At 43.5% G+C, this 107,813-nt stretch overlaps 1 protein-coding gene and 1 pseudogene across 5 annotated transcripts; both read left to right on the forward strand.

Annotated features, from left to right (window-relative positions):
• Positions 1-21,980: 21,980 nt before the first annotated feature.
• ZDHHC20 (zDHHC palmitoyltransferase 20) lies at positions 21,981-87,710 on the forward strand. Of its 5 annotated transcripts, none has more exons than XM_075592263.1 (15): positions 21,981-22,165; positions 25,304-25,426; positions 51,825-51,851; positions 52,980-53,074; positions 54,223-54,343; positions 59,669-59,738; positions 65,565-65,597; positions 65,701-65,821; positions 72,491-72,526; positions 74,521-74,653; positions 77,162-77,288; positions 78,954-79,043; positions 82,801-82,916; positions 83,313-83,390; positions 84,554-87,710. In XM_075592263.1, exons 1-14 carry the CDS (start codon positions 22,048-22,050, stop codon positions 83,348-83,350), a joined length of 1,248 nt encoding a protein of 415 aa, XP_075448378.1. In that variant the 5' UTR covers positions 21,981-22,047; the 3' UTR covers positions 83,351-83,390; positions 84,554-87,710. The 5 variants fall into 5 exon arrangements, with proteins under 5 accessions (XP_075448378.1, XP_075448380.1, XP_075448379.1 ...); XM_075592265.1 differs by having other exon boundaries at positions 21,982-22,142; positions 25,304-25,389; XM_075592264.1 differs by lacking the exon at positions 72,491-72,526 and having other exon boundaries at positions 21,982-22,165.
• Positions 35,378-36,972, forward strand: LOC142490244 (cytochrome b-c1 complex subunit 2, mitochondrial pseudogene; annotated as a pseudogene).
• Positions 87,711-107,813: the final 20,103 nt, after the last annotated feature.

A 107,813-nucleotide genomic window follows, 5' to 3' on the forward strand; every position in this document is an offset into this window, starting at 1 on the left:
GTCTGCCCTATTGCGTATGACTACCAGCTGATACTCTAGCACAGGGCTGCACAACATACGGCCCGCAGGCCGCCGGGGCACCCCGTGCGGCCCGCGACGGACCCCCTTAAACCGCCCTTCTTCACCACTCTCTTCTTCACCCCCCTTCCCTGGTTGGGAAAGAAGGACGCGCTCCAGTAGGAGCGTGCTCCAGCAGTATCGTGCGCGCTCTCCCCTAACCTCCCTCCTCCCTCTCCCAGCACGGGGATGCGCTCTAGCAGTGTAGCGCGACCCGGAACTTCCGGGTCTGCTGCTAGAGCGCGCATCCCTCACGCTTCCCTGCCGCCGCCATCACCAGGTAAGCATGGGGGTGGGGGGCTGCTGACAAGGGAGGGGGGAGGTGACGGGGGGCTGATGATATTGGAGGGGTGGGGGGCTGCAGACATGGGTGGGGGACTACTGACATGGGAGGGGGGAGGGGGCTGCTGACATGGGAGGGGGTGAGGGGCTGCTGACATGGGAGGGGGGAGGGGGCTGCTGACATGGGTGGGGGGTGGGGGGCTGCTGACATGGGAGGGGGGTGGGGAGCTGCTGACATGGGAGGGGGCTGCTGACATGGGAGGGGGTGAGGGGCTGCTGACATGGGAGGGGGGTGGGGGGCTGCTGACATGGGAGGGGGGTGGGGGCTGCTGACATGGGAGGGGAGTGGGGGCTGCTGACATGGGAGGGGAGTGGGGGCTGCTGACATGGGAGGGGGGTTGGGGGCTACAGACATGGGTGGGCTGCTGACATATGGGGGGGGGCTGCTGAAATGGAATGGGCTGGGGGGGCCTGCTGAAATGGAATGGGCTGGGGGGGCCTGTTGAAATGGAATGGGCTGGGGGGCTGCTGAAATGAACTGGGGTGCTGCTGAAATGGGCTGGGGGCTGGTGATATGGGCTGTGGGGGGCAGCTGAAATGAACTGGGGGCTGCTGATATGGGCTGTGGAGGGCTACTGAAATGGGCAGTGGGGCCCGACTCTGTTTTCCTTGTGAGGGGGGAGAGTGGTGTGAGTTGCAGGGGGGGAGGGAGAGTGGTGTGAGTTGCAGGGGGGGGGGAGAGTGATGTGAGTTGCAGGGGGGGAGAGTGATGTGAGTTGCAGGGGGGGGGAGAGTGATGTGAGGTGCAGGGGGGGAGAGATGTGAGGTGCAGGGGGGAGAGTGCTGTGAGGTGCAGGGGGGGAGAGTGCTGTGAGGTGCAGGGGGGAGTGATGTGAGGTGCGGGGGGTGGGATGTGTGTGGTGTGCAGGGGGTTATTGTGTGTTTGATGTGGAGGGGGAGTATTATGTGTGTGAGTGAGGGGGAGAGAGAGATGGGGAGTATCGCAAAGGTTGATAGTGAGGGGTTCTGGAGGAGATATGAGGATGATAATGAAGGGTGCTGGTGGAGATATGAGGATGATGATGATGATGAGGGGTGCTGGAGGAGAGATGATGATGATAATGATTTTACCCGTGCGGCCCAATTTTTTTTTCCTTGGAGCAGTTCGGCCCTTCTCACTTTACGAGTTGTGCAGGGCTGCTCTAGCATATGCAGAAAAGTGTGAAAAGGTTTAGTCTAAAAGTACACAAAACTATCACGTTTATGGCACCTCCCGTGGTGTGTAAGGAATACACCTGAAAAGACCATAGTAGAGATGCAAACTTTTTTAAAGGGATTGGTTGAGGACAGCTGCCACAGCAACGTGGTCTCAGAATACAGGAACCCATAAGCATGCCATCGGTGACCAGCAAATTGGAGACACACCGGCTACAACAAGACTAGATGTTCCTGAGGACTTGTCTTGTTGGGCATGTAATGAATCTGAAACATACAAGCAATGGGGGAGCGTGGGATTAGAAAAACATCCAAGAATAAAAGAACAATAAAATTACTGTGGTTACAACAATATTGCTGGGGGTTGGTGAAATTACTAAATACACTTACACGGCCATGTGCAAGCGGACACTGTATATGGTCTCTTTAAGCAATTCCAGTCAATTCCAACATCAGGTTATGGTGGTTCAGAGGGTTTTGAAATAAATATATAAATATATCTGTACTCACACGGCCGCGTGTGAGTCCTTGCAGGAAATTGGTAACTTTGGGGTTAAATTAACCCATCCGCATCTCCCCCCAGTGTAGACTCTTCTTCAATTGCAACCAGCATGGGGTTCTAACCCCGGTCTTGGGCATCAGATGGGGACTCTCCCCAGTGGTGGTAATAGGGGGGGGGTAGTTTGGAGAAAGTGAGGCACGTTGTCAGTGGGGTTTAAAACACATTTATTAGTTTTAAAGCAATTGATAAAACAGGACTCACATACATACATAGAGGTTGGACCCCTGGCCTCCTCGTGCAGTCCAGGATACAGTGTAAGCAGCCGTTTTTGTCAATCACGCGTCCGTGATGCAGGAGAAAAAAACCTCTCCTCCTTTGCTGCAATGGCTGCTTGGTCGATCCGGCTACGGGAGCCACGTTGGGCCAAATTCAGCTGGGACTTAGAGCTACGCGTTTCGCCGAGTCATCGGCTTCCTCAGGCTCATATGCTGACGTAGGGGGGTCTCTGAGTTTTATATAGACCCCCTGTGTAATCAAAATCTAATTGGGGCGGGCTGTGTTTAATAAAGCCCTAATTACAATGTTTTACTGATGAGATTTACATATTTAATGTTCTGTAATCGTACTGTATTGTCTTTCAAAATTGGATTAAACTAAAACAATCATGTATACATAGATTAATAACCCTACCTATCAGACGTTAATTTATGACTGCAAAAATACATGCTTCTTGCTTTTTTTATGAGATAATTTGATCAGAGCCTTATTAAATCTATTTTTAAACTTCACACACATTTCAACAATTTTATACAAATTCCATTAAAATTAATAGGTATTTTGGTTTAAGACCTCCAATGAGGTCCATCTAGTCATATGGCAGAATTGGTCATATGAAGATTATAGCTCACAGTGTACTAGCTTCTTAAATCTAAACATTTTACTCCCATGTAGATTTACAACTACATACAAATTGGTTAAAACTTTTTGGTTATAAAATTGCCCAAATCCTTTAATGTAAAAAGCAGATAACCCATCCCCGCCAGGGTTATGCAGTAGTTAAAAACAATTATAAATGGATCATACGCACTATGTTCCATATTATAAATTAGATTAATCACTTTTCAATATATTATAATAATCAAATCACACAAAACATTATAATCACTTAAAATCTAAAAACTATGAACTAAAAAACTGAAAACAGGACTGACAACTAAAAAGAGAACTGACGCTGAACAAAGAAAGAAAGAAAGAAAATCTAGAGAACTGAAGAGCGAAGTGTAAAAGAAGAAGGGGAGAGGGGGAATACAGTCAAACCCACATCTAATCCAATTTTTTTTTTTTTTTTGGTTCTAGATAGGGATAAAAGGTTCCTCCCTCACAACTCTATATGGTTTAATGAATGTCTCAGTAACCCGGTCTAATTTAAATAAAATTCAATTAAATGCGGCGATATCGAGGTCGACGTTAAGGCCTGAGGGGGACATGGATTTCAAGCGATATATCCAAAACGTCTCCCTCTGACGTAGACTACTTTATAGGGGATTAGAGGTGGTCCCTGAGAACTGGAGGGGGGGTGATAGATTGAGATGTCTACGTCAGAGGGAGACGTTTTGGATATATCGCTTGAAATCCATGTCCCCCTCAGGCCTTAACGTCGACCTCGATATCGCCGCATTTAATTGAATTTTATTTAAATTAGACCGGGTTACTGAGACATTCATTAAACCATATAGAGTTGTGAGGGAGGAACCTTTTATCCCTATCTAGAACCAAAGAAAAAAAAAAATTTGGATTAGATGTGGGTTTGACTGTATTCCCCCTCTCCCCTTCTTCTTTTACACTTCGCTCTTCAGTTCTCTAGATTTTCTTTCTTTCTTTCTTTGTTCAGCGTCAGTTCTCTTTTTAGTTGTCAGTCCTGTTTTCAGTTTTTTAGTTCATAGTTTTTAGATTTTAAGTGATTATAATGTTTTGTGTGATTTGATTATTATAATATATTGAAAAGTGATTAATCTAATTTATAATATGGAACATAGTGCGTATGATCCATTTATAATTGTTTTTAACTACTGCATAACCCTGGCGGGGATGGGTTATCTGCTTTTTACATTAAAGGATTTGGGCAATTTTATAACCAAAATGTTTTAACCAATTTGTATGTAGTTGTAAATCTACATGGGAGTAAAATGTTTAGATTTAAGAAGCTAGTACACTGTGAGCTATAATCTTCATATGACCAATTCTGCCATATGACTAGATGGACCTCATTGGAGGTCTTAAACCAAAATACCTGTTAATTTTAATGGAATTTGTATAAAATTGTTGAAATGTGTGTGAAGTTTAAAAATAGATTTAATAAGGCTCTGATCAAATTATCTCATAAAAAAAGCAAGAAGCATGTATTTTTGCAGTCATAAATTAACCCCTGATAGGTAGGGTTATTAATCTATGTATACATGATTGTTTTAGTTTAATCCAATTTTGAAAGACAATACAGTACGATTACAGAACATTAAATATGTAAATCTCATCAGTAAAACATTGTAATTAGGGCTTTATTAAACACAGCCCGCCCCAATTAGATTTTGATTACACAGGTGGTCTATATAAAACTCAGAGACCCCCCTACGTCAGCATATGAGCCTGAGGAAGCCGATGACTCGGCGAAACGCGTAGCTCTAAGTCCCAGCTGAATTTGGCCCAACGTGGCTCCCGTAGCCGAATCGACCAAGCAGCCATTGCAGCAAAGGAGGAGAGGTTTTTTTCTCCTGCATCACGGACGCGTGATTGGCAAAAACGGCTGCTTACACTGTATCCTGGACTGCACGAGGAGGCCAGGGGTCCAACCTCTATGTATGTATGTGAGTCCTGTTTTATCAATTGCTTTTAAACTAATAAATGTGTTTTAAACCCCACTGACAACGTGCCTCACTTTCTCCAAACTACCCCCCCCCCCTATTACCACCACTGGGGAGAGTCCCCATCTGATGCCCAAGACCGGGGTTAGAACCCCATGCTGGTTGCAATTGAAGAAGAGTCTACACTGGGGGGAGATGCGGATGGGTTAATTTAACCCCAAAGTTACCAATTTCCTGCAAGGACTCACACGCGGCCGTGTGAGTACAGATATATTTATATATTTATTTCAAAACCCTCTGAACCACCATAACCTGATGTTGGAATTGACTGGAATTGCTTAAAGAGACCATATACCGTGTCCGCTTGCACATGGCCGTGTAAGTGTATTTAGTAATTTCACCAACCCCCAGCAATATTGTTGTAACCACAGTAATTTTATTGTTCTTTTATTCTTGGATGTTTTTCTAATCCCACGCTCCCCCATTGCTTGTATGTTTCTGTATCTTTGTAAGGGCTCTGGATTAACCCTTTCCTGGGGTTGAAGCAGAAGGGAACTTCAAGCTGGCTCAAAGCATCTGCCAAAGAGCCGTGGTCTAACTAACTGCCACATTGTAAGCACACCCTATATATTAAGCTTAAGGTAAGCGCCAGGTTTTTTTCCTATTGTCTCTATGTAATGAATCTGGTCTGGTGGATCAGTCATGTTCTTATGTTCTGTAATACAAAGCGTGGGTTCAGCAGCAATGGGAGCAGTTGCAGCAACAACAGGAACTGCTTACCCAGCCACAGCAACAGCAAGCAGCGTATGGTGGGGTCACACCAGAGCAAAGGGGCTTCTCCCCATGTGGAAAGGAGATTGATTCCACAATAAAGAAAACAAAGAAGAAAAAGAAAAGAGGTTCGCAACTTACAGTGGAAGTTGCAGGCACTTTTAAAAATGAATATCCGACTTCAAGAAATCGTGTGTCTGAGGGGAGCAGAGATGTTCTGCAGCCTAGAGCAATTTATAGATTTGTCCCAGGAATGGTGTAATCTCCACAGGCTTCTAAGATTGAGATGTTAGGTGGGATCCACAGCAAGGGTCCTGATATAGGCTGCCCAGAGCTGAAGCCCTGTACCCAGAAGCTGATTCTGTGTGATTCTGACATGGGGAATCCCTCAACGGGCTGGCGGCGCAAACAGGTCAAAGTAGACCTACCCTGATTAACGGTCATCCAGGAACAGAGAGGGGAGGCGGAAAAGGATTATTTAAAAAGTGACCAATCCTTGGTCCGGGCTAAAGAGTTCCAAGCTCACGCACTGGAAACTGCCAGGCATGCCTGTGATCTCCTCCGGGAACTGTTCAATAAGGAGCAGGAAGTTAAGGCCAAGCTACAGGTGTGTCTGTCCGCAGCGTTCATGAAGTGTGTATCTTTGGAGAAAACAAAGCGTCAGTTGCAGAGCCAGGTGGAGGACATGTTGACTAATCTGTATCGGTCAAATCTTGCTGCTATCAAAAAAAACAGAGCTTCGTCGACCAAGTCATTGCCAACCTGGAAGCAGAACTGAGTAGGCATAGGCAAGATGTGAAGTTGTTTAGAAGGAGGTCCATAGTCTCAGCGCATAACTGTGTATGTTGAAGAATGCGTATGAAGAGGTCCTGGATTTATTTATTTATAAAATATTTTACCAGGAAGTAATACATTGAGAGTTACCTCTTGTTTTCAAGTATGTCCTGGGCACAGAGTTAAGACAAATAATACATGGTTACAAATACAGTTACATAAATGAACAGGGTATACATTATATACAAGACATTGCATGCACATGTAACGGGTTTTGTGAACCGGCCTGACCCACCCAATCTCACATTGGCCCCTGTGGTCTAACCGGCCCCCATTACAGTGTGGTAGTGTCTGGTGGTGCACCTGTTGGCAACAGGACTCCTGAGTCTCCCGCATGATGGTGTATGGGGAGGACCCGTCCAGACAGGCAGCTGAGGTAGTGTGCTGAGTCTCACCTAGTTCCAGTGCAGCGCCTCCACCTCATCAGGGTCCCTGCGTCCGCATGGGGATGATCCTGTTGAGGAACTCCTCCGTGGTGCTCCTCTCTGTACATTCACTCCACACATGTACACGAGAGGGTTTGTGATTGAGAACATCTTTATTGCCTGAGTGGGCTAGCTGCCCCTCGCAGTAGATATCTAGCCACTCATGTCCAGTCAGTGCCTCCCTTTAAAAGGTGTATCTCTCCTTAGATAGGGATTCCCTATCCCCGCAGGGATCACTGCCCTGTGCCAGGTCCCTGGACACAGTCTCTTCTTCAGTTACTATAACATAACTAGAACTCTCAGTAACTCAGGCTAGTACTAGAACTTGAACTCCTGCCAGAACTCCTCCTCCTCTTAGCAGAACTGGACGCAGATCTAACTTTAGACTCAGTGCTGTGCCTTATGTACACTCTGGAAGCTGACACACCTCTGACATCACTAACCATGGAGTCAGAGCATGTGACTACTCCCATCCATACACAGGGCACCCCACCAGGGTGTGAGGGCAAACCTCCATAATTACTGCTGGCATGCCCACAACTTACCAGGCCTTACTGTCAGCAGGAGAGATGACTGTAGCCATTTTACATGACCGCTACACACAGTTAAAGAAAATATATATTATGGGCGTATGAAACAGTTACAGACCAGATTAAAATGTGAGACAGCCTTAGATGTGAAAGAACTTAACCTGGTGGTGGATGTGAGAGTCTCTGGTAGGTTGTTCCAGTTTTGGGGTGCACGGTAAGAGGAGGAACGGCCGGATACTTTGTTGAGCCTTGGGACCATGAACAGTCTTTTGGAGTCTGATCTCAGGTGATAAGTGCTGCATGTGGTAGGGGTGAGGAGCTTGTTCAGATAGCTGAGTAGCTTGCCCATAAAGAATTTAAAGGCAAGACAGGAAAGGTGAACTTTACGTTGGTTCTAATTAGGAGCTCAGTCGCTGGAAGCTTTAAAAATTTAGTCTTGGTCCCAAATACCATTGTTACAGTCTTGTCGGTGTTTAAAAACAGTTTGTTTTGGGAAATCCAGTTTTCGAGTCTCAAAAAGTCAGACTGAAGTATGTGTTGAAGGTCAGAGAGGCTATGGCTGTGTGCATATAGAATTGTGTCATCTGCATACATGTGTATTGAGGCTTCCTTACAAGCTGTGGGAAGCTCATTAATGAAGACTGGGAAGAGTAGGGGCCCCAGAACAGAGCCTTGCAGGACACCACAGGTGATATCCAGGGGGTTGGAGTTAGAGCCTGAGATGGACACATGTTGGGATCTTCCTGATAGGTAGGACTGAAATCAGTTTAAAGAATGCTTCCCTATTCCAGAGCACTGGAGTTTGTTAAGCAGGATAGCATGATCAACAGTATCAAAAGCCTTTGTAAAATCTAGGAATATTGCACCAGTGAGTTGTCCCCGTTCCATTCCACACTGGATTTCATTGCAAACTTTTATCAGGGTAGTTACGGTGGAGTGTTTGGGGCGGAAGCCAGATTGGAATTGGCTAGGGAAATTTGTCTTGGTATAGTAATCGCTTAATTGGGAGTGAACACATTTTTCCATGACTTTGGATAGAATTGGGAGAAGTGAGATTGGCCTGTAGTTTGAGACAGTGTTTTTGTCCCAACTTTTGAAGATTGGGACAACTCTGGCAGTTTTCCAGGTCTAAGGGATATGGCCTGCAGACAGGATAGAGTTGACTATGGAAGCAATTGGTTTGGCGATGGCTGGGGCACCAAGTCGTAGGAACCTAGATTATAGTAAATCAGGTCCGCATTGGCTGCTTAGTTTTAGTTTGAGGAGCGCTTGTGTAATCTCCTCTTCAGATACTGGGCCAAATTGAAAATTGTGGGCAGTGTTGGGAGGGGGTGGAGCTATGTGGGTACTCCCAGGATGAGATTCAGGTTTGTGGTTTGGGCTGCGTTTCGCTAATAAGTTAGTTGCACACCCCACAAATTAATCATTGAATGCATTTGAATGTCAGTGCGGTTTGTCAGAGTAAGATCCCCCTTAGTGATATTACTTGGTTGTTGAAGTTAGGAGGCTGGAATATATTGTTGATAACCCTCCAGAAGTTAGCTGGGTTTGATTTATTTTGGTGGAGATTGTCAGAGTAATATTGTGCTTTTGCGTGCCTTGTTTGCCTTGTGCACATGTTCCGCAGGCATCTGTAGTGATTGAGATCCTTGGTAGTGCCAGTTACTTTGTAACTTTTCCACAAGGTATCCCTGAGCTGGTAGAGTGCAATAAGGTCAGTTGTAACCCATGGAGCATGGGTATCGCAGAGTTTTAAGAACTCGGATTGGAAATAGTCGAGCGCAGAATCAGGGTCGGGAATTAAATCGATTCTGTGCCATGGGCAGTTGGTAAGGTCATCCAGAAACTGTTGTGGGTTAAAGTTTCTAAATGTTCTAGTGAGAAGAACTTTAGGGCTTGAATTGGGCGGTTTAATTTTCCTTACACGGTACACTATTGCATGGTCACTGAAAATATCAGGAAGGATGCCAGAGGATTGGATTCTGCTGGGGTTTGAGGAGAGAATCCAGTCTAGCAAGGAATGGTTATGCGATTTCAGGTTTGTCCGTGTGGGTTGGTAAATGAGTTGTGATAGGTTAAGTGACTTGAGTAGTATCTGGATTTTGTGGTTTTTAGGGTCAAGCCAATTGAAGTTGAAATCCCCAAGAACTAGCAGCTCACTCTTCTCATTCAGAGAGGAAATGGAGCCAAGAAACTGGGTGATAGTCAGGGATTGTAGAGGTGATTTAGGGGGGCGGTAGATGCCAGCGAGCAAGATGGGCTTAGAAAAGGGGAGGCAGATTTTGTCAACTAGAATTTCAAAAGAGGGTGGGCTTGGGGGGCAATTTAACAGTGTAAATTGTAATGTGTCTGCAATATAAAATAACACCCCTCCTCCTCTCTTTGACCTATCTCTCCTAAAAATGGAGTGTCCCTGAATGGCGATATTTGCATCAGAGGTTTAAGGGGTTAGCCATGTTTCTGTAAGAATGATGGCTTTGGGTTTATGCATAAGGCACCATGCCCTTAGTTCGTCCAGTTTGGGCAGCAGGCTCCGGATATTTATATGGACGACAGATAGCCCTTTTTGGAATTTAAAGGTGGAATTCTCAGGGGCATGGGACAGAATTGAAATGGGAGGACCTGGGTTAGGTTCAATATCACCTGCTAAAGAGAGTAATAGTATGAGTAGAAATTTGGGTAGTTGTTTGCAAGTTGTAAATTTGTGGTGTTTGCCATTAGAGTGAGAAGTGGTTGGTGTGCTGGTTTTTAGAGTTCTTCACAAACATTCAGTAGATAGTGCAAGGCTTTTGAGTAGTCCAGGGTGTATGGTGATGTTGGGTGTGGGCCAGGATGGAGGAGTTTGTAGTGTATTATTTATTTATAATTTTTTTTTTTTTTTTTTTTTTTACCAGGAAGTAATACATTGAGAGTTACCTCTCGTTTTCAAGTATGTCCTGGGCAAAGAGTAAGACAAATAATACATGGTTACAAATACAGTTACATAAAAGAACAGGGTATACATTATATACAAGACATTGCGTGCACAGTTAAAGAAAATATATATTATGGGCGTATGAAACAGTTACAGACCAGGTTAAAATGTGAGACAGCCTTAGATTTGAAAGAACTTAAACTGGTGGTGGATGTGAGAGTCTCTGGTAGGTTGTTCCAGTTTTGGGGTGCACGGTAAGAGGAGGAACGGCCGGATACTTTGTTGAGCCTTGGGACCATGAACGGTCTTTTGGAGTCTGATCTCAGGTGATGAGTGCTGCAAGTGGTAGGGGTGAGGAGCTTGTTCAGATAGCTGGGTAGCTTGCCCATGAAGAATTTAAAGGCAAGACAGGAAAGGTGAACTTTGCGCCTAGACTCTAGTGATGACCAATCTAGTTCTTTGAGCATTTCGCAGTAATGTGTGTTGTAGTTGCATTGGACAACAAAACGACAAATTGAATTGTAGAGGGTGTCAAGTTTATTAAGGTGGGTTTGAGGTGCCGAGCCATATACTATGTCTCCATAGTCAATAATTGGCATTAGCATCTGCTGTGCGATACGCTTTCTGACCAGGAGACTTAGGGAGGATTTGTTCCTGTAAAGTACCCCTAGTTTGGCATAGGTCTTGGTTGTCAGGGTATCAATGTGCATCCCGAATGTTAAGTAGGAGTCCAACCACATGCCCAGGTATTTAAAACTAGTAACAGGAGTTAGGGTGGTGTTAGTGTTGGTTCTAATCTGGAACTCAGTCGCTGCAAGCTTTAAAAAATTAGTCTTGGTCCCAAATACCATTGTTACAGTCTTGTCAGTGTTTAAAAACAGTTTGTTTTGGGAAATCCAGTTTTCGAGTCTCAAAAAGTCAGACTGAAGTATGTGTTGAAGGTCAGAGAGGCTTTGGCTGGGTGCATATAGGATTGTGTCGTCTGCATACATGTGTATTGAGGCTTCCTTACAAGCTGTGGGAAGATCATTAATGAACACTGAGAAGAGTAGGGGCCCCAGAACAGACACTTGCGGGACACCACAAGTGATATCCAGGGGGTTGGAGTTAGAGCCTGAGATGGACACATGTTGGGATCTACCTGATAGGTAGGACTGAAACCAGTTTAAAGCATGCTTCCCTATTCCAGAGCTCTGGATAGCAGGATAGCATAATCAACTGTGTCAAAAGCCTTTGCAAAATCTAGGAATACTGCACCAGTGAGTTGTCCCCGTTCCATTCCGTTCCCTGTATAGAGGGAGTAACATCTCCATGACGCCAGGAGAAAGAAAAAAGTTCAGATACATAGCAGGTTCATTATGCCAGAGGTAGGCAGTGCTGCATGGAGCTGTTGTGAGCAAAGTGAGTGTGTGCAGACTAAACAGCAGGGGTGTGACTGTTCCTTGTCAAATGTTTTGCTGCATTGCAATGCTAGAGTCAATTCAGGGTTTCAGTGGGCTGAGTGGGTGTGGGAGGTGTTTTGTGCAGTCAGTTTTGGGAGAGGCTGCAGTGAAATAAGTTGTAAAGGGGTGGGGGGTTAAAATATGCAAGTTAACAAGCATGGGATCAAAGTGTGGTCATATAAGCTCACTTTTTGTTGCCTTGAGTAAGAGAGTTTGCAGAAAGATGCAGTCACCAGTCACCTCTAGTCAAACTATAGTAACTATATATTGTCACTTTAAATGCATCACTCTTAAGATGCCAATGCTACCCTGCCAATACTTGTCTAAAGCAGTCACATGACCCTCCCCCCGCCCCAATAAATCAGCTTGTTCCAGTTGGTCAATTAGCAGCACACAGTTAAGAGGGGGGGGGGAAATAAAAAATCCACCTTTTGATATACAAACATACGAACTAGAGGGAGGGGGGAGGGTAGAGGAACCCTCGCTACTGCTGTCTGGAAATGACTGGAGTGGTGGTGCTGCTATCAGGGGAAACAGGAATACATAAAACAACAAGAGAACAAGAGCCCCAAGGAGAGCACTCACACACTATAAGTAGTAACAGGTGTACCTAGAGTACGTGTGTTGAATGGGAGGAGTGAGTGAATAATAAAATATACAACTATTTATTTGAGTCGTGACTCATAATGGTAAAATAATGGGGGAACGCTGTGTGTCAAGTATCATACAAATGTGAGCCAGTATACAGCGAATTAAAAATGGGACGAATGAAACCGGATTAGTGATCACTATACTGCCTAGACTCCTATGGCATACCCAGCTGCCCAATGTCCTGGTAACACTACCTCAGTATATGGTAAGTGGTGTGGTGATAGCCCTCATAGGGGGTATGGACAGATGCATTCAGAGGAAAGTATTCACAGTGAACACCTGCGTAGCCCAGTATCACATGGATCAATGCGACCCTCAATAGGGGTATGGACAGATGCGTTCAAAGGTAAGTAGTCACAGTAAACACCTGCATAGCCCAGTATCACACGGTTAAATGCGTCATAGGTGTATCAGTAGTTGCTCTAACAGTACACACGTAGTGCCTGTTTACATGTTAGGATCCGGAGATAAGGATCATAGAGTATCATGTCAGTGTATAGGCAATGTAGGTGGCACAGTCAGAATCTGCTATAACAGTGCACAAGTAGTGCCTGTTTACATGAAACATCCACATAAAGAGATCACAAGATAATAACACTACCTCAGTATATGGTAAGTGGTGTGGTGATAGCCCTCATAGGGGGTATGGACAGGTGTGTTCAGAGGTAAGTAGTCACAGTGAACTCCTGCATAGCCCAATATCACACGGATCGTTGCATCATAGGAGTATCAGTAGTTGCTCTAACAGTACACAAGTAGTGCCTGTTTACATGTTAGGATCCAGAGATAAGGATCATAAAGTATCATGTCTGTGTGCAGGCAGTGTGGATGGCAAAATCAGTAACTGCTATAACAGTGCACAAGTAGTGCCTGTTTACATGAGACATCCACATATAGAGATCACGGAATACATTCGTCCTTCAAAGACAAGCATACCTCATAAGTTGTGGCAGGGCACCTTCAGCTACATGCAGGGTGCTCCAATCGCAAGCGCATGTCCCGCCCCTCTGATGTAATGATGTCATCAATCGCCGACGTACGTTTCGCTTGTACTGCTTTGTCAAGGCTGGGAAGGGGCACTGGTAGTGCTCCCAGTATATATAAGGTAAGCCGTCCTCTAATTGGTGATGACGCGTTCCCAAATTAGCATGTTGAGAGTGTGTGCATGCATAGGGGGCGTGCCAGCCTGAGCCCTTGCCAGTAACGGGAGAGAAGTATTAATATACAATAAGGTGTGGTACAGGGTAAGATAAATAGTCCAATCGGACAGTGGAAAAGGCAAAATAGGTGGGGGCAACTAGATGGTAGGTCAAATGAACGGGCTGAATACAAACCCCTCGTTTAACCCCCGTGGGGCCAGGGTGCCAAGAGTGTATATCCAGCGTGATTCCATTTAGTGCCTGGTCCCAGTTGGACACCAAGGACATTCTAAACAAACTAGATAACATCACAGTCTCAGAGGAGACCATTCTGGTCTCACTTGACGTGGAGGCACTGTATACATCTATACCCCATCAAAAGGGAATAGATGCTGTGTCCTATTTCCTAAAAACAAGAGGATCTTTACATAAGGCACATAATGCTTTTGTGTTACAACTATTATCCTTTGTGCTCACCAAGAACTACTTCCTTTTCGACAAGAAACTCTACCACCAGACCCAAGGTACAGCTATGGGGACTAAATGTGCCCCGTCATATGCCAACCTGTACCTGGGCTGGTGGGAGGCTGAAGTAGTTTTTGGTGAGGGTAATGAGATGTTCATGGACCACATAGAACTTTGGTATAGATTCATCGATGATGTGTTCTTGCTTTGGAGGGGACCACTTGACCACCTCAGGACATTCATCGGTCGACTAAACAAAAACGCCAACAATCTCAAACTTACCTATGAGGTAGGTCCTAACACTATTACCTTCCTGGATCTCACCATTAAAATAGAACCTACAGGTGGTATCCGTACCACTATATTCCGTAAGAGCACAGCAACAAATAGCATCTTACGGGCGAATAGCCACCACCCGCCAAACTTGATAAGAGGGATCCCCGTAGGACAGTTCCTGAGACTTAAAAGGAACTGTTCCAATGACAGGGACTTTGAGGAGCAGGCTAATAAAATGAAAAGTAGGTTCCTGGCCAGGGGATATAGTAATAACACCATTTGCAGGGCATATAAGAGAGCAAGAAACACACCTAGGATTGATCTACTTAAAGACAAAACTGACACTGAGCAGAAGCATACCATCAGATTTATTGGCACCTATAATCAGGACTGGGATCGTGCCAAGAACGCTTTCCAAAAGCACTGGCACATCCTAAGAGTGGATGCTAACCTAGAAGAAATCCTCAAACCATACCCCGAAATGACAAGCCGGAGGTCTAGGAACCTCCGCGACAGTCTGGTGCAAAGCCATTATGTGGCTAGTGTTAGCCAAACGTGACTCCCCAATAAACCAATTGGCAGCTTCAGTTATCACAACTGTAAGGCATGCCAGGTTATCAAGAACACTAAAACATTCAAGAATTGGGACGATACACGCACCTTTACAATTAGAAAGTTTATTAATTGCAGGACACCTGGTATTATATACATGGCTGAGTGTATATGCGGGAAAAAATACATTGGTAAAACCAAGCGCCCATTCAGAATCAGAGTACTGGAACAGCTGGGCAGTATTAGAAATGGCTTGGATACCCCCGTGGCAAAACATATAAACGAATATCACCAAGGGGATATGCTGGCACTTACCTTCAAGGGGATTGATCAGCTGAGTATGGGCATTAGGAAGGGCAACTGGGACCAGGCACTACTTAAAATGGAATCATGCTGGATATACACTCTCGGCACCCTGGCCCCACGGTGGTTAAACGAGGGGTTTGTATTCAGCCCGTTCATTTGACCTACCATCTAGTTGCCCCCACCTATTTTGCCTTTTCCACTGTCCGATTGGACTATTTATCTTACCCTGTACAACACCTTATTGTATATTAATACTTCTCTCCCGTTACTGGCAAGGGCTCAGGCTGGCACGCCCCCTATGCATGCACACACTCTCAACATGCTAATTTGGGAACGCGTCATCACCAATTAGAGGACTGCTTACCTTATATATACTGGGAGCACTACCAGTGCCCCTTCCCAGCCTTGACAAAGCAGTACAAGCGAAACGTACGTCGGCGATTGATGACGTCATTACGTCAGAGGGGCGGGACATGCGCTTGCGATCGGAGCGCTTCCTATCCCCAGTAGCCTCCGATATGGGGCTTTGCTATCGCAGCACTATGTAAATAGTTTTTAAACAACCAGCGCACCTCAGGCTGATATATTTGAGCACCCTGCATGTAGCTGAAGGTGCCCGGCCACAACTTATGAGGTATGCTTGTCTTTGAAGGACGAATGTATTCCGTGATCTCTATATGTGGATGTCTCATGTAAACAGGCACTACTTGTGCACTGTTATAGCAGTTACTGATTTTGCCATCCACACTGCCTGCACACAGACATGATACTTTATGATCCTTATCTCTGGATCCTAACATGTAAACAGGCACTACTTGTGTACTGTTAGAGCAACTACTGATACTCCTATGATGCAACGATCCGTGTGATATTGGGCTATGCAGGAGTTCACTGTGACTACTTACCTCTGAACGCACCTGTCCATACCCCCTATGAGGGCTATCACCACACCACTTACCATATACTGAGGTAGTGTTATTATCTTGTGATCTCTTTATGTGGATGTTTCATGTAAACAGGCACTACTTGTGCACTGTTATAGCAGATTCTGACTGTGCCACCTACATTGCCTATACACTGACATGATACTCTATGATCCTTATCTCCGGATCCTAACATGTAAACAGGCACTACGTGTGTACTGTTAGAGCAACTACTGATACACCTATGACGCATTTAACCGTGTGATACTGGGCTATGCAGGTGTTTACTGTGACTACTTACCTTTGAACGCATCTGTCCATACCCCTCCATGTGATACTGGGCTACGCAGGTGTTCACTGTGAATACTTTCCTCTGAATGCATCTGTCCATACCCCTTTGAGGGTTATCACCACATCACTTACCATATACTGCGGTGGTGTTACCAGGACTTTGGGCAGCTGGGTATGCCCTAGGAGTCTAGGCAGTATAGTGAGCACTAATCCGGTTTCATTCGTCCCATTTTTAATTCGCTGTATACTGGCTCACATTTGTATGATACTTGACACACAGCGTTCCCCCATTATGAGTCACGACTCAAATAAATAGTTGTATATTTTATTATTCACTCACTCCTCCCATTCAACACACGTACTCTAGGTACACCTGTTACTACTTATAGTGTGTGAGTGCTCTCCTTGGGGCTCTTGTTCTCTTGTTGTTTTAGATATACAAACATACCAAGAGAGATCAATAGTACAAGCCGGGAGGGTAATTCTTTTAAAACAGGACTTGCAGATCAGGACATACCTGTGAAGAGAATGCAATTATATCCATGTCATATCAGCTGAGGTTATTGGTCTTGCATGAAGAAAGTAAATATATAAACTATAGTTTAATTATATATTGTTACTTAAAATGATCACTTTAAATGCATCACTCTTAAGATGCCAATGATGCAATGATATTCAGCTGACTGTAAAAAGAGAGAACAGGAATTTAGAAGAGGAGAATTTCAGATTGTCAGATCAGTGAAGGAAATAGGAGCCTCCATGAAATGGAAAAGTTGAAGAAACAACTGGAACAAGAAAAGGCACAGCTTCTACTAATGCTAAAGATATCAGAGGATGCTTTTAAGGATGAAAAGATCAAATCCCTATGTCTTCGGGTAGAACTTTTGCAGATCAGAGCGGACTCTGAGAGAAAGGAAAGCGTTCTGACACTTTAGAAGTACCACAGAGCACAAAGGAGAGCCAGACTCATGGACCTCGTCGGAAGTCGAATGGTGTGGAAGAAACAGAAAGTACTGAAGAAAAGTTTGGGGCCATGATGGACTGGAAATCCAAGGTGAGTTGTGTCCATGGACAGGGGGGGGGGGGGAATGTTTATTTTTTTATAACTTGTCATTTTTATTAAAGTTTTTGAAAATAATATAGGAAGTGAGGGGGGGGGGGTTCAAAAAGAAAAAGTGAGGGGATGGGGGAAAACAACTATCCTTTGCACAGATTTTAACACATCAAATATACATATTCATTGATACAGTATCACTTTGTTTGATTGGAGATTTCTAATTTAACTTCACCTTTTGATCCACCCGGACCTTTCCCCGATCCTGGAACCTCACACTTATCTTCTTCCTCCCAGCGCTGGGGATGGGATGTTTCAGGACGAGCGTACGCAGGGCTACACTCTGAGCTCCTTCAATGAACTCCTGATTGAGCAGGGTTTAAAAGGCAGGAAGTAACTGCCTGTCAGTGTTCCCACTCCAGCAAGAGTGGAGGGTCACAGGAGGATTGACTGTGACCGGCTGGACCTCAAAGCCAGCACCAGCTCCAAATCTGCAGCGACACAGGCTTCTTGTTCCCAGAGAGATTTGCCTGGGAAGAGCGGGGACCTAAAAACCTTGCACTAAGGATAAGCCTGCAAAGAAACAGGGCAGGAGTGGACCAGGGGGAAATTCCTGGGAGCAGTAGGACTGTAATGCCTACAGCTGAAGATTGCCTGGAGAAACCGGACCAGCACTTTCAGATAAGGACTTTTATATTGTTCCCAGATGTATCCTATGGTGTTTGACTGGTAACTGGCCTAGCTAGCCAGTCAGTTAGCTACTAGGGCATGCCCTATTAAGTCTCCCAAGGTGGAGTAAGCTTTCTTTTTATGTTTTATCTTGGCTTAAAAGGATAGTGTACGAAATATTTTATGTTTGCTTGTGTTGTAAATAAACCCATGAGGGCTTGTTTAACCAAAAGTACTGCGTGCGTATGTTTCTCTGACCTCGCCTACAGGCCAGCTCCATCACAGGGATAGGCACACAAAAAAATGTTGCTTCACTTTTGAAGCAGTTGAGCTGACTCACCCTCCTTCCCCCGTATTGTATTTGTTTAATAGGTATCTCCTGTTTGTTTTTGGTGTTATAGTATGTAATAATATTTACTGAAACAATATCTATATTTCTGTCACAAGAAGTGGTGACCTTGCTAGAATTTTCGTCAATAGATGTATTTATTTTCTTATATAGCGGACAGTGTACACAATGCTGTACATATAATTTTGAAGGTACAAGGAGTCCCTGTCCTGTAGAACTTGCAATCTAATTGTGGTAAAAGTGCAAACAAAAAAACGAGCGCTTACCTTTAGACTATTGGTTCAGGGTGCAGTGAAATACCTATTAGAAACCAATAATTGTGGTCTTTCACCGTGGAGTCTGTAAATACCAGTGAGTCCCTCTGCTTAACCCCAGAAAGGGGTATCCGAACCCTTGGTGTAATGGAAACAGAAAAAAATAGGGGGAGCAAAAGGGTTAAAGCTGCAGTTCAGTCTTTTTTTTTTTTTTTTTAAATGTATTTTTTTACTTCAATAGTTTTATGTGTGCAATCTCTAATTACCTAAAGAACGGTATAGCTGCAGGTCAATTCGTTCTCCATGTATTGATAGGTCGAAATTTGGTGACATAATTAGTGAAGGGATCTGTTTATATTCTGCTTGTCTGTCAGTGGAAGCTCATGAATATTCATGAGCAATTCTGCACTGACATGTGCTAGAGGGAGGGTAGGGCTGACAAAGGGGTGTGCCAGGGCTTGTGACAGGACCTGAAGGGGCAGTGCCTTAGCAAATGGCTGTTAAAATAGAATACAAGAAAATTGGTCTTTCAGAGTTTTTTAAAAACAGAAAATGCTAAAAGTATTTTTTCTTACTACAGAACTGATTTATTAAAAAAAACACACGTGCAGGATATTGACTGAACTGCAGCTTTAAAGGGAGACACACTTACAACAACCGTCAATAACCTTCAAAAATGGACGTGGAGTAAATAATGATAATGATTAAATACTCACACGGCCCTGTGTGCGTAAAAATACATAAGGGTATCTTGCTGTTGAAACGTCTTCTTATCCCAGAACGTTGGTTATATTGGGAATAGAATGGGAATGAAGGGGGAAATATAAAATGGTAATAACCATATGATACTTACACGGCCATGTGTAAGCCCAATCCTAGAAAGGTTTCTGTGGGGTGCCTCTGGTAAACCCGTCCAAGATAGTTCCAGGGGTACAGCTCCCACATCTGCTGGCAGGCAGGATGTTGGATGGGGGTTGACATTTGAGGCTTCCGTAGTTAGTGGAAGCAAGTTGCAGTCACAGCCGCGCCAGAAGTTCCCATCTCTTCTGACTCCGGACGCGGAAGACAGTGCAGCTGAGAGGCGGCTTGCCGAGACAGCAACGGGTGCATAACGGGGATTTGTTATTTTTCATGTGAGTGATATCTTTTGTATTTTTTATGTTTAAATAAATCCACAATCTTTTTAAACTATCACTGACCCTTGGCTGTTACCTTACCCCATCACCCCTCCCGCTGGCTGAACCGGGGAGGGAGGAAGAAAAACGTGAGGATAGTAAAGGGGAACCCCCATCCAACATCCTGCCTGCCAGAAGATGTGGGAGCTGTACCCCTGGAACTATCTTGGACGGGTTTACCAGAGGCACCCCACAGAAACCTTTCTAGGATTGGGCTTACACATGGCCGTGTAAGTATCATATGGTTATTACCATTTTATATTTCTCCCTTCATTCCCATTCTATTCCCAATATAACCAACGATCTGGGATAAGAAGACGTTTCAACAGCAAGATACCCTTATGTATTTTTACTCACACAGGGCCGTGTGAGTATTTAATCATTATCATTATTTACTCCACGTCCATTTTTGAAGGTTATTGACGGTTGTTGTAAGTGTGTCTCCCTTTAACCCTTTTGCTCCCCCTATTTTTTTCTGTTCCTTTTTTTTTCTGAATCTAATTGTGGTGCCTGAGGCACAGGGAGATACAGTGGCTCAACGTCAGAAGGAGCTGAATTCGGGATTTGAACCAAGCTCCCCTTCTTCAAAGATGCATCTTAAGAACAAAAGCGGAAAGAACACCTCGTGGCTCAATTGTATATGTTTAATAAATCATGATACAATGCAGACACACACATACTTCTAATGGATACAGAATAACTGCATAAGGTCTTTCTTGTGCTGGCATTTGGTACTCCAGTCCTTTCTGTGTACATGGCAACGGAAAGAGATGGATGCCACTATGCCACAGTACCATCCAGTGACTTCACCGGGTACAGTTAGCCACATGTTTCGATAGGACTACCTATCTTCATCGTGGAGATAAGTAGTCTGCCCTTTTATAGTATATTCACAGCAAATGAAAATATCACTTGTGAGCACATTCACTTGTTTCAGACAGGTCTGCAACCCTGCTTTTCACCATGATCTTAGTATAGAGCTTCCACTGCAGCAAGGGATTCTGGGAGGTGACATGCAAATGAACAGTGTCATCTTTTGCTTCAAATCGATTTTGACATGGACCATTTTAAGTTTATGCCTGCTGGGTTATAGGTTTCACCCTTTTGTTTCTAAGGCCTCGGACATGGTGAAAAGAAGAGCGCTGAGCAGCGCTGACGCTCATGCTCTCCTGCTCAAGCAGGAGCTTTTTTGTGTCCCTGCATGAGCGTCAGCGTGCGCGCTTGTGTAAGCCGTGTGGGAGCCGGGGCGGGAGGCGGGGCTAGCGTGTCACGGCACCGACGTCACGGAATGCAATTGGCTTTTGGCAGTCACGCGACAGGCCCTCCACTTCCCTCAGTGGCAAAAATTAAAACCTGTCTGTCTCGTGCAATTACACACGCCTCCGCACGCATGCGGAAGCGGCTCCTAAAGCCGCGCTGATTACAGATGCAGGGGGTAAGTTCATCTGCTCAGCGGGGTCTGTTGTTCGATGTCCCAGGCCTAATCAGTGTGAGGCTAGTTGTACTGACTTTGCTATTTGAAGCTATAGCCAAGAAGATAACTACGTACCTGCTAAGCACCCCGAAGGCTCAGGAAAGAAGAGGCGGCGGCTGCTGATTAAAATGTTACAAGATATGAAAAAGGATTTTTTTTAAATCATGTAATAAAAGGAGTAAGATTGTTCTGCATTTGAATATTGCTGTTAAATTTAAAAACATTTATTTAAACTCTGGATAAAATGAGTAAACCTAGAGGTTTTGGTGCATGCATTTTGGTGGAATAAGGTGTGTGGCAGGGAGAGCTGTGCTATAAGCAGGTTCCTAGGCTCAGTGAGTGTGCGTGTCTCTCCCTCTGGCTCCTACCTCCCTCTATATCTCTCTGTCCCTCTCTGTTCGCCTGTCTCTTTCTTTCTATTCTCCTGTCTGTCTCTTTCCCTCTGTTCTCCTGTCTGTCTCTTTTCCTCTCTCTCTGCGTGTCTCTTTCCCTCTACCGTCCCTATTGCGTAATAGCGCGATATCTGGGACGTGGCTTACGTGATGACGTTCCGGGCAGTGGGCGTGTGGTGTGTGACGTCACGAGGCCCCGCCCCGCCGGTGACAGTCGCTGCGCACAGTGCCGGTGGCTGCGGGGAAGATGGCGCCCTCGCACGTCCTGCGCTGCTGCCAGCGGGTGCTGGGCTGGGTCCCGGTGCTGTTCATCGCCATGGTGGTGTGCTGGTCCTACTACGCGTACGTGCTGGAGCTGTGCATTAGTGAGTAGAGTGGCGGTTACCGGCCGCACCCAGTCTTCCTGTTGCAGGAACCGAGCGGGGAGCGTGAGGCTGTGATCAGTACTCGTGTGATCTGTGTTTACATCCGGGCTGTGTATGTTACAGGTTTCCTACACAGGGGCGTTTGTATGTTACATGTTTACTACACAGGGGCGCTTGTATGTTACAGGTTTACTACACTGGGGCGCTTGTATGTTACAGGTTTACTACACAGGGGCGCTTGTATGTTACAGGTTTACTACACAGGGGCGCTTGTATGTTACAGGTTTCCTACACAGGGGCGCTTGTATGTTACAGGTTTACTACACTGGGGCGCTTGTATGTTACAGGTTTACTACACTGGGGCGCTTGTATGTTACAGGTTTACTACACTGGGGCGCTTGTATGTTACAGGTTTACTACACTGGGGCGCTTGTATGTTACAGGTTTACTACACTGGGACGCTTGTATGTTACAGGTTTACTACACTGGGGCGCTTGTATGGTGTACAGTATCTAATATATTAGGGCACAGCTCCTGGATGTTATTATTTTATTTATAAAATATTTTACAGGAAGTAATACATTAAAAGTTACCTCTCATTTTCATGTATGCCCTGGGCATACTTAAGACAAATAATACATGGTTACAAATAGTTACATAAGTGAACAGGGTATACATTATATACAAGACATTGCATGCACAGTTGAAGAAAAAATATATTATGGGCGTGCCCAGAAAGTATTTTAAGGCAAGACAGGAAAGGTGAACTTTGCGCCTAGACTCAAGTGATGACCAATCTAGTTCTTTGAGCATTTCGCAGTGATGTGTGTTGTAGTTGCATTGGAGAACAAAACTGCATATTGAATTGTAGAGGGAGTCTAGTTTGCTAAGGTGAGTTTTGGGTGCCGAGCTATATACTATGCCTCCATATTCGATAATTGGCATTAGCATCTGCTGTGCGATACGCTTTCTGACAAGCAGACTTAGGCTGTGTGTATAGTGCCCGCGACGTGACGGGTGCCGTCGCCACTAGCAAAAGTTATATTTTGCTTTGCGGCAGCGCGGGCTTACTGGCATTTGATTGATTCAAGGGCTGTCACATGATGCGACAGCCCTTGAAAAATCAAATATTGTAAGCTTCCAAAATTCGCATTGTCGCCATCGCGCTTTCTATAAGCGCACATGGTGGTGGCAATGAATTTGTTTTTGGGCGACGTCGCCTGTCTCGGGCACTATACGCGCAGCCTTAGGGAGAATTTGTTCCTGCAAAGTACACCTAGTTTGGCATAGGTTTTGGATGTCAGGGTATCAATGTGCATTCTGAATGTAAAGTGGAAGTCGAACCATATGCCCAGGTATTTAAAACTAGTAACAGGAGTTAGGGTGGTGTTTTCATTGGTTCTCTTCTGGAGCTCAGTCACTGGAAGCTTTAAAAATTTAGTCTTGGTCCCAAATACCAAATCCAGTTTTCGAGTCTCAAAAAGTCAGACTGAAGTATATGTTCAAGAGAGAGAGGCTATGGCTGTGTGGATATAGGATTGTGTCATCTGCATACATGTTTATTGAAGCTTCCTTACAAGCTGTGGGAAGATCATTGATGAACACTAAGAAGAGTAGGGGCCCCAGAACAGAGCCTTGCGGGACACCACAGGTGATATCCAGGGGGTTGGAGTTAGAGCCTGAGATGGACACATGTTGGGATCTACCTGATCGGTAGGACTGAAACCAGTTTAAAGCATGATTCCCTATTCCAGAGCTCTGGAGTTTGTTAAGCAGGATAGCATGATCAACAATATCAAAAGTCTTTGCAAAATCTAGGAATATTGCACCAGTGAGTTGTCCCTGTTTCATTCCACACTGGATTTCATTGCAAACTTTTAGCAGGGTAGTTACCGTGGAGTGTTTGGGGCGGAAGCCAGATTGGAATTGGCTAAAGAAATTTGTCTAGCTATAGTAATTGCTTAATTGGGAGTGGACACATTTTTCCATGACTTTGGATAGTATTGGGAGAAGAGAGATTGGCCTGTAGTTTGAGAGTGGTTTTTGTCCCCACGTTTGAAGATTGGGACAACTCTGGCAGTTTTCCAGGTCTTGAGGATATGACCTGCAGACAGGATAGAGTTGACTATGGAAGCAATTGGTTTGGCAATGGCTGGGGCACCAAGTCTTAGGAACTTAGATTTTAGTAAGGTAGGTCCATGTAAGGTTAAGTCAGGTCCATAAGTAGGGTTATGTATACAACTAGGCACAGCTCCTGGATGTTACAGGTTATGTACACAGCTTGGCACAGCTCCTGGATGTTATAAGGTTAGGTTAAGGCTAGGCATAGCTCCTGGATGTTATAGGGTTATGTATATAGCTTGGCACAGCTCCTTGATGTAGGGTTATGTATACAACTAGGCACAGTTCCTGGATGTTATAGGGTTAGGTTAAGGCTAGGTGCAGTTGCTGTAGGTTTATAGGGGTAGGTATACCGCTTGGCACAGTAACTGTATGTTATAGGGTTGGGTATATGGCTAGACGGTGACCAGTCAGGTGCATATTTGGCACTATCCCATCACTGCTGTGGTCTGATATAAACCATGGTACCAAATGATAAGTTGATATTTGGTATCTGGATAGATATAATGAACAGACACTTATTTTAGAATGAAATGTCTGGTCAAGTGGACACCTGGCACATCCCTTGGTGTGTGGTCAGGTATATTCAACCTCCATTGCTTGGCACCATTTCTAGCTGATTTTTTTTTAAGGGAAAATCACACCACTATCCCTTGTACGTCATGACTTTCCATGTAAAAACTGTTCATTTCTTTTTTTCGTTTTTATTTTAACTCTTCCATTTTCATAGGTTCCTTTTTTATGCATTATTTTATTTTTTTGCACTATATATTATAAAAGTGTGTGTGTGTGTGTGTGTGTGTGTGTGTGTGTGTGTGTGTGTGTGTGTGTGTGTGTGTGTGTGTGTGTGTGTGTGTGTGTGTGTGTGTCAGGAAGTAATGCATTGAGAGTTCCCTCTCATTTTCAAGTATGTCCCGGGCACACATTTATGGTGACCATAAATGGTAACATTGACTGAAAAGAGGTTCTACATTCAGATATTTCATTGACAGTTAGATAATATATGATTATTTATAGATGTATTTGCAACAAGGAGAGGAGACGGCGAAGAGGAGGGAATGGAGAGCAGTGTGCACAAGGGGCAGGAGATAGTGCAAAGAGAGGTGAGGAGGAAACGGAGAGACAGCGAGGAGAAGGCAGGTGAGATGAGTAGGAGAGGAGGGTGTGTAGTATGCAGAGAGGAGCCGATAAAGATGAGAGGAAAGCGTGCAAAGAGGAGCAGGGCATGATGGAGAGAGTAAGGCCGAGATTATACTGTGTGCGTTGGCGTTTGCGCACGTGTCAACCACAAAGTGCAGGATCCCTTGAGGCCGCTCCTAGTGCGCGCACGAGCGACCGCGTTTTGAAAAAACAAGAAATGTGTCTCCAAGCAGCAGCCACGTCATGTGAGCGGTTCGACCAATCACGTCTAACCAGCTCCATGATGTCATGGCCACGCCCGCCAATAGCCTCCTACACTATGAGCACAGATCGCGTGTGCTGCAGCAAGAGCTCGTACTCTCGCAAGCAAGCAATGCATGAGCTCGGCCTAAGGTGGAGAAGAGAGACAGCAAGGCATTACAGGGAGGGGTGAAAACAGAGTAATGTTTAATAACCTTTAAGATCTGCTATATCTGTGTATGTTACGCTGGGTACAGCTAGTAATAATAATAAAAAATATCATCATCATCAAGGGCTTTTATTTTGTTGCTGTTTCAGTAGAACACATTTTCCACTATTTTTAACCGTTCCAATTGTTTTTGTAAATTCTATTTTTATTAGCCATGCTGCCTAACTACAGAAAGCTTAGAAACAAACCACAATACATGCTGTTTTTTCTCGGATCTCATACTTAACTGAGAAAATATTATAGCATAAAATCCAATGTTGCTGTGATCAGGGCTGGGTTATTAAGCAGGGTTTAGACCAGGGGTGTCCAACTCCAGTCCTCAAGGGCCTCCCACAGGACAGGTTTTAAGTATATCCCTGCTTCAGAACAGGTGGCTCAGTCTTCATCTGAACCACCTGTGCTGAAGAAGGGATATACTTAAAACCTGACCTGTTGGTGCCCCTTCAGGACTGGAGTTGGACACCCCTGGTTTAGACCATTATACAGGCAGTCCTCGGTTATCCGACACAATGTGTTACTCAAAATGGCGTTGGATAGCGAAACGTCTTAAAGCGAAACACGTTTTCCCATAGGAACACTGTTTAAATGAAAGGTTCCGTTCCTGAAGGCATTTTTAACACTAAAATACACCAAATATTTTATGCAGGCAATAAGATACGCAGCACACACATAAATTATATAGTGTATATACTGTCTTTTATATATATATATATATATATATATATATATATATATATATAATAAAATATAATATAATATATTGTATAGTATAACATAATATTATATAATATATATTATATACACATAAACAACTTTGCAAAGCATTGGATAAGCCGTTTTGGCGCTGTAAAAATGAATATAGGTATGCATTGCATAGCGTTGGATAAGCCATTCGTTGTAAAGCGATGCAATGTAAAACGAGGACTGCCTGTACTTATGGACATTTGTAACCAACCCCAGAGAAAATGTTTTACATACAGGACAGCGTTGTTGTTGTTTGGCTTAGCTATGTGGGACTCGGTATGAAGAATGGAATTTCTTGCCTGCCACAGATAGAAGCTTCTGTCCGGGTGATATTTCTTCTCTTCACCTTAGGCAAAGTCTGTAGTTACTGGTAAACTGATCATTCTCTTTTCTCCCAAAGTGCAGGAAAATAAAATGGAAATTAAAGCATGTGGTTAACCAGAAACCATTTACTAAGTGGCTATGTGGAGATGGCTGCTGTTGAATTGTGCGTTCTAATTGGATTCTGCTTTTGGTGGAAGCCCTGTAGCTATGTTTGTTTCTCTCTATATTCCATTCACAAGACGTGGAGATCAGTAAAGTGCAATTGTTTATTTTTCATCCTGTTTTGCAGCCCGTTTCCGTTTAAACACCTCAGTCCTCTGGAAAGCATTGCTAGGCCCTCTGGCATTTACGGGGGTTAACCTTTTGCAGGAGAGGAAATTACATGATGTATTTCTCTGGCATTGAAGAGTTAAATGACTCATTCTGATAAAGCTAGTGACGGTTGATGTCATCATTGTTGATTTTTGTACCTTCACTGCGGATTTAACCCAGGGATTGGTGAAGCACATTATGCTGCGAAGAGGGTGTGTAGATTCCTTTTTTTAGACAGTTATATCACAATCTTCTTTTTAATTTTGTATTGCATATATCTTTATTTATAAAGCGCCCACAGCCGTACTTGGCGCTTTAGTAGAGAGAGAATACGGTATATAGGGAATTATAGTACAAGTGCAACAAATAAGATCAGACAATAGAAAAGACACCGCTGCCCAGGAGAGATACAATCTAAGTGGTATGTTGGGAGATTTATAGAGAGGGAATAAGTGCAGTAGATGGCAGTGCTTGGCCACAGTGGTTGGTAGGAGAGACTGTGGGTGTGGGACAGCAGCCATGGGTCTAGGTTATTGAAATACTTAATTTAAGAGGTGAGTTTTAAGGTTTGTCTTAAAGGTGGGGAGAGACGGTGCTTGGTGCACGCGGAGTGTGAGGGAGTTCCACAGGTAAGGGGCAGCGAGGGAAAAGGGTTTAAGGCGCGAGAGCAGTAGTGGAGAGGAGACCGTTATGGGTAGAGCGAAAGAGACCTTAAAGTAGCAATCCAACAAAAAAATTACATTTATTTAATAGAATAGGAACCAGTGTGTCCTCCAGAACTGAATCACTCTATTTTCTGGCTCTGGGGGCCTCCTGGTTCCCAACATACTTTATTTCAGCTGCTGGTGCACTTTGTTTATTTAAAAAAGGGTAGCAATGCCATCCCTGCAGCTTCCTTTTGGTCTGTGCTTCGGTGGGCATTTTGTTTCCTGCGAAGAGGGAAGACCAGTAGGTAAAACTAGAATGAACTGGGGGATCCTTGGAGAAAAAAAGAATAAAGCGGCTCAATTCTGAAGGAACCCACCAGTTCCCATTCTAGTTCAAATATACACACACATATCAGCTGAGATTGCTGCTTTAAATTGCATGCAGTTTTGTTTCCTATGTAGTTTTCATCACACACCTTCCTATGGATAAATACCTACCTTTGTGTGTCCACTCATATAGTACTGTACTATAAATGAGGCAAGTGTGTGCCCTTGTGCCTGTAAAAAAGGGATGAGTCTTGGATAGATTAGCAGCAGAGGATAAAGGATTAGGATGGACAAAGCTGTCAGATGTCATTCTTTCCTCTGGTGTTTGTCTCTACGCTACAGGAGGGCCCAATCCGTTTAACCTCTTAGCTGTCAGGGAGGCCGGGACATTGCTTTGCAATGTGTTTATACAGGTTTGTGAATGACGTAGAAGTAGCGAATTATGGCATTTGATTTATCTGTTTACATGTTATAAAATAGTAATGTTTTTTTCTTTTGTTTGGGATGTAACAAAGTGTGGCCACACAATTTATATGTTGTCAATTTTATACTTCGTAAAGTATCTTATTTGTATTGGTTATGCTTCTTAATGACCTGTAATTACGAGTGCACATAGCCAAGAGACTTATTTACTAATAGGGTTCCAACATATTTTGAAGCGCTATACAATGGGGGATGGAGTCAATATAATCTAATATACAAAATGCAGATTGATAGAAAACTTGTCCTAAATCCATGAGTTTATATTGCAGTGCTGGATGTAAGTTACAAGGAGGCAGTGTATAGAATATACATTGAGTTTCGTTTTAGAGTTCACCACCCAAACAAACCATTACAAATACTTGAGAACCAATGATTTTCTTTTTTGTCAAATAAAATATCATCATGGTTTCTTTAAAGGTATAAAACCACTTATGTGATCATGACAGTTGTCTTTTAATGATGTCAGATTCATTTTCCAAAGATAAGAATAATCAAACTGCACTCTACTGGGCTTGGAAAAATTGCAAATTTATTATATAGCAAAAAATATTAATGTTTCGGTCCCAGTATCGGATCTTTGTCATGTCCCATTATTTCATTTCGAGGAGCAATAACTATAACATTATTGTATAGAAATGGATTTGTTACTGGGTACTGATCATGACCGTTTTGGAATAGCTGCAGTATTCTTTCATCACTTAGAAAGTTGAAACCACTGGTCGAAGAACTGTGGAACCATTTAAAAATGTGTTGTGACTCAGTGGAGCCTTTTAAAAGTTCATTATGATTTTGCAGAACCCTGGCCTACTTATCCTATAGTATATAAAATACTATTTGTGGTGATATAAATAAACTTCTCTTGGCCTTGGACATGCATGTTATTTATAACATAACATTTAATAATCTTTTGATGACTGTTTATATTTTGGAAATGGGCCAAAATAAAGATATTAGTTCTCGCGGAGTAAACCATGCTCTATTAACTAGATTTTTCTATTTTCGGGAACCCTCTGATAACTTCTTGTGCAACCTTCATGGTTCCACAAAAACTAGGTTGATAGACTTAAAGTTGAAGGTTAGAAGCTACTGATTAGAATTGAGTCCTTCTCAAAAGTCGATTTAAAATATGCACACAGCGCACCGGGGATCAGTATAAAGTACATTTAATAGGCCCAAATGGACACTTTGACAAGTTGAAAAATAAAAAATAACCATGCACAGGTAAAAATAATTAATGCTAATGAATTACACAAATGTAAAGACATAAGATCTCAAAGATCACATAAATTACTAACTAGACCGTGAAAACAATGAAATTGCTTGTAAATGAATAAACATAAGTGAAACCGTCTAAAGCAACCAATGGCTATGACTACATGAAAAAACACACAGGGGAAGGGGGGAAAACAGATGCTAACCGTAAGCTGTAAAAGCAGGTAACCAGGGACTGAGCTGATGTAGAGTCCGTACTGCGCCGACGCCTGGCAGATCTCTCCTTCGCTTGAGCTTCAGGTTTGCACTACCCCAGCCTATTGGTATACGAGCTAGAACAGCCTCACGTGACCTCAATGCGTTTCGCAACAGCGTGCTTCGACAAGGTCCATTTGGTCCTATTAAATGTATTTTATACTGATCCCCTGTGCGCTGTGTGCATATTTTATATCGTTTTTCTGAGATTACCTTTGGGAGATCTCTATTTAGGAGACTGTGGAGAGTGACTGCAATGTGCCCAGCAGCAAGAGGTTCTACCATTACGACGCACAAGACAGCTGGAGCGCGGATACCTTGACTACTTTTGCTTTCTCAAAAGTCGGACACCTACAAATATTTTCATAATGTTTCAAAGTTGGATTAACATGCTCTGTGGGGGCTTTTGTTGCCTGAAGTATCTGAATGATAAAGTAATTTAGCCAAGATCATGAGGTGCCGATCCTAAGTTTTGACTCCGGTTTACTTATTTGACACACTACTACGTCTGCATTTCTCTGTGAGCATGTGAGAGCAGCGTCTGCAATAGACGAGGGGAATCTCTTCTTGCGGTATGTAAGTTGATGTGTGTATCAAGAGCCATGTGAATGATACGTTGGCGACATGGGGTCATGGTGCCAGAATGTCCGTAGCACTCTGGTGCTGTGGACGTTGTGGCATTAAGAGGGTTGGTAGTGCAAGTTGTCCTTGTATGCCTTCAAACCATGCTCGTTTTCTTGATATCACTCCCAAGACTTGCTGTGATCTGCTGGAAAGCTAACGGATTTGACCTTCTGTTGTTTGTGCTGGTTTAGAGATTAGCTTCCAGGCATCAGTTTCAAAAGCTTTTAAACACATTTTAAAAATTGAATCAAATATTTACGATGATGTAAATGACTGGGTGTCTTTGCTTTTATTGCAACTGCACAAATGTTCAGAAGATTGGGAACTGAAGGAACAAACTGTTCATTTTTTAAGGTGATTTGAAGTTGTAGCACAAATTCTGTGGGCAAATTGTTGGTGTATAATGGGTCCTTTATTTTCGCCATATCTCTAAAGACAGTATCACAACCCAGACTTGCGCTCTACGGTGGAATATTCTGCGCTATCACGGCCATTAAATCCTATTGAAACGCTACGATATTCTGCGTCCGCTATGATATTCTGCGTCATCAGTAGGTAAAATAAAGCTGGCTACATATATATGCCTGTTTTTACTTGGTACTCCTGATCTGTTCACAACCTGGAAAACTTAGGTCGCCAGTTTTTTTTATTTTAGAATTAGACAGCAGGGTTGTGTAGAAGATAAGTGCACATCTTTGTGTATTGTTGATGGAATCTCCTTGTGACAGATGATTTTAGATGACATTAGTCTGGTAGATTATTCTCCTATGGAGATGACTAACTGTGTTGAGTACCGTATTTTGCTGGTTTATTCGATACTACTTTAATGCACTTTCCTGGATGTTTTGAGCAAAACTATAATAAAATGAGCTGAACGGTCAAATTTAGAATTTCTGTGGAAAAGGCAAGCTAGCAAACAAACTATAATATTGCACTCACTTCTGATCAAGTAATGTCAGATTGCAGTGTATTTTGTAGATGTAAAATCCCACTTACCCTGTTTAAAAGAGTATTTAAGCATCTTTAAACATTCAGTGATTTTTAAAGTTAATTTCCCTGTCTTCTTTACAAATGGAGATGGTTTTTTTTCTATCGGGGGACTCTGTAAATATCATGGTCATTTAATGGGTTCCTTCCCTCTTTGTACTGTTTGACCTTCATAATTATTCATGTACCCGCACCATTCAGCTCCATCCTATAACTTGTAGGAGAAAGGACTCTTTGCTTTTTGAAGTAGAGCACAGTCTTGCTAACCAAAATAAACAGGAAAGGAAATCAAATCTCGCCTAAATGTTAGATTTACTTTATTTATATTCCTGCACTGAAACATATTTCTATATAGGTCTAGAAAATGTTTACTTGCCTGCACTGGTCCACCGCAGGGGCCATCGTGGAAAAAGCCGCAACTATTGAGTACTACGTCAGTAGCATCACCACTCTGCTTCCCGAAGTCACGCCCCACAATGCCTAGTATAGCGTTATGCAAAGCGCTGAGAGATGCGACTTCGGGAAGCCGACCTGTGATTGGCCTGTGTGCTTGTGACATAGTTCTACGGCAGCTGCATTCTTACCAGCGCCACTCCTCGTCCCCAACTTCTCGGATTAGATTACAGCAGTTCAACACATTTACGAGCTACGAAGGAAAAAAATCCTATTTCTTGTTTAATGAACATGAACCTACCGCAGTGTATCTGCTACCTGTTATTTACCATGTTAAACATATTACTGTTTGTGAGGTGCTTTTCATTTAATCTATCTGTGACACATTACAGTACTGTTTTGGTTACTCACTGACTTGACTGGTTCATGTGACAATTATTTACAGAATAGCAATATGCACCACCTACTTTGTAAAGAGAAAACAATGTGAAGGACTGTAGTGTTCATAAGCCCGCTGACTAGGTATTAGTCGCAGTATCGCATTTGTTTAAAAAATATATATATATATATATTATGTATAGATTAATATTGCTAACACCACTGGAGCTCTTTAAAAAATGTTTTTTTTTCCTACCTTGTCACAATACAAATATTAATCATTTATTTATTGGCAAAACAAATACTTCCTGTGAGACAGAACAGCATTCACGATATACAATCCTGAAAACCCTAAAAATACAAAGTAATAGTGTAGAGTCACATCATGGAAAGAAACCAGAGAATGGCTGATTTTAAAATGTAATTTTATAATGCAGGGTCACTGGTTGTACTGTCAATAGTAGGCATGTTCTTATTCAGTGTTTTGTAGGGGTTCCTTCAACACAACTGGTGTGTGTTCTACATAAAGACGCAATCCCTCCTGGGACCATTATCTGTAATCTGCAGTAATTGTTAAAAAGGTAAATCTAAGTAACGGGCATCTAGAAGCCTTTTTCTTTAAACATGTTAACGTTTGTTTGTATATGCTGTGAGCAGAACATGGAAAGTGTTTCTGGTTTCCTGTAACGACTCCCTTGTGTGTGAATCACTTTGTGCGTGAATCACTTTGTGCTGAACAGGAATAGGCGGGGCTGCTGATGCCCACAATCCGTCTACGGAACCTGTGCCGGGCTACATTGTTAGGGGTTGGGACGGGTATCAGGACTGTCCCCTCTGTTCTGTATTGAAGGAAACCCCCACTCTTTTTCCTCTTATCTTTATTGGCCTCGAACTGACATGGTGGCCTACAGATTTAGGAAGCTCCTGAACTATTTCCTCATTCACTGGCTGGAGGAAGAAAATGTCTATTTATTTTTATAATTGTGCAGTTTTTTTTTTCTTTTAGGTATTATATTTGTTTAGGGAAAACGACTACATTGTAAAGGTTTTATATTTGTTTTCAGTTCTGCTTTGAAAACTAACAGGGGTTGCGTCTTTACGTTTCAGCATGGCATACGCTCCCATAAATGGGATTTTGCGTTAATTTATATAGTTTCATCATACGTGTACATCCAGAAGAATGTCTAGTTGCATCGAACTTGCGTCCACCACTAGGACAGCCTCATTTGTATTATATAATGCAACTATTACTTTGCACATATTTGACTAAAAAAAAGGTTAATACTAATTACATTACCATTATTCCATGGAGCATTAAGGGTTAATCCAGACTCCGGTCTCATTCCTACATTTGACTTTTACTTGGTGCAGGTTTAAATAAGGGGACAATAACAGCACCGCTTTTTAACTAACTTGATGGTAGCATGTTGTCTTCCCGTTGTGTAGAGTGGGATGTGGAAGAGCTGGCTTTAGAGACACTAAATATAAAAAGGAAGGCGCTCTCACGAGATTGGTATTACTGCCACAGTGCATACAAGGACTTGGATAAAGCAGTCTGTGACATATCAACAAAAAACAGAGAAGCCCAGAGCTACGTCCAATATGACAAAAATACACAGTGAAATACCTATATATCACTTGAAAAAGGGTAATTTAGTTAAACCCTTTGGCCAAAGCATTTTAAGCCTGCGAGCCACATCAAGACATGAACAAATATCGCAGGTCATAACACTAACTGATTAAAATTCTTAGTTACCTCTATAATTAGAGGAAGAATTATCACATTCAGAGGATTCTGATGAAGTCGCCGTAACCTAAGCGACGAAACACGTAGGGCTGTGTTGCCATTGGCTGTGCCAGGAGCCTGTTGTATGGTGCCTTGTGATTACGGAAGGGAGCTGCGGAACTTGGAGGAGCGGTATCGCTGTAGCCAGGGGACCTGTTTGTGGACGCACAACATTGGAGATACACGGCTGTGAAGCAGAAGGATACTACACGATTCCAGCCCCGAGATCTAGAGCCCCATACCGGAAGACGCACAAAGGGAGACTGATGCATATATCCAATGTGCATATTTTACTGAATTGTTGTAAGTGACCTGATTTTAGCTCGTGATATTAAAACCTTAAACTTTTTACACTATGGAGCCCGTGCTGTCCCTTTTTGTCTTACAGTCTCCTGGAGAGATATCGGGCGCTGGTAACGAGCTTCATGGTGGCTCGCGCTCTCGCTTTCAGCCGCTGACAAGGGGACCCCGTTTCCTTTTCTTTATGAAAACATTTTTAGGTATTTTTATTCTAATGCTGTTACACACCAATCTTGCTGAATTTGGTTAAAATCAATGCAGTTTTGAAAGGTTGTCGACCATCTTGATTCAAAATGGCGTCCAATGGTATCCAGAGAGACAAAAACCTCCTTGATCTCAGGAACCATCATGCAAAATGTGTTTATGATCTCTTAAGAGGTGTCCAAATGCATAACGAACAGAGAAGCACACAAACAACTTTCCAAAATACATAATAGATAAACTTGCCAGTGTCATTAATTCGCTTTGGTCCTAGGAGGAAGCGATTTCGAAATAAATTGTTGAAGCAGCATTAGAGATGAGTCAAAGATTAGCCAATTGCTTCCTGAAGAGCCATAACTTACACTGCTCAACTCAAAAAAAACAAAAAACTTTCATAACCAAATTCAGCAAGATTGGTGTGGAACAGCATTAGAATAAAAATACCTAAAAATGTTTTCATTAAGAAAAGGAAACGGTCCCCTTGTCAGCGGCTGAGAGCGCGAGCCACCATGAAGCTCGTTACCAGCGCCCGATATCTCTCCAGGAGACTACTCTGCAAAAGCTCTCCCAAGACCTGAAGCTAAGATTGGCGTGTTTGTTAGAGCAGGCAGCAGATATGAAAGTGCCAGCAATTTGGGTGTCAACCATGTACTACATCTTGCAGCAAGCTTGACTACCAAGGGAGCATCATCCTTCAAAATAACCTGTGGAATCGAAGCTGTTGGTGGTTTTTTAAGTGTGACATCCACAAAAGAAAATATTGTGTATACCGTAGAATGCCTACGCGACTATGTAGACAATGTAATGGAATACCTCATTAACGTGACGACAGCCCCAGAACTCAGACGGTGGGAGGTGGCTGAGCTTCATGCAAAAGTAAAGGTTGATAAAGCTTTTGCCCATCAAAATCCACAAGTTGGTGTCCTTGAGAATCTCCATGCTGCATCTTATCGTAACGCACTCGCTAACTCCTTGTACTGTCCTGATTACAGAATTGGAAAAGTTGCATGTGATGAGTTGCAACAGTTTGTACAGAACCATTTCACAAGCACAAGAATGGCACTGGTTGGATTGGGGGTAAGCCATTCTGTCCTTAAACAAGTCGGAGAACAATTCCTGAATATCCGGAGTGGTGCCGGTCCTTCTGGTGTAAAAGCGCCTTGGATCTGAGATCCGAGAGCAGAATGGCGATAGTCTTCTTCATGCAGCAGTGATTTCTGAGGCGGCTTCTACTGGGAGTGCTGAAGCGAATGCATTTAGTGTCCTTCAGCACGTTCTAAGTGCAGGACCGTACATGAAGAGGGGAGCAATGCTAGCTGCAAACTGTCACAGGCTGTGGCCCAATCAACTAATCGGCCATTTGATATTTCAGCCTTCAATACCAATTACTCTGATTCTGGTCTTTTTGGAATCTACACCATTTAGGCAGCAGCAGCTGGTGATGTTATTAAGGCTGCTGTTAACCAGGTGAAGACCATTGCACAGGGCAGTATCACCGAAGCCGATGTTACAAGAGCCAAGAACAAGCTGAAATCACAATATTTGATGTCGGTGGAACTGGATTGCTGTGTGAAATTGGCTCCCAGGCTCTGGCATCTGGAACAAGTACATCACTGAGTGATGCAGTTCTACAGATCGACTCTGTGACCTGTGCTGCTGATGTAAATGCAGCAAAAAAGTTTGTTTCTGGAAAGAAACCTATGGCGGCTGGAAATTTGGAGACCACTCCTTTTTGTTGCTGATCTGTGATGCTGATTCAAGATACTGTACCTGTTAGTGTGACAGGAAATGTTCTTGATCCTTAGTACAAGAATGGATCATAGCTATAAGTCACCACTTCACTATTCCTAGCATCTGATAATGTGTACAGGCATACCCCGGTTTAAGGACACTCACTTTAAGTACACTCGCGAGTAAGGACATATCGCCCAATAGGCAAACTGCAGCTCACGCATGCGCCTGTCAGCACGTCCTGAACAGCAATAACGTCTCCCTGTACTGAAGCTGTGCGCAAGTGGGGAGACTATAGAACCTGTTCCAAATGCGTTATTTACATCAGTTATACACGTATATGACGATTGGAGTACAGCACATGCATTGATAAGTGGAAAAAGTATATGACTGAGCCACTAATTGAGCCAGCTGTGCTGAAGTAGGGATATCCTGAATGCCTGGCCTGTTTGCGGCCTTCGAGGACTGGAGTTGTGCAGACCTGGCGTACGTTAATGCGGGGTATGCCTGTAATCTGTTTTATTTATCAAGTCACACTACAATAGTATTTCTTAACCTGGAAATATAACCATTTCTATCAGGGTTTTGATGAAGTGGAACTCAGAATATTGTGTTTGCTTAAGCAGCATGAGTCATTGTCACGGGAGACCAGGCATTTACACCTTTTTTCCAGGCTCATACATTGAGCAAGACGGGTAAATTAAATTGTAAATTTATTCACAGGAAAAGGCAGACACACAATGTTACACAAACTACATAAGAAAAAACACTGAGGGTCTGGGGAGGAAAACTAGACTTTCCTAGGTGCATGGGCTTCTCAATCCAAAACTACCCCGACAGGGACCTAGCTTGAAATGTCCTGGAACTGAAATCGGCCTGCAATTCCAGATGCCACCGCTCCCATCTCTCCAGAGGACTTGAATTTAATTGGTGGACTTGGCGCTTAGAATCTACAAATCTGATTGGCTCGGGTTTATAATACTTCTGAGTTTCTTTCTCAAAACCCTGCAGCCAATCTTGGCGTGGGAGTTTCCTAACCAGCCAATTGGAGCGATGCTGTTCTTGTGAAGCCAGGCAAGTGGGGGTGCTGAATCAGCCAAGGGCATGTGCAAGGTTGCCACCTCAGCCACTTGCTATTTAGAAGCCACACGCTGGGTTGTGCTCCTCCAAGTCTGGTGGGGCGAATGGAAATTCGGAGAACTTCCATTCATCCCAGGAACTCTTTCCTCCTGCCCAAATGGTCTTGACACCTCAGACATCCTCTGTGGCTTTCATCTCCGACGTCCTGGCAGACTCACTGGCACCAAGTTGGTAGCCCCAGTGGCCTGTAGGAACATTGGTTCTGAAAGTCCCAGCTCATTTACTGTGCATACAGCATATATGTTCTTTACACACTTTGTTAATAAAATATACACTTTGAAAACCTAAGTCTTTCTGGTATGGGAAATAGAATAAAAAGCTGCACTTTATTTTTCACTAGCCATATTCCCCACTTTTGCAGAGACTTAGTATGGATTCTTAGAATCCCTGTCAGCACCTTATATGTATGGTTGGAGCACCTCAGAAACCCTATACCGGTTCTGGGTGACCTGAGCATCTACTGGGTATCCCCATTAACCTAAGGACTCCTTGACTGTTTCAGGAACACCTCCCATCCCTATGCCCGTTTACCTTTCTGGTCTATGCTAAAGCAGGGAACCCCTAGTGGTAAGTCGCGAAAGCATTTTCAAGGGAAGGTATTGCTGGGACAATGTGCCTACATGTATCCAGGAATCACTCATGATTCCCAGGTACATTTTTGGGGTATCCAGCAACTCTGGACCCTGGCTATCTAGGCACATTCTGACAACACTTTCTCCGCAAAACCCCCCTTGAAACTCATACCCTAGCAATCTGTTTGCTGGCACTCATGGAAATGTAAAAACACATAAAATACTTTATTACCGCACATTACAGGTTATGCATGTACAAACCCTGGGCTCCAGAGCTGACACTCTGGAACTCCAATACATGGGTCAGAGGTAACCAAACGGGCTTAAACCTTTATTGTGAGCCTGGTTACCCCCTCACCGTCACAGACATACAATTAAAGATTAATATTTCTATAAAAAAAAAAGAAACGCAGAACGCACCGGTGATCAGTAATAGAATATATTGAAGTAAAATGGACAAAGTATATCCACACTTACAATTGGTGTAACATAGATGAATAAAAAGCAACGATCGCCAAAAGTAGAGTCCTGTAATCAGATAAATGTCCTTGCTGTGTAGAAATCACTGACACTTCCTGGTTAGGTCAGACTCAGGAACCAGACAGAGCTATTTTTTTCTTTTTTTTTCTTTTTAGTCGTCCAAAACTTAAGCATGGAATATTATTTCAGTGTCTCACTAGGAAGGGGAAATGTTTGCTTTTTGGGAGAGGTCCATTAAAGCAGCAAATCCACCTACTTTTGACAGAATTTTTGAAGTAAGGAGTCTTCTGAAGCTGAACCGTGCTATTTGTAGCTTCCCGCCTCCCTCCTCTCTCCTCCCCCTCCCACCTCCCGGTTACCATTTTAGTTGCCTGTTTTTCAGCTATGATTCTCTAAATCAAAATGGCCACTAAATCTCGGAGGTTCCAACTGTGTGGTAGGCCTGATCGCAATGGAAGTGGAGCCCCACCTCCTGTTTACATAAGATGGGGTGATCTCTCCTGAAGCAATCGCATGCCTGCAAAATGCCAGAGTGGTATGGTGGAGTTCTGCTGCCTTTTGTCCAGCAGCAAAAAGCTGTAATATGTTCAAAGGCTGCACAGTGTCTGCAGTGTCCTAGCTCATCCTTGGGCAGTCCCCGCCATTGCATCTCTCCTTCCTTTTTTGGGTGGCATCTGAATTGGTTGGGTGGGGGGCATCCTAGCACAGGACTGTGTCCAGATGCCCCTCCCTCCTTAACGACTTAACGAACACCCTCCTACTGTCTCTGTACGTTCTCCCTACCAATTAGATTGTAAGCTACCCGGAGCAGGGACTCCTCTTCCGAAATGTTACTTTTATGTCTGAAGCACTTATTCCCATGACCTGTTATTTTTATTATTTATTTATATGATTGTCACGTGTATTACTGCTGTGAAGCGCTATGTACAGTAATGGCGCTATATAAGTAAAGACATACATACATCACGCTCAGAGCTGTGCTTTAGAAGAAGCTCCCTAAAGGCTTAATTCACTGTTTAATGTATATAATGTTCGGATCTTGCCCCCTGAGCTTGCTTTTCTTAATCTAGCTCTCGAGGATAACAGGGTAACCTTCAGACTGCACTGAGATCTGGGGAGAGCTCCAGTTGAACCTCCTGGACACTTTAATATTTCGGATGCTTATATTTCCCAAACAGAGCATCAGATTATAAAACAACTGCTTTGGAAATTACAATAAGAAATCTTTTAAAGGAAGCTGAAAAGTGAATGCCCAATAAAGCTGCAGGTTGCTGTTTTAACACTGATGGTCGCGTGGCCTGTATCACAAACCCTATGGCACTAGCGGTCGCTCCATCACTGATGACAGATCCTCCCTTTCTGTCTTCCATCAGTTGATATATTGCGTCAGCACGCAGGGCGCGATCTCCCACTAAGACCGTGATTATAGCGAAAACCCGTCAGCGGTGTCGCATGGCGCAACGCTGCGTGGCTCAAAAACACAATGCATGCATCCAATTAGAGTAAACATACCTTTAGTGACGTGCATGCCACCTGGAGCTGCAGAGCGGACAACAGGTGAAGAGACAGAGGAATTTATTGTCAGGCGCAGGTTGCGTCACGTGAGCGGTTCAGCCAATGAGGGCTCACGGCCACGCCTCCTCTCCTTGTTCAGATGCCGATTGGCAGCAGCATGAGGGTGACGTCACCAGATCTCACTGCCGCCCGGCGGCATCTGGTATATTCAAGGCCTAAGTGTGACGGGAGGGAGTGACCAGGTTGCATTATAAAGCTCAACCCCACTTGGTTAAACCTGACTCAAGTATAAGAGTCCCAGAGAGTTAGCTCTTGGGCCCAGTAAAAAAAAAAAAGTAATGTATGTTCTTGCAAAATGTAATAACTTTTTTTTGTGTGGTTTTTTCCCTTTCCGGGCATGCAATCAAGCAGGGATTACTTGTGCATGAGTTTCAAGGGGGGTTTGGGGAGGAACCGTTGTCAGAATGTGCTTAGCGGGTCGGGATCCAAAGTGACCGGTTCCCCGACAAATGTACCCAGGAATCATACCTGCTTCTCAGATACATATAGGCACATTGTCCTGACAATACCTCCCCTTGAAAACGTAACCATGACTCGCCACTAGGCTGCCCTGCTTCAGCCTAACTCGGAAAGGAGAGCGAGGCAAAGGGATCACTATATATTCCTTTGCTGAGGGAATCCCTGGGTTAAGTGGGGGTACTCCAGCTAGTGCCAAGGCTCCCCACAAACGGTATATTATTTGTGGGTACCCAACCATAGATAAGCTTGGGGGACTCGAGTCCAGACTGAGTTAAAGGGAAAGTATGTGGGGAAACTATGCAGACAGAAATAAAGAGACAACATTTTTTCCTTTTCTGTTCCCTCTACCCTAGAGACTCCAAACTTTGGGAGTCTAAGTCTTAGGTGGGGTTTTGGGGTGAAAAGCAAGTCATTTCGATTTGCAGGAGGTCTGGGGACAAAGTTACCAGTGGCCCTATAATTCTCCCCAGCTTACTCGCACTATTTTCGGGTACCCGGGGTGAGTTGCACTGGGGCCATACAGTGTCCCCCAGACTCCTAGTTTTCAACCCCAAGATCTTCACTTAAAGTCCTACATAGCTGGATGGGTTCCCCGAGACTCAGAGGTTACTAAAATTTATTTTTAATGTGCTTTAAACATTCGGAACACGTGTCCAAACAGGCAGCCCATGCAAACCCATAGGCGCCGATGTGTCTGCTGGACATCAGAGTTCAAAGCAACCAGAGGATGCCCAGAGGTGTGAGCGGCATTTGGTTAGCGGGGAAAGGCGGAGTACTAGATCGGGAGATCAATGGCCGTCCTCCGGGATGCCACTTGTTCTGCCAGACCTAAGGGCGCCTGTCCAGCTGGTGGCATGGGATAGCTGGGGATAGATGTGCCAGGCTTGCGCATGTCCCTTGGCTATTTCGAATTTTCCACTGACCCGGCTTTTCTAACCGGCTTGGCTCTGATTGGCTGCTTGTGAAAGTTCCCACGCGCTGATTGGTTGTTGAGTTCTGCCTCTGTTTAAGCTAGAGCAGGGAAAGCTGTAAGAAGCTATGAGCCAATCAGATGGTGTGTTCCCTTTGAGTCAGAGCCGAAAGAGCGCAGGCGGGCTTTTCAAAGTTGCTTTGTGCAAAATAGCAAAGCAATCGGCTTCGATTTCAACCCTGAAATGCCTGCCCGCCAGAGACTTTTGCACCCAAGTTCTGAGAAATGAACATAGCGGTCACGGCTGGGATTTTATGCCGATTTGAGTTCCAGGGGATCCCGGGCTAAGTCCCGGTCAGGGTAAACCTCTCCCAATAGAGTGCCTTGCACCAAGGAAAGTCTAGTTTTCGACCCCAGACCCCCCAGTAATTGTGTCTTTTCATCTGTATTTTGTGTTCCACTGTGTGTATGCGTATTTAAGCCGAATAAACTACAATTTATTTCTCTACCTTGTTTTGCTCAATGAACCTGGGAAAAAACGTGTAAATATCCTGGTCTCCTGTGACCCTACGAGAAGAAGCTTTTCCTTTTGGGACGTAAATACTATATCATGCGGTACCCAGGGTGCCAGATCCCATGACTTAGTAGCTACGTCCTAAGGCACTCGAATGGTTAAAGGAGGCAGTGAGCATGGAGTGACGCCGGTATGTGAGATGTTAGTGTGGCACTGGAGCGCCTCTAGCATCCCTGCTTGCCATGGGGACATCGACAACCGCAGTTTATATTAAAAATGTAAAAATATATTATTTTAAAGTCTCAGACTCTTTATTATGCATTCCTCTGTGTCCCTGGCATTTAATTAGAAATACATTCTAGGTGGGACGGTCCCTTTAGGTCACTAACTAATTGACGCTTCCTTTAAATGGTCACATACTGCAGATGTTACGAATATTATCATAGTGATACAGGCAATGTATTGTTAGTCTGCAAAATGGGTTGATCACAGGAGAATATCGAGCAGCAGGACGGACTTAATATAAGGATTTGACTGTGAGTCTTTAGAGATCAGCGCGCACCTTTTTTCTGCTAGTCTGCAAAATGGGCCTATATTTTTATTTAGAAAAATATTTTTACCAGGAAAAAAATACATTGAGTTACCTATCGTTTTCAAGTATATCCTGGGTACAAAATAAGTTGACACATTACAGTGCTTTGTGTATGCACTGAGGTCACACGTCCAAGCTGCAAGTTTTCTGAAAACATCATAAACAAAAATGTAAAAACGTAGCTCTCAACGGCTTAACCCTTTGCTCAGTGAAAGGATTAAAACCATACCGTGGTTTGCAACGTGCATTCACACATCCAGCTCTAAGGGTGTGAGGGGGCTAAAATAAACCCCCCAGATTTTGGTGACGTTCATGAGCCTTCACCTCTTGCTCCCTACCGCACCTCTATGGAACTTCTTACTCGATCCGTTTTTGTACTTTCCGTCCCGAGGGTGGGCTCCCTATTAGGCCCACCTAACAACAAGGAATTGATTCACAAGCCGAAATGTTCCAATAGGGTTCCAATGAATGCAATCTCCCACGAGTCTTTCATTTGCCCTGTGGGTGCCCACACAATAATACATTATATGTCAATGAATGATGTTTTCACTGGTACTATGCCCGAAGCATAGCCTGTATGGCCCCGAGATAACAGGACCCTCCAACAGGTTTTAAGGATATTCCTGCTTCAGCACAGGTGGCTCAATCATTGGCTCAGTCTAAGACTGCACTATCTGTGCTGAAAAGATATGCTGAAACCCTGACCTGTTGGGGGATTTCGAGGACTGGAGTTGAGCACCCCTGTCCTACAGCACAGGGCTGAATTCCAAATTGAAACACAGTAGACATATGCAGAATATAAATAGGTTTTACAGGAAGATCATAGCTTACACTAAGGTTTTAACATAACATTTAATGCTGTTGGTTTTTGTTTGCTAATCAAGAAAAAAAAAAGTGGTTTCTGCAAGTAATCAGATTTCAAACCTAAATATCCTTGTCTGGGAAAATAATATGGCCGCTGGAATCTGCCTTGGTCCTGCGGTCAATAAAAAGCTTTCTATGGGTAATCTCACGGCTGCAACCAAGATATAACCAGCTCTATGGTTTGAGCTCGGCAAGATTCCCAGTATAAAATACAGTATTAAATAAACATTTTGATATTTGGGGGGGGGGGGGGGGTGAAAACATCATGAGCAAGACCACATTCCATGAGTGCAGCTATTTGGTATATTGCTGTAATACCGCTAAGGCATGACATGGGGAAATATTATTCAAAGAATTATTTGCAACTGTTTGCACAACGAGTAAGAGGAATTTCTTTCAACTGTAAGTTTGTGTGTTGTGGTTACTTGTACAAACACAAAGCGTTATTACTGCAGTAGACAGAAACCCTTCTAGCAAAGCATTGCTGACCCCGCCTGGGAGTGACAGGGTTAAAATGACAGCCTAAAGGAAGCGTCAATTAGTTAGTGACCTAAAGGGACCATCCCACTTAGAATGTATTTCAATTAAATGCCAGGGACACAGAGGAAATGCATAATTAAAAAGGGATATAAATATATTTTTGGGGCACTTTATTCCCATAATATTTATTTAAAATATATTTATAAAAACGTCACTTGGTGTAATAGTCAATTTCCCAATTTGACTAATACCGCAGTTTATATAACAAAAATTTCAAAATATATTATTTTAGTCTCAGACTCTTTAATTACTGTATATATTCCCATAATATACTACACAGTGTATATTTTTCCCTGTCTTTTGCCACACTGCAGTTCCCTGAGTATAATTGGACAGGAGAGAACTGCATGACTGATATCCCCTTCTGAATGTGCAATGTACATTTCCTAGGATTCTCTGCCTACATGCTGCTTGTGTGTTTTTTTTACACAAACATCAAAAAACTATGGGCGCTTAAAATCCCACACACACGTATAGCTATATCCAGTGGTCGACAAATCACCAAAAAATCTACTCGCCGAACAAAAAAATCTACTCGCCACCTAGTTCCAAACGTGTGCTGCTTGGGCCAATAGGAGCTCGCCACGATGTTAAATCCACTCGCCCAGGGCGTGCAAATGTATAGGTTTGTCAAACACTGGAGCCTATATCTACCTCAATGAACAAAACTCATTCTGTTCTATCTAAACTGACACTTTCCCTATCAGTTAAAGTTAGCAGCATAGAAAAGGATCAATGCCCTTGGTACAAAAAATGTGTAGAACAAAACAGAAAAAATCAGCACTCCAAAGTGTATCAATGTGGCAAAAGAGGGAAAAATATACACTGTGTAGTATATTATGGTAATAAAGTGCCACAAAAACATATTTATTAAAACGTCACTTGGTGTAATTGTCAAATTGGGAATAAGCTTATGAATGTCTGTCTTCAGGGTCCTTAACTTGTGAGGTGTAAACCAGACATACATATAAAAGAGGAAATCTAATGCAATATGTTGAAATAATTTATTCGCTTGACCAGATGTCAGTTAAACTTACAAACTGGAGTAAGAGGGAAAACAAAACTGAGTGTAATGCGATGGAAGTGTTCCTCGGCTTGTGGAGGCTGCAGCCGCTCATCCCAGCCAGCATCTGACGTCACTTCCTATCTCCTCCGTTCAGTCTCCATCACCCTACGCGTTTCGCAGTGACTTGCTGCTTCGTCAGGTGTTGCCAACTCAGTCCTCAAGGGCCACCACCAGGTCAGATTTTCAGGATATCTCTGCTTCAACACGGATGGCTCAGTCATTATGATTGAGCCACCTGTGCTGAAGCAGGGATATCCTGAAAACCTGACCTGTTGGTGGCCCTTGAGGAAATGGAGTTGGCTACCCCTGGGTTAGTGCTTTGGAGCTGGAGTTGAAGAAGCCGGGACATGAGGCCTCAGCCTCCACGACCTGAGGTTACTACTACACTATATATTCTTTTTTCTTTTTTTCCCATTTCTTATCCCACATTGACACTTTGGAGTGCATCTTTTTTTTCATTTGTATCCCATATTAGCTTTGTGATGTTTTGTAGTGGTGCTTTTGTGCACAAAACTGGCTAACTGGCACCAGATAATGCTAGCACACTCCCTAAGCTAGGATCCTCAATACAAAATCATAAACCTAGCTGTGCATCCAAGAGGCAGTAATTCACAATCAAACACACAAATGACCCAAGTAAGGGACAGTAAAGCCTCTCAAACAGTGGAGCCCACTTGGAGTGTCACAGTACAAACTTAATTTTTTTTATGGGAATGTAATACATATATATGACCAGCTGAGCTTAAATGGCAGACACCGAAAAACAATGTACAAACAGAAAGCCCCACTTAAGAACCACATCAATAATGGTAGTTCATGGGACCACTTACGCAGATTAGCAAGGGGGGGGAGGGAAGGCCCACAGTGATTTATCTAATGCTATGTATAATACTATACTAGCTGAGACTCCAAACAGCGTTTAGAGAAATCCATCACCTGGTCCCTAAGAATGTATAAAGCTATAATTGTATTGACCAGGATATCACCCACAGCATAAATCTATAGCATGGAGGTAGATCACTGTAATTGGGAGAACAAATGTAGCTAAAAATACATTTTGATCATGAAATGGATAACCTACAAAGTCCATCAGAAAAATGTAAATGTACATTATCGGAGTAACTTGCTGATATCACTTCTTGTAGAAAGGGCTGCCATCCAAATTTGTTTCTATTGATGCAATCAGTTAGAACTACAGTATTCTGAATTCTCATGGTTGTGTGGTCTGTTCAACAGGAAGTACCCTACCATGCGTTTCACTGCCCATGCCTGCTTTATCAGGGGCGTTGCTAGGCTCTGCTTGAGTTGGAAAACCCGTATAATTTTACAAATCTTGCGTTCTTCTCAAGGATGTCTTCTTTCTACCCCCTTTGTATCTAAATCCCTCTCCCGCCTTAAACCTTTCTCACTGACTGCCCCGCACCTCTGGAATGCCCTTCCCCTCAATACCCGACTAGCACCCCCTCTATTAACCTTTAAGACCCACCTTAAGACACATTTGCTTAAAGAAGCATATGAATAGCACTGTGGATATTCTGAACACATGATACATAAAGCTTGGCTCTCTGCAGACGCACTTACCAGAACTCCCTCCTACTGTCTCTGTACATTCTCCCAACCTACCAATTAGATTGTAAGCTCCTCAGAGCAGGGACTCCTCTTTCTTAATATTACTTTTATGTCTGAAGCACTTATTCCCATGACCTGTTATTTATATTATTTGTTATTTATATGATTACAACATGTATTACTACTGTGAAGCGCTATGTACATTTATGGTGCTATATACATAGACAAACAATACAAACAAATATAAAAAATAATTATATCAAACAATATAAACCCCAATAATGTATACCAGTCTAGTTAAGCTCTTCATATGGGGCCACATGGAGCAACCTAATTAACATTAATGATTCTTATGTTTTTTTCTGTGACATTTTCTCAATTCCAAATGCTATCAGACCATGTGGTTTACCCTATGGATCTTTAAGAACATTGCAAATGCATTCAATTAATACTTTGTGGGGTCTTCTACTTCCCTACTATCAAAGCGCAATCCGAACTACAATCATGAAGCTCAACCTGGGAGAACCACTATAGCCCCACCCACTCCCAACAGTGCTCAATTTGTTTCAGTATCGGAAGTGCAGAATACACAGGCACTTCTAACTAAACAGCCAATGTGGACCTGACCTAGTGAAATCAAAGTTCCTACGACTCAGTGCCGTGGGCTTTGCCATCCTGCCTGTCTCCCTCAAACTCAATTTTGTCTGCAGGCCATATCCCACAGACCTGCAACATTTCCAGAATTGTCCCAGTCTACGAAAATGGGGACAAAAACATTGTCTTGAACTACAAGCCAATCTCTCTTCTCCCAATACTATCCCAAGTCATGGAAAAATATGTCCACTCTGAATTAAGTGATTACAATACCAAGGCAAATTTCCTCACCCAACTCCAATCTAGCTTTCTCCCAAACTACTTAACTGTAACTACCCTCTTGAAAGTTTGCAATGAGATCCAGTGTGAAATGGGACTGGGACATCTTACTAGTGCAATATTCCTAGATATTGCAAAGGCTTTTGCTGCTGTTAATCATGTTATCTTGTTAAGCAAGCTTGAGTGCCCTGGAATAGTGGAACACACTTTAAACTGTTTTCACTCCTACCTATGGGGTAGATCCCAATATGTGTCTCTTGGGCTCTAACTCCAGCCCCATGGATGTCACCTGTGGGGTCCTGCATGGCTATGTTCTGGGACCCCAGCTCTTTTTCAGTCTTCATCAATGATCTACCAACAGCTTGTAAGGGATGTGCAGATGACACAATCTTGCATGCACACAGCCCTAGTCTCTCTGACCGTGGACATGTACTTCAAACTAATTTGTTCAAGACTTACTGGATTTCACAAAACAAACTGTTTTTAAACACTGACAAACTGTACCAATGGCATATGGAACAAAGGCTAAATTTCTAAAACTACCAACGACTGAGCTACAGATCATAATCAACTCTCAACACTATTCCATCACCTGTCCCTAGTTTAAAATATCTGGGCATATAGCTTGACTCATTTAATATTTGGGTTGCATACTGATATTCTGACATCCAAACCTATGCCAAACTTTATAGAACAAATCCTCCCTAAGCCCGCTGGTCAGAAAGTGCATCGCACGCATGATCTCTTAACTCGGGGGTCGGCAACCTGCAGCTCGCGAGTCGCATGCGGCTCTTCTGGCCGGTCCACGAGGCTCATTTCTGGAGGTGCTTCCTCCATTGTGCCTTCCCCTGCTTGTCGGTGCGCTCCGCCGCTCTCCCCTGCTTGTCGGTGCTCTGCGGGGAAGTGCGTGCTGCACAAGCTCCAGTCTTCCCCTGCTTGTTGGCGCTCTCCGGCTCAGGCGCTCTCCTCTACTTGTCGGCACTCTGCAGGGAATTGCACGCCGCGCAAGCCCCGGTCTGCCGGCACCTCAATTGCTAGGAGCGCTGACGGACCACAACACTAAAGTGCTGCAAGTATGTGTGTGGGGGATAATTATGTGGGGGGATCATTTTGTGTATTATACTGTGGGAGTGGGGAAGGGGGTCATCTTATGTGGCATAACTCTGTGAGGATTTTTGTGTGGGAGAAGGGAAGGGGGGTAATTTTATGTGGTGTAATCACATGGGGATCATTTTGTAGTATGTTTGTCATAGGCACATGAACATTAACGTACTGTATATATCGTGTGTGGGTTTATTCATATTCACGCTTGTGTTGCGGCACTCAAAATATTTTGGTAAAATAAAAAATAAAAAAAAGCCTCCTCTTCGTTGAAAGGTTGCAGACCCCTGTCCTAACTGTTTGTACCAAAAATCAATCATGATATGGCGTGTTCTCAAATACTGTCTGGCTATGATACCTTTTAAGAACAACCAGGGGATGAGCACTTGAAAAGTGCAATACATAATTGGTAGCAGTTTCCTTATGGAACAAATGTCTCCATTCTGAACGCAGCAGAAATACGGATACAAAGATCTAAAAAAAGAAATAGATTTGATACAACATCTGATGCAAGTTTAATTTTGTATTTGATCAACTTAAGACATTTTATAACTTCCAGATGAGAACATGCTCTGTGAAGGTCTCCATATAGGCACCAAAGACTATCGTTCCCACTAACCCAAAATAGAACCTTCTGCTCCACGGGAGGTTTCTGTCCTCCCGGAGCTCCCCTTAGGCCAGATCCCCAGTGGCCGCTGTGGCGCGTGCGCCTCACAGCCCTCTATGGGGCAGGCCCCAGTGGCCATGTGTGTGTGGGCGCGCAAAGCGCTGTGAAGCGTACGCTGGCAGGGAAGACAAGGATTTTGTCTTCCCTTACGGCAATGCGATCATGTGGTGTGCGGCAGCCAATGGCGGGGTAGATCGGGTAGACCAATAGGGAGTGTGCTGTGCTTTGTTCTGCGCTGATGTCATGGCTGCGGCCCCTCCCCGTAATGGCCATGCCTCCCATCGCTCCCCATAGACCACACAACGCGGCTTTCATCTGTGCGCGTGCTGCAGGAAACACTGGGGCCGTAGCCTTAGGATACCCGCAGGTGTACCGCCCCAGTCTCCCTGGATGCACTCCACAGAGAGAATGTGTAATTTATGAATCAGATCCAGAGGAGAACCTGCTCCGTGAATGTCTCCATATCGTTACCAAAGACTACCTCTTTCCCACTAACCCAAAAATAGATGGTCATAAGATGGGGCACACTTTGCACCCATTGCTGTGCTAACCAATAAATTGTAAATAAAATATCTGAAAAATTATGAGTAAAGATAAAGTGCAAGAGAGTAAGAATAAAATCCCTTGCCATAGAACATATATTCGAATCGGTCTTCAAAAAATACTTGATTGATGTTAAGACCAATCTGTTATCAATGTTTGAATGCAGTACTTCAACATTGTAGGTAACTAGCAATGCGTTATCGTCAACCATAATGTCAAAGTTTTAACCGTAGATCCGATGTATGATCTATGCCTATATATGAAGTGTTTTTGAAGCTAGGTAAATTTACACAACCTGATCTATTTTGCAAATATCTGCCCCTACATTTTGCATGTTGGAAATATTGCTCTTCAAGTTTTTTATATGTTGAGTTGAACATGTATAATAAAGAAACAACGGTTTCAAATGACTTTAAAAAAAACCAGGAAAACTAGTTTAGGTACCTGGTAACTATTTTGCATCATTACTATTTCTTCTTTTTGCCTCCATGTTTTAGCATGAAATAACAGATTGGGTAGGGATAAAGAAAAGAGCAGAAAGAGGGGGAGGGTAGTAAGGGACCTCACTAATATCTAATTGACATAGAAGTACAAAATATCCACTATGCAGAGACAATACGGTAAAGTTTGGTGAATAATAGTGACTTTTTTTTAAAGAAAAATACAGTAACAATTTCAAAATTAAATAAAAGTATCTAGGGGGATTCCTTTTTTTGAGCGTTTTTAATTTTCTTTAATAAAATACAAGGTCTCGGCATCAGTGGTTGTTTTTTTTTTTTTGTTTTTTTTTTTTATATATATAATGCTAATCTCTGAAATGTTCTATTTAGTTTGTGAGAGGGTGTTCCTGGCTCCACGTCTTTGAGATTGCACTTTGTGTGGCATTTAGTATATGCATTATTAATTTATCTGAATATTTGTCCAGGATGTGTGAAGGCTTGCATAAGAAAATCCATGAATCCCAAAACTAGTAACAGAATTTAATAAGGAAATGTACTTTCTTCCACAGGCGTGGGTGACCCCCTTAGAACTGCTTAAGAGTGGTATAACTGGCAGACATGGGGTGTACAGATCCTCAAAACAATGTTACCAAACAATCTGGTGAGGTTCTTGGGCGTCACCCACACATTTGGCAGCAGCCATCTTGCACCATATCATTCAGTCAGATAGACTGGTCCTTGCAGTACCCTGATCTAAGTATAATATAATTGGATAATTTACCGGTATACACATCCACTTTGCCCCAAGCTGAGTGTAGCACCTTTCTAAGTTATTTTATTTTTTGCGTGTATTTGTCATTGTCCATGGCCATATGATTGACACGATTTGTCCCCATCAATCATCATCTATTTTTAATTTGATATTGAACTTGATAAAATTATTTTATACCAACTGAAATATCCATTAGTTTTACCTATAACCTAGTAGAGAGTGCATATCTACAGGGATTCTGTCCTTCGAAATCGTAGAATTTCCGTGCACGTTTTTCTATTGACTTTATGCGTACTTTACTGGTTAAAAAGAATTACTAACCCTGTTATAGGTGGATACGTAGATATAAAAATTGGGAATCAGGCCTGCGTCCTAAAAAAAATAAAATCTTATTTTACTTACACACACACACACACCTACCTTTGTGTGGCATTTGCACATAAACATCTGCTGTATAAACGTACTGTATATGGCTTATTGAGTATATATTTTTTTTAATCAAAGATAAGTCTACATTAATACAAATCTTTTTTTCCTTTTTCTTGTAGCTACGATTAGATCGACCACTGAAAAAGGTAACTAACTTCATTGTTGTTGTTTCCATAATAGAGTACTGTAATAAGGCTGGCAAAAAAATGAAACAGTGATGATGGAAATGAAGCCATGACGCATTTTAGAAGCATTTTAAATAAATGTACTTTTATGGAGAGAGCGGAAAATTAGGGAAATTAAGGTATTGTTATTTGGATATAATGGTTTGTTATAATTAGTGCAATATTAAAATAAACATCTATTAATATTTTTACATCACTAATGATTGTCTATTGTTCTAACAGTACTGTAAAGTGCAACCTTGTTCCAAAGAGCTATCAATGCAATCTTTATACATGAGGTCACAAGTAATTGTCACTTTGTTGTACAATGCAGCTCCTTATTTTTATGCAGAAACAGCAGTTTTCTGAATAAGTCTCTAAAACCAGCCTTTTTTCAGTGAAAATTTTCACAAGCTCATTACAGTCTTTTTTTTTTTTTTTTTTTTTGCAAAGACCACAGTGTTCAGACAATTGCAACTGCCCGTAATGGAATTCTGCAATTACCTCACAACTTCAGGTTACAGTTGTGTAGGATCTCTAGTTTCAACTGCTGGGGGCGGGGGGGGATAAAATTACGGATGAAAACGTGAACGTTCAAGAGCAATATTCTATTCACACAGTTTAGACCATGGGTGGTCAACTCCAGTCCTCATGAGCTACCAACAGGTTATGTTTTCAGGATATCCCTGCTTCAGCACAGGTGGCTGTATATGTCCATCTTCGACTGAGTCACTGAGTGGGACAGCTGTGCTGAAGCAGGGATATCCCGAAAACCAGATCTGTTGGCAGCTCGAGGACTGGAGTTGGCTACCCCTGGTTTAGACGTAAATTTGCCTTCTTGTTGGTCCATGTTTATACCCACCCATGTTGCATGGACCAGGGATGCATTGCATTCCTAGCTGCACTAGCACTGGAGGTAAGGATGACCCCAGTGTGAAAAACCAGTGTTTAAAGTTGTAGCTCATTTGAGTTTAACTAACTGAACTATTTTTTTTTCTCTTGAGCTACCTGATGGCCTCTTCACTGCCTGCTAAACTTTACATTTCACTTGTACTTTCTGTTTTGTTTCATTGTTGCCCTGCAATTCCTTGTATTTTTCTTTTATTACAGTTATCTACCTGGTGGTTTTTCACCTGTTTTTTGTCATGTTTGTGTGGTCCTATTGGAAGACAATATTTTCACATCCGGCTAAACCATCCAAAGAGGTAAATATTCTTTAGATCTTTGTATATATAACATTAAGTAGGCAGAGCTACTGTATTGGTTAAGATAACTTTCTGCATTTCTAAAGATATGTCACTTTTGAGAGAGTTTTAGAATATTGCCTTAATCCTAATATATCTATCATATCATATTATATTTTATTTATTTTGTTTTGTTTTAAGCCTAGGATGGTATCCTTTTACACTTCAAGTACAGTGTACATATTTTGAATATCTTTTTTGCAAGGCTTTTCTTTCTGCATCTGCCTAGTAAAGCTATAGAATAGTTGGTTTGGTAAAACTATTGAATAGATTCTGGTTAGTTTGATTTGTTTCTGTACTAGGTCCCAACTATCAGAATGGAGACACAAAACTGATATTGACAAACATTTTATCATTGAAAATGTAGTTTTGTATTTTCAGTAAAACAAGTATTTATTAAATTGACAATCACATAAAAGCTGCAGTTGAGTCAATATCCTGCATGTGTGTTTTTTTTTAATAAATCAGTTCTGTAGTAAGAAAAAATACTTTTAGCATTTTCTGTTCTTTTAAAATACTTTTAGCAATTTTCTTGTATTCTATTTTAACAGCCATTTGCTAAGGCACTGCCCCTTCATGTCCTGTCACAAGCTCTGGCACACCCCTTTGTCAGCCCTGCCCTCCCTCTAGCACATGTCAATGCAGGATTGCTCATGAATATTCATGAGCTTCCACTGACAGACAAGCAGAATATAAACAGATCCCTTCACTAATTATGTCACAAACAAATTTACTGGCAGCTATACAGTTCTTTAGGTAATTAGAGATTGCACACATAAAACTATTGAAGTGAAAAAATAAATTAAAAAAAAAAAAAAAAGACTGAACTGCAGCTTAAATATACATATAAACACAGAAGTTGAATTAACGGCAGAACTTTTTAGTTCACCCTGTCTACCTTTGAATGCTATAATGCCTACAAAACCATTTGATCCAAGGCTGTTTTTCCCATAAATCTATGTATCATTAGCATCGGTGTAGTTTCTTTCAGGTGTTGAGTTATCCGTGTATGGATCTCTAGAAGTGATATTATTACATTGTTTTCTGCTTCCTTGGGTTATAAGATTTACCTGATGTCTGATTTTATATATATATTTTTGGGGGTTTAGTTTTCCTTATCCAAATCTGACAAGGAACAGTACGAACGACAAGAGAGACAAGAGCCTCAGCAAGAGATTCTCAAGCGAGCTGCTAAAGACTTGCCCATTTACACAACAACTGCAACAAGAGGTGTGTTCTGTTGGATCTTAAACTTGTATTCATTAGTTTCTGTTGATGGATGGAATATTTATTTATCATGTCTGCGCCGCTGTGATGTCACTGCTCTAATAATCCTTTAATGTGCGTTGTGGCTAATGAACATATATTGTGCTTTTCTCCAGAAAAATAGTTTGGGTGTTTAATAAAAGGAAAAGGCCAATTCAATAATTTATCATAATTAAATTTAACAGTGCATGTAAAACTAAGGTAACTAGATGTTTTAAATATGACAGTACTCGTCAGTTGAAAATTGTCGTCTCTTAAAAGGCAACAAACAAATTATTTCTATTCCACTGCTGTTCTAAAGTGTTCCCACTTCAGCTCTCAAACCTTTCCTTTAGAGGAAAGGCAACTGAACAAGATCGTACATACCCCTATCTCTCACCTCATTTCCACGCTCTAAGGAATTAATTCCTGTTGTACGTCATCGGGAGTCAGTTTGAGAATAAGAACGACAAAGCATAGATTGTAAAAGCCTAATACATTATATTAATGTGATTTGTGGTGCCAAGAAGTTAACATTTCTGCTCTTAAGCTTTCTCGTATGTTTGTGTCTGTGCCAGGAATATACAGTGTTTTTCACTGTGCCTGGCTTTTAGTGCTTTCAACAAATCCTTACCACTGTTAAACATAAAGAACTATAAATTAAGTAGGGAGCAGTAAGCCAACGCTAACAGCTTTAATGTGCATTTTAGAAAATGTTGTGGAAAATCCCTTTTCCAGAGCTAAATCGTGTAAAGGAACAACGTCACGCGGCATAAATAGATACATTGCCAAGTCATATTTTCATAGCAACCTGAACTCTGCTACTTGGAAATGTATTCTATTGAATGGCTGAATACATCAATTCCCCTGTCAATTAATCAGAAAGCAGTTGGTTGATCAAAATTGAGCTAAGCCTTCTGCAGGTTCCTTTTGAGGGTTTGCTGTATATGTGGCGTCAGATGACAGTAGGGACCAGAGGGTTTATTCCATCATCCGGCTGAAGGTAGGACAGAAACAAATTCAAAGACCTCACTGATACAAGTCCCCACCCCTGCTTGCTTCCTGGTATTTCTATCCTACCTTGCTGAAGGATAGATTTTTGGGGGGCTGGACTAGCCTAACTGCCAGTGCAATCGATCCATGGGATCCTCTCTCCGTCTCTCCCCTCTGAAGCCCCTGGGGGGAAGGCATATAAAGAGGACGGGAACATTTTTTGACCTTGGACAACAACTCAAAGAGCTTCTGCTTGTTGAAGGCCATTGGTGGATAAGCTTTGCCTGGCTATTAAGCAGGTGAGAAGGGGCACGTCTGCTCTCTCTGTCAGGCAGATGCGGCCTCCTTGTGGGGAGGGCATGTTTGGAGACGTGCATGCATGTGTTAACGCAGGTTAATCCGGCACACGTGCACAGACTTCATATTTATTTTTTGGGGTTTTTTTTGCAATGCAGGCATACCCCGCATTAATGTACACAATGGGACCGGAGCATGTATGTAAAGTGAAAATGTACTTAAAGTGAAGCACTCCCTTTTTTCCACTTATCGATGCATGTACTGCACTGCAATTGTCATATATATGTGCATAACTGATGTAAATAACGCATTTGTAACCGGCTCTATAGTCTCCCCGCTTGCGCACAGCTGCGGTACATGTAGGGAGCCGGTATTGCTGTTCGGAACGTGCTGACAGGCGCATGCGCGAGCTGCTGTTTGCCTATTGGGCGATATGTCCTTACTCGCGAGTGTACTTAAAGTGAGTGTCCTTAAACCGGGGTATGACTGTATGCTGTTTTCAAGCTTTTGTTGCTGCTGTTAGCTTAAAGCAGGTATTCTTTTGGGTTGTATCTTCTCCTTTTATCATTGCTGCTTTCATAATGGAGCAAGCTGCTAGTAAAGAATCACTTTCTAAGCCTTCAAGTTAATTCAAGGTAGTTGATTGATTTTGCGTGCTTGGGGAAAGAGTGCTGGCGGCTTATTAGGTATTATGTATTTATGAAAGCTTGCAACCAGATGATGGTACTTCAAGCTGCCTTGTAGGGTCCCCAACAGAAGATGAAATTCAGTCTGCATTAGAGCAGCCAGTGCTAAAAATGTGAAGAATGTCTAAAATCTGTAGCTTTAGAGGGGGATATAACGAAGAGGAGTCTGTTTGTTGAACTTGTCGGACCACTTATAAATGCGATGAGCGGTTCTAGAGAAGATGAGAAAATACAGCTACAATAAAATTTGTCACAGTGCTCAAAGGAAGTTCATAAAGTCGTTTAGTAGACTGGGCACAACCTGATAAGTTGCATCCTGAGTAAGTTTCAGAAGATGTACCCTTTTCCCAAACAGGAGTTTAGGACTTGAAACGTACTGCCAATGGGTGGGTGACACCATTTTCGAAATTGGAAGAAAGACTACTATACCAGTTGAGGATGTAGCTTAATTTCTATGGTCAGATGTGAAAAACGTTCTTGGGAAATTATTCATAGCAGCAGGTGCAAAATACAAACCTGCTGTGGCATCCGTCTCAAAACACTTAGATTTTGGGTGACAAATATTGACGAACCATTCGAAAAAGAAGTGAAAAATCTGCAATTATTGATGCCGTAGCAGGACTAAAGCTTTCAGTGTAATTCAGTTTTGTGGCCTAATTTGATTTAATAAGATTAGCAGCAAGATCTATAACCCTAGTAATGGCCGCTAGAAGGGAACTGTGTCCGACACCTTGGTTGGCAGATGCATCATCAAAAGATAAGCTATGCACACCTACATTGGCAGACAATCGTTTATTTATTATATAGAGGTCGCTGTTTCTAAATTGTCAGGAGGCAGAAGTGTCTTTACTCCAAGAAAAACACTGGTGATTTTACGGTTCTCCTCAGCAGTCACAGAGGGACTTTGAGCCTTGTCCCCTGGAAAATGAGGACCAAATAGTTTGTTTTTCTGCCCCTGGAGGAAGAGTAAAATTCTACAGGGAAGTAAACAAATCTGTATGAAATAAGGTGGGTTCATCTTCTCCCGATGGTAAGACAACGCTGAGTTTAGAGCAGCACGGACCTACTCAGTCACAGAAAATTGGGTATTGCAGCTAATTTCCAAAAAGGACTTACTATAAATCCAAGCAGAGAATATAAGGCGTAAGAAATCTTGGTAGGAAGTAAAACCTATTCTACAGAGGACAATTTGGACAGTATTTCAACAGTATATCTTCAGGGCAAGGACAATCTGGTAGATGACTACCTAAGTTAATATCTGTTGCACTAAAGTGAGAATTAAATCGGATTATTATGAGAGAATCCTGCAAAGATTGGGAGTGCCTCAAGATAGATCTGATCGCAACTGTAGGAAAAAATTGTCAATCTACAGTGTTCAAGAGTGCATCATCTACCTACAATAGAGAAATGTTCTCTGTCCAATGGGAGTTTACTCTGGCCTATCCTTTTCCGCCCATCCCATTGATCGTAAGGCAGAAGCCATAATAGTCCTTCCTCTACCATACTGGCAGACAAGGGTCCGGTTTTCAGTCGAAATGGTAAAAGACGACCCCTGGCATCTTTCAGTGGTAGAGGATCTGTTGATGAAGGGCCTTTGCAGCATTCCAATCTTGGGGATACTAGCATTGGCGACTTGGAGACTGAACTGAGATATTTGAAGAAGCAAGGAATCTCAGTTTTAGTAATCACTTCACTGGCTGAAGCAAGGAAAGTATCCACTTCTAAAATATATTAGTCTGAAAGACATTTGCAGTATGGTGCAAAAAAGAACTGAATTTTCTTCAAGCCATATTTGATCAACGATTAAGCCAATGCATCCGTCTGCACTGTTTGCAGCCAAAAAGTCCCCAAGATATCAGTGGGGAGTTATGTCGGAAAACGTCTAGAGCGGCCGCTTTGAGGTATAAATAATGTATCCCTATGTATATGTGTTAATACTTAAAAATGTTAGATTTGTGCTTTGGCAGTATTATTAAACAAGAATTTAGCTTATTACTTCCTACTCTCATATTTTATTCAAGCTGTAAAGAGGGTAAGGCCACTGTTTCTGAAGACCTTTTTTGCTGTATGGGATTTCCATGTGGTATTAAACATTGACAAAAGAGCTTTTTGAGCCTGAATGATGCCCTGCATGAATGATCAGTTATGGACCCAAAGCAAAAACAACATTTTTACTTTCTATCACTTTAGCCAGAAGTCAGCAGGCTGATGGCACATTTAAAAAGATCTTTTCTTGTTGCCCTGTACATTTTAGACCAGTACTACAATTTATACCTAAATGGGTCTCTACATTCCACATTTCACCTCAGCCAAGATGTTACCTTACCTTCCTTTTGCCCGAATCCTGCAAACATAACAAAGGAGAACTTCCATACTTGGGATGTTTTGGTATATAAGAGCTTATTTGGAGAAAGCAAATCATTTTAGAATATCAAACAGACTTTTTTTTTATTACATCAGGTTCAAATAAGGGTTACGCAGCATCAATAGCAAGATGGATAGTGTCTACAATAAAGAGAGCCTATGTAGTTCAAGGGGAGCAACTACTGAAAGCACTTACGGCACATTTGACAACGGCTGTAGACAACTCATAGACCTCAAGAGTCAAGCTTCTTCAGCAGATGGCGGCTCTGTAATTATTGCTTACGTTCTATTGCGCGTGCAGGTATCTGCCGAGGCCAGTGTGGGACATCAAATTCTGCAAGCTGTAGTTTGAGAATATTTCTGTTATCAATCGGCTTCCCTTTTATGAGCAAAATCTTGTGCCCCATCCATACTTTTTAATTACTCTTCTCCTATATCCTTCTGGTGTCTACTGCCACGAGAGATGACCAGATGAGGAGAAAATGGTTTATCAGCTTTCTGTATATTTTCTTTTCCTGTAGTCTTCTCGTGGCAGCGTGCACAAGTCCCCTCACCTTTATTGGTGGAAATGTATTAATAATGTCCTGTTGTTGTACAGTAGCTTGGCAATACTAAATGGGGAGCAAGCAGGGATGGAGCCTTACACAGAGAGTCTTAGAATTAGTGTCTTCTTTTAGCTTGAGGATGGAGTGTGCTCAGGTTCCCTCCCATTTGGTGCCTACCGCCATGAGAAGGCTACAAGAAAGAGATACATTTACGGTATGCTCAAACAATTGTCTTCTCCTGCACCAATGTACTTACTAGAACTGTAAACTACAAATATAAACAGTGTTATTGGTTGAACTTCAAGGAGCAACTTTAACTTACTGGCAATGTCCGTTATCCATGTAATGTAAGATGTAGCTGTTTAGCTTGTGCTACAAATAGCATGGTTTTGATGTGTTTGTGATCCATGTTTCCTTTGATACAGCCATCAGGTATTGTGACAGATGCCAGCTGATTAAACCTGACCGGTGTCATCACTGCTCGGCCTGCGATGTGTAAGTATTTGTTCATTTCCCTTTTAAGAATTTGGTAAATATCCTTAAAGGGCATATTCTAATTGAAGAAGCCCAAAAATACTGGAGAGTGTGCGGCGACGAGATATACAGTATGATCACTTTGAAAACAGAATGTTCAAGATCAAATAAGTCATTGCCTCCCTTTACCACCCATGTGCCATTCAAAATGAGTATTCAAAAAATGGAAAAGCTTCATTATCTTACCAGCACCGATTTGCGTGATCAGAAAATGAGCCAGATATGGAGGATACCCACAGTACTTACAATAATTTTATTATGTAAGTAGCCCTGCCAAGTTGTGCACAATTTTTCCTTAGTCTTCCGTATTAGGGCTCTGTGTGATGGTCTCACACAGCATGCAGTCATGGTGCTGGATGACCCCGAGACAGCCTGTAAGCCCCATACTGATCCCACCCCCAAAATCACTGAGCCTGACAACCACCTACCTAACCCTGCCCCCAAATGTAATTGTCTCTGACACCCACCATCACAGACCATGTAATGCCTATTATCAGGCTACGGAGTGGGGGACTTGACCACTTTGTGTAAGAAATATCTGCCAAGCAAAATCAACATTCGAAGGTTCATTTGTTAGGTCATTCCTGTTTTTTCTATCTTCCACGTGTAACCACTCAACTTCTGTATCTAAGGGATTCTTTAAGGTCCAGAATTGTATTCCTTCACTTGGCTAGCATCAAGAGCAAATGCACAAATGTGTGTGCTCACAAGTCCCCGTCCTGTATGTATACATACAGTTAGGTCCGGAAATAATTGGACACTGACACAATTTTCATAATTTTGGCTCTACGCCACCACAATGGATTTGAAATGAAACAACCGAGATGCAATCGAAGTGCAGACTTTCAGCTTTAATTCAAGCGGTTGAACAAAAATATCGTATGAGACGTTTAGGAATTGCAACCATTTTCATACACAGTCCCCTTATTTCAGGGGCTCAAATGTAATTGGACAAATTAACACAATCATAAATAAAATGTTCATTTTTAATACTTTGTCGAGAATCCTTTACAGGCAATGACTGCTTGAAGTCTGGAACGCATGGACATCACCAAACGCTGGGTTTCCTCCTTTGTGATGCTTTGCCAGGCCTTTACTGCAGCTGTCTTCAGTTGTTGTTTGTTCGTGGGTCTTTCTGCTTTAAGTTTTGTATTCAGCAAGTGAAATGCATGCTCGATCGGGTTGAGATCAGGTGATTGACTCGACCATTGCAGAATATTCCACTTCTTTGCCTTAAACTCCTGTGTTGCTTTCGCAGTATGTTTTGGGTCATTGTCCATCTGTAAAGCGAAGCGCCGTCCAATCACCTTCGCTGAATTTGGCTGAATCTGAGCAGACAATATATCCCTATACACTTCAGAATTCATCCGGCTGCTTCTGTCTTGTGTCACATCATCAATAAACACTAGTGACCCAGTGCCATTGTAAGCCATGCATGCCCATGCCATCACACTGCCTCCACCGTGTTTTACAGATGATGTGGTATGCTTCGGATCATGAGCCGTTCCAAGCCTTCACCATACTTTTTTCTTCCCATCATTCTGATACAGGTTGATCTTAGTTTCATCTGTCCAAAGAATGCTGTTCCAGAACTGGGCTGGCTTTTTTAGGTATTGTTTGGCAAAGTCTAATCTGGCCTTTCTATTCTTGAGGCTTATGAATGGTTTGCACCTTGTGGTGAACCCTCTGTATTTGCTCTCGTGAAGTCTTCTCTTTATGGTAGACTTGGATAATGATATGCCTACCTCCTGGAGAGTGTTCTTATGTTATGAAGGGATTTTTCTTTACCATGGAAAGGATCCTACGATCATCCACCACTGTTGTCTTCCGTGGACGTCCAGGCCTTTTTGTGGTGCAGAGCTCACCAGTGCATTCTTTTTTTCTCAGAATGTACCAAACTGTTGATTTGGCCACTCCTAATGTTCCTGCTATCTCTCTGATGGATTTTTTTTTTTTTTTTTTTGCAGCCTAAGGATGCCCTGTTTCACTTGCATTGAGAGCTCCTTTGATCGCATGTTGTGGGTTCACAGCAACAGCTTCCAAATGCGAATGCCACACCTGGAATCAACTCCAGACCTTTTACCTGCTTAATTGATGATGAAATAATTAAGGAATAGCCCACACCAGGCCATGAAACAGCTTTTGAGTCAATTGTCCAATTACTTTTGGTCCCTTGGGGGCTACATATTAAAGAGATGTAATTCCTAAACCCTTCCTCCAATTTGGATGTGAATACCCTCAAATTAAAGCTGATAGGACTGCACTTTAAGCCCATATTCATTATTGAACTGTAACTTGAATTTATTTTGGTACACAGCCGAAATAACAAAACTTGTATCAATGTCCAATTATTTTCGGACCTAACTGTATATTTATACATACACAATACATGGCGCTAAACACATACACAGCGGCGTACATAAGACAATACAGTCTAGGGAATTATATTACATTAAGTACAACAAACCTAAAATCAGACAATCAAAATGGAAATTCCTGCCCCAGAGAGCTATCAAAGTAGCTTACAATGTAATATTTTGCCACCGAATCACAAATGTATAGCCTGAGGCTTGCTTTAGAAAAGAGGACATGACGGCTTATTCAGTAAACTGCGAAAGCGCAGATCCGGTGCTATCTCGTGGGAAGTCCTATTGACTTTAATTGCAGCTTACTGAATAAGCCGCATTGAGATTAAACCGTGCTGAACTGCTTCCTATGCAAAGTTCTTGATGCTTAGGTGTTCCTTCAGCAATGCTATTGCCACTAAACTATTACAAATACCCACAGAAAGCCAATTAGAACCGCCACTTCAAAGTATGACTGACCAAATTCCAAGGGCAATATGTAAATGGCTATTTTGTGGGATGTGCCACGTCCCTATTTACCGCAATACCCTAAGCAGCTGTTTGGAAATTCCATGAGTTTTAGTGACCGAAGCTAAGAGCAGAAATGCCTCACTTGACAATTTGTTACAGTTACACTGGTCACAGCTTTCATCTAAGGCCACGTCCAGGCTGAGCGAGCGCGCGATCACAAAATATAAAGTAAATTGTTGTGTCCAAGCTGAGCGCGCATGTCGCTCAGCTGCTTGGCGAGACAAATGAATTTGATTTGGCCGCTTGCTAGAGCATCACATGAGGGCGAACCAGCTCTGTGACGTCATAGCCAAGGCATTTTACATTAAATGCCGGGGGAGGCATGAGGCCTCTGTAACATCCCTTACCTGCTGCCAGCCGGGTCTTCGTGACGCGTCACCATGGCAATGTGCGTCAAATGACGTGGGGTGACGTCACATGACCTGCGGCATCATGTCGCCGCGTCGTGAGAGGGGAACGCGAACGCTGCGGCTGAGAGGCAGGGAGGGGCGCAGGTCATAAACTTTGCGCACCCCCAGACTAGAGCATGGTAGATATGTGCTTTAGAGTGCATTACATTTTCCTTACGACAAAAACGCTAAGTTTACAGGTATCTGGTTTCCTTTCTTATGTTATTTGGAAATACATAACTATCATAAAGAGACAAGGTGATGCTGGGAGTTCTAGTATATGGATTATAACAAATGTAGGTTTTTATATAAATATATAGATTTATTTGTTCTGAAATGAAGAGGTTTCAGATATCAAGATGGTTTTTTATTTTGTGGCAATGTCTAGTGTTCGTACATCATTTTTATATATATATATCATATAACAATATTACTTGTGAGCACATTCACATGTCTTAGACAGGTCTGCATCCCTGCTTTTTGCCATTATCACCCAGCATACAGTGCTTCCACCGCAACAAGGGATTCTGGGAAATGACATGCAAATGAGCACAGTGCCACGTTTTGTCTCAAGTCCACATTATATGGAAACCCCTTAAACCAATGCATGCTGCTTTAAACACCGCTTTTAAACATAGCCTGGGATGAGATATTGTTGATGCATATATACAAGTAGTCCTCGCTATCCAACTTTTCACTTTACAACGAAGGGCATATCCAACGCTTTACAATGCAACCCTATAGGCTGTTTTTTGACGCCTGAATGCGTTATCCAACGCTCACCGCCACTGATTAATATGGGACTCACTTTACAACGGTTTCATTATCCAACGCTACTTCCAGAACGGATTCTGTTGGATAACCGAGGACTGTCTGTATATCGTTTTACGATGTATGTTTAATTATTGTATTTATATTTTCATATTATTTTAAAAAAACTAAGATTAAAAAAAAAAACAATTATCCAACATATCTCAATCTTGCATGTACTTTACAGTATGGGTACATTTGTTCACCATCATTTTTTTTTTTAATGTAAATACACACCTCCGCTTAAGGGGGCATCGCAAAACTTTACAGTCAGTTTGAGAACAACTACAATTAAATACAATAAAAATTTTTACACAAAAGACAGACAGGAAGAGCCAGTGTTATAATAATACATGTTGCATTAAATGAACAGAGGTTATACATTCAATTTGCTGACATTTCATGGACAGGTAGAGATATGATTATGGGCATATGTAACATTTACAGTCAGGGTTAAAATAGTGTTAGAAGAGGTAGGATAGACCTTCAATGTGTTAGAGGCCCTGCCTCAAGGAGCTTACAATCTATAAGGCTGGGTAAGTTGAAACATTGTGTACAGGACATGGGAGGGTTGGTGAGTGTCAGAATGCAATACTGTAACAGCTGTAACTTTACCCAACTGTAGCAAACGGCAACACCCTTTGGCTGTCCTTCGGCTGACGCCTTTGGGGCGTTCACTCTTGACTAAATAATTTTGATAAGAATAAAACAATTTTAGCCTGTGGCAATCTTGTTTTTTGCTGCAAGCATCGCCACAGTTAGCACAGGCATTGGAATCTGTAACCAGATGCATTGTGTAGACTTAAACGTTATTTCAAAATCAAAAAGCTTGTTTTGTATTTATACTCCTAATTGCCATTAGTTCAGTTTCAGTAGATGCTGTATGACATTGTTAATGCGATGTGATTTTATGCCATGAGACCCCTTTCAGCACCAGACGATATCTGACACCCCTCAAGGTCTGTAAGGTATTTTGTGGGAGAGCACTGCTTAGTAAACATTGCCCTAATCTTATTAATATGGACACTATTGAAAGTTCTCTTTGAAATATAATATAGATGAGTTATGATCCAATCAATGTGTTGTACTGTGGACAAGGTGCTCGTACTTATTTTTTTAATTACCTGTATAACATTGAATTGCTGCAGCATTAATTTGTCAGTTTAACACACGTTTTGAATTACCTTTAGAAATATACATGAAGTTTTTGTATGTCATGTTTCTTCTTGCAGGTAACCTTTAATTTCTAAATGTGCTTACCTGATAAACCTGCTTTCACTTTGCTAACGTTCCAAGCTCTGAACAGTGGGACTACAATTTTACATGGGCTGTCAATCAAATGTCAAAACAGCACGATGTACAGGAAGATCATTTTCTAAAGACGTTATGAAAACCAGCTACTATATTCTCCTTAAGTGGTCCTTGTTGTTTTGTTTTATCTATATATCTGCATTTATATTGACTGTGATTAGTTGAAATAAAACCTGTTTTACATATTTCTTAAGTGCTGAAAACCTGAACAGAGCTGCAGTATTACAAAACGGAAGTTATTATAGCTGTGTTTTAAGCATCACAGGAGCCGCTCCCTTTGTTTTAATTCCATATCGGATATGTAAATGTCCTTTTCTCATAATGTGTATGGTCATGTGCCTTATTTGGGCAGTGAACTTCCGTGATGTTTATATTGAATGACTGTGTTTCTCTCCTCTCAGATGTGTACTGAAGATGGACCATCATTGCCCATGGTATGTGTTTGATAACTCTGGGATCTACACACCGTTTACCAGAATTCATTCTTCTTCTTTTCCCCCACAATCTGACTTCTGTGTTTTTTGTTTTGTTTTTTAGGGTGAACAATTGTGTGGGATTTTCCAACTACAAGTTCTTCCTCCTGTTTTTGATGTACTCCTTACTGTACTGTCTATTCATTGCTGCTACCGTTCTTCAGTATTTCATAAGGTTTTGGACAGTAAGTGTTTATTTTCTAAATATCGATATATCAACAGTTAATTATTTCGATAGCATTATGAAACAGATCAATGTAAAGGAGCGGGGGTAAGCATGGTAAAGTTATTGCATTTGACTGATTAATGTTCACTGGCACTTGTATAGCTACAAATATACACTTTATCTCCGTCTCTTCTGTTCAGTAGATGACCCTGTAATGTGCAGGTTGCATATTTAACAGGAAATTTACATTACAAATGGGGATGAAGTCACGTTTATGGCATTATTTGAGCCCCTATCTTTTCACATTGTGCTGACGGCTTGTTTTAAAACCTGTGTTAAAATGATAAATGATTTTTATTACTTACGGTTTAGTGATGATCAGCGATGAGGTGTTGGTTAATTTGGTTAATAGCCAATACATGAGTAACAAGAATTATACCAACTTAAGGTATTATTATCGTTTATTTGTGAAGCACCAACATATTCCGCAGCGGGGTACAGAGTTCTGTATATTACATAAACATTTACAAACAAGTGAGGACAAACCTGGACAAACAGATACAAAGAGGTAATGAGGGGGCTGCTTGGCAGAGCTTACACTCTAGAGGGATACATTTTGTTTGTTTTTTCACCACAGTAAGAAAGGTTCTGTATGCAGTGACAAAAAGTGCTAGTTTTCATTCTGATCCAGGTTGAACCTTAACTATATTGTGTTAGAAGGCCATATTGGACTGCATCTTTTTATTACTGTCTGATCATACAAAGACCCTTCTTGGTAAATATATACCTTAGTTTTAGTCTTGCCTCTCTCTTCTGGGAATCTACCAGGTAAGACGGATTTCTATCTAGATCATTGTCAAGCACGATACTACATCATGATCTAAAATGATCATAAGTCATACAATGCATTGTGTCTCCAAGAGCCATCCATATGTTATATTTGTGATGTTCAAGGCATTATAACCACAACTACATATTCCCAAACTGGTTTATTTAACTGTCTGATACCTCATAAAGGACATGGTACTGTAGACATGGAGCCATCTTGATAATGCTCGTGTGCAATTAATATGGGTGAAAATTGCAATGTTGGGCAAAACCATAACACATCGTATGGCCCATTCACTTGAATGAGCTGTAAAGTGTATTATGACTTGGCGCTGCTTAGTAAATATTGCCTTGTTGCTGTGATTTACGAAGCACCGATGAGGGGTCATCGCAGCGAGATCCTGCATTAGGTACCATATGTCAACAGCAGTTTACTCGGGACTGAAGTGCGACACGCCTGATCAGTGTGTAGTGTATCTCTCTGTTTGTGATTTTTACATTGTCTATAGTGGGGTTTCTCTTCTATAAATGGCAGCAACGCCAACACTGAATTCATATCTTTCTGACCAATACTAGTATAAGTCGTAGGTGTCTCCCATTTGTATCCCCTCCTAGTACTTGATGCTGCTGCAGGAAGTGCAGTTCCTCGATCTGTCAGAGAAATGGACTTTGTGTAAAAAAATTCACTTTTAGACGTTCCTTTTTGTTTGCGTGCAAATGCTGATATTTGAGTGCCACGACCCTTCATGACACTTCACATTAAAGTCATGACACAATTGCACTTTCATTGTTTTGTTGTGCCAAAATCTCTTCCACACCTAGTAAATTTAGATGGAGAATTAAGATTTAGCTTGAATGGCAACTGAATTATGTTGAATTTTAATGCAAAGGAAATATTCGTCCACTATAAATATATATATTTTAAAAACACAAGCTTGCCCTCCATGTCATGGTAACCCCAGATTAGACAAGTCCCAATTTGTAGTATTTTTTTACCATGGCCTCTGAGCTGAATTCCTCTTGCTTCTTTAATGTTCCTGGGGGAAGGATCTCTGACATGTAAACCTTGTCGTTAGTAGATCACTTGGGAGTAAGTAGGCAGGGAGCTTAAACCATTAGAAGATCACCATCCTTCCAAAAACACTAATCCAGTCCCATGGTAAGCTGAACCCATTTTGCAGGCTTTCATGTAGCATGAGATAAGTAATCAGGAGGTAACATTTAGTTTTTTGTGATTTTGGCTCTGTTGATCTTGTTTTTTTGATCCAGTAAATTCGAAATAAATTGCAAGTACAGTATTATTTTTTTGGCACTGAGCTTATAACACATGGGACTGTATAAATATATTTAGGTAAAGACTTTTTTTTTTTTTTTTATTATGACCAATGACTTAAGTATGTATGTTCTGGATCAATTCAATTTATAGTGCAGCCTTTTGCTCTTTAATGGGGTGAATTAAGGAAGAGGAAATTGTATTTGGTGAAAGGTGTTTTGAAAGTAAAATGGCTATTATATCTGAAGTCCAAATAAGGCACAATAAAATGTGCTTTTAAGAAATGTATACTTTAAATCTTCTTGGACGTTTCTTATGCACCGTTAAAAAATGTTTATCGATTATTTTATTTTCAATGCTGGTGTTGCCTGAAACATAGAGCATCAATTTCTTAAATGTGCAGTAGAGCTAAGATGATGTGGATTTGTGAACCATACTCTCTTTTGTCACATCATTGATCTCTAAGCTTTCGTCTTTCCTTCCCAGAATCCTTTTCCTGCAGTCTCTCATTTATCAAACCGTACGTATTTATAATGAAAAGATCCTCTTCAGACTGAAGTGGCTAAATAAATAGGTAGGAGAGGAAATGGAAGGGAAGAGGCAGGCATTTAGATTCTAAGGCTAAGGTCCCGTTGCACGCGTCCGCACGGCTGGCTTGCTTGCCGGCGGCGCGTGCAACTCGCTGTACCGCGATCTGCGGTCTACAGGATACTTTTCTCGGAGCGGGGGGGCGTGGCCAAACGGGTCGGGGGGGCGCTGCCATGACGTGAGGGGGCGCTGCCATGACGTGAGGGGCCGGAGCGGGAGGTGGGCGGGAGTGGGAGGATTGACAGGGAGGGGGGGGGGCGTGGCTTGAGCGGAGGGACCCGCTACTCTTCCCCCCCCTCCCTCCACGGGCTGCAGGAGGGACCCGCTACTCTCCCCCCCCCTCCCTCCACGGGCTGCAGGTAAGTAAAAAAAACACACACACGCAGGCACTCATACATACATACATACATACATACACACACACACACACACACAGGCAGGCACTCACGCACTCATACACACACACACACACACACACAGACAGAGACAGGCACACACACACATACACACACACACACACACACATACACACACACACACACAGGCAGGCACTCACGCACTCAGACACACACACAGACAGGCACTCACGCTGCTTTCACTCCACACTCCTCCCCGCTCCCCGAAGCCTCTCCTCCTCCCGCAGCCTCCCCTCCCCATTGGCTCACAGCCACACCACGTGACGCTTAACGCTAGGAAACACCATTCTGTGGTGTCTCTTAGCGGCTGACGCGCCACAGCGTGTGATCAGCTGTGCAGCCAGTGGGGACCGGGACCGGCTCGCAAGGATTCCCCTGCTGGTGGGGAACTCGCTACATTGCCGCCCGCGCCAACGAGCGCAGCGGGTCCCAGGCCTTAGTCAGAAAGGACAGAGGCATCATATCAGAATTATAAAGAACAAACCAAAAGATACAAAGGGGCAATAAAATTAGCAAACAATGCAAATGAAAAAGGATTGCAATAGAAAGTAAGGTCAACCCTAACAAGTTCTTTACCTTAATAACAAAGATTAGAAAAGAAAATACAGGTAGTCCAACATTTCACTTTACAACGAATGGCATAACCAACGTTTTAAAATGCAACCCTATGGGCCGTTTTTCGACGCCGGATTGCGTTATCCGACGCCTGAATGCGTTATCCAACGCTCACCACAACTGAATAACATGGGATTCACTTTACAACGGTTTCACTATCCAACGCTACTTCCAGAACGGATTCCGTTGGATAACCGAGGACTGCCTGTATAAGACCCTTTCAGTGAGATGGTCAGGCAAATTATTGGAGATGAGGAAAAGGCAGAGGTATTAAAATACATTCTTTGCCTCTGTATTTAGCAGGGAGGAATCCATTGCAATAATAGTGCCACATTTGGAAGCCGCCACCACCTCTATTAATTAACAATTGGTTTAAATGAGGAAGAAGTGCATAGGCGAATTGATAAAATTAAAGTAAATAAAGCACCTGGCCCCGATGGCATACATCCAAGAGTTCTTAAAGGAGCAATCCATGCACTATCCTACATGTGTGTTTTGTTAAATCGGTTCTATAGTATTGGATAATACTATATTTTTTTCTTCAGCTCTTGATGCCATTTTTTATGCGTTTTTGATCTTCCTTTGATTTTTATAGCAGGTTTTAGAACACTTGTCCAGCGGTGTAAAATATTTGCAATACTTTCCTGTTTGATCATTTGTTGACAATATTCCCAGCAGTTTGATCTGCAAACTGTAACAATAGATAATGTTACCATAGTAATATAAGAATACATTGTAGCTGCTGAGTTTGATTGCAACTGAAAGACAGCCATTTAGTGAACCCTGGGAAGCAGGTTTTTGCTGATCGATCACGGGAGAATGAATCAATCAATCAATCGGCAGCTTAAGTAATTAATTGTCAATAAAGGTAATCAAAGGCTGCATATATTAAAACACTTTTTATAAAGTGCTGCTTGTGCTGCCTCTTTAAGGAGCTAAATTCAGTAAAAGCCAAGCCGTTACATTTAATATTCAAGGACTCATTCCCGCAGGTTCAGTACCACAAAATTGGTGTAAAGCAGAAGTGGTGCCTATATTTACCAAATGGAGTTGGATCACAACTGGGGAATTACAGACCTGTAAGCCTAACATCAATAGTGGGGAAACTACTTGAAGGTTTAGTACGGGATAATATTTGTGAATATCTAATGGATAATAAAAGGATTAGTAATAGTCAGCATGGATTTATGAAGGATAGATCGTGCCAAACTAACCTTATTTGTTTCTTTGAGGAGGTAAGTAGGAATTTAGACCAGGGTAATGCAGTTGATGTGGCCTACTTAGATTTTGCAAAGGCTTTTGATACGGTGCCACATGAGGTTAGTGTACAAAATAAAGCAAATTGGACTCGGTAAAAATATATGCACCTGGATTGAAAAAACTGGTTAAAGGACAGACAGAGATATATAGTAAATGGAACCATTTCAGGTTGGGCTAAAGTAAGTGGAGTACCTCGAGGATTGGTACTGGGACCACTGCTGTTTAACTTGTTTATTAATGACCTTGAGGTTGGCATGGAGAGCAAAGTCGTCTCCATCTTTTCTGATTACCCTAAATTGTTTAAGGTAGTAAAATCAGAGCAAGATGTAATTTCTCTCCTGAAGAACTTGGATAGACTGGAAACCTGGGCAGGTAAATGGCAGATGAGGTTTAATACAGATAAATGCAAAGTTATACATTTGGGGAATAAGCATAAACACTCAATTTACAAATTAAATGGGGCAAAAATAGGTCAATCCTTGATGGGGAGTGATTTAGGGGTGCTTGTAGACCCCATGCTTGACAATAGTGCCCAATGTTACATAGTAGCTGCAAAGGCAGATAAGATCTTATCTTGCATTAAATGGTGGTATGGATGGGAAGGATGTATGTATAATTATGCAGTTCTATAAAGCATTTGTAAGACTACACCTTGAATATGGGGTACAGTTTTGGGCACCACTTCATAGAAAATACATTATGGAATTAGAAAGTGTAGAGAAGAACCACCAAATGAATAAAAGGGATGGGAAATCTGACTTCTGAAGAGACACTATCTAAATTAGATTTGTTTACTTTAAAAAAGAGGCGTCTAAGAGGGGATATAATAACTACAGTATATACAAATATATTCAGAGTCAATACAAAGAGCTTAGAAAAGAACTATTCAGTGCTGTTTCAGTGCATCAACAACCCATTTATTATATCCTACTGTTCTTTCATAAGGGATTTTTTTAAAAGGCAAATTGGAGCAAAACAATGGCTTTTGATGAGACCCAGTATACAAAGTTTAAGCACTGGTATACAGTATGAGGCGGCATGGTTCAAATGGCCACAAGCACTTCCAACTACTTGGCAGCTTCTATTTGCTTTTGGGACATGACACTGACTATCTGCAGCATTGATCTCCTGTCTTTTGATTGCCTACATCTCTGAGATCCTGAGTGGTTTCCATAATCCATTGTATGTATATTATTTATATAGTGCCAACAGTATACGCTTTACAAAAGCAACAATACAGGGAATTCTAATATAAGAAGTGCAACAAACAAAATGAACCAATAGGACAGGAAATCCCTCCCCCGGAGAGCTTACAATCTAAGTTGATGTTTTTGAGGTGCCTGCTCTGGTGTTACCTGCAGTGCCAGAATATACTGACGGTTCAAAGCACTACTGCTTAAGCTTTTCTGTGTATTGGCAACGCTTTGTATGACCGGATCCTCTGCCTTCAGAACCAAGTAAAAATAGGTTTCTTGGGACAATACTCTAAAGTATTATTAACTTACAGTATTATTAACTTACAGTATCTCTCTTTGTATTGTCCGGTATGTAATGTTTGTGAACATCTTTAGTAACCCTTGGAGGAAATGTCGGCTCATTAAACAATGCATACATCGGTCTGCATGAACATAATGTATTCCCGTCCCATACTTTCATTATGTGATAAAACCATGTTGGTGTCTAATAAATTGTCTTTGTTTGTGTAAAGCTGTGCCGCAGGAAATCTGAAGAGAGTTGTCCACAGGTAAAATAACTAGTTGAGTGATTTATTATTGTTCACTTAAACTTAACTATAAAGGGTCATTTCTTGAAAACTGCATGAACAATCTCTTATAAAGACAAATTGATGCTGCCCTGCGTGTTGTTACTTAATTTCAAATAATCAGCGACCTGTTCCCAATAGAAAGGCATTTGTAATGTGACTAAGAGGAGCTGTGGTTGCTTAGACCTTTTTTCTTTTTTTATGTGTCTGTTTTATATCTAGATTAATCCTTATGACTACAGTTTCATAAACCAATCCTGCATACATGTTTTTGTCTTGGTGTATGTGTTTTTAGGCTTTCTGAAAGTAGCAAAACATGTGAAATCTTATTGGGGTTTTTTTGTTATCAGTTCTTTAGTGTTAGATTGTGTGTGTGTGTGTGTGTGTGTGTGTGTGTGTGTGTGTGTGTGTGTGTGTGTGTGTGTGTGTGTGTGTGTGTGTGTGTGTGTGTGTGTGTGTGTGTGTGTGTGTGTGTGTGTGTGTGTGTGTGTGTGTGTGTGTGTGTGTGTGATTTTATTAAACTCTTAAAGTAATTTTTAATGAGTTTTTTAATTCATCCTTTCATTTCTATAGCAGGTCTTTAGCCCACCTCCCCAACAGTGCAAGATCTTTGCAACACTTTCCTGTTTATGATCATTTGTTGCCAATGTTTCCAGCAGTTTGAGCTGTAAACTGTAACAATAGTCAATGTTACCTTGTAGCTGCTTAGAATGTAGAAGTATACATTATCACACGCTTTACATATACAAATAATTTTAAAAATGGGGGTGGGGAGTAGTATTGCTGCTTGAAGCTAAACTTCTACCTGCTCAGGACTTGGACCTAATTGTGAACCTTCACATTAAGGGGTAAATTCTGAAGCTGCGGTTTCCGGACAAAAAATGTCTAGTGACTGCACTGGTTTTTTTTTTCCAGCCAGAAACGGCCCGAGCTGCAGCTTCCAAGTATGTAGAATTTACTTTAAGCGGTTTAAAAACTGGCTTCCAGACCAATATATATATATATATATATAGATAGATAGATAGATAGAGCCACTTGGATGCTCTCCTGCTATCCTCTCCTGTGATGTCAAAACATACACAGTGAGAGTTCTGAGCACAGCCTGTGATGGACTGCAGGTGTCTCATTTAAGAGAAGCAGCCAATGGCCTCAATTTAAATTCATTTGTCTCCAGAGAAGGTACACTGCATTGTGTGGAGTTGAAGAGGTGGATGTTTTATCACAAGAATATAACCCATGTAATGGACAGGTTTACGAACATTTCTAGTACACCAAGTAGTGATTTCAAGGGGCAGTTCACTCTGTCCTAAGTGTTCAAATAGCAGTAGTGCATTTAGGCCCATATTTACTACGCAGTCTTTAACCATAAGAGACTTTCTGACGCTGGAAGATATTGTACATCCCATTGACTGAAATGAGTTGTTAGGGATCTTACAGCAGAAGACTGCTTAGTAAATATGGTCTTTAATTGGCATAATATAGATGATTGCTGCAAGGAAATCAAACAAAGAAATAGCTAACTGTAAAGAATACCAAAGCCAGGATTTACTAAGCTCCGATCTGGGTTATCGCTCAGTGATCCCATGTTAACTGTCATTTGTCAATAGAAGTTAACACATGATCACTGTGTGATGACCCATATCTGAGCTCCATTAATCTCCCTGTAAGAGTTGGGTAACGTAGAGAATTACACGGTTCCACATGCAAAGAAAAACATACACATTTCACAGGGCACAGAAGTTACATCTTGATTTATGATGACTACATATTTTGAAAGAAGAATTAGTTTGGCAAATGTAGGAAATATTTGTATGGTCTGTTAGTTGAGACTGTCCGTCTAATGTTTGAACATTAGAAAATGTAACGACACGACCGTTTGATATGTATTTATCTAGCTGCTGAAGTGCCAGGTTTTGTATAAACCTCACAAAGCACTTTTATCAGACTAACACATGTTATACTTTCTCTCTCTATAGAATGACCTCCCAGACACTCATGCGAAATTCCATGTCCTTTTCCTTTTCTTTGTGGCTGCAATGTTCTTCATCAGCGTACTGTCACTTTTCAGCTATCATTGCTGGCTCGTTGGCAAAAATAGGTCAACCATAGGTAAGAGATGAAATGTGTACTGAACATAACATTTCTTGATATAACCTCTTTTTTGCATACTTTGTGACCGCGCCCTGACACATGGAACATTTACACTGAGTTCCAGGTGACATAGATGTAGCAGTAAAAAAGCAAACCTAACACAAAAGAGAGTTACTACATGCATTTGATCCCTGGAGCTGGTGGATGGGTACCTGGTAATGTTTGTTGATTAGCATCTACCGTAAATCATTGTAAGTAATGAAGTAAACACCTGCCTCTCCCTATCCCCAGTACACAATTTACTTTGGTATCCTCTGTCTTCCAGCCGCCAACTGATGCAAAATGACAAGATTTTTCCAAGGAAAAAAAATCTCATTGGTTTCATTAGAAAGAAGTTTCACTAATTTGCTGCTGTTTTTTTTTTGGTCCCCGTTTTGCAGCCAGGAAACTTTGATAACTTGGTGTTTTCCCAACATTTCTTTACACAAAGCCTCCAAAAAAAAACGTTTCTTCGTGTTTGCTTGTACCGTCCTGTTTGGAAACTTGCATAATAAGTCAATGTTATGGCCCCATAAAGGGATTTTCATAAAATATCATTTTTATTAAATATAATGGCTAACACCAGGAATGGGTAAAGTGGCTTTTCCTCACTTGCTCATCCTATCCATCACGCATTCTTTCTTATAGCTCAGTGTTACTTTGTCGCACCTGAAATATTATAGGTTTGGGTAAAGAGCCAAATTTTTCAGATCTAGCAATACCTCAAATACCCCAAAACTGGAACAACCTACCGGAGACTCTTACATCCACCACCAGTCTAAGTTCTTTCAAATCTAAGGCCTCGTTCAGGGTGCTGGCTTCGGAGGGAGGGCGTGCTGCCGTGCGTGCTGCCGTGAGAAACAAAGTATTCAATTTGAATACTGGTTGTCAGGGTAGCAACTGCCCTGTCTCCGAAGCAAGGAGTTGAAGCTGGCTACAGTTTCAATAAACGAAAATTTCGTTTTTTGGAGCTGCAGCAGCGTCACAGGGACCTAGGCAGCCAATGAAATCATTCTTGAGAATGATTTCATGACTGCAACCTCGATACTTAACCTGCCGTGTGTATCCCCGCCCCCTCCAACGTTGAAAAGTCTGCTGGGGGATAAACACAGATCGCCCAGCAAACTGCTGCACTGCCGCCCTCCCTCCAACTCCTGCAGCTGGCACCCTGAACGAGGCCTAAGGCTGTCACACATTTTAATGTGGTCTGTAATTGTTTCATACGCCCATAATATAAATTATCCTTAACTGTGCATGCAATGTCTTGTATATAATGTATACCCTGCTCATTATGTAACTGTATTTGTAAACATGTATTATTTGTCTTAACTCTGTGCCCAGGACATACTTGAAAACGAGAGGTAATTCTCAATGTTTTACTTCCTGGTAAAATATTGTATAAATAAATTTTATGCACAACGCCTGCTTTGGACAATATACTATAGAAGGCCCTTACTGCTTCACCGGACTTATACATTTTGAAAAATCCTTTTGTCTTTGCTTTGAACTTGCATCAAAAGTTACGCAGTTTACATAACTTTTCGTGGAAGTACCATTTGGGTTAGAGACTCACGTCCTTTTGCTTCGCTGCGATCAATACTTAGTCCCCATTCAGAATCATAGTACACGGATGTGCATGGCATAAATAAACAAATAATGACACGTGCGTTCTGTATAGTATAACTCCTAAATAGGAACTCCGTAATAGGAACTCCGTACAGCTTCGCCGCTACACAATTCACATATTGAGTGCCTGTTCCCAGAAATTACACAGTGACAAATTGTGTAACTCCATTTCAAAGCTGTAGAAAATTCTGGGACAATTTTCATGCGAACGGCAAGATAAATCTCACAAACATCCCCACGCCAGGTATGTTAAGCCTGACTACATCTGTATATGTGCGGTGTCAACTTTTCATGGCTGGAGACTAGTATCTTGCATGTGTTATGCGATGCATTTCAGCCCCTTACGAGTTGAAGGGGTTTGCATTCACGTGTTTATTTTTGAAGGTTTTTACTATTGCTTCATTTAAATCTCCTGTTTTTCAACATGCAGTATAGATATCGAATAGTACTCATTTTTTTCTTATGAAAGAGTTACTGGTGTATTTAGCACTGTACATAAAGTGTTTGCACGAGGCTGACCTGCAGAGCTTACAGTCTCATTTTCGTACCTGCGGCACAGGCAGATGAAGTGACTAGCCCAACGTCAGAGCTGAAACTGGGCTCCCCTTTTTTTCCAAAGCAGTACGAGGATATTTTATTCCAGTAACCACCGCCTGTAGTTCATACAGAGATGATGAACAAGTGCTTTTAAACCATATACGCCTTTTTTTTGTATGTTGCAAATATAATAGGTTGTTGGATGACACCATGCTCAGTTAGTTTGGTTAACTGAATCAAAGGATATTGTGCTCTCAATGATTTCATGTTTTTATTTTGATTTTGTATACTTTACTTTTTCATTTTGTTGTCTTTCTCATTCAGAGGCATTCCGAGCTCCCTCATTTCGAAGTGGCCCAGAGAGAAATGGCTTTTCCCTTGGTTTCAGCAAAAATTTGAGAGAAGTTTTTGGTGATGAAAAGAAGTTTTGGGTACTGCCTATTTTTACAAGGTATATTAAGTTATTGTTTGCAGGGCTTCCTCTATCACTGTCTTTTTGTGGCCCGTGCTTTGTGTTATAGAATGGTATGTACCCTGCCTGTTGCTTCAAGGTTCAATCTCACTAAGACAGCCAAAAGATAACCTTATGTAATCAATATAACAATATAATTAGAGTCCTTAAACTATTGTAACTATGCTAAAAGCAAACATCTGGCTTCTTTGATATCTTTCCATATTGGGTTTCTTAGGAGCCTCTGGCAGTGTTTTTTTTACCCTTAGCCTACCCCAGGGGTGTGTGAGATTGTTTTTGGGGCGCCGCGGTGGTTACAGAGGCCCTGCACTCTTCCCCGAAGCATTTAAATTATAAGCCGGGGGACCGTACGAGGCCTCTGCAACCTCAACTTACCAGGATTCAGCCGGCTTCTGGATGCGTCACATGGCAACGCAGCGTCAAATGACCACGCTTGGGTCACGTGACGACACGACCCGCTGCGTCATTTGAGAAGGTGGGGCTGGGGCTGGCATGCAGGGGGCGCAACGTAGAAACTTTGAGCACTCCTGGCCTACCATGTCCTGATCAGTCGGCCAATAAATGGGGTTAGAGAGGGGAGATCTGGCTTTTAAACTTGCTCAACACAGACACAGGGGACAAAAGGGAGTAGCCAGAAGAAATCAAACCCCCACCAAGTCTCTGCTCACCATGTTTACAAACTAACTGTAACAAAAAATTATTTAAAGACGTATAGGTGGCAGAATTTTTTTTTATCAATCACCCAGATATAACCCCTTAAACATGTCACTGCCAATAGTATATTTTGGCTTTTCTCAAATCAGAACACGCACTTATGCAACACTATTCATCTGATTTAAAAATGGAGCCCTGTGTTTAGACTTTGTGTTCACAGTAAATTGTGACGATTCTGCCCAGCATTCTATTGATGCCCAAACCTCCAACACACACTTTTTTGTGTTGTTGCCTTTTTGGCAGTGCATAACACCTTTTTTGCACTTTATTGTGATATTTGTAGTGTGTAGATCAGTGTGTTTGTCTTCCTTGTCCCCCTTCCCCAGTCCTCCTGGGTATGCCCCTCTCTGGGGGAGTATTTATTTGGGTAGCTGCATCTTGAAAGTGCCCTGTGTAATATGTTCTGTTTATGACATTTTTGTGCTCTCTTTTCCATGAAATTGCTTTGTGTTTGACCTCTATTAGTATCCCAGCTGTTTGTGCTGCTGGTACTGTTTTATTTTTTTAAAATAACTTATCAATATAATTGGCTTTCTTGAAAATAATACCGCCGCCCTAAATGTAATCATTTCACATGTGTAAAATTAATACGTCTCCATTTTCTTAGATATTGTAATATTGAAGTTATGCGGCAATAATTGTTCTTCGTTAGCGAAACAAAACAAGAAAAAATGATCACGTCTGGATCAACATTTTAACTGTACATACAATGCTTCGTCATAATGTAAAATAAATTCGGTAAAGATTGCAATAACATTTCAAAAAGCATTTGGTTTCCATGGACACATTAAAAGATTTATATATATTATTTAATGTAAACCGGCCTACAGCAGAGGAGAGCAGGCAAAGGGGACGCAGCAAATAAAGTTTGCGCCCCCTGCACTGGACAATGTTGAGACTATGCAAACCGTTCAATGTGTCATGTTACAGCTTGGGCGATGGCTGTACCTTTCCCACTCGCCTGGTGATGAGTGATCCAGAGCAAAATGCTGCTGCAAGCCAAAGTGATTCTGCCAAACAGTACGTGTGTCTTGTGCTTTTTCTTTGCATTCGGAACAATTTAAGCAAATAGGGGGTGGTACAATTCCTCATTCCTGTCCAGTTTTACATTTGCTTGTGTATTTTTTTTTTTTTTTTTTGCATTTCCATGTTTGTGTATCACACTTATTTACATCTCTATAGCCAGACTTGCTATTATCATTTATTTGTAAAGCGCCAACTTATTCCGCAGCGTGGTGTGGGGGTACGGGGTTATGTAAATGACATTAACAGAATGACATCACAAATAAGGACAAACAAGTGCAAACAGGTACAGAAAGTAATGAGGGGCCTGCCCATGGGAGCTTACAGTGTAGAGCAGGCCTGCACAACACGCGGCCCGCGGGACGCATGCAGCCCGCCTGCACTCACTGTGCGGCCCGCGGCGGCTTTCTGCTCCCCCCCTCCCTCCCGAGTCCACTCTCCCGCGCCCCCCCCCCCCCGCGAGCCCGCTGTCAACCCCCCCCCCTGCAAGCCCGCTCTCTCCCCCACCCCCTGCAAGCCCGCTCTCTCCCCCCCCCCTGCAAGCCCGCTCTCCCCCCCCCCCCCCCGCAAGCCCGCTCTCCCCCCCCTGCAAGCCCGCTCTCCCCCCCCTGCAAGCCCGCTCTCCCCCCCCCCCTGCAAGCCCGCTCTCCCCCCCCCTGCAAGCCCGCTCTCCCCCCCCCCCCTGCAAGCCCGCTCCCCCCCTCCCCCCTGCAAGCCCGCTCTCCCCCCCCCCCCCCTGCAAGCCCGCTCTCCCCCTCGCAGGGTAGCAGCACGCTCTAGCATTGGGGCACTTCCTTTGCTGCCTGCTGCTTGCTAGATCTTGCGTGCACTCCTGCCTGCTCTGCCGCCGCCTCCTCCACTGCAAGCCAAGGGAAGGGGAGAGGAGGGAGGGAAGGGTTTGAAGTGCAGGGGGGCTTGGTGTGAGGTGCTGGGGGGTTAATGTGAGGTGCGGGGGGGGTTAATGTGAGGTGCGGGGGGGGTTAATGTGAGGTGCGGGGGGGGTTAATGTGAGGTGCTGGGGCCTGGGGGCTTGATGTGAGGTGCTGGAAGGTTAATGTGAGGTGCTGGGGGCTTAATGTGAGGTGCTGGGGGCTTGATGTGAGGTGCTGGGGGCTTGATGTGAGGTGCTGGGGGGTTAATGTGAGGTGCGGGGGGGTTAATGTGAGGTGCGGGGGGGTTAATGTGAGGTGCTGGGTGCTTGATGTGAGGTGCTGGGGGGTTAATGTGAGGTACTGGGGGCTTGATGTGAGGTGCTGGGGGCTTGATGTGAGGTGCTGGGGGCTTGATGTGAGGTGCTGGGGGGCTTGATGTGAGGTGCTGGGGGGCTTGATGTGAGGTGCAGGGGGAGTTGATGTGAGGTGCAGGGGGAGTTGATGTGAGGTGCAGGGGGCGAGAGTGATGTGAGGTGCAGGGGGGAGAGTGATGTGAGGTGCAGGGGGGGTGGTATGTGTGTGGTGTGCAGGGGGGTATTGTGTGTTTGATGTGGAGGGGGAGTATTGTGTGTGTGGGTGAGGGGGAGAGATGGGGGTATGAGAGATAGATGGGGAGTATCGCAAAGATTGATAGTGAGGGGTTCTGATATGAGGATGATGAAGGGTGCTGGGGGAGATATGAGGATGATGAGGATGAGGTGCTGGAGGAGAGAGGATGATGATGATTTTACCCGTGCGGTCCAATTTTTTTTTCCTTGGAGCAGTTCGGCCCTTCTCACGTTACGAGTTATGCAGGCCTGGTGTAGAGGGAATAAGGGGCACTTCACAAAGTGAAGTGGCTGCTTATTGTGGGATGGAGTGCATCTCAAGAAGGAGAGTGGTCCATCTGTAATTATTGTATAAAAATGACATGTTATTTTAGCTTCGTTCGTGTGTGTGTGTGTATATATTTATATAGCAGAAAATAGCCGTGTTAGTCCAGTTGCGATAGTGCAGAATAAATGAGTTCTTCAGTATTAGGTGATACCTTTTTTATTGGACTAACAATTTGTCATAGGACAAGCTTTCGAGAGTTATCCTCTCCTTCAGGTCAAGCAATACTGATATACAAAAGATTCAATGGCTAAAACAGTGTTGAGAAAAAAATTGAGAACATTCAATGTTAAAGGATCATACAGCTGCACATCCAGGAATATAGTGTATATGATTCAGTGCAACAGATGTGACCAAGGTTGCTACATTGGGGAAACCAGCCTAAAACTACAAGGAAGAATAAATATGCACAGACACTCTATACTCCATCACGAAGAAGGAAGATACTGCTCACCTGTGGGACATCACTTCTCACAACCAGATCATTCCATAAATGATTTAAAAATCAAAATCCTCAATGGAATATTTAAACGCACCTAAGACCGGAAAACATTTGAACTCAGAATGATAAGACTCTTTGACACCAAAACCAAAGGACTTAATGCGGACATGAGTTTTCTCACACCCTATCAAAATTGTTTGTAATTATCCTGCTTGCCTCCGTTTTTATCCACACTTTCTCCCTCCCCCTCCTCCAGAATCCCTCCCCCTCCCCCAGAATCCCTCCCCCTCCCCACCTTTCCTTGTCACTGTCCCCTGGCTTCAAACACTTTTAACACCCTACCTTATCTACAGTACATATCTGTTGTTTTTTTTTTTTTTTCTCTCTACACTGTTTTAGCCATTGAATCTTTTGTATATCAGTATTGCTTGACCTGAAGAAGAGAGGATAACTCTCGAAAGCTTGTCCTATGACATAAATTGTTAGTCCAATAAAAAAGGTATCACCTAATACTAAAGAACGCATTTATTCTGCACTATATATTTATACATATATATACATATACAGTTGTGTGAAAAAGAAAGTACACCCTCTGAATTCCATGGTTTTACATATCAGGACATAATAACAATCATCTGTTCCTTAGCAGGTCTAAAAACTAGGTAAATACAACCTCAGATGAACAACAACACATGACATATTACACCGTGTCATGATTTATTTAACAAAATGGCATCTTTGTCAAATTATTTGCATGTAGAAATTGGCTATTAGACCATCTAATTTCCACAGCGCGGGTTATGATAGCGGTCATAATGATTCCTCAACACTTACAAAAGTTTTTGTGTTCTTAGCTTTAGCTTCCGTACTCCCCTTGTGCCTTTTTTTTAAAAATTAGGTTAAGTATCCCAAATGGTTACACAGTAACATTTCTATTTTGTAACGTTAGAAACGTTTTAACCTGGTATATTCCATAGAATAATGCAGCGGTGCGCAAAGTGGGGGCCCCGCGCTCTTCCCCACGGCATTTAAATTAAGTGCCGTGGGATCGCGTGAGGCCTCTGCAGTGTCTCCTACCTTGTCTTCGGCTCCGTGTCGCCATGGCAACGTGCGTTGTCCCCGCGTGTAATTTCACGCCGGATTTTAGGTAAGGGGGGGGCGCGCGAGCACAGGGGCAGGCGGGGGGGGTGCGGCGCATGTACTTTGCGCACCCCTGGAATAATGCATGTTTACATGGAAGGAATGTTCTCATGAGTAACGGAGCACATTTTTTTTCACAGGTTGTGATAACGTTGTTTTGGATTAACGTAAATATTTTAGGCACAGCACTTGTAGACCATATAGGTTCCTTCTCAATAGCAAATGAGAAAGCAGAAAGTGGCTTGATTAGAAAAGTTTGCATGTGCTATATCCACATTCTGGATGTTTGTTGTAAAACGCATTAAGCATACCGTTTGTGTGAACCATAAAGATAAGCGGCTTTTCTGTCATTACTCTTGACTTATAGCGCTGGGCCAAGTCAGCCGTTCCCTACTCGACCTCTCAGCGAGTCCCAGAATCGATTGCTGGGAAGTGATACTCAATGGCCTAATGGCGGACCAGTGGAAGAACAAACACACACAGGTAGGTCGTGTAAAAATAATGTATTTATTGGGAAAGAATTCAACGTGGAGTTTTTCATGGCAGTTTCTGTTCAAACGTATGAAAAAACTTTAGGGAAATTTATTACAATGTTTAATCTGTAAATAAAATGCCATTAGTAGGGTAAAGCAGGAGTGCACAAACTTTTTCCCCTGCGCCCCCTGCCTGCTCGTGTCCCTCCCTCTTCCCCCCCCCCCCCTTACCTTGTGTCTGGCGTCAAATGACGCCGCGTTGCCATGGCAACCTTACTATTCAGAAAAGGGATTTTTATTGTGATTGTATTTTGTGGGGTTGATGCTTTTATGCAAGTGTTCGTATTAATGCCTTAGTATAGGTGGGGCATAATTAAAATAATGGGTTGGTGTTTATATGTTCCAGATGGAAAAAGCCAAGTTACAGTGTTAATGGAAAGCTGATCATTCTTCAAACAATAAATCCTCTAAATGGGGAATGCAGGTAAGAACATTTAAAAATAAATAAATAAATAATTAAGACACCTATATGGTACTGTATTGGAGTGCCATAAATACCATACTACTTGCTATTTTATTTGGTTTAACATTGAATACCTTTTATCTTTCTCCCAATGTCTCACCTTGCCTGTGAGGCTCTGTTCTGGGCCCTGGGGCACCTGTATACGTGCAGAGTTCACATTGGCTGTGGCCACTGGGGAGACTTTACCTCCAAGTGGACCGTAAGCTGGGTGCTCTGCTTGGAATACTCCAATCGGATTCTTTTGACACCCACCTCCTCATTTAGTGCATTTATTTTATAGAACTGCTTTGTTCCTTTTCTCATTAGGTTGTTAAAGGAGCAATCCAAGGGGCGATTTTTTTTTTTTTAATGATTGAAGCTGGATGTCTCCGGAGCTGAACCCCATTAATTGCAGCCCCAGGGACCCGCTGCTTCTAGAACGAGGCCTCCATATGGAGTGCCTGTTCTGCCTCCGGATGGGGTTTGAAGCTTTGCGTCACGCAAGACAATAGGAAGCCGCACCGGAGGACGTCACGGCTTCCTATTGGCCCACAGGGCATGGGAGCTATGAAACGCCGCCATTACATGAACCCTGCTAGCCAAGCAGAGTGGCTACCAGCACCCCTTACGGAGGTCTGTATCTCAGGAAGCAGAGGGTCCCCAGAGCTGAAATTAGTTGGGTTCAGCTCTGGAGAGCCCCTCCTTCAATCCTACGTTAAAACTAAAAAAATTGCCACCTTGGATAACCTCATTAAAGGGATCAGTGGGATTACAGTTATTCTGCTGGCCAATCTGGTTAAAACCAGCACCAAATAGACTTTTAGATGGTAATGATCTCCTGTGAAGTGTTTGCTTGTACAGAGGCCAAGTCCTCCACTGGAGAAGTTAACCTCCTATGCAATCTGTTGCAGGCCCCTCTGGCAGTAAAATGGTTAGTCAGTGGTTATGTACATTTAAATTGCCCCTAATATTAAATGTACAGGGGAGATGTTTTTACTGTCTTTCCCCATCTTTACTTGATTGTTGTCATGAAATATGCTTTACTGCACTTTGACATGCCATGAAGATGACACACGTGGCTGTCTTGAACGCAATGATTGGTACAGAACTAACAGACAAGCTTTTTAACACACTTCTTTTTCCAGTCAGGGATTCTAGAGCCCAACTTGTGCTTGAATAACACACAGACGAAGGCGATCCACGGGATGGGGTGCCTCAAACATAGTAAAGAAGACGTAGAACACACCTGTCTTCATGCACAATAACGGAGCCTGGACGCACCACTGAAAAGGAGGACAACTTGTTGCCTTACCATTCTTATAGTGCATTAATGCAACATGATCTCGACCTATACGTGACTTTTTATTTTGCATAGAACGTTTTTATCATTCATAAAAGTATATGATTTTGTCTTAATCAAGTTTAATGTTTAGCCTGCTTTTCTATTGGAGGGAGGAGATGTTTTGTAACCCAACCTGGAATGGGAATTACCAAGGCATTGAGACGGGGGCTGTGACTTATGTGAACTTTCGCACACAACATTGAAGATAAATAGTACCAGGCCGCGCCTGGATCTAATGCTGGCCTCCTGTCTAAAGAAAGGGCCTGCAGATCGTTTGCTGCTTTGCCCGTGACATAAATAGCCACGTGCACATCCGAGGAGCTGGACGTGTCGTCTGCATCCGCTCTTGCTAGTATTTTTCCGGGATGGGAGCAAGTAATTGTATAATGTAGTTAACTCTTAACTATAGGACAATACAAGGCTTGGTCAGTTTGGTCGCTTGCCTCAGGAGACCTGTAATTTAAAGCATGTGATTTCACCTGTATACATTGAAAGACTTTAGGAGGAGGATGGATAATTCTCTCAGAGGACTTTTAGTATGGGGTTTTTTTCTGCAGCATGCACATTGCCAAGAAATTCCGATAACAACATAAACAAAGCAGTTATTTATCTACTAAGGAGAAAAAAAAAAGGTTGCAACGAAGTAGATGTGAACTAAATCTTTTATACTGGAGGCATTTATTTATACTGCTTTTTTAGCTATCTTTTTATATAGATTTATTTTATTGAAAGAGCACGGCTTTCTAATCCTCATTTAGATGGCTACAAAGGATGTATCTTTCTCTACACCCACGTGCTACATGTTGGGCAATTGCTTTAATACTTCTAATGTACCACGTTTTCAGTTTTTATTCGTTTAAAAAAACAAAAACGGGAATCAGTTTGTTTTTCATACATTAAAACCTGGATAAAATGTTTTTGTTTTTTTTTAATATGTACACATTTTACTACAGAAAATGCTCTTATCTGTATACACCTAACGTTGGTTACTGCTTTTAAATAAGGTAATTTGTTCTATGCTTACTACAGCAACAAGATTGTGACGTGAGTCAATGATTGTGCAATATTACTTTGCTTGGTTTGTAGATCACCCCTGTTTATCTGCACAGTATTTTACAGGAACTGATTCAATCTCACAGCTGCATAATACATAATCGCCTATGGCTAGGATTCTCAACTCCAGTCCTCTATGCTCCACCCAAAAGGCTAGGTTTTCAGGATATCCCTAAGCAGGGATATCCTGAAAACCTGACCTGTTCAGGCAGGAGGGGCGTGGGGCTGGAGAACTAGAGTTGAGAACCTAAGGCATTGGTGTTTAACAAGAAATAAGCACCCCATCAAAATTTGTGAGTGGATTGATAAACGGTTATAAATCATTCAAAACAGAGTTCTGGTATCAGTGAATATCTTTAAATACTGAAAACGCAGAACACCTAATATTTCTTACCCATTTTTTAGTTCGAATATAACCTGTATAAATTCCAAAAGGCCAATGGCAATCTTGAAGGAATTAAAAAAAAAAAAATCTGCAACCTTTTTATGTGAGTTGATACAACGTTTTCTGGATATCTGTAAAGCTGCGCTTATAGTGCCAAGCGACGTGACGACGCACCAAAACAAATACATTGAATCTGTCGCATGTGCTTATAGTAACGTGACGTAGCGACCAAAAATATTGAAGTCAGTAGAATTTGATTTTGGGAGAGACAGTCGCCACATGTGACTGGTGTAGAGACAATCACAGAGCGCCTATTGCACTCTGCCCTCCCCCTTTGTGACGTCACTGGCCTTGTCGCCAGCGACGTCGTTCAAAGTTGAAGTGCCATGGCGATGGGTGACGTCATCGGTCGCGTCACCGTCACTATAAACGCGGCCTAAGGCAGAGGAGATCAGGAGACGCAACTGCATACAAAGTATGGATCATGCTGCACAACATCTCTACTACTTGCCACCCGTGCGTGGTCTCTAAACCGGCCGTGCTATCCCTGCCTAACCCCCCTTCTAATCAAACGTGATAGAAATACTCTTTATTATAATTCTGTTTAAAATACAAGCAGTTGGACATGATGACATAAATCTCACTATTTGTATACACACTCGGTACATAATAACCTTCATTGTTCGCTGTAGAATATGTTGTTATATTCTGCATGATCACTGCCAAGGAAACTCTGTTAAATTCTCATGTTGTACTATCTCTAGGAACAATGAGGATGGCTACAGCTGTACATTTACTAAGTAAGGAAGTCCTTGCTGGCAACCTAAACTCAATCCAGAAGTGTAAACAGACCTGTTGGGTATAAAAGCACATCGTCTTCATAAGATGCATAGATGATGTTCACATATCACAAGGGTATGGACACAAGTTGTGGTTGCTTGTGGGTCGCATGAATTTAAAGTATTTGTCATCATGAAAAGTTCACAATCCAGCTTCTTAAGCGTATTTTTTTTTGCTTTTAAAGTTTGTTTCACATCTGATATCCACAAGAAATAGAGCTAATTGTTTTCATGGAAAATAAAAGTTGTAATTATTATTATTTTTAATAAACACTGTTTGCTTTCTGAAAAACACAATAATCTTCATTTACTATGCAAAACTGTTTAAAATACTAACAAATGTGCACCATAGACCCATTATTCCGCAGAAAAATGTGAAGCAGTTTGCTTTGCCACCCATCAATGTCACCTGACTTGTATCAGTGCAGGTTTGTGTGCAGTATAAGAAAATGACAGTGTTTGTGACGCGTATTTAATGTGCTGATTGGGACAGTGTGGGCAGTTTTCTGTCTGTCTTCAAGGTTTTGCATGCTGTTCCAGGCCAATATGACAACGATGGTAGTATTCTGCTAAAATCCAGTTATTTAACCTGTTTTAATTATTCATAGCGCTTCTAAGTTCTGTTATATGTACTCTGTCCAATCTGTTTTTTTTATACATAAATAGCCTTTACTTTCCCTCTGTTTTGGAATCTGCTTCATTTTTTTCCTCCGTTACAGATGAGCTCCTGACCAGACTGTAACAATTGATTGTATATTCCATGGTATTTATTTTGTGTTTTGTTTGGATTCTGCTTTCAGGGCAAAAGTTAGAAAGCTTTAAAATATTCCTCAAATATCTGAAACAAATGTTAGACTAATGCATCTTGCTTCATTAAAACCGCAGCAAAGTGGTACTCTTAGATTGTAAGGTCTTCGGGGCAGGGATTTCCTTTCCTATTGTCTGATTTTGCTGCACTTATTGTATAATTAGAATTCCCTGTACTGTATTCTTTGTGAAGCGCTGAGTACACTTTTGGCGCTATATAAATAAAGACATACAATACAACTGCACCCTTGACCCCTTTAATGATGACAGGGCCAGCAGCGCGTTGCCTTGCAATGTGGTACATGCCTATTCAGCACTAAAGGAGTTGAAATGGTGGTGCTACAAACAGCAGTCCTCAGGGAAGTGCTTGATGGTATTTACTGGAGAGGGTGGTGAAATTGCCAGATATGTGATGTACTCATATTTGATCCTGAACCCAGCACGCTTCATGAAGTTGCATGGTATTAAAACGGGTGGGTCACTCCAGTCCACAAGGGCCACCAGCAGGTCAGGTTTTCAGGATATCCCTGCTTCACCACAGGTGGGTCACTGAGCCACTGATTGAGCCACCTGTGCTGAAGCAGGGATATCCTGAAAACCTGACCTGCTGGTGGCCCTTGAGGACTGGAGTTGCCCACAACTGTATAACAAAAAATGGCGACGTTTAACGTTTCTTCATGTTGATTAGACACAAATCTTCTACAGACCATTCAGGTGTTAAATTGCCTTTATCTGGTCACCCTGCAGGCATTTTTATGCCGAAACGTGTCTGTATAAGATGTTTGCCTGATAAATATGAAGAAACTTGGACATTATATTTGGAGTGCCTGGAGGTATTTTCCTAGCTCTGCTAGATCTTGGACAACAGGCTGTTTGTTCACCCTGGAGCATGTGGTAACCTTTTTTTTCTTTTTCTCCCCCCTTCAATGTTTTAATGCGGGTTTGCATGACCCAAGTTCTTTGACTAGAATCCCAATCCTAATGTGGCAGTCTACCGTATGAAAAGCCGCTTGTTTAAAAATTGTTAGTGTAAAATCAAAGCAGGTGGGGTTGAAGCATTTAGAAGTCAGACGGTCAATACAGTTAATTTATAGGGAGTCTTCAACATTAACATTGACCGTGGGGCTATTTTAAATTGGTGAGAATTGTGCTCTTGGTCAGTGCGACGGAACCTTCCAACCCCGGCCATGCCAGCAAGCTGCAGCTCTCCTCTACTAATCCTTAATGTGTCGCCAGCCCCTCTGACAGTGAAAGGATAAAAAGAAAGCTGTAGACAGCCTGGTAAGTGGCTTTTTTTTTTTTTTTGCTGAGGCAAAGACTGAAGAATCTACCCCTCTGAAAATAAAGTGATGTTAAGAACAGCCGTCTTGTTACTGGTGTATAACACACTTGTTACAAAGTGTCACACACATGTTTAATTACTTTTCAGAGTGCTACAGCGCCTCGTGCACATCACGGTCACATGATTGCGGTGCCACTCAGGCGAACGGACTCTTCAGTTCCTGCTCTGGCCAGGTGGCGCGCGGGGTGTGATCTCCCATAGAAAACTAAGCTAAAAACCCATGGTGTCATGGGGAACACAAAGGGTTAATATTGTTTGAAGTGCACATGTCCAAGAACTGCCATTGATGAGGGGCACACATGGGGATGAATTATACAGCAAACGCCAAAGAAATAACCCCAGTGAGCGTGGCACTTCATACTAGTGGTGTGAGAACTAGATCATCTTAACTACTGCAACACAAAAAGAAATGTGCTTACCCAGCGCTAATCCTAAAATAAAATATGCAGTAATAACAATAAATTATAAATGTATACAGTTGGCAGGGCAGCTAGGAAAGAACTGGCAGAACCAGCACCAGAAAGATAACAACAACAAACAAAAATACAGACCAGCGCCCAAAAAGAAAATGTCCACCGAGTCCAAATGGGAGTCCAATCTGTTATGACATAGGATCAGGCTCCAATCAGTAGATCCGTGACATGCAGAGAAATAAAAGAAAAAAACATAGTGTATAAAGTACAAACATATAACATACAACAATACTTACTAACAACAAACATCAAAGAACATGAAACACAGAAGCTGATGACATACAAAACTTAATTTATTAAAGACAAGGAAGCCTGTAGTAGCTCCCCTAGCTGTAGTAGCTCCCTTAGTAATAAGACCGAAGTACCAGGAAATGCCGTGTTTCAGATACTTTCGAAGAAAAACCAGGATCTTGTAGAGGGATTGTGGCCAGATTTGCAGCCAGTGAAACTGCCAACACATTGCAGGGTCCTAAGAATAAACCAGTCACTGCAGGAATATATATAACGTAACGGGTGGACAACTCCAGTCCTCGAGGGCCCCTACAGGTCAGGTTTTCAGGATAACCCTGCTTCAGCACAGGTAGCTCAGTCTTCAACCTGTGCTGAAGCTGGGATATCCTGAAACCGCTGACCTGTTGGTGGCCCTTGAGGACTGGATTTGCCCACCACAGTCACATTGACTGGGACTGGAGATATGCAGTTGAGCTTAATTAAAATTAAAAAAAAAAAAAAATACATGTGTTTTTTCTTTGAAAATGCGTCACTTTTTAAACTTGCCAGAAAGTGTTTGTGTCTGTTGCATTGCTAGTAAACCACTGTGTAGAAGTAAATGTATGCTCAGTAGTACAGTGAATAGGATTTGAATGAACATTTTCATATTTGAAATTGATCCTGTACATTTTTTGAAGTGACATCTTTGACCCATTTACCTTTTTAACGTAGCATTTTAGAAATTACCACCACTTTTTTGTTTTCTTGCGATAAGAGGGCAGATTGTCTCCAAATAATTTTCTGGATTTTATAACAAATACCATACTGTATATCTCCTTAAATGTATGTGCCGTTACCGAAACTGTGAGCAATGTACATATCATGCTGCTCTGCAATCTATATTCTATTTTGCAATGAAGGTGTTAATGTTGCAGGTTGGGGGGGGGGGAGGGTGTGGTTAGTAAATTAATGTAGCCAGGTCCCCTTTGGCTCCCCGGTTCCCCGTTCCTCTTCCCCTTACCTTCACCAGTGAGAAGGCAGCTGCGGGGGGCGAGCGCATCTCTCAGTGGCGTCAGAGGCACGGTGCCACCATCTTTGTTATGTCCGCATGGGCGCGGAGGCTCGCGCATGCGCGACGCGGTGGCCAATATAGTGAGCGCGAAGGGGCAGAGATTGTGCTCCGTAGCGCAGGGACTCCCCAAGGTCGCGCAGAAGAGAGCAGTGGCGGCCATTACAGGGTTGCACAGACGCGGCAGACAGCGCACGCAGCAATAATGTTAAAGAGGGCCATAACGGACTGCAACTCCCAGCAGCCTCTAGGGACTGCCCTTTCACCCACATCACGTGCAGCCAGCCAGCAAATAGAGTTTTGCAGCTTCTCCTGTTGGAGAATGATACAATGTTGCACAGAGACCACGCTAGTCAGTTGGAGCTGGGAGAAGGAAGGGGGAGGAAGTGTGTAAGGAGCAAGTGGCTTCTTACACTAGGCCAGGTTACCCCCAGGCCCCAGGTAGGCCCCACTCCCCACTAGGTTAGTGGGTAAGTTCATAGGGAAGGCCCCTTAGGTAGGGACCCTGCCCTTAGGTGAGTGTAAGTCTAGTCAGTGACACAGCTGCTGTGTGCAGGGACTAGGCTAGAGGAATATCCCCAGGGCCCAGTTAGTCCCCTGAGACACGGTACTGTAGAGGAATAACTGTATGTTATAGGGTCTGCCTTAAGACAGGGACTCCACCATACTCAGAGAGAAAGAGGAATGCTGCATGACATTGCCTGACTGTCAGTACAGCGTGTAGCAGGAAGAGTATCTGACTCCATAGCAGAGACTGTGGTAAAGGATCATTCCGGCTGGGGATCCCTCCCCTGTAGAGTCAGCGTGTGTATCGATTCCTGCAGAGAGCAGCGCAGTGCGGCGTGGGATCACTGTGCGGTGTTGCTGAGTTCCAAGGATTATCCTGATCAGGAGCAGTGATCAGGGAGGTAGTATAATAAGTGCACCACCGGGCCCCAACAAAGGGAAGCGCTATCCCTCACACTCACACTCTCTTTATTGTTGTGGACACTCAAGGGATAAGTGCCCAAGCACATTATTATCAAAGGGACTGAGGGTGATGTGATGATGGACATGTGGGCTGAGGGGATGGTATGCATTCAGGGTGATGCAATGTTATTCATATGATGTAATGATGTATTGATGTTATGCAAAGAGAGTTTCATTGAAGTTATCGTTCATTCTCAGTAAATACTGTTTATTCACATTGTGTGTATTTACTGTATGGTTGTTCTGGTGAGGGCACACTCCCACCACGTTGGGATCCCTCATCAGTGGAGGTGCTGCATCGAGTGTAAGTATATACCCCAGGTTCCCCGTGGCGGAAGCTCAGCCCTCCTGGTTGCCAAACAGGTACAGCACCACACTGATAAGTAGTCAGATACACCACCCACCCCAATCTCACTTAGGGTGGAGGGAAAGAGAGCTACATTTGGAGGCGCTGCTGAGATCAGACCTGGGGAGCCCTATTTTATTTTTGTGTCAAATTGTTCATCTAAATTTTCCATCATGTCTGTGCCATCAAAGCAAGAGGTCCATGATTGGGCCTTAGCGCAGCAGGTATCCCCAAGGCGCGCGGTTGCCGTGGTGGGAGTATCCACCAATTCCACGTGGATATTCACAGTGCGCAAGCAAGTACGGAACTGTCCGGGTCTGGCCACAGCCCGTTTTGTAGACTGGAAACCTAATGCCGGTGGCCGGGGGACTATCCTACTACTGGCCACCGAGCATGACATATGCTCAGAAACTGTCCCTCATGTATTACATCTACCAGAGGCCCCACCAGAAGGCTACTCCCTTATATACCCACAGAGCCCTAGTGAAATTAACAGAACTGTGATCAAAATGGAGGCTTCCTCATCCAGTGAGTCACATCTAAAATGGCGTGTCCTGCCAAGTCAGGAGAGCACATGTGCTGTTGATTTGCAGTCAGCACCAAATTGGGTTGCAAAAATCTGTCCAGGACTGGCGGGAAAACCAGAGCCCCGCCCCCACAACTTGAGTGGCACAGAGCCGAGCCAGGACCACTCCCTCATAGAATGTGCCCCTCCTCTGCATGACCTCAAGTGGAGAGTGTACGAGGAACTGCAGTCAGCATATTCTGTTCTTCATAATAGAAGTATAAGATGCTGTAAATCACACCCTCAAGTGTATGGAGCCTGGCTATCAACGAAGGGGAACGTACCCAATCTTTTGTGTCTGTGCATACAAAATTTATTGAGTCTGTCTGGTAGTATGAACTATGAACCCGACCTGCTGCTACTAGACTACAATGAGGTGTTCATAGAAGGGATAAGGTGTCTATGCTACTCTTGTGTCACTTGTGACTTCCCAGGTGGAGAAATGACTTGGGTACCCAGGTGTACCTGCTGCGGAGTACAGTTTCCGGAGCCAGTGCTGCTGGGGACTCCGGAACCAGCCAAGAAAGAAGCGGTCGACTTCAAAACTGGATCAGTCAATGCAGGTAATCAATCTACCTACCTCACAGAAGTTTCGGAGGGCTCGTGCACTCTAACCGCGGTTCCAGAGTCGGTTCTAGAGCCGGAACCAGCAGAGGAAGGTGCGATTGGCCTCTCCACCGGGGTGATCGATGCTGTTAACCCCCCTTGCGCAACCACGGAGGTTTCGGAGGGCCAGGGCGCTCTAATCACGATTCTAGACTGTGCTCTAGAACCGCAAGATTTTCAAGCTTCGTTGACCAAAATGGACAGCTGCAATGCTGTGGCCGCACCGAGTCTGTGTGCTATACCAGATGTACCAGGGGGTCTGTGCACCCCGGTTCTAGACTCGGTTCCACACTCAGGACTGCAGATTCCTGAACCGCAGATTCCGGAATCACAGGGTAAGGTGTCTCTACCCCCATCCTCTCTTAGTGATTCCAGCGACCAACAACTCGTGGTGATGCGCCAGCTGGCGGACCACTCCTGCAAAGACACAGAGCCAACTATCCCGGTGGATACAGAGCCTGCTGTGGGTCCGTGTGCCCTAGATGAGGTGTATACAGATACTGCCGCGAACTCTGCGGTGGGCATGTGGGCCTGAGGTGAAAGTGCTCATGACCTGGCGGTGGGCCCGTTGTACATTGACGTTCCCCGACCGCAAGCGCAGGTGCGGCCGGAACCGCAGAAGAGTCCCACGGCCGTGGCGACTCCCAGCGTGTCGGAGGAACAGTCGGAGATGAGACCGGAGGAAGAGGATCCCATCGCAAGCCAGCGGAGTGGTGAGATACCCTCTTACTCCCCACAGGCTCCAATGGAGGCGCCGGACGTAGAAGTAAAAGAAGAGGAAGTTACGGTGCGGGACCCAGTCCAAAATGGCGGCTCTTGTCAACCTGGGAGCCCGTGCGCTCCAACTCAAATGGTCCCAGGACTGGGATCCAACGCTCCCGAGTTTCCAGCAAATGATTGCTACCAGGCGGTACAGGATCAACAGTGTGTACCGGCCATCTGCCAAGTGGAGTGACAATTCAACTCTACCCTGATGTCCAGTGCAGCTGAGGTGGTAACAGTCAGTGTTCCTGATGATGTGCTGGACACCGTGAATCAATGCAGTGGTAAGGTATCAACCCTTTTCCCCCTGCAGGATGTAACAGAGACTTTGAGTACAGAGACATTGCTAATCACTCACTTCCCAGTGGAAGCCTCCCAAGTGCTTAGGGACAAGGACTGTGTTGTGAATGCCCCATTGAAATTTGCCTCCTTTAAGCACAAAAAGGAGCGCTCCGTTCACCATGTGGTGGACCGCGGAAAAGGTCAAGATCTCCTGGCCTACTGCATCCATGCCGCGGATGGCCGGGTAAAGGTCTGGCCAAGAGACACTGTGCTGCTCCTTCCACCAGGGGGAGGAAGTAGTATGGAACCAGTGACTGTTGCACCTGACCATGAGTTTGCGGAGGCTCACAAAAGTCAAAGTGAGGTACCCCCACATTATCAGTTAGGGGCACCCCACAATTGGTCTCAGCAAACAGCTAACACTCAGCTGGCCTCGGGTATAACTGTTATGATTAAGTTATGCACTGTTGACGTTAAAGCACCTGTGATAAGTTGTATATACTATGCTCTGCATTTTTATTATATAACTCTTTGCTGTGTGACGCTGTCCTCCAAGCGGGGCCGTTGGTATTTCCACCAGGGGGAGAATGTAGCCAGGTCCCCTTTGGCTCCCCGGTTCCCCGTTCCTCTTCCCCTTACCTTCACCAGTGATAAGGCAGTTGTGGGGGGCGAGCGCGTCTCTCGGTGGCGTCAGAGGCACAGCACCGCCATCTTTATGTCCGCACGGGCGCGGAGTCTAGCGCATGCGCAGACGCGATGCGGCAGCCAATATAGTGAGCGCAAAGGGGCAGAGATGGCGCTCCGTAGCGCAGGGACTCACCAAGGTCACGCAGGCACAGAAGAGAGCAGTTGCGGCCATTACAGAGTTGCACAGGCGTGGCAGACATAGCGCACGCGGCCCTAATGTTAAAGAGGGCCATACGGACTACAACTCCCAGCAGCCTCTGAGGACAGCCCTTTCACCCACATCACGTGCAGCCAGCAAATAGAGTTTTGCAGCTTCTCCTGTTGGAGAAGGATACAATGTTGCACAGAGACCACACTAGTCAGTTGGAGCTGGGAGAAGGAAGGGGGAGGAAGTGTGTAAGGAGCAAGTGGCTTCTTACACTAGGCCAGGTTACCCTCAGGCCCCAGGTAGGCCCCACTCCCCACTAGGTTAGTGGGTAAGTTCATAGGGAAGGCCCCTTAGGTAGGGACCCTGCCCTTAGGTGAGTGTAAGTCTAGTCAGTGACACAGCTGCAGTGCTGTGTGCTCTGACAAGAAGTGATCTTCTGCATGCAGGGACTAGGCTAGAGGTATATCCCCAGGGCCCAGTTAGTCCCCTGAGACACGGTACTGTAGAGGAATAACTGTATGTTATAGGGTCTGCCTTAAGACAGGGACTCCTTCACCATACTCAGAGAGAAAGAGGAATGCTGCATGACAGTGCCTGACTGTCAGTACAGCGTGTAGCAGGAAAAGTATCTGACTCCATAGCAGAGACTGTGGTAAAGGATCATTCCGGCTGGGGATCCCTCCCCTGTGGAGTCAGCCTGTGTATCCATTCCTGCAGGGAGCAGCGCAGTGCGGCGTGGGATCACAGTGCAGTTTTGCTGAGTTCCAAGGATTATCCTGATCAGGAGCAGGGAGGTAGTATAATAAGTGCACCACCGGCCCCAACACAGGGAAGCACTATCCCTCAAACTCTCTTTATTGTTGTGGACACTCAAGGGATAAGTGCCCAAGCACATTATTTTCATTGAAGTTATCGTTCATGCTCAGTAAATACTGTTTATTCACATTGTGTGTATTTTCTGTATGGTTGTTCTGGTGAGGGCACACTCCCACCACGTTGGGATCCCTCATCAGTGGAGGCGCTGCACCGAGTGTAAGTATATACCCCAGGTTTCCCGTGGCGGAAGCTCAGCCCTCCTGGTTGCCAAACAGGTACAGCACCACACTGATAAGTAGTCAGATACACCACCCACCCCAATCTCACTTAGGGTGGGGGGAAAGAGGGCTACATTATTAATTCCTTTATTCCTTTTTTTTATTTGGATAAACAATTGATATTTAGAAGACTAGCTATCGAGAGTTCTTTCTTCCTCCTCTCGTCATTCCTTTCCTACTCATCTGCCTCAGAGCGTTATCCGTTTTTTGGTGGGGGTGGGGGGAGGTGGTTTACACCTGTGTTTAACTCCTAAAAATATCACTTGTGGGTAAATTCCCATGTTTCAGACAGGTCTGCAACCCGGCTTTTCCCCATTCTCTTAGAATACAATGCTTCCAGTGCAGCCGGGGATTCTGGGTAATGACATGCAAATGAGCATATAGTGAGTGTTTAAGTCTTGGAATCTCTGTAAATCGGTATTGTTTGTGCTGAGGGAGAGCGTGAATGCTTGTAAACTTGTCTTATAATATCAATTGTTAGTCCAAATACAAAACGTATACTGCAGTACCCATTTATTTTGCACTATCGCTTCTGGACTAACACGGTTAATTCTTGCACTATCGCTACTGGACTAACACGGTTAATTCTTGCACTATCGCTACTGGACTAACACGGTTAATATTATTACTTAATTCATTGGGGTTTTTTATGGGGGTTTTTTTTTGTTTGTTTTTTTAGTAAACCGATGTAAATGTTATTTTTCCTTGGTTGTCAATAAAGCAATTTCTTTGGCGAGCATAAGAGATCCATTTTGTAATGCAGGAAACAATGTATGATTTTTATGCTTAATGTAAAATAACAAAATAAACAGTATTTATCAACATTTCAGAAGCCTATGCGTGTTTAATAACCCTTGGTAATCATGTGTGGAGCATTACGTGGACATGCAGTAGAACTTAATCCTTCTTATCTAGGAATTGCCAAGGGGGGTTCGTTTATGACCAGAAAAGATGCGAAGCAAAAATAATATTGCAGTCACGAGCAAGTGGATGTGTACGCTTTTGCCAGGTCCTTAACCTGCTTTCTTTGTCACATGTCACACAGTGATCAAACTGCAGATAAGGAAACTAGTTAATGACATCCAAATAAGCACACAGGCATCATCACTTTTTATGAGATATCGGTCTCCTAGGACTATTGAGATTTAGAGGTTCAGAGACAAGAAATTGCATTTTAATGCTAAAAGTCAGTGGGTCTGACTCCAAATGATTACAGTTTACAGAAGATCGATGAGTGGGAGCGTCCGATATTAGCTTGCTATGCATTTTAAACATGTATTCTGAAAACGATCACCTATATTTCACAGCTCATGCAGCAAATCCCTTTTTAATCTGATTAAAATCTGATTCATCTGGATATACAGTGGCCTCAATCGGCCAATCGCATACTGGATTGTTCCCTATTTTCAGCTAAAAGGACCTGCAGCATTATTGATTCACTTATTCCAGCTGTAGAAGGTGGGAAAAAAATCAGGGGCATAGATAAAGGAACTGTGGTGGTAGAAGGAAACATACATTCTGTGTACCCCAAAGTAATCTTGGAAATGCGTCCCTGTAGCAGCGAAAGAATAAAAAGAATCTGATTTTTAGTTTGAGAGAAATAGAGGGGGAATATGATGCGTTTAATTTATACTGATGCAGATTTGCTTTATAATGTTGTTTTAATCTGAGCAATAATGTATTGTAAAAGCATTTGCTCCATGTTTTTTTGTGTGCTGTATTTTAATACATTTTCATTTTTTTTAAACATATATTTATTTGGACGTTTTTGTTGGCTGTGCTGAGCAGGCAGATGTAGTGATTTGGGCTATGTTGGCGATACTGCTGTTCCCAGAATTGCAGGTGGTGCACACATAATCTTTGAACCATTTTGTGCCACTCTTTTATCTTATCACACTAACAGCAATCTGAGAAGGAAAGAGACTTCTTGCCAAGGGGGGGGGGGGAGGATTAGGTTGTGTCAACAGTAATTGAGTTATCTATAGAATGTCTCCTGGCTTTCCATCGATTAAACATGTTCTCAGCCTATTTGATGATTCAATGAGTTGCTGAAATCCTGTTTAATCAATGGAGTGCTTAAAGACCTTCCATAGATGACTACTTTGGTAACTGTAGAAAATAAAAAATGTGTGCTCTACAAAAAAAAGCCAATCAATTGTATAAACAAAAAAATGAGGTTCAATGAAAGTTCTTGTGGTATACACCCCTGAATAATGAATTAGGGATTTACCAACCCATACACACGTGGTGAAGACGTAGTAATAATCACTCCTCCATTATAATCCGACTAGCAGGCTAGGGTCCCCACAAGCAATGCATTAAGAGACCTCACAATAAAGCGTCCAGACATATAGTATCGGAATGGAGGATTTGCAATGTGATAAAATGATAAACTCATGTTAGGGTTGGTGATATCCTCCTGGCTTCAGACCTTCTTGCACAGCAGGGGGTGGGCTTCCGGTTTTTCTAAAGCAGGTAACAGAAAGTGGTAGGAAAAAATAGGCACTAATACCCAGGAAACAAAAATTTGTTTCCTGGGTATTAGTGCCTATTTTTTCCTACCACCTTGTGTTACTTTGGTAACTGGCTACATTGCTTTAATTGGGTAGCACCCGAATATTTATTTATCCAATTATTTTTTGGGGGGTTTGCACAACCTATACCTCGTCTATTGCTCTGATAGAGAACATGTCGCCCTGGAAACAAAATATTGGTTAAAGAAATATGTTATTTACTTATTTAAGAATAAACCAAACAATGTGACAATGTGTTTGTCCTGAGTGCATACACACGTGCCCGTGAGCGCTCCGCGCACAGCTGCTTGCCGAGACCGTTTCTTTTAATATGTTGCGCTTGCCCAGCTCATGTGTGTGGCTCAGCCAATGAGGGCATAGGTTACGATTATACCGGCTTGGCGGCAGCGCGATCCGGTGACGTCATCCTCACAATGCCGCTGAGCAGCATGTGAACTGCAGGCAGAAGCAGAGGAGACAGGGAGGTGTGGCCATGAGCGGTTCGCACTCATTGGCTGAACCGCTCACGTGATGCGGCCGTCGCCTGAAGATAACACATTTTCAAGTCTGCTCACCAGTCTGCCGCCCTGCAGTTCCAGGCTGCGTGCGAGGTATGATAGATTTAATAGAATTACTGCAATTTGTTTTTGAGCCGGACAATTTTGGTATAATCACAATCACGGCCTTATGCGTGGTGTGCATGCGCAGAAGCCTGCAGCCTGTGGTGCGCATACGCAGTAGCTGATGGCCGTTATTGCTTAGTGCACATGCGGACTTGAAAAGGGGGGAGCGAGTGTACTTGTGGTCATGCGCAGGAGTTGATGTCTGTTACTGCGGAGGTGGACATGGGCAGTACTGCGTATGTGTGGTGGGGCCTGCAAGCTCCTCTTCTGCGCATGCGCTGGCTACAACAACCTCCGTGCAGCCTGGAAGTGTGAGGTATGTGCTTTGAGGCATGCGCGGGCGCAGGCCCATAAGTAGCGTGACGTCACTTCCATCACGAATTTTCGTTACAACACAAGTGATTTTTCCTATCAAAACTCTGTAGGTGCCAGCAAAGAAGTTTCACTTCAAAAGAAATATTGAATAATTATTTCAATACATCCCTCCTTGGGGCCCCTTCTCTCGACAACTATTCAGTCCGTCCTTCTCAAAAAGGTATCTTATTGAGAGATGGGAGAGATGGGAGATGGATAGTTACACTATATTCGTGGTACACCGGGGATACCATGAGTGTTGCAGCGTGGCACATGGAGTCTGTGATTCTGGCGAACATTTAACTGATGTTTGTCAGTGTTTTTACATTTGTAATTTTATTGGTATAAAAAAAAAAAGAAAAAAGTTTCTTGAAAGAATGCACAAAGTTCCACTAAATTTGTGTAAAATAACATAATACAATTTTATAAAATCGACAGCTACACAGTGGACATTTTCAATGTAGGGCATAGTTGATAGAATAAACCTGCTGGGTTTATGTACATGTAGCCCTTTTTCTGAACACCTTCCTAAGGGACTACTAGAGCTGTACTTAACCTGCGGCTCCAGGAGAGATGAGCCTCCGCTAGCTGGGAGCCTGGGGCAAGGGTTCTAGCGCAGCGCCTCCACTTACCCAGGATCCCCGTTACGTAAGATCGCCCTGGGCAAGAAACATACCAACAATGCGTGCAACCAAGTTTACTGGGCATAGATAACCATAGCTTACTCTCTATACAACATCACACATAACTTATATACTTATACTATAACGTTGGAGTCCTTATACTATCGCGGCTCAGCCGCATTCCTAGTGAAATTGTCCCGTATAACAGTGGCTCTGCCACGCTCTATAGAGTATTGTCCTTGTAAGAGGTTAGCTAATATACTCAGTCCGCTAGCCACCTGCTAGTGTCACTACAAGAGTTATTCCTAAGGCGGGATCAGCGCCTGATGACCGGTGTTGGTGCACTTGCTTTACAATTGTACCTTCCGGTCACGGCGGTGACCGGTGCCTCTTCGCAAAGGGTCCGTTGCCTCCGCTCGGATCCTCCGGATGTCGTGATGTCCAGCCGTCTGATCCCAGATGACTGTAACTGTCCACAACTCTGTGCGCTGTCCCTGACTAAGGTGACAATTCCTTCCACTATCGGGCGTCCCTGCAGTACAGCAGCCTACTGTGACTCAGGGGAACTTCCTATGGGCCTGGGGAGTAATAGCTGGCATATGCAGGCGGGTCACGGACCCCCTGCACTCACACTACCTCCTCTCGCTCGGTCCCGAGCTCCTCTCCTAGCGTGGTCTCTGCCCCCACGCTTCCTGTTCCTGTTTCCGTAATCCCCGCCCTCTCATTGGCTCCTAGCATCAGGTGATTTTCCCAGAGCTCGCGGGAGTTGCCGTCCATTATCAGAGCCTTTCCTTATTGGCCTGATGTTCGTGCGCTCCCCTTGCGCAGGCGCGACCTCTTCACCTTGTCAGTGTCCTTTGCAATATTGCGCAACAACATAGCGGCACCCTGTATTACCGTGCCGTCGCGGAACCTTCCGTACACACGCACCTGGTTCTAGTACACCCTTACACTCTCCCCCCCGCAGAACCCAACGTCCCCGCTTGGGCTACATCTACATAACTTTATACACAGATCAACGCACACAGTACATTACTTAGGCTCTAGATTAAATTGCGCAGTTCGGTGAACATTACCACTACCGACTGTACTCTGCTGCGAGCCCACTGCTGAGCCTCATAATGGGGTGCCCCGAATTGATCGTACACCATCCTCATTGGAGGTTGACCAGTTCTTTGGCTTCTGCGAGGTAGCTCTTCAGCTACCTCCTCTGGAGAAGAGCAAGTTTCAGTTGGCATTCCCAATTCTGCCCTTGAGGGGTTCAATAGATCTACAAAGTCTTTTTGTGGCACAAAGCACGGGCTCTGCGGGTCTAACGGCTGGCTCACTGGAGTCAGCGTATCTGTCATTGGACCAAGGGGCTCTTTACCCGTAGCTCCTTCGGGAGATGCCCCCGCGGTCGGAAGGCCCCTTTGAGAGGTTCCCTCCATCGGATTCTCTGAGGTGGAATTTATTACAGTCTCTAGGCCAGCCTCTATATTTCCATCTTCTCCATCTATTGAAACAGTGGGCACTTCCAATTCGTGGTCCCCTACTTGAGGTATGGAGAGCAGATGATTCCTATGCCATACCTTTACTCGGCCTTCTGAATCCTTGATGCGGTACACCGGGAGGCCAGGCATCTGTGATTCTACCTCATACACCCCATCTCTCCACCTATCAGCCAACTTGTGTTTCCCCGGAACGCCTAAATTACGTAGATGAACAGCATCCCCCGGACGAATCTCTTTATGTCTCACTTTGTGGTCATAGCGCCTCTTGTTGCCCGCATTTAATTGCGCCGCCGTCTTTTCCGCTAATTTATACGCCTGCTGTAGACTGTCTTGCAGTCTCTGTACATATCGGAAATGCGTCCTGTTGGATACCCCATCGGTAGATATCCACAGTCTCACATCCACAGGTAGTCTCGCTTCCCTTCCAAACATCAAAAAGTAGGGGGTGTACCCGGTAGACTCGTGGCGAGTACAGTTATATGCGTGCACCAGTGTCTCCACATGCTTGCTCCACTCCGTCTTCTGAGAACCAGTTAGTGTCCCCAGCATGTCAAGTAGCGTGCGGTTGAACCATTCAGGCATAGCATCCCCCTCCGGGTTGTACGGAGTCGTCCGTGACTTGGCTATATTTAACAACTTCAACAGTTCCCTAATGAGAGTGCTCTCGAAGTCTCTGCCTTGATCCGAGTGTAGTCGATTCGGTAACCCATAGTGAATGACGTATTTTTCCCATAATACTCTAGCCACAGTCACTGCTCGCTGATCTTTGGTGGGGAATGCTTGGCCGTATCTGGTGTAATGGTCCATGATCACTAGTACATTACTGATGTCCCTGGAGTCTGGCTCGATGCATAAGAAGTCCATACACACCAAATCCATGGGGCCAGAGCTTTTCAAATGCGCCATGGGGGCAGCTCGAGTGGGTAAGGTCTTCCTCTGTATGCAGCGGGTACACTGTCTGCAATGAACCTCCACGGATTCTCTCATCTTTGGCCAGTAGAACCGGTCCCGAATTAACCCGAATGTTTTGTCAACACCAAGATGGCCATGATCATCGTGTAGGGCCCGGAGGACCATATTCCGCAGAATCTTGGGCAGGAATATCTGTCGTCGGTCGGAATGATTATGGTAGGGTATGACCCGATACAGGAGGCAATTGTCCAGTTCGAATTTTCCGAACTCATTTAACAAGAGTTTCACCAATTCTCTGGGGGCTTGCTTAAGAATAGAAGGGTTTCCTTAATAGGTGAAATAATAGGTGTGTAATCAGCGCTTATGTAAACAGCAATTATAAACAATAATGAACCTTAGATACAGAGTCCCAATGGTAGTCCTGGAGCTGCCTTGAAAAGAATATTCTGGTATCTTCTACCCAGAGTTGGATTAAGAGCTGGAAATTATCTTTTCTGGCGCTGAGGTGAGGTATTTGAAGAATGTACTTGCAATCTCTTCTGTTGAACAGTGACCTCAGGAAAAGGAAAGAAAAAAAGACAAAACATGCAGAGAACCTGCAATGGTGTATTACCCAAGGGATGACAGAGTGATGCAATGAAGGAGCAATTTATTAAATTAAAATATAGCAAGGTTAAAATAACCATGGATGACAATATTAAACACACATATAAAATACATGTAAAATGCAGATTAAACTAATAGAATGATGGACACGTGCCTCAGCACTTTCTTGCACTGCGGTGCTTGGTCCAGCAATTCTTGTCTTTGCTCCGTCTGGTATAAAATTGAAATCCTACTCACCAGAAGTGAATAGGACATAAGCACTTGGTTTTATGGTCTTTGCCGTTGATATCGCCGTTCGCCTGGTGCTGTGTTGGTCTCTGATGCCGGGGATCCGATTCAGTGCTCCTGCAAGTCTTGCTTCCTGGATTGCACACGATCCGCACGGCGCGATGACGTCACCAGTATTGAACTTCAGCTACGGTGGCTCAACGGTGCCAAGAAACTTTCCAACACGTTTCGAAAGCACAAATAATGTCTCTCTTCGTCAGGGTTTCCTTGCTGCAAAGCTTGTCGGGCTAATTCTATCACGATTGAATTTGATACTGCACTAGCTTGTTCCAGGGGATAATCTTGTCTTCTGTAACATTCATTCCGTCCCCGCTTCGGTAAGCCCGAGGGACAGCCCGGGATTGACACCCCAATGAGTCGGCTACTCTTAATTCCGAAAAGGCGATCTGATTGTCGACTACTGCGGCTGTAGAGCATAGAGCACGTATACCAGGCCCCGGAATCTCTTCCCACACCTACTCATCCAGGACAGGTGGAAGCCCCGGTCTTCGTGACAAAGCATCGGCCCCCACGTTGGTGGGCCCTGGTTTATACTTGAGGTTGAAACGGTAGTTGGCCAGTGCCGCCAACCACCGGTGACCGGTCGCATCTAGTTTGGCGGACGTATTAATGTATGTCATGGGATTATTGTCTGTCCGTACTTCAAACTGTACCCCATACAAGTAATCATGTAACTTGTCCACTACTGCCCATTTGAGGGCTAGGAATTCCAGCTCGTGGACAGGGTAGTTCTGTTCGCTGGGGGTCAAGCTTCGACTCGCGTACGCCATGGGGCGGAGCCCGGTGTCGTGTTTCTGGTGCAACACTGCTCCTAGTCCGCTAAAACTGGCATCCACGTGTAGCACATAATCGCGATCAGGGTCGGCATAGGCCAGTACCGGGGCCTGTGTTAGACTGGCTTTTAGTTTTAAGAACGCTTGTTCACAAGCCGGGGTCCACATTTCTCCGAAGGGAGTTTGTGCTGTGACACTTTTCTGACCGGTATCCTCAGGATAGATCTTTAACAGGTTATTCAGGAGTTTAGCTTTGCTTGAGTAGCCCTCCACGAAACGTCGGTAATAGCCACAGAACCCCAGGAAGGATCGCAGTTCCTGGACGTTACTGGGCCGAGGCCAATTCACTACGGCCTCTATCTTCCCTGGGTCGGTGGAAATCCCTTCAGTTGAGACGATGTGGCCCACGTATGTCACGGACGTGCGACAAAATTTGCATTTGTCCATGGACAGTTTGAGTCCCTCCTTCTGAAGTCGATCCAGTACCTTCAGTAACCGCTCCTCGTGCTCCTCCAAGGTTTTCACGAACACTATAATGTCATCCAAGTACACTAGGCATTCTTGCGGGTTCATGTCTCCCAGGGTCTGTTCCATAAACCTCTGAAAGGTGGCAGGGGCCCCGCAGATCCCTTGTGGCATGCGTGTGAACTGGTAGAACCCTAGTAGACAGATGAAGGCCGTCTTCTCCTGGTCTTCCAGATCCATTGGCACTTGATAGTATCCTGACCGCAAGTCTAGTACACTGAACCATTTACTTCCCGTCAAGGCGTTCAGAAGGTCCTCAATGCGCGGTAGGGTGTACTGGTCGGGTACCGTACGGTTGTTCAATGTTCTGTAATCTACACATAGACGCACCGCCCCATTCTTCTTACGGACCACCACGATGGGAGAAGCGTAGGGACTGTGTGATCCCTGAACAACACCAGCTTTCTTCATTTCGGCTATTAGCCTCCGCACTTCTTCCACATCTCGGGGAGCTAGGCGGCGGGAGCGTTCCCGGAACGGGGCAGTGTCATTCATCCGAATGGTATGGCGGGCGCTGCGACTGCATCCCACATCCATATCACTCGTGGAGAACACCCGTCGTCGTTCTCTTAGCTGGGTCTGCAGTCTTTCCCTCCAGTCTTCCGTTAGCGGCGAGTCTCCGAAGTCAAAGGCCAACAGGGGGGTTACTGCATGAGTGGTGGCCGCCGGCCGTCCTTCCAAAGTCTTCTTGTCGGGTACCACCGGGTATATTCTGCCCAGCGGTTGCCGACGATCAATGTACATGGGTACGGGGAGATATTCTGCACATACACCCAGGTTCTGTTAGGAATCTTCCCTGGCCATTCTCTTACGGAAGCTAATAGTTCGTAGCCAAGCCGCTGATCATCCCGTGTCGTGCTTTCCAAGGAGAAGAGCTGATCTTCCGGACGTCTATCCGGGTAGTGGCAGGCCGCGATCATCATTCTCCCTTCCCCGGGCGGGATCTGGGTCAGTCCCCACTCTTGACTGTACAGCATTCCATGCTCCTCTTCAGTCGCGATTCTACCGCAGGCCTCTTGTAGTGCCGGACACGTAGCGAGGGCCAGCAGCGGGGCTTCGCCCGCTTCTTGTAGGTACATGCGGATCACTGATTGCACAATGTCGGTGTTGGTCCCCATGATTATCGGGGCGCTGGGGTGGTCTTGTGGCTCGGGACACACTAAGGCTTCCACTTCCATGGGGTGGTGCTTACCAGTGTTCAGCTGGGGAATGTCCAGATGTACTTTTACCACTCCATCGATGGGATAATCTTCGTGGCTCAACCCCCTCAACCGTAAGGAATCAGCGGATAACAGCGGCAGCCTGTGTAAGTGTTGGTCATAGAAGGGCCGATACACTATGGTCACCTGGGATCCCGTATCCATCAATGCCGAAGCATAGATGCCTTCAATTACTACCCGAACGATGGCAGCGGGTCCGATCCGATTACTCATTGAGGGCTGGGCCACGGCTCCACTGTCCTGGGGAGTACATGGCATAGACTGAGCTGGTCGAGACGCCGTTCTCCATTGGGAGGGGCAGCGCGCCCGAAGGTGTCCCATCTTCCCGCAAGTATAACACTGGATTTGACTGAGGTAGGTATCATTTCGGGCGGGAGGTGAGTTTCGCCCCGACACCGGGCAGGGCCGGGCAGCGGTCGGCGCCTCCGAATCCTCTTTGTCGGGGTCCCCGCTCTCTGATGCCTCGGCTTTAGCTTCTGACTTTTTGGTGTCCTTGTTTCCACCCGACGCCTTCTTCCCGGGGGTTAAGTCACGCCCCAGCAGCACAGTCTCATGCGCTTGGACTCGGTCCATTAGGTCATTGAACGCCAAGGCTTGTCCGGGTACTAGGCAGCCGCTGACACGTACAGACACCGGATGCAGAGGCAGGAGCCCCCTCAATAGCTGGGTAGTGCGCAATCCGTCGGCGTCCACCTTCGGTACCACGCCCTTTCTCACCAGGGTCCACAGATCCAGATGCAGACGTCTAAGGAAGTCAGACACCATTTCCCCCTCTTTCTGGGCCAAAGCATGAAACTTGGCCATCAGGGCATAGACGTTCACAGGGGCTCCATAAGTCTTGGTAAGGCAGTAATTGAGTCCCGCCGCGTCAGCGTCTGGGTGATCGTCCCGATAGCAGTGCACCATGTGGTACGCTGGGGGTCGGAGACATTCCATGATACTCTGCCGACGGACGGCGTCAGTGCAGGACCATTCAGGCAGTACCTGTTCCGTGTGATCCAGCCACTCTTCAAATCCAACTTCTCCCTGAGGCGTGGGTTTGTCACCTGAGAACGCCTTTAACTTCCGGTATTGGTTTGCCTGTGTGGAGTGGTGGATGGCCTCTGCGAGCACAGGAATAGAGGCATTATCCATTAGGCTACTCCCGGCGGGGGAGTAGGCATCTAGTCGGGGCATACCGAGTCTATTTAGTGCGGGCCTCAGGACGGAAGGGGTGAACGAAGTGCCCAGGCCCATTGCAGCAGGCCACCGAGAGTGCAAACTGTTTTCAGGGGTGCGGTCAGAGCCGCTAGTGACGGCACCTAACGAGCTGGGATACCCCCTCTGTGGGGTAGAAGCGGCCAGTGGTTCGTTGGGGTCCACTTGCACTATGGGACAGCGTACGCCGGGGGCCTCAGGTAACAGTAGTACCAAGGGCAGAGCGTCGGGCATATGTCCTGTTCAGTGACATATAATATTTTGCGCCACAACAGGTCCCGATCGTAGTAGTGATCTTG

The sequence above is a fragment of the Ascaphus truei genome, chromosome 3 (assembly GCF_040206685.1).
Source record: "Ascaphus truei isolate aAscTru1 chromosome 3, aAscTru1.hap1, whole genome shotgun sequence".
Classification (NCBI taxonomy): Eukaryota; Metazoa; Chordata; class Amphibia; order Anura; family Ascaphidae; genus Ascaphus; species Ascaphus truei.

What these genes read in the sequence shown, in the direction of transcription:
- ZDHHC20 (XM_075592263.1), top strand. Translation starts at nt 22,048, where the DNA reads ATGGCGCCCTCGCACGTCCTGCGCTGCTGCCAGCGGGTGCTGGGCTGG. An exon ending in CGGCTAAACCATCCAAAGAG is followed by an intron (nt 53,075 to 54,222) that starts GTAAATATTCTT and finishes TTGGGGGTTTAG; the next exon opens with TTTTCCTTATCCAAATCTGA. An exon ending in CAAAAATAGGTCAACCATAG is followed by an intron (nt 74,654 to 77,161) that starts GTAAGAGATGAA and finishes TTTCTCATTCAG; the next exon opens with AGGCATTCCGAGCTCCCTCA.